The sequence below is a fragment of the Vipera berus genome, assembly GCF_964194415.1.
Source record: "Vipera berus genome assembly, chromosome: 10".
Taxonomy (NCBI): domain Eukaryota; kingdom Metazoa; phylum Chordata; class Lepidosauria; order Squamata; family Viperidae; genus Vipera; species Vipera berus.
Genome location: NC_138213.1, coordinates 16,848,041 through 16,976,786, shown reverse-complemented (window position 1 = coordinate 16,976,786; position 128,746 = coordinate 16,848,041). Strand labels below are relative to the sequence as shown.

At 45.2% G+C, this 128,746-nt stretch overlaps 4 protein-coding genes across 7 annotated transcripts; 1 reads left to right on the top strand and 3 right to left on the bottom strand.

The window, feature by feature from the left end:
* Window positions 1–9,256: 9,256 nt before the first annotated feature.
* Window positions 9,257–38,552, bottom strand: AMFR (autocrine motility factor receptor). Its single transcript, XM_081336159.1, has 14 exons — window positions 38,135–38,552; window positions 32,735–32,827; window positions 32,128–32,292; window positions 31,202–31,354; window positions 27,166–27,206; window positions 26,102–26,234; window positions 24,518–24,651; window positions 22,826–22,936; window positions 19,454–19,644; window positions 17,497–17,600; window positions 16,634–16,768; window positions 14,257–14,340; window positions 13,488–13,672; window positions 9,257–10,775 (listed from the first exon to the last, which is right to left on the bottom strand). Exons 1-14 carry the CDS (start codon window positions 38,384–38,386, stop codon window positions 10,631–10,633), a joined length of 1,926 nt encoding a protein of 641 aa, XP_081192285.1. The 5' UTR covers window positions 38,387–38,552; the 3' UTR covers window positions 9,257–10,630.
* Window positions 38,553–42,779: 4,227 nt separating this feature from the next.
* On the bottom strand, window positions 42,780–54,042 carry NUDT21 (nudix hydrolase 21). Of its 2 annotated transcripts, XM_081335520.1 has the most exons (7): window positions 53,780–54,041; window positions 50,527–50,727; window positions 48,643–48,706; window positions 47,239–47,328; window positions 46,933–47,008; window positions 43,264–43,378; window positions 42,780–43,080 (listed from the first exon to the last, which is right to left on the bottom strand). In XM_081335520.1, exons 1-7 carry the CDS (start codon window positions 53,893–53,895, stop codon window positions 43,059–43,061), a joined length of 684 nt encoding a protein of 227 aa, XP_081191646.1. In that variant the 5' UTR covers window positions 53,896–54,041; the 3' UTR covers window positions 42,780–43,058. The 2 variants fall into 2 exon arrangements, with proteins under 2 accessions (XP_081191646.1, XP_081191647.1); XM_081335521.1 differs by lacking the exon at window positions 43,264–43,378 and having other exon boundaries at window positions 53,780–54,042.
* Window positions 54,043–54,512: 470 nt separating this feature from the next.
* Window positions 54,513–70,553, top strand: OGFOD1 (2-oxoglutarate and iron dependent oxygenase domain containing 1). Its single transcript, XM_081336192.1, has 13 exons — window positions 54,513–54,704; window positions 56,001–56,146; window positions 56,770–56,816; window positions 58,146–58,246; window positions 59,465–59,581; window positions 60,752–60,843; window positions 61,663–61,791; window positions 62,433–62,546; window positions 63,268–63,347; window positions 64,713–64,960; window positions 66,074–66,190; window positions 66,950–67,008; window positions 69,132–70,553. The coding sequence occupies exons 1-13, from the start codon at window positions 54,521–54,523 to the stop codon at window positions 69,282–69,284; spliced, it is 1,587 nt and encodes a 528-aa protein (XP_081192318.1). The 5' UTR covers window positions 54,513–54,520; the 3' UTR covers window positions 69,285–70,553.
* On the bottom strand, window positions 70,431–113,384 carry BBS2 (Bardet-Biedl syndrome 2). Of its 3 annotated transcripts, none has more exons than XM_081336190.1 (17): window positions 113,207–113,384; window positions 111,661–111,888; window positions 105,992–106,117; window positions 102,495–102,557; window positions 100,911–100,988; window positions 87,108–87,212; window positions 85,333–85,419; window positions 84,768–84,903; window positions 83,154–83,293; window positions 82,583–82,727; window positions 80,827–80,998; window positions 78,362–78,491; window positions 76,184–76,315; window positions 75,568–75,705; window positions 73,793–73,905; window positions 72,622–72,770; window positions 70,431–70,668 (listed from the first exon to the last, which is right to left on the bottom strand). In XM_081336190.1, exons 1-17 carry the CDS (start codon window positions 113,321–113,323, stop codon window positions 70,562–70,564), a joined length of 2,166 nt encoding a protein of 721 aa, XP_081192316.1. In that variant the 5' UTR covers window positions 113,324–113,384; the 3' UTR covers window positions 70,431–70,561. The 3 variants fall into 3 exon arrangements, with proteins under 3 accessions (XP_081192316.1, XP_081192315.1, XP_081192317.1); XM_081336189.1 differs by having other exon boundaries at window positions 82,583–82,730; window positions 113,207–113,383; XM_081336191.1 differs by lacking the exon at window positions 100,911–100,988 and having other exon boundaries at window positions 82,583–82,730.
* Window positions 113,385–128,746: the final 15,362 nt, after the last annotated feature.

The following is a 128,746-nucleotide window of genomic DNA, read 5'->3' as shown; positions in this document are numbered from 1 at the left end:
GACCAGCGAAGTCAATGGGGAAGTCAGATTCACTTAACAGCCGTGTTACCAACTTAACAACTGCAGTGATTCACTTAACAACTGTGGCCAGAAAGGTCGTAAAATGGGGCAAAACTCACTTAACAAATGTTTCACTTAGGAACAAAATTTTTGGCTCAATTGTGGTCTAAATCGAGGACTACCTTTTATTGGATTGAGGTAGCCTGCCTCCAAAGCTTTATTTAGTCTCTTATTTAGTCTATAGCCGTGGTGGCGAACCTATGGCACGCGTGCCAAAGGTGGCATGCAGAGCCCTCTCTGTGGGTACATGCACTGTTGCCCCAGTCCAAAGCCTTCAGCTGGGTTTTAGAAAACATTTTTGCTTTAGGCCTCCGCCATGTGCAAAAAAAAAATTCAATCAATCAATCAAATTCATGGGTCCGGATTACCTTAGGGAGCACCTGCTACCAGCATCAGCTTCCCATCGTCCTGTGCACGCCCACAGGGAGGGCCTCCTTAGGGTTCCGCCGGTTAGAGATTGCCGGCGGGTGATTCCCAGGGGGAGGGCATTCTCTGTGAGTGCGCCCGCTCTTTGGAACGAACTGCCGATGGAGCTTCGGACTGCCCCCGACCTTCGCTCGTTTCGCCAGGACTTAAAAACCTGGTTGCTCGAATTGTCTGGCCTGGACTGAGGGATTTTAAATTTTAAAGTACTTTAATTAAATCATACTAAATTATATTAAATTAATTTTAAATTTTAAATTTTATTGTTATTATGAATTGTGGGCTTGTACTAATTTAATTCCATTTTATTCTCTTTTTGTACTGTTTTAACTGCCCTGTGAACCGCCCTGAGTCCTTCGGGAATAGGGCGGTATAAAAATACAACTAATAAATAAATAAATAATAAACTTCTCGCGAGGAAAAAAAAGATTTCGCAAAGTTGGAATTGATTGATTGAACTTTTTAGTCCTGCCCAGTCTGCCATGCCCACCCAGTGGGCCACACCAACCCAGCACCTGATGATACATAAGTGGCTTTTGAGTTGCAGTTTGGGCACTCGGTCTCTAAAAGGTTCGCCATCACTGGTCTATAGGTTTGTATGATCAGATTCCCACCCTCAGAAATATTTACACACAGAAAGAAACCATTATTGGAATTGCTCTTCAAGTATCTGAAAAATAGATCTATAATTTTTAAAGAACGTGGTTGTCTGACTCAAGCATGAACTTCATACCTGAACATCTAGATCAGCTGTGAGACATTTTTGACTGCAATCAGCATCGTCCCAAGAAAGCATGGTCTAGGAACCATGGAAGTTGAAGTCTCAGATGTGGTGGAAGACGTCAGCTTTGGGAAGGCTGACCTCAGTGGAATCTACCTGTGAAGCTGTTGACCCAGTTTGCAATCTCCCAGTTGCTTCAGGATATTAATTGGGTTGTTACAATTTTAATATTGCTCCATCGTGAAGGTTGAAAGAAATACTAAATGTAGATTGTATCACTGATCATACTTTTAAGTTGCCCATTGCTGTGGAGATCCCCAAACTTCTCTTAGCAAATGAAAAGCTTTAAAATTTTGAGAACAACCCAATGTACATACAGTGGTTGCCATGGAGGAAGGAGATGGTCTCTTTGCAAAGTTGGTTGCTATGTAGCAGAACCAATCAAATCACAAGTTAGGTTAATCAAGTCAAGTCAAGCACAGCAGAAATTGCAGATGCACTTTATCCTAATGCTTGACAATGCAGAGTAGAAAATTAGATCAGCTAGTTGAGAGTCCTATTTTGTTGCCTTTCCAGTTTGGTCAGAAATATGTTCATAAATGATGCTATGACACAACTCATTTAACAGCATCCAAGCAGACAAAAATCAGATGAATTTCTAGACAGATGTCTTTGACCCAGACAATTAAACCAGCAGGGTTTCAACTTAGCTCCAAATAGACCCAGCCTTATCTGGAGTTAAACTTCCTTCACTTCTTCCCTAAAAATAAAGGTAAAGGTTCCCCCGCACATGCGTGCTAGTCGTTTTCGACTCTAGGGGCCGGTGCTCATCTCCGTTTCAAAGCCGAAGAGCCAGCGCTTGTCCGAGGACATCTCCGTGGTCATGTGGCCAGCATGACTAGACGCCAAAGGCACACGGAACGCTGTTACCTTCCCACTGTAGTGGTCCCTATTTTTCTACTTGCATTTTTTACGTGCTTTTGAACTGCTAGGTTGGCAAAAGCTGGGACGAGTAACAGGCGCTCACTCTGCTATGCGGCACTCGGGATTCGACCTGCCAAACTGCCAACCTTCTGATCGACAAGCTCAGCGTCCTAACCCACTGAGCCACCGCATCCCAACTCTTCCCTAGTTGACTCACTTAAGATTGAGATAAATCTTCTGTAGGTGCTTCATTCCTGTAGTGAGGAGATGAGTGTTTGTGGTGGAGTTTCATTCCCTAAAGTTGTTTACAATTGTCCCAACAAGAATCATGCTGCTACAGAATTTTAAAGTTTTGGTTCCTTATCCGCCCCGAGGGATTTTTTTTTAAGGCAAACAATGGGGAAGTTATCACAATGTTCTGAAATTGTGAGCTGTTGACATAGAAAAGTAAGCCTCTTGATAGGAGAAGGAATGAATGGGTCATGTAAACAGGGTCAGGGTGAATACTGCATCATAAATATTTAAAGTAAGGTCAAGGTAAAGATTAAGGTTTTCCCTGTTTGGTATCCAACTCTAATCTCTGTTTCTTAGCCAAGGGTACCAGCGTTGTCTGACAATGTCCCGTGGCCATGAGGCCAGCACAACCACATATGCTATATGCGCACAGAACAGTGTTACCATCCCACCGAAGTGGTACCTATTTATCTACTCGCATTTGCATGCTTTCAAACTGCTAGGCGGGCAGGAGCTGGAGCGAGTAACGGGAGCTCACCCCATCACACGGCGCTCAGGTCTCGAACCAGGGGTGTCAGCTTTCCAGCTCAGCATCTTTAACCACTGAGCCACTGCATCCCATAAATACTCAAAGTAGCCGAGGAAAACGGTGTCCTTTTTCTTTTATATCAATTATTCTGCAGTTTTATTCTTTAGGTTCTTTCTTTCCCCCCCCCCTCTCCCCTTTTCTTTTCCCAGTTTCACTGTCCCTGAAAAACAAAAGAGGAATAATCCAGGCGATTGACCACTGGGAAATAGGAATGACCCAAAAGGTCTCAGATATATCTTTGCAGCTATGAAGTTTTGGAGTAAGAAATGGTTTCCCGAGATATTCAATTTTTTTAAAAAAAAAAAAACTTATAGAGCTCTGTGGATCCCTACCACCACCACCACCACCACTAAATTCCCTAGGCCACTGTTTTTTCAACCTTGGCAGCTTTGAGGTGTGGACTTCAACTCCCAGAATTCCCCAGCAGTAGTGTAGTATATATTGCAGGCTGTTTGTTAAAGGTTGTAGCACAGTAACAATGAAAAAGGAATAGTTGTATTTAAACCTCTCAAACATGTTGAGACAATAAAAAATTACCAGAAGGCATTATTTGGATGGGCTATGTCAGAGAGAGAAAATAACAGAATAACAAGAGTTGGAAGGGACCTTGGAGATTGTCTAGTCCAACCCTCTGCACAGGCAGAAGACTCTAGTCTATACCATTCCAGACAAGTGGCTGTCCAATCTCTTCTTAAAAACTTCCAGTGTTGGAGCATTCACCACTTCTGGAGGAAGATTGTTCCACTGGTTAATTGTTCTAACTGTCAGGAAGTTTCTCCTTAGTTCTAGGTTGCTTCTCTCCTTGATCAGTTTCCATCCGTTGCTTCCTGTCCTGCTTTCAGATGCTTTGGAGAATAGCTTGACTCCCTCTTCTTTGGGGCAGCCCCTCAAATGCTGGAGCACTGCTATCACGTCACTCCTTCTCCTTCTTTTCATTAAATCAGACATACCCAATTCCTGCACTTGTTCTTCATATGCTGTAGCCATCAGTCCCCTAATTTTGAACATTCTTCTGTTATAGCTTTTCATTTTAAAATAACAAAAGATTCACACACCTCAAATAAATATAACTGAATAAGGTAAATAAAACTCAGCGAAAGATAACTTTATAAGATAAGACACCTTGCTACTTATTGGCTTTGTTTGTCCATGCATTTTTTAACATGAATGTTAAAAAAAATAATTTAGCCCACTGAATCTGAAACTCTCCAACAATGCAATAAGCCAATTTAAAAGAAAAAGATTAAAATGAATTAAATGCAGCAGTAGACAGTTAACCTAGATTTTTTTTTAAAAAAATGGTTATGTGACATCAAGTCAGCGTTGACTTTTAGCAATAGAATTTTGTTTGGAAACTTGTTTAGATGAGTTGCAACACACAAGTACAAAATAAGCCACGATTCTCCTTGTGGCAATTATGCCAATCCTAAACTTCAAATGGCTTCTGATGTTAATCAGATCTGGAACATGACCCAGTTCTGTAAAGCAAGCAATCTAGTACTTAGGATGTTAGGTAATTTTTGTTGTTGTTGTTAGTTGCAAAGTCGTGTCCGACCCATCGCGACCCTATGGACAATGTTCCTCCAGGCCTTCCTGTCCTCTACCATCTTCTGGAGTCCATTTAAGCTCATGCCTACTGCTTCAGTGACTCCATCCAGCCACCTCATTCTCTGTCATCCCCTTCTTCTCTTGCCCTCAATCTTTCCCAGCATTAGGCTCTTCTCCAGTGAGTCCTTCCTTCTCATTAGGTAGCCAAAGTATTTGAGTTTGAACTTCAGGATCTGACCTTCTAAAGAGCAGTCAGGGTTGATCTCCTCTAGGACTGACTGGTTTGATCACCTTGCAGTCCAAGGGACTCGCAGGAGTCTTCTCCAGCACCATAGTTCAAAGGCTTCAATTCTTTGGCGCTCAGCCTTTCTTATGGTCCAGCTTTCACTGCCATACATTGCAACTGGGAAGACCATAGCCTTGACTATACACACTTTTGTTGACAGGGTGATGTCTCTGCTTTTTAGTGTGCTGTCTAGATTTGCCATGGCTTTCCTCCCAAGGAGCAAGCGTCTTTTAATTTCTTGGCTACAGTCCCCATCTGCAGTGGTCCTGGAGCCCAGGAAAATAAAATCTGTCACTACCTCCATTTCTTCCCCATCTATTTGCCAGGAATTGAGAGGGCCAGATGCCATGATCTTGGTTTTCTTAATGTTTAGTTTCAACCCAAGTTTTGCACTCTCCTTCTTCACTCGCAACAAGAGGCTCTTTAGTTCCTCTTCACTTTCTGCCATTAGAGTGGTGTCATCTGCATATCTTAGGTTGTTGATGTTTCTTCCGGCAATCTTAATTCCAACTTTTGATTCATCTAGCCCTGCCTTTCTCATGATGTGCTCTGCATATAAGTTAGGTAATTTAGCCTACTTTTAATTCAGGTTCTTTGCAACTACGCAGCTGGTTGACTGAAGTAATTTACTGCACTTGCATGCCAAATTCTGTAAGGTGTGTGTTTGTGTGTTTGGTAGCTTAGTGTACCAGTTTAGCATTTAATAATATATGCAACGGTCAATCTACTAATCAAATAAGGTGTACTATGCAAACAGTAATTGATTTACCTTCTGTGACGAAGAACAGCAACCTGTATTCAGAGTTTATTGCGATCCATGATCAGTAAACAGCCAGAGGAATGGCTTGCCTTCAGACATTGTGGGTGTTCCATCACTGAGGCTTTTAAGAAGACACTGGACAGCCACTTGTCTGAAATGGTATAGGGCCGGGGTAGGCAACCTTGGCTCTTTTATGATTCGTGGACTTCAACTCCCAGAATTCCTGAGCCAGGAATTCCTGAGCCAGGAATTCTCCTGCTTCACCAGGGGATTGGACTAGAAGACCTCCCTTCCAACTCTGTTATTCTGCTTTATTTACTTCCGGAATGTTCTGAATGGAGATCAAAGCCCAAGAAATGATTCATAATGTATATTAGAGCAGCGTTTCTCAATCTTGAGAACTTAAGATCCACAGACTGCCTAACAGTGCAGGGTTGATCTCATGCTTCCTTGGCTGGGCCATGCCCATAGCTGGTATCCAGCCTCAACATCCTGCTTGGAGACAGCCGAGTCTCACCCCTGGTCCAACCTTTCTTTCCATCTTCATTTTTATTATCTAGGCTGGTTATCTCCAATCGATTCCTTAGAATAGGCAACCTTCCAGTGCAGTTCTGAATTCCCAAGTGGCTGAATTAATTCTAATATTAGAACAATTAACCAGTGGAACAGAAGCAGTGGAAGGGCTTCCCTCCAGAAGTTGTGGGTGCTCCATTACTGGAGGCTTTCAAAAAGAGACTGGACTACTATTTGTCTGGAATGGTATAGGGTCTCTTGCTCGAGCGTGGGATTGGCTGAGGAATTCTGAGAGTTGAAGTCCACAAGTCATAAAAGGGCCAGGTTTGAAGACCCCTGACCTAGAGGGAATGGGACAACTCGCCGCAGCCAACCCGCCATGGTCAACTCACCACAGCCAAAGCTCAACTAGCAGATCCATCCTCCACCCTCAAAGCCCTTCTGCTTCTGAACAGCTGCAGCCCTGTCCCGAAATGGCAAGGGACATTTCCCCTTGTGTTGTCCTAGGAGCTCATGACCCAAGCTCAACTTGGATCAGAGCCCTCAGCTGATTTGTGACAGAAAATGGTGCTTGACAGGTGCTCCGGGCAGTGTCCCTTCTTCGCAAAGTCAGGGCTGTGATTTTTAAGTGGCTTTCGGGCAGTGTGAGGAAGAGGAACCAGGAAGTGTACAAAATCAGCCAGTTCAGCTCTTATCTTCAGAGCGTGAGCCAACGCGAGGCTTTCTTCCCTCCATTCTGCACCACTGCACCTTGCCATGTGTCAAACAAGCAGCGCAAGAGACTGTGAGGGGAAGCAACCCTGTTGCTAAAAGATCACGGTGTGAAGAACGTTTTGAAGCTGGTCAGACGAGTCAACCGGTGCGCAGCAAAGTCGGAATAACAGAGTAACGGAGGTACCTATCGTCTTGCACGGTCCCCTCCTTCTCTCTCTACTTTTTTTTTTCAAAGATTTTAAATTAGTAAACGCTGCATTACCCAGGCCTGAATCTCTGTGCTTTTAATTCTGAGGTATATTTCAGACTAGATTGTTGTTAAGAGAGAGAGAAAACGTCTTTGAAGCCAGATTTTACCCACCTAAATTAAGTGGGATTCTCGGACGCCATTCTGTAAATGTAATGGCCAGGCAGATAGAAAACAGAACATAGAATAATACTGTTGGAAGAAACATTGGAAGCCTTTTAGTCCAAACCTCATCCATCGCCCAGTTTGCTTTGGGCCTAAAGCGGGACCAGAACATAGAGTAATGGGGTTAGAAGGGACCTTGGAGGTCTTCTAGTCCAACCTCCTATTCAGTCAGGAGATCCTATACCATTCCACACCAACGGCTGTCCAATCTCTTCTTAAAAACTTCCAGTGTTGGAGCACTCATAACTTCTGGAGGCAAGTCGTTCCACCGATTTAATTGTTCTCTCTGACAGGAAATTTCTCCTCAGTTCTAGGTTGCTTCTCTCCTTGATCAGTTTCCATCCGTTGCTTCTTGTCCTGCCTTCAGGTGCTTTGGAGAATAGCTTGACTCCCTCTTCTTTAGGGCAGCCCCTCAAATGCTGGAGCACTGCTAATCATGTCACTCCTTGTCCTTCTTTTCATTAAACCAGACATAACCAATTCCTGCATCTGTTCTTCAGGAACGCAGATCTGTGTGTTTTCAGTTTGCCAGAAATATCTTAATGGGATTCATTCATGGTCAACCAAGCTTAACATCTTAATTCAAATGTAGCAGCTATTGTGACTTTTGACCCCCGTTAAGCGGGTTGTGTGAACACAGCCGGTCCATTATATATATAAAAGCTCCATTCCTTTCTTTTTTTAAAAAAAAATCCCCTTTTTCTCATCCTCCTAATCCCTGAAATAGGTCATTCTGCTGAAGGATCCAATGACAAAGGTGCCATCTAGTGGTAGCTGACCTAAATAGCTACTCTGGAAGAAGAAAATATTCCAAGAAAATGGGCAAATTTCATAGCTATTCTATGAATTATGGAGGAGGAGGCATGCTTGGGAAACCGAAGGTAAGTCCTGTGTCATCTTGAGAAGCTGCTTCAAGGTCACCCAGCTGGAATAAGGAGGGAATAGCATACCAGAGCATGCTTGAACTAACCAGTAGGAGAACAGCTTGCAAGATTTTAATTGGTTTTAATTGGTTACCTTGAGGTGGGAAAGAAAAGACAATTAACGAAGGGAAAGGAGGGGAAAGTATAATGTAGGAATTTTGCCACACAGTTATGGCTATGCATTACTGCAGTACACTTTATCTCTAATACAAAATATACCTTTCTCAGCAAATGGAGCCAAGGATTGTTTTCTACTTAGAGGTTTGAGTTTGTGGCAGGTCTGACACACTATATCACTAGGAGATGGACAAGCTCTCCATGATGAGAAGAAATCCCAGTTTTAGGAGGGCAAAGGTCACAAAAGGTGGGCTGATGACCCCCACAGTGGTGGGGCAATGCTACATCAAGATAGAAAAAAAATCAACATAGTTTGTGCTGAACTGTTGCTTCATATGGAAAGGCCAACCCATCAAAATAGGAAATTCAGAAATACGCTTTGCTTTCAGCAAAGAACTCAAGTCTCTTCAAGGACAAGTGCACAAGCTTTGCCACTGAATGTTCACACACTCACCTGTACAGCTCAGAAGATTTCCTGAGGTGAAACTGACCGGTAGGAAGCAAGGTTTTGGTAATGGTTTTCAAGGCCCTACATGGCATGGGTCCGGAGTACCTCGGGGACCACCTGCTGCCGGCGTCAACTTCCCTCCGCCCTGTGCGTTCCCACAGAGAGGGCCTCCTCAGGGTGCCACCGGTCAGGGAATGTCGGCCGGTGGCCCCCAGGGGGAGGGCCTTCTCTGTGGGCGCCCCAGAGCTATGGAATCGGTTGCCGGTTGAGCTCCGGATGGCGCCTGACCTTCGCTCCTTCCGACGCGGTCTGAAGACCTATCTATTTGAACAAGCCGGCCTGGCCTGATGGGGGATGTGTTGGGGTTTTTATTGTGGATTTTTTTATATTATTCTATTGTTTTAGCTCGGGCTCCTATTTAATTCTTTAATTTTTGTACTCTGTATTTTTATATGTGCCCTGTTCACCGCCCTGAGTCCTTCGGGAGAAGGGCGGTATACAAATATAATAAAATAAATAAATAAATAAATAAAATAAAGTGTGAAGCGAAAGGGGCAGAAAAAGACAGCTGAAGCCTTTCCAAACACTGATCGAGAGTTTTTAATTTTCCTTTTTTTAAAACCATAAAAACGAAGAGCTGAGTTCTGAGCGAAAACTGAACCACAAAAGGAGTCTGTATTTTTTTTCCCTTCCAAAGTTTAAACAGCATTGAAAAAATAAGGCTTTGCAAAGGGTGTATCAAAATGAATTATCCTCACTTAAACACTGTCCAGTTTTCTTATACGGTATTTGCCTTTAAGTGGTCCTAAAAACCCAGCAGTGAAAGAAGTTCCTTTTTTTTTTCTTCATTAATACTGGGGCTCTTTCTGGATACAGGAGATTCTCCTGAAACAAAAATTACTCTCCTTGCATTGTAAACATATTTATGGAGCCAAAAACCTAAAAGGCTTCCGACATACCTACTATCAATTTAAGGATTTGAGAACTGCTGCAACATACCTAACTACATATCAAATAACCCTCAGGTCTTTTTTGAACCTGTACGTCTTATCAAGCTAATGTTATTGCAAAATGTACACTTTTTAAAAAAAAATCTGCAGGCTGCCCCGCCTGTCATAAGGAAATGCCTTCCGAAAAGTCAGCAGGGAGTACTCTGCAATTTACCTCCAGGCTGAATTTTTAACGCTAGCCGCAGTTAAACTGAATCTTCTCGCCAGCCTCTCAGGAAAAGCAACCCAGAGGTGATCAAACTTTCCATTGCCAGGAAGGGAGGGAATCTGAACGTCGTGCGTCAAGTCTTTTGGAAACTGCAGCAAAACATTTGCTCTGATGCAACACCTGCACATTAGCACGCTTTGCTTCCCTGCCCCAACCTGTAGAAATGTCAACGATGCTGCATACGTTTGGGATGAAAAAAGCCAGCAGCCGAGGAGGAGGAGGAGGAGGAGGAGGAGGAGGAGGAGGAGGAGACAACCATGTCTTTTTAAAAAATATAACCCTTCACTTCTCACTTATTCCACTACTTCTCAAAAGAGCTTCAGGGGGAAGTCCTATTGGCAAGGGACTGTCGCTCACACAGTCTACAAACACCCGGGCCCCCCTCGTTCCTCCCCCTTCTTGCAACACACAGTCAGTTTGAAAAGTGGCACATCAGCTCACGGGTGGACGTAGGAATAGGCACCCCCTGAAAAAGAAAAAGAGAGGAAAAACCCAACCTCAAAGAAATCAAGAAACCCGAGAAAAAGGCAAAGGGAGGTCAGCCGTCCAAACATTTATGAGCGATGGCATGCTTTTTTTTTTTTTTGCTTTTTTTCCCCAAGACTGGAGATGCAGCCAGCTTGATCCTGGGTCCCCAGCGCCCGCCGTGATTTGCTGAGCTTGGGGTGAGATCCCAGCGAGAAGAGCGAGGGGGTGATATTCTAGGCTACATGTGGGGAAGGAACAGCGGACCAGAAGCGTTAGGACAGATGCTGTTTCTGTAATCTGCGCTCGGCGGCGGCGGCCAACATCCTGCGTCGCAAAGTGAGGGAGTCGGAGGCTGCACCTTCGGCCTGGGAGGAAACGTCTGGGTTGGGACCATCCGAGCTTTTGCCAAGGTAGCGCCTGGAAAAACAGAGATTTTGAGCGATTATAGGGGTCGCTGCCCCTTTGCTTTGTTGAACCAAAGTGCCTTTCGGCTACGCTAGATCAATTCATCATCAGCAACTGCAGGATGTGCTCGACTTACAACAGTCTGTTTAGTGACCGTTCAAAGCAACAGCTGCGCTGAAAGAAGTGAACTTGTGACCATTTTTCAGAGTTACGACCTTTATCGCATCCTCTGTGATCGTGTGATCGAAATTCAGATGCTTGGCAAAAAGTTCATCTTTACGACGGTCGCAGCGTCCCGGGGGTTTCGCGATCCCCTTTTGCGACCATCTGGCAAGCAAAGACAATGCAGAAGCCAGATTCACTAAACAACCAGGTTACTAGGTTATCAGCTGCAGTGATTCGCTTAACAACTGTGGCAAGAAAAGTCATAAGAGGGGACACAAAACTCACTTAACAAATTCTCACTAAACTATATAAATTTTGGGCTCAGCTGGGGTGGCAAATTGTGGACTACCTGTACTCAGGCAGAACATTCAATTTAATTTTCTAATATCATATTGAAAAGTTCTTCAACGGTGAGGTGAATCTGCAAACCGTGAGGAGTAAAGAAAAGGTTCTCAGGAATTAAAGTCATATATATATTACCGGAAGTGTCACTTGTATTTTCATGTCATAAAGTGGGGCAAAACTCACTTAACAAATGTCTCACTTAACAACAGAAAGGCTGGGCTCAATTGTGGTCATTAAGCCGAGGACTGCCTGTACCAAGTCAGATTTTTCACCCAAAAAAACACCCCACCCCAAAAATGCTGGAAAGAGCCTGTCCAGATCAGTAAACCGGGAAGATTGGTGTACTATTAATGGCAAAGGGTTCTAATTCGCATGATCCAACAGGTTTGGGAGCTCAACAAATCCCAGCTCTCCTGAAGGGCATTTTAACCTGGATGTTCATTAAGCCCCAGGCAAACATTTTCAAGCACAGCTCCTTAGCCAAGGGAAGCAGGAATTAGAAGGGAGAGAGGGAAAGGAAAGGAAAGGAAAGGAAAGGAAAGGAAAGGAAAGGAAAGGAAAGGAAAGGAAAGGAAAGGAAAGGAAAGGAAAGGAAAGGAAAGGAAAGGAAAGGAAAGGAAAGGAAAGGAAAGGAAAGGAAAGGAAGAATGACTGAAAGAAGGGAGAGAGGGAAAGGAAAGGAAAGGAAAGGAAAGGAAAGGAAAGGAAAGGAAAGGAAAGGAAAGGAAATGGAAGGGAAGAGAAGGGAGAAGGAGATGGGGAAAGAGAAGGGGAAGGGGAAGAAGGAAAGGGAAGGGAAGGAAGAAGGGAAGGGAAGATTGTGAGTGTTTTAAAAAGAGGGATGAGACAAATCCAGGCAGGATTAGCGCTGCTTCTAGAGTTGTGCAAACATTTCAGGGACAGGAGATTCCAGGGATTAGATCTAGAACATTTGATCTAACCAGGGTGGATCGGATAAAGAAGGTGAAGTAACTAATTGGAGCTCATGGTTACTAATTGTAAGGACTGTTCACCACTTCGACAGACATGTGGTTGGGGGGGGGAGCAACTACCTTCCCCCCTGTGACCAGGAGCTTCTTTAAATGCACTAAATTGAGGGTACTTTCCGAAGCGGCCTCTGGGGCCGATGATTCAATCTTAAATTCTTAAGACTGAGAGCAGAAATGAGCACCACTGACTCCCCCAAATTTTGTGACTAAGCGAGACGGTGGTTATGTGAGTTGTGCCTCATTTAATGGCCTTTCTGGCCACAGTTGCTAAGTGAATCCCTGCAGTTCTTAAGTGAGTAACACAGTTGTTATATGGATCTGCCTTCCCTGTTGACTCTGCTTGTCAGAAGGTCCCAAAAAGGGATCATGTGACCCCAGGACGCTGCAACCGTCATAAATATGAGTCACTTGCCAAGCATCTAAATTCCGATCATGTGATGCTGCAATGGTTGTAAGTCTGAAAAACGATCGTAAGTCGCTATTTTTGCAGTGCTCTTGCAAATTCAAATGGTCACTAAACGAATGCTGGTAAGTTGAGGGCTACTTGTCATCTTGGGCTCAGCACTTACAATTGCCATAGGCAGAGAGAGAGATGCACACAGGGTCCTCACACACACACACACACACACACACAGGGCATCTGCAGAGTCCAGAATTACAGAGTAACAAGAGTTGGAAAGGACCTTGGAGGTCATCTAGTCCAACCTTCTGCTTGAGCAGGAGATCCTTACAGAATTACAGAAGAAGAGAGTTGGAAGGTCCAGAGTTACAGCAGAATCAACAATCACACAGTAGTGTCAAAATATCCAAACGTGCCTCTCGTTCTTTTTTGCTAAATCTTCTCAATGGATCTTTCAGGAAAGGCTCTGTAAATGTTGTGTATGGCTGAACATGCCTTTGTTCCTGCGCTGTCCTATGGTTCGGCCCACAGAGGTAGGCAACCGTGGCTCTTTGATGACTCGTGGACTTCAACTCCCAGAATTCCTGAGCCAGCCATGCTGAGGGGAAAGGGAGAGGTTTCCATGCTGAGTCATGCTGGCTCAGGAATTCTGGGAGTTGAAGTCCACGAGTCATGAAGAGGCCATAGTTCCCCCATGCTGGCTGAGGAATTCTGGGAGTTGAAGTCCACGAGTCATAAAAGAGCCAAGGTTGCCTACCCCTGGGTTAGGAGAACCACAGGACAGGAAATACCACGACTTGCACAGAGCCTCCTCCAGACACACACCTGCGTGCTTGTTGCAACAGCTCCTCCTTCCTCTGAAGCAGCATCCTCTGCCTCTCGTCAGCTGACTTGGAGAAGCGGCTGCCTCGCACCTCGAAGTCCTTCATCTCGGCAGCTTCCGCTTCCGCTTCATTAAATTCCGCCATGTCTTCCAGCCTTGAGCTGAGCTCAAGCGGGATCCTTGCCGTCTGCCAGACAGGGCGAAAGGGGGGAAAAGAGAACCAAGGGCCGTTTGCATTTTGTTCGTTCATAGTGCCCTCTCTAAGCAGTTTACAGAGTCATCCTTTTGACCCCCAACAATCTGGGTCCTCATTTTACCAATCTCAGAAGGACAGAAATTCTGAGTCAACCTTGTGCTGGTCAGGAATGAACTCCTGACAGTGGGCAGAGTCAGCCTGCACTACTGCATTCTAACCACTGAGCATCATGGATGGATGGGCAATAGCACTTAGACTTATATACCGCTTCACAGTGCTTTACAGCTCTCTCTAAGCCCTCTAAGGATGAATGGATGGGTAGAAGGAAGGGCAATAGCGCTAGCACTTAGACTTATATACCGCTTCATAGTGCTTTATGGCCCACTCTGAGCAGTTTACAGAGTCAGCCTATTGCCCCCAACAATCTGGGTCCTCATTTTACCGATGGAAGACTGAGTCAACCTTGAGCTGGTCAAGATCAAACTCTTGGCAGTGGGCAGAATTAGCCTGTAATACTACATTCTAACTACTGCGCCACCACAGTTCTTTATTACATCCTTTTTTCCCCACATTACCTCCATGTCCTCTTCAGCTTCTTCTTGATCGGTACTCTGCCTTTCTACAGGACTGTTCAAAGCTGGCCGCATACTGTCAGAACGCTGTGCATGTTTTTATTTTAAAAAAAAACAGAATTAACTGATATGGAAAACATGAAAATGCACACAGTATTCCTGAATAATATATACTGTATTTTCAGTGCGGGCAGGAATGGATTAGATAGGTAGGTAGGTAGGTAGAGGGAGAGAGAGAGAGACAGAGAGAGAGAGAGACAGAGACAGAGAGATGGTTGGATGGATGGAGAGACGGACAGACAGATGGACGGACAGAGAGACGATAGGAGAGAGGGAAGGAGAGAAATGATAGATGGTGTTAAATGATTTTATTTGTTAATGATTTTATCCGTTGTGTTCTATGATTTTTTATTGTAATGGTTTTTAATGTATCTATCTATTCAGGAACACTGCCTGCATTCTGCACCACGGATATTCTGAAAGATTAGCTGGATTGAAACTGCACCCTCTGAATTCCCAGTTCCTTTTGTTAGGATGGTTCACAAGCCCATGGAAGGTCTTTAAAAGCCTGTGCAGTCTACTCCACCCATTTGGAACTGTTTTGTGTGGTGGCGTATTGTTAAACGTGGTTGTGATGAGCTGTGTGGAGTCTTTTCTACTCCACCTATTCAACTCTGAATGTTGTTGGGTTTAATTAAAAGAACAAAGTGTTGTGTTTTTGGAATAGGATGCAAATTACTTTTCAGATTATTCAGATTATTCCACAGTCAAGGGCCTTGCCAAAAAGAACCCCAAACAAATCCCCATTGTCAGGGATATGAAATTTAATGTATAACGCTGAAGCTTTAAGACAAAACATTTGTTGTCCAAAAGATACAAGGAACAAAATCATCAAATAACTGCCATTCTTTTCAAAGGAAGATGATTTTGTAGATTGAACTCTTCAGGTTTTGGTGTGTCCATGTGTCTTATTTGTGTTAAATCGTAGATAGACGTGTGTAATAACCATGTAAGAAGCTACCATACAGTTGTGACATAATGTAATGGTATGTGGGAAAGACGTAATGGAGGTGGGGCAAAGAGATGCTGTGTAGGAAATCATCAGTTAAGAGAGGGCATAGCCCACAGCTGTAGAGTGGATGGAGCAAGATGCTCAGAAGGGACCTTTGCCAATTTCTCAGGCTCCAAAAGAGACAGTAGGAGATGTGTACTTTCAAACTTGCATGATTCTGTTAATGTAGCCTTACAACAAAGTAGAATTAACTCATGTGGTTTCCTGTCTGGTCTACTTGGTAACGGTGAGTATTTACAGTTGTAAAGACCACACAGGCTTTTAAAACCCTTCCATGAGTTTCTGAACAATCCTTACAAAAGGAACTGGGAATTCAGATGGTGCAGTTTCAATTCAGCTAATTCTTCAAAATATCTATGGTGCAGAATGCACACAGTATTCCTGAATTATACATCAGACAGACAGACAGGCAGGCAGGCAGGCAGGCAGCAGGCAGATTAGATAGATAGATGATAGATAGATGATAGATAGATAGATAGATAGATAGATAGATAGATAGATAGATAGATAGATAGGCAGGCAGATTAGATTAATTAGATTAGATTAGATTAATTAGATTAGATTAGATTAATTAGATTAGATTAGATTAGATTAATTAGATTAGATTAGATTAGATTAGATTAGATTAGATTAGATTAGAGATAGATAGATGGATATATATATATATATAGAGAGAGAGAGAGAGACAGAGTGTGTGTGAGAGCAATGGGTGGATGGATGGATGGACGGACAGATGGACAGACAGAGAGACAATAGGAGAGAGGGAGAGGGAGAGAGAAGGAGAGAGAGAGAAATGATAGTGTTAAATGATTTTATCTGTTAATGATTTTATCCGTTGTGTTCTATGATTTTTTATTGTAATTGTTTTTAATGTTTCAGCGCTGTCTGCTATAAGCTTCCCAGAGACATTGAATATGAGATGGGCAGAAAATAAATTTCATAATAAATAAACAAATAAATGAGAGAGAGAGAGAGAGAGAATGATAGAAAGACTGACAGAAGACCATATAGATAGTAGACAACGACAAGGATCACAGGACAGTGGTGACAGATGGAGCAGCGCCAAGTGAAAGCTGCATCAGGAAGAAGGGGCAGGAGAAGATGGAGAAGTTCCAGGGCTTGAAGGAGGAATTGGAGAAGACATGGAAAGTAAAAGCCCCAGGGGGGTAGGAGCAACTCAGGGCAGGGAGAGGAGCTCCAAGAGACCCCAGGAATGCCGTCGGAGCTCTATGTCCAGAAAAGTGCAGGGCCCTCGAACTCCCACCCCGAGGATCTTGCCCAGTTCACAGTCTGTTGTGTTGGACCCACCTGTGTTGGGAAAGGCACCTGGATGCGTCCCTCTAAAATATTGTCGGTTGTTATTTCGACCGAGCGGGTCAGCTGCAGGTCCTGGAGAACGAGATGGTAAGGAACCTGCGGGAACATCTCTTGGATTTGATGGGCCTAGGAAAACCAAAAGCCAAAATTACTCAGGAATTAAACAGTTGACAAAATCTCCAACCATCCAGATTGGCGATTTTTTTATGACTTACAACCGTCCGTTTAGTGACTACCCAAAGTTACAAGTGAAAAAAGGGGCTTGTGAACACTTTTCACACTGACGACCAATGGCAGCAGCCCCACCTTCACGTGATCAAAATTCGGACCCTTGGCCGCTGACTCATACTTATGACGGTTGCAGAGTCCCGGGGGGTCTCGTGATCCCCTTTTGCGATCCCCTTATGACAAGCAAAGTCAATGGGGAGGCCAAATTCACTTAACCACCGTGCTGCTCATTTAACAACTGCAGTGATTCACTTAACAACTGTTGCAAAAAAAAAGGTCGTAAAACTGGGCAAAACCTCGCTTTAAAACTGTCTCACTTAGCAACAGAAATTCCGGGCTGCATTGTGGTCGTTAAGTCAAGGGCTACCTGTATTTGGTCCAATATTTCTCAATCTCGGCCACTTTCAGGTGCGCGGACTTCAACTCCCAGAATTCCCCAGGCACGAGGTAAATCTTTCTCTCTCAATCCTTTATTCCACACTAGTGGGTGATAATTTGTAAAACGTTTATGCTATACGAGAGGGGGTTCACTTTCGGAGGCCCCCAAAATGGATGATGCCACAGAAAGGATTTCTATACACCACGAAAATATAAACTGGAGGCGACGGAGGGGGGGGGGGGCTCACCATGGCATTGAGCTGAGAGTTGCTGGCCTGAGCGATCCCAAGGATGTTTGTGGTGTGCATCACCTCGACCGAAAAGCTTGGGAGCCAGCTAGCGATGCGAGACCCTGGAGAAGAGTAAAAAAGATGTCGAGACTCTGGAAAGGGTGCAGAGAAGAGCAACAAAGATGATTAGGGGGCCTGGAGGCTAAAACATACAGGGAACGGTTGCTGGAATTGGGTATGTGTAGTTTAACGAAGAGAAGGGTGAGGGGTGACATGATAGCAGTGTTCCAATATCTCAGGGGCTGCCCCAAAGAAGAGGGAGTCAAGCTCTTCTCCAAAGCACCTGTGGGGAGGAGAAGAAGCAACGGATGGAAACTAGTCAAGGAGAGAAGCAACCTGGAACTAAGGAGAAACTTCCTGACAGTTAGAACAATTAACCAGTGGAACAACCTGTCTCCAGAGGCTGTGAATGCTCCAACACTGGAAGTTTTTAACAAGAGACTGGACAGCCATTTGTCTGAAACGGTATAGGGTTTCCTGCCTGAGCAGGGGGTTGGAAGCTCCCTTCCAACTTCTTCTTCTTCTTATTATTATTATTATTATTATTATTATTATTATTGTTATTGTTATTGTTATTGTTATTGTTATTGTTATTGTTATTATTGTTGTTGTTGTTGTTGTTATTGTTACCTCTGAAGGACCCTTCCCTTTCATTGCCCTCTCTGTGCTTTTCTACACAGGTTCACGTACGGCGTGCCAGCGTTTATTTAGCTAAAGCTCAGTCAATGTTCAAGGAATTTAATGTAAAACAAAGGGGTTGTCCCCAACTCTGCTGAGCTTTAGGAAGTCTATCAAGGTCTGGCCATTTCCCTAGCCCTTTAGGTCATGGAGTGTTGCATGTATGAAACCATCATAAGAATGGTCCCGCCTTCTGGAATATTCTCCTGTCAGACGTGAGATCCGCCCCTCCGCCCCCCCCCTCCTCCTGACCTTCCGGAAGAGTCTGGTTTTCCACTTCGTCTGGGCCCATGACAGGGGCCCACTACATTAGGGGTGGCTGGCGGGATAGAGAAAATTCTCACACAGCCAGGCTGCCCATCGTCTTGGTTTTTTAATTTTTTAAAACTTTTTATTGTAGTTTTAATTGTTTTTGGTACTTTTTAACTTTAATAAAATTAAATAAATTTACATTCTAAGCCACCCAGAGTTGCCTTATTAGTAAGATGTGAAATTCGAGGGAGGGAGGGAGGGAGGGAGGAAGGGAGGGAGGGAGAAGAGGAGGTAGAAGAGGAAGGAGGGAGAGCAGGAAGGGAAGGAAGGAAGGGAAGGAGGGAGGAAGGGAGGAAGAGGAGGAAGGAGGGAGAGAAGGAAGGAAGGAAGGAAGGAAGGAAGGAAGGAAGGAAGGAAGGAAGGAAGGAAGGAAGGAAGGAAGGAAGGAAGGAAGGAAGGAAGGAAGGAGAGGGAGAGGAGGAAGGAAGGAATAACAGGGAGAGGGGGAAGGAAGGAAGGAAGGAAGGAGAGGAGAGGAGAGGAGGAAGGAATAAGAACGAGAGGGGGAAGGAAGGAAGGAAGGAAGGAAGGAAGGAAGGAAGGAAGGAAGGAAGGAAAGGGAGAGGGGGAAGGAAAGAAGAATATTTGTAACTCAAAATTGAAATGAGGGGGTCCTTGGTGCTCTCGGAGCTTGGTTGTTTTTTGCAGATGTTTCAGACGTCCCATTACTCAAATTGCACTGATGATGTTGGCTAGTTTGGGTAAAAAAAACATCTGCAAGAATAGCAACCAAGCTCAGAGAGCACCAAGGACCTCTTAAATAAATAAAATAATAAACTGCACAGACCAAACATTTGTAAGTCAGTACCCCACAACAATTCACCAGACGCACGTTAAGCTAAGCAAAGACCCTGCAAGTTGCCGGATCTTCTCATATCGCCCAGGTATTTCGGGCCAGTGAAGATGCCGGAGGATGTGAACTCACCATCGAAGTGGAAGAAGTGATTGTGCTGGTTGAGGTGAGGCCTTCCTTCGGCTGCCGCCACGGGGGGCAAGTTTTCCTCCAGGTTCTCCCTCTGGTGATCCTCTGGAGCCTGCTGGTGGTCTGCAATATTCAGTGACATCCTACAGGTTGGGCAGGAGGTGTCTTGCTCCAGCCACGAGCGCAGGCATGAGCTAAGAAGCAAGAGAAAAACCTACATGGGTTTCCCGAGAGGGAATGAAAGGAACGTTTGTAGGAGCCCGCCGGTTTTCTTGCAGGCGTTTCACGACCCTAACTAGTTAACATCACCAGTGCCACGTAGTAAGGAGAGCCACTTGCTGTCAGTTTACATTCTGGTGTCTTGCCTTTCTGGGGGGTATTAAGGATCCTTTGGTTGGGCTGTTTACTAATATTTGGATGTTTGTCTTCATTCGTAAGGAAAGAAATGTTTCTACGATGAACGGCTGAGGGAGCTACGGTGGAAATGTCTAGTTCAAGGGTAGGCAACCTTGGCTCTTTTATGACCCGTGGACTTCAACTCAGGAATTCTGGGAGTTGAAGTCCACAAGTCATAAAGGAGCCCAGATTGCCTACCCCTGGTCTAGTTTATCGAAGCTTAGAAGGATCAGAGCAGACACAATAACTGTCTTCCAGCACAGGTAATCCTCCACTTACAACAGTTCATTTTAGTGAGCGTTCTCAGTTACAACAGCAGTGAAAAAAGTGACTTTTGACCATTTTCAACACTTCTGACCATTACAACATCCCTACAGTCACAGTCAGACACTTGGGAATTGACTCATATTTATGACGGTTGCAGCATCCCGGGGTCACATGATCCTCCTTTGCGACCTCCTGACAAGCAAAGTCAATGGGGAAGCCAGATTTGCTTAACAACTGTGCTACTAATTTCACAACTGCAGCGATTCACTTAGCAAATGTGGCAAGAAAAGTTGTAAAATGGGGCAAAACTCACTTAACGAATTTCTCGCTTAGTGACATAAATTCTGGGGTCAATTCTTAGGTCGTTAGGTCGAGGACTACCATGTGCTTGAGCAGCTATCACAAAGAAGAGGGGATTGACAGCGAGGATTGTATTTGCACAGCACTGGAAAAATGAAAAACCACTGGAGGAAGAGAGAATTAAGAAAACGTTGGACGGTGTGGAAATGGATAGACTTACACTGAGAATTAATGAAAAAAGAAGCTAAAGAGTATTATCAAACACAGGTCCTATTTTATCAACAGCTGGAAAAATGGGACAGAGAGTAAGAACTTAATTGGTATTACTAAACATAATAAATTAACCCAGACAACACACTGTTCATTAAGCACTAAGGAATTGTAATAACAGAAAATTAATAACATATTATATACAAAGAAGAGGGGACTGACTTGTTCTCCACAGTGCCAGAGGGCAAGACAAGAAGTAATGGGTGGAAGCTTGTCAAAGAGAGATGCAACTTTGAAGTAAGAAGAAATTTCCTGAAATTTGCTGATGTTTTCAAACAAAGACTGGACAACCATTTGACTGGGATGGTATAAGGCAGGAGTAGGCAACCTTGGCTCATTTATGACTCGTGGACTTCAAGTCCCAGAATTCCTGAGCCAGCCGTGGACTTCAACTCCCAGCATAGCTGACTCAGGAATTCTGGGAGTTGAAGTCCACAAGTCATAAAAGAGCTAAGGTTGCCTACCCCTGGTATAAGGTCTTCTGTCTTGAGCAGGGGGTTGGACTAGAAGACACCCCCCCCAAGGTCCCTTCCAGTCCTATGTTCTATGTTTGTTTTGGTCATCACCAAGGAAGCAATCAAACATGTAAATGTTCCATCATCCTCATCACCAACACCATCCTCATCATCATAATCACATTGTGCACGACATTTTTCCTTCGATGATCAAATTCTCACCTCCCCAAGTTTGTAGGCAAGCTAAGAAGCAATATTGTCTGAAACAGCATAAGTGTTCTTCGAGGCTTGACAGACTCGACTTACAATCGTAACAACTTACAACCGTAATTTTGGGGTCAATTGCGGTTGTATATCAAGGACAATCGGTATTCTCCACCCTCAACTCTGCAGAGACCGAGTGATTTAATAAGGCTAAACCACACTTGATTCATGATGCCAAAGATAGAAATGATGCCCTAAGTGTCAGGGGCAAAGGATCAGGACCATATGTTGAGTTTCAGTTAAGATTTATTGCTCAAGCCTACACACAAGAATAAGTTCAGTACTAAACTGGCACCAGATATGGGTCCATGGAATTCAAGAAGAGTTGGGCTTGGACCATTGGTGGGAACATAACGACTCTAGGCTCATGACTTGCTTAACTCCATCCTCGGCTCTGCCTGCTCTTCTCCTACATTAAGTTCATCTCTCAAGGAAAGAAATGATTCCTTTCAAGGTACACGGAAGAACAAGGCTGAAGGGGCGGGGCCAGGCTACTCAAGGGAACGCAAACGCTGGCAGGTAGAGAGTAATTATCTTATTAGATCCTGCTTAAAACACTGGCAAATATTTATGGCGCAGCTTGCAATGAATGACAACAAAGTGGCCTTGAGACCAGAATGGGAAAAGCAGGAGAAGCATCCATCAAAAACACACACACTCTTGCTGACTTCAAATCCTAAGGTTGTGTTTACACAACACACGGGAACGGCAATTTCGGCCAAGTCACACAAAACCTTCCCAGAAACTCAGACTTTCTCTGGTGACAGGAGACCCATTAAAATACATTATCAAGTGGCCAAATCTCATATCTCAATGTTCCTGCTCAAACTTCCAGAATATTTCAGATTAAAAAAACAGCAAAACCTCGCAACGTTTCAGTCCAAAATATTAACAACCTGTAAGATTTCAGTTGAGAATAGGGAATTCTTCCAAGGTTTGGAGGTGAGAACGCTGAAAATTTGGTGAAAGCACATAATACAATAAATGATTTTGGATGGATGGACAAACAGATGATATATATTGATTAGTCTTATGAACATATCAAAAAAAATACAACAAAATAAAATACGGGGTCTAACTCTAGTTTAGGGCAAGCGATAAAACACAGGCATAAAATACGTACGTATTTGGTAAATACAAAGAAACAACGTTCAGATATCAACTTTATCAGGGTACCCCAATCTGATTTTGGAGATGTTTAGGGGAACCAATGTGCAAATTGTGCAAATAAATCATCATCCTGATTTATATATATTCAGCATATGCCGTTAAACTTATCAAGACTCACAACAGTTCTGAGAAGTTCAGCGGAAGTTTTATGGTAACAGATGAAACAGCAGCCAATCGGCATTTTGTGGTGAGAGCAGGCAACTTATTCTACCCTACCTTGTGTTCCCCCCCGCCTCCCCCCCCCAGGACTTACTTATGGAAGAGGTGGCCACAAGGGAGCTTCCGGGCAGCCTGCATGGAATCCCAGCAAATAGCGCAGTCATCGTTGTTGGAGGCCAATTCTTCAGGAGTTGCCACTGCAAACCTAGGGACAGCCAAGAGAGACGCGACACCAGGGTGAGCCGGATGGTCAGCTACGGGCAGTTTTCGACTTACGACCACAATTGGGAAAAGAATTTCGCTTGCTAAGCAAGGCAGTGGTTCGGTGAGTCACACCAGATTATATCACCATTTTTGCCATGGTTAGGCAAATCATGCAGTCCTTAAGCGAATCCAGCTTCCCCCCGTTGACTTTGCTTGTCGGAAGCTAGCTGGGAAGGCTGCAAAGGGCGATCAAGAGATCCCAGGATCCCGCTACTGTTGTCAATACTGGCCAGCTGCCATGGGCCCAAATTTTGATCACCATGACCACGGGGATGCTGCGACGGTCGTGAGTATGAGGACTGGTCCTAAGCCACTTTTCTCCGTGCCGTTATAACTTTGAATGATCACTAAACGAAAGGCTGCCAGTCAAGGCCAGGGGTAGGCAACCTTGGCTCTTTTATGACTCGTGGACTTCAACTCCCAGAATTCCTGAGCCAGCCATGCTGAGGGGAAAGGGAGAGATTTCCAAGCTGAGCCATGCTGGCTCAGGAATTCTGGGAGTTGAAGTCCACCAGCCATAAAGTGGCCTAGGCCAGGGGTAGGCAAACTTGGCTCTTTTATGACTCGTGGACTTCAACTCCCAGAATTCCTGAGCCAGCTATTGCCTATCCCTGGTCAAGGCCTACCTGTAATTCACTAAATAAAGGTATGCTGTAATAAGACAAACCACGCTAATTATGCCCGAGGAGCTGCTGATACAGTTCTGCAGAGGAATTATTGAGTTTGTCATTTGTACCTCTATAACTGTCTGGTTTGGCACAGCAACCAAGCAGGACAGGCACAGACTTCAACGGATAGTTAGGACTGCAGAAAAAAAATTGCAACCGGCCCACCTTCCATTGAGGATCTATTACACGGCTCAGAAAGAGGGCTGAAAAAATATCTACAGATATGTCGTCATCTCCCCTCAGGATGCTGCTACAGGGCATTGCAAGTCAAAACAACTACCAGAAAGTTTTTTTCCCCCAGTGCCATCATTCTGCAGAACACCTAATTTCTCACAGCACCGTCTTATGTCTAAGAGTATTTGTCAATGTAATCGGGCTTTATTATTATTAACCTTCTCATCTTTCCTGTCTTTGGAGATTCTCAGTCATCCAGGTCATAGTTGTCCCCAAAGGTGCTTTTCCATGAGGCAACTGGACTTCCTTGTTTTTCTTTGAAGACATTTCGCTTCTCATCCAAGAAGCTTCTTCAGCACTTCAGCTCAGAGATAAAGAAGCTTCTTGGATGAGAAGCGAAACGTCTTCGAAGAAAAACAAGGAAGTCCAGTTGCCTCGTGAAAAAGCATCTTTGGGACATTCTCATCTTTCCTGCTACCTTCTCCTGTTGGTATCTTATGATTTATCACTTTGTTGCTTGTATGCCCGCTGACAGCTTACGCACCAGAGACAAGTTCCTTGTGTGGCTAATCACACTTGGCCGATAAAGAATATTGTGTTGTATTATAATTTTTTTGCAGTTATGATGAAGGTCACCCCAATTCCCAAGGTGGGGGGGTGGTTTCAGGTTTCTTGCTCACCTTGCTTCCATGTTCCCAACCACCCGCAGGTAATTCTTATGGCGCCGGAGTCTGCGCTGAACTTCATGGAACAAGTAGCGCAGCTGCATAAAGATCACCAGACTGGCCATTGACAACCAAATGTTGCCAAACAGCTTCCAAATATATTTTTTCCCAAGAAGAGCAGGAAAGCAAATCGCCGTTGCAAGAGAAAGAACAGAAATACGGAAAAGAGAATTACTTGACGATGCCCAGCCAAACCTTCTTCCAATGAAATGTTTATCCTATTTAGGACACAAATACTTGATGCCCAAAGACAAAAGGAAACTTTTGATTCCCACAATGGATGAATGGCTGCAGAGGTTGATGGAGTTAGCCGAAATGGCTGAATTGATTGCTCTGATTAAAGAAAAGAACACAATTACTTTGGTTTCTACTTAAAAACCGCTTTTGGACTTTGGCCTTGAGGTGGGGGGGGGGAAAATGAAACTTTGATTTTGCGTTTTACCAATAGGTTTGTTGTTATAGAAATGGCTAGTTTATGCTATTATGTAAAAGTAAAAAGTTGAAGTTTGATGTTATCTTATTTTACTGCACCCAAAGGAGTTGGAAGTCAACGCCTTGCCTTTCTTTTTCCCCTTCTCCCTACACTTTTCCCCTCCCCTATTTTTCATTCTAGTTTTTTTTACAGTATATTTTATATTAAGGTAAAGGTAAAGGTTCCCCCGCACATGCGTGCTAGTCGTGTTTCCGACTCTAGGGGCCGGTGCTCATCTCTGTTTCAAAGCCGAAAAGCCAGCGCTTGTCCGAGGACGTCTCTGTGGTCATGTGGCCGGCATGACTAGACGCCAAAGGCGCACGGAACGCTGTTACCTTCCCACCGTAGTGGTCCCTATTTTCCTACTTGCATTTTGACGTGCTTTCGAACTGCTAGGTTGGCAGAAGCTGGGACGAGTAACAGGCGCTCACTCTGCTACGCGGCACTCGGGATTCGACCTGCCAAACTGCCGACCTTCTGATCGACAAGCTCAGTGTCCTAACCCACTGATCCACCGCGTCCCTTATATTTTATATTACAAACCAATAAAAAAAGGACACGATTCCCAGTTGGAACCTGCAACAGACAGTCCAAAACTTTCAAGAAAAAACTTTTTTTTTTTGCCTTCTAGCCTTACCAGAAATAAACTGCTTGGGGATTCTCTTCCAAATTATTGTTCTAAAGGAAGCTTTCACACCCAGCACCCCAAAACAAAAACCTTGCGATCCCTTCTGCATTTGGAATAGGACAACTCGCCGTGGTCAACTCACCACGGGACAACAATGCTGTGGGGCAATTCAACAATTCAATTTAATTATTTAAAATAATTAAAACATTATTTCCATTTTTGTCATTCACATTTCATTTTCTCCCTCCTTTGGCATCCTCTAATGATTCTGTTCCACTATTTCTTCGATATTAACATAACTCTTGTCCCACCGACAATTGTCCTGTGGCGAATTGGCCGTGATGACTTGTCGTAGGCACTCTGCATTTTTTTAAAGGCTGGCCCTGCATCACCTCTGCCTGCTGTGGGATGCATGAAACAGTTTATTAAACTTTTATACCAGCATATGAATGTGATGCATCAAATCCAGGGACAGCAGCATCAGCTCCATGATGAAATCGGTGTAATAAACATAGGTGCCCTTGCTCTCCCAGGTGCCTTCGTGATTCAGATCCCAGAGATGAATGATGTAACTGGGTGAAGGAAAGAGAAATCCTGAATTCATTTCCCCTGCCAGTTCTACGTGGAAGAGAGCAGCAGCAGAAGTATTACTCCCTAACAGGTGCTAATATCAATAAAGGAGAATATTTGTAGCTCCGGGTTGAAATGGGGGGTCCTTGGTGCTCTCTGAACTTGATTGTTTCCTTGCAGACGTTTCATGACCCAACCAGTTAATATCATCAGTGCTAGAGAGGAGGAGGAGGAGGAGGAGGAGGACTTTGGGGTCCTTGGTGCTTTCTGAGCTTGGTTGTTTTCTTGTTGTCTTTTTTCTAGTCTAGCATTGATGATGTTACCTAGTTGGGTAATGAAATGTCTGCAAGAAAAAGAAACCAGCTCAGAGAGCACCAAGGATCCCTCAGATGCTAATATACACACCTATCAATAATCCCACAACAGGTAATCTGGCTAGAAATTATGGGGTCAATTTTCTCCCCCTTCCCCTGAGATAGGTAGATAACCTTTATGGTCATTTTTTACTGTGGGCACAACGGCACACATTACAAATGAAATTTAGTGGATTGCTCTCAAAGCGCACACGTACATAACACACATTTAAACATACAGTACTATATACAAGTAGAAATTATGAATCCCATTTGCAGAGAACAGACGTAATCTAGGAAGGAACATCACGAATGCCCCAATACAAAGTGGAACTATCAACCTGGAGGGGACCATCTTGTCTGCAAGAGATGGTTACACTTCCATTCCTACTAAAGGTTAAAAATATGGTAGAGGTAAAGATGGGTGGAGGGTTAAGAGATAAAACTTGATCCAGATGTTCTGCAAATACCTATTAGATTAGGCGTCCTCAACCTTGGCAACTTTAAGACTTGTGGACTTCAACTCCCAGAATTCCTCAGCCAGCTTACACAACCGGCTCAACGTGGACATCGTACTTACCGTAAAATCACGTGCACAGTCCGTACGGTGACGAGCAGGGACTGGAGGGGACAAAAGAATTCACCGATCATTCTCTGAAGCTTGAGCAGTTGCCACAAAAACAAGCAAACGGCTTTCCCAGGCCTACGAGTTTAAATGTTCTTTCCACATTCCACAATTGGCAAAGGCCAAGATCAGAAAAAGATTCAGTTACAGAAATTATATATAAGTCTCCCTGATCTTGGACACTTGCAGTTTTCTTCTGCACAACCCCCCCTCCCCCAAAATATCAGAGTAGCTTTGTTTTTGTAAGATACAAATTTTGGAGACTATTTTATTAAATGGGTAAGATTGATTTCTACCTCGCAAGAAGCACAAATAGTTGTTAGTGGGGAACTGACAAAGCCCTGTGAGATATAAAAAACAGACAAGACAAGCGTTGTCTCCGCCCGTTTATTTTAGTTCTTGGAAGTATTGAACAGAGATATAAGACGACGTGAAAAAAAAATTCTGTTGCTAAGCAAGGTGGAGTCATGTCCAACCTCTTTGCCACAACTGTTAACTGAACCACTGCATTTGTTAAATGAACTGTGTGGTCATTAAATCAATCTAGCTTTCCCCCCTTGACTTTGCTTGTCAGGAAACCAGCTGAGGAGGTCACAAATACCGGTTGCTAAGTAACCGAATGTTGATCACATGAACATGAGGTTCTATGCTGGTCATACATGTGAAGACCCAGTCACAAGAATAAAATAACAGAGTTGGAAGGGACCTTGAAGGTCTTCTAGTCCAACCCCCTGCTCAGGCAGGAAACCCTATACCATTTCAGACAAATGGCTGTCCAGTCTCTGCTTAAAAACCTCCAGTGGTGGAGCATTCACAGCTTCTGGAGGCAGGGTGTCCCACTGGTTAATTGTTCTAACTGTCAGGAAGTTTCTCCTTAGTTCCAGGTTGCTTCTCTCCTTGATGAGTTTCCATCCATTTGCTTCTTGTCCTTGCCTTCAGGTGCTTTGGAGAATAATTTGGCCCTCTCTTCTTTGTGGCAGCCCCTCAAATACTGGAATACTGCTATCATGTCACCCGTTTCTTCTTTTCTTTAGACTAGACATACCCAATTCCAGCAACCATTGTATTATGTTGTTATTATTATTGTTATTATTGTTGTTGTTGTTGTTGTTATTAATTATTATTATTATTATTAATTATTAATTATTATTATTATTATTATTCAAACAGACAAGCACCTGCAACATAACACCCCGGACTTAACAATTGTCGATAAACCTGCTTAAGTTACAACAACCAATACCAGTTCAGATTTTATTAGTTTACAGCCACAGAACAGTTTGCAGATATTTTTTTTTAAATTCAGTGTGTGTTTTAGAGAGAAACTGAACGCTGGATCCATGGACGAGTAAAGGAGAGGAAAGTAAATAGGTAAAAAGGATGAGTAAGGTGTAACAGAAAATGACTGCTGTATTAAGTAACTTGAAAAGAGGAAACTGAATATTTGTTAACTCTGCTAAACAGGAAAAGCTTGCAAATCCTATGAAAGACAGGGTCAAAATACAAACTAAAGAACCACAGGTAGTTCTCAACTTACAGCCACAATTGAGCCCAAAATTTCAGTTGCTAAGTGAGACATTTTTTAAGTGAATATTTGCCCCATTTTACGACCTTCCTTGCCACAACTGTTAAGTGAATCACTGCAGTTGTTAAGTTAGTAACCTGGTTGTTAAGAAAGAGAAGAGCAACAAAGATGATTGGGGGACTGGAAGCTAAAACATACAAGGAACGGCTGCTGGAATTGGACACGTCTAGTTTAATGAAGAGAAGGACGAGGGGGGGGGACATGATAGCAGTCTTCCAGTATCTCAGGGGCTGCCCCAAAGAAGAGGGAGTCAAGCTATTCTCCAAAGCACCTGAAGGCAGGACAAGAAGCAACGGATGGAAACTAGTCAAGGAGAGAAGCAACCTAGAACTAAGGAGAAACTTCCTGACAGTTAGAACAATTAACCAGTGGAACAACCTGCCTCCAGAGGTGGTGAATGCTCCAACACTGGAGTTTTTTTAAGAAAAATCTGGCTTCCCCATTGACAATCTGGCTTGTCAGAGGGTCGCAAAAGGGGATCACATTATCCAGGGACACGGCAACCGTCATAAATGTGAACCAGTTGCCAGGCGTCTGAATTTTGAGCACACGACCATGGGGACACTGCAAAGATTGTAGGTGTGAAAAAAACCAGTCATGTCACTTTTTTCAGTGCCGTTGTAATTTTGGTCACTAAATGAATTGTTGTAAATCAAGGACGACCTGTGTGTTGTTGTTTTTTTAAAAAAACAACCTTTTAAACTGAATAAAGTGCCGTTCAGAACAATCCATTGCTACTCAGAATCTCTGCCATGCCTATCCTGGTGCCAAAAAAAAGGCCTGAGGGTCATCACAATGACACACTGAACACAAGAAAGGAATGTGATGGCATTACAAAAGGACGCATGTATTTAACGGGTCCTGTCAATCAAGCCGTGGGGCCAAAATAAACAAGGTCTCCGGTTGGCTGATAAAGCTGAGCTGGAGAACCACCTGCATCCTAACCAACTTCCAGGAAGACAAGAAGCTGAAAATTGCCAGTCCCAATGCAGCCAACCCAAACTCTTTATAGATTTTCTTTTTTTTTTTTTTGGGTATGTGTCAAATAAAGAATGAAAGGGCTATAGTAATTTGTAGAAAGGGAGGCCACGCTAATAAATAGCCTATAAATCTATTGGAACCTTTTAACCTTTGTAGGTCAAATGTGGGCTATTCAAAGAGCGACAGGTCAAGGAATGCCGGTATGGAGCTTTGGGTACTAATTTTAATTATAATTACGTAATTATAAGGGTGAGAGTTTAAACTTTGAAGTGTATGCCTCCTGTGCTTATCCGGGAGAGGTTTGGGAGAAGAGCATTCCTAGCTCGCAAACACCCCAATCCTGTACTGATTATATAAAAAAACAAGGTTAAGAAAGGCAGACAAATTTGTTCTTGAAAACCGATTCCCGGGTGTTTGAGCTCTGCTCAACAGACCGTGACTTCCTCAGCAGACTTGAGAGTTGAGTCCAGCAGAAAATAGCTCAAGCATTTGAGCAAAATACATTAATGAGAGTGATTCACAGGTAAATCCACAATTGGGGCCTGAACGTCAGTCACTAAGCGATGGAGTCCTTAAGAGAATCACACCCAATTTTATAACCTTTTTTTGGCTCCAGTCATTAAGTGAATTGCGCAGTTGAATCTGGCTTCCCCCGTGGACGTGGCTTGTTGGAAGCTGGCTGGGAACGTCGCAATTGGCGATCTCGTGAGCGTGGGATGCTGCAAACACTGTAAAAACAAATGCCAGTTGCCCAGTGGCTGAGCCGTGATCATATGACCATGGGGAATGCCATGAGAATTGTAAGTACGAGGAATGGTTGTAAGTCACTTCACTCCTGTCATAATTTTGAATGGGTGGTATACGAATGGTTGTTAAGTCGCAAAGTATCTGCACTGGCTACTTAGCCATATAAAAAACTAATTTCCAGAAGTCCTTGAATTACCACAATTCTTTTACTGACCGTTCAAAGTTACAACGGCACTGAAAAATGTGACTTATGACCGTTTTTCACCCTTACGGCCATTGCAGCATCCCCATGATCATGTGATCAAAATCCAGATGCTTGGCAACTGGTTCACATTTATGAGTGTTGCTGTGTCCCGGGATCACATGATCCCCTTTTGCGACCTTCTGACAAGCGAAGTCAATGGGGGAAGCCAGATTCACTTAACAACCGTAGATTATCAACTGCAGTGATTCGCTTAACAACCATAAAAATGGGGCATAACTCCCTTCAGAAATGTCTCACTTAACCACAGATATTTTTGGCTCAGTTGTGGTCCTTAAGTCGAGGACTACCTGCCTGCACTAAAGACACAAAAATAAATGTGACACACACACACACACACACACACACATGCATGCACAACAACGGCTGATAAACCAGAAAGCCTAAAATGTACGCGGTTTAACCAGGAATCTCACCTCCGCAGCCATGAAGGAGAGCGTATGCATTCCGTGGGCGTAGCCAATGAGCCCGCACAACACCGCAAGGCCACAGCAGGAAAGCAACATGACAACCAGCAAGGCCAGGACTCGAATGTGGCTGTTCAACGGCGTGGTGGGCGAAAAAGACAGCTGGAAAATACCAAGAAATGAGTTAGAAAAGGGCCACAACTCATTCTGAACAGTTAAGACTATTCAGAAGATTCAGAACAAGAACCCCATAGTTTGCCTTTAAGGAGATTTGGTGAATAGTTTCAAGCTAGCAGATTCCCTGTCCTTAAAGACATACCCGTAAGAATAACACAAGAGCCAAGCGGATCTGGCTGGCCTAAGCCAGGGGTCGGCAACCTCGGCTCTTTTATGACTCGTGGACTTCAACTCCCAGAATTCCTGAGCCAGCATAGCTGGCTCAGGAATTCTGGGAGTTGAAGTCCACGAGTCATAAAAGAGCCGAGGTTGCCGACCCCTGGCCTAAGCCCATCGTGTCCAGCAGTTGTGGATCACACATTGGCCAGCTAGATACAGTAGCTCAAAATACAGGATTGGATGGCCACAGCCCCTTTCCATTCTGGCCCCAAACTCCACAATTTAATTATCTGCTGGGTGAAAAATTATTTCATTCTAGATGTGACACAGTCTGTATCCCCTGCAAAGAATCAACTTTCACAACCAGAACAGGGGATCAAAAGGAATTTTGGAAGGGTTTGCACTAAAGACCCAGCCCCATTACTCTATTCTAGTTTTTTTGGCAGGGCTTCCAAATTTGTGGCCCATTTCATGCATGCACAAAAGAAAAGTGATTCTTGCACCCCAAATATCAAGCGTCAAGTGACAAATTGGAGATAGCCTCCGGGGTCAGTGAAATCCCCTATCCCTTGCCCAGATATGTGGAGAAATAAACTTACATATTCAAACCTATCTTTGCACAGTTGGACCATGAGATGTAAGAAGACAAGTCCAGAAAACCAGAGACACCACATGACCACTTCGTCTACGGTCTGGACATTTAACACCCCAAAAATAAAAATAAACTTGTAGAAGATAAAGTTCCAAAACTTGTCCTTGAGATGCTGAAAAAGAGATTTTGCACATATAGTCATGATTCTTGTTTTCAAAGATCACACCACACATTGTGAACTATTATGCAATAGGATAAGCTATAACTGGGTCACTAATTGGTGAATGGATGTTTAACTAAACTGCAGTTGGATAGTCATGCGTAACTCACTTAAGGTTTATTCTAAAATTGAAACATACTACTTTCTTTCTGAACATTTAATAAATTTTTTAAAAAAGATAAAACATACTGAGCAGCTGTTTTTGAATAATTTTCTGGGGTGGGGGGTTGGAATTGCACCTAAAAATTAAAAATTTTGCTCTCATGGGCTCAGATAATAAAAATAGGTGTTGCACATTAAAGAACATGAATTTAATGAATATAATTCACCCATTACTAAACATTCATTGGAAATATCACAAATTTAATGGTCATGCCAAACTATCATTTCTTACCTGCCTTTCACTAACACGGAGGGGACCAAAAACAATGGTCTGTATTAGCTTTGCAATTAACATCAGAATGCAACAGGCTGTATTTACCAACACCTGGGGAAAAATAAAATAAATTAGAAGAACTAGAATTAGAATTGCTATGTATTAACTTTATGTCCCACCCATCTCACTATCAAGCAACTTTGAATACAACAGAATCTCACTATCAAGCGAATAGAATGGAATGGAATGGAATGGAATGGAATGGAATGGAATGGCATGGCATGGCATGGCATGGCATGGCATAGAATAGAATAGAATAGAATAGAATAGAATAGAATAGAATAGAATAGAATAGAATAGAATAGAATAGAATAGAATAGAATAGAATAGAATAGAATAGAATAGAATAGAATAGAATAGAATAGAATTATGGGATGGCATGGCATAGCATGGGATGGCATGGCATGGCATGGCATGGCATAGCATAGCATAGCATAGCATAGCATAGCATAGCATAGCATAGCATAGCATAGCATAGCATAGAATAGAATAGAATAGAATAGAATAGAATAGAATAGAATAGAATAGAATAGAATAGAATAGAATAGAATAGAATAGAATAGAATCCATCACTGCTCCATCACTGGAGGTTTGTAAGAAGAGATTGGAAAGCCATTTGTCTGAAATGGTATCGGGTCGCCTGCTTGAACAGGATGCTGGACTAGACAACCTCCAAGGTCCCTTTCAACTCTGTTATTCTGTTTGGAGCAGAGCAGAATGGAACAGAACATGGAATGGAACAGAACAGCTCATCTGTAAACTGAATCTCAAAAAGAACAAGAGTACCAAAGTGTCCTAAAACTCAGATTTACTTGGGACAAAATATAACACCCACTTAGGACAGCCAACAGCCATGCAGGCTGTGGAAGATGGGAACCCACAACTACTAACATTAATATAGCATGTCTTCAAAATTTGTAACCAAAATGATGCATAGCAAACAAAGCAAACAAAGACATATTAATACACATGTCATTATTTAAAGTCAAAAGATTTCAAACAAGGGCTAATCCGTAGTTATGAGAATCAAGTAATTAATAAGAAGCTGTAATTCTGATTGCACACTGTAGGCATACACCTTCTTGTCTGTGATTTTTATGGCATTTATTCATAACATCTGAGTCACCATCTAGGTTTTAATTACATATTCAGTGATTTATTCTGGTGTTAAAAACATGACACGGCTTAACGTTTTCACTCCATGTACATGTAAAACAACAGAAGTCACATACTGGAAAAAATCTGATACAAGCCAAAATAGATTTTTAAGTAGATCTGACTAATTCAGCTACACATAAGCAAGGCATTCATCCTAACTATTATTTCTTGCAACCCGAGAATCCTTCACACAAAACCTTGCAGAGTGAACTTTAAAAACAACTCTATAGCCAACATTCACAAAAGGATCCCAAAACCATCCTAAAGAAAATGATTCTGCAAACAGAGGGACTTCTGTTCACAATCTTCGTCCATAAATCCCCTAATCCTTACATATTGGCAAGATATGCGAGACCTCTGAACATGAATTCAAATGAAGTATCCCCTTACTTCTTCAAAAACATCTGATGATTCTGTAATTGGCCACAGACTTTTTACAGGGTAGGGTCGGCTAAAATAACATTCAAGAATTTTAGTACTGTACTAATCTCTAACACAGTATGTTTCTCAAGCTTGGCAACTTGAAGATGGGGTGACTTCAACTCCCAGAATCCATTGCTAGCTGGGGAATTCTGAATGTTGAAGTTAACCCAACTTCAAGTTGCCAAGCTTGAGAAACGCTGCTGTAACAGAACATTTTATTGTTGCCCTCATTCCCCTGTTGTCTTTTGTACAATCAGAAACCATGTGTGGCAAAAACTGCATGAAAGGAAAGGCCAGGCCTATCAGATTTACTTGTTACCCAAAACAGGACAGTCTCATCATTCAGACAGGTCAACAATCTCCCAGCCTGGTTCAAATAGATCCCGGTTTTCAACATTTCCATTTGATGAAAGAGGAAAACATGTGTAATTGAGGGTCATACCAACAAAAAGTGTTCCCCAGGGCAGTTGAGAAATAGGGCTGTACTTCCTTGCACAGCTATCTGAAAATACACCCAGCAAATATCTAAGAAACACCCAGCAAATATCTAAGAAACACCCAGCAAATATATAAGAAACTTTTATTTAGGTGTGTAAGGCAGGGGGGGAAATGATTCATTTTGGCAAGCCTAAGAATAACTGAAGAATAGAACAGAAAAGAAGAGATAAATGGACAGGATACGGGATCTTCCCGGAAGCGCAGGAGATGATCGTGGGAACAGTCGGCCTTGAAGTGAAATACATAAAGGGAATTTATTTATTTATTTCTGTTTACCCCACCTTTATTATTTTTATAAATAACTCAAAGAATAAACAAAAACAGCCAGACAGAACCACATTTCAGCGTCCAGAAAGAAGAGCAAATAACCAATGAAAGAAATGTAAACAATTGCAGGTAATCCTTGACTTACAGCTATTTGTTTAGCGACGGTTCAAAGCATTGAAAACACTGACTTGTGACTATTTTTCACACCTACGACTGTTGCGCAGCCTCATGGTCATGTGATCAAAATTCAGACGCTTGTCAACAAACTCATATTTATGATGGTTGAAGTGTCCCCGGGGTCATGTGACCCCTTCTGCGACCTTCTGACAAAGTCAGATCCGCTTTGCAACTGTAATGTTTCACTCAACAACTGTGACAAGAAATGTCATAAAATGGGGCAAAGCTCACTTAACAACTGTCTTGCTTAACAACAGAAATTTTGGGGTTCAGTTGTGATTGTTAAGTTGAGGATTACCTGCAGTCTCAAATCTTAAAGGTAAAGGTAAAGGTTCCCCCGCACATGCGTGCTAGTCGTTTCCAACTCTAGGGGCCGGTGCTCATCTCCGTTTCAAAGCCGAAGAGCCAGCGCTTGTCCGAGGACGTCTCCGTGGTCATGTGGCCGGCATGACTAGACGCCAAAGGCGCACGGAACGCTGTTACCTTCCCACCGTGGTGGTCCCTATTTTTCTACTTGCATTTTTTACGTGCTTTCGAACTGCTAGGTTGGCAGAAGCTGGGACGAGTAACAGGCGCTCACTCTGCTACGCGGCACTCGGGATTCGACCCGCCAAACTGCCGACCTTCTGATCGACAAGCTCAGCATCCTAACCCACTGAGCCACCGTGTCCCTCAAATCTTAGCTGGAAATAAAACAGGAGTTTCTGAAAAGCAGAACACTAGAAAGAAGTTTCCAGGCAATTGCTTGGCCTGGCTGGAGAACCAGCTTAGTTTGTTCCCCTCACCAGAGGTAGCAGGTGTTTACCTGCTGCCACGCTCCCTCCCCAGGTGATTCACTTCACTTCCTGTCTGGCAGATTGCCAACTCACAGGCCCAGGGCTGAGTTGTATCGGGTTGCGGGACTTAGGTTGATTGCCAGTTCTATATTTAAGGTGCTGGTTTTAGTGCTACTTTTAAGTATCTCACGCTGTTCTGGTTTGACTACCTGAAAAAGTTTTTGCACGCAGACCAGTCTCTCCGCAGCAAGGCCTCTTCACCTGGCTGAGGAATTCTGGGAGTTGAAGTCCACAAGTCATAAAAGGGCCAAGTTTGAAGAGCCCTGCTCTAGCGTTTCTCACTTACGCAGAACCCATCGAGGCCTTTTTAAAGCAACCTGTTGAGAGGCAGAAACCCCCAAATGATCTGTCTTGGAAACCGAGATCTCTTTCTAAGCCAGGGGTGTCAAACTGCCAGCCCGCGGGCCGGTTTCATCATACCGAAGCCGCGCCCACCCCATTGCCAGCAATGCCAAGAGTCGCGATACGTCGCGACATGTCATGTGACAAGTTTGACACCCGTGTTCTAAGCAAACTCAAGGATTTGTCCATCACACCTGAATGGCGATCATGCCAAGGATAACCTCAAGGTATAAAAAGTGTAAACTCCCCTAAATCGCAGCCACTTGGCCATCATCCAAGGTGATGGGAGCTGCAATCCCCAAACACCTGGAGGGCATCCAGCTGTTCCTCCGAGGTTAAGAATCATGCCTGCACCCCAACTATTCTTCACATTGACTTCAAAGCAACTCCAATGCCCCCCCCCCCAGTTCTTTAGGCCCTCATATCTTCCACAATTTTCTTTATCATACTACATGGACCCCAGAAAACATCATCTACCCACACATCACCCAAAGCCCACCCAGACCCGGGAAGCTTCCTATTCTTCTCAAGCCCAGAGCTTTCTTAGGGTCCCTCCCACTCAACCCAACCTACACAGGGTTGCTTTCACGAGTGGTCTTACCACCTCACACCTCCCTTCTCTGTCTTAATTTTACTTCCTGACTGACACACTGGCCCCTGCAGTTGTGCAATTGGCCCAGTTTCCCCAACATATCTAGGAGGCAAAGGCATCTTTGGACCCATGCCATCCTCCAGGTCTATGCTGGCCTCGGATGATAGGGCTTCTCCAAATGAGACTGACCCGCAACTGAGATCTCTCTCTCTCTCTCTCTCTCGGTTTGTGGTACAGATGGGAAAGAAAAGTAGGCACAGGTCCTTTTGATATCGAGGTAGGCCCATCGAAAGCTTTCGACTACAATTCCCCCAAACTCCCCACAGCGCAGGAGGATGGAGCTCTCCAAATGCTGGTGGCCAAGACGTTCTCTGCAGGCCCTCAACCCCATTGATGAGGGGGAAGCCCTTCAGCAGCAGCCTCTTCTGCCAGACGGGTTGGTTAAGGGTGGGACTACAATGCCCATCTTCCCTGAAGACGCTGGCCAGGGTAGAAGAAACTAGAATTGGGGTTCCCAAAAGTCGACGAACCATCCCTCCCATTGCCCTCTCCTAGCAGTTAGGGAACATGGGAGTCAGAGTCCATGCCTCAGGCTCTCGAATCCCCCCTCTTATTGTTCGGTATTTCCAGCTGGGGATCATGGGAGCTGGAGCCCCAAGGAACCTGGAGCACCCAGTCCTACTTAGCTAGGCATAATGAGGGTCACTCCCCCCCAGAAGAGGCTGCCTATTGACGCCGCCAGAGACCATCCTACCCATGCTTCTGAGCTCTCAAATCACGCCTCCTGTCACCCACTCCTCCCAGCTGGGGACCATGGGAATCAGACTCCACTCAACATCCTCCAGGAGCGCCCAGTTGGGCTAGGAAGGCAGGCCAATCGCCAGAAGGAGCACCCTCCTTGCCCCCCCCCGCCCCCCAGCCTCCTATCCCTCCCTTCTCTGCCAGCTGGGGATTAGGGGACCCGGAGTCCATCCCCCCCTAAACGCCTAGTCCTCCCCTCCCCGCCGGCCAGCTGGGGATAATGGGACCCAGAGTCCGCCCTCCTCCCCAGCCCCGGGGGCTCACCCAGACGCAGAGGCCGTCGGAGAGCAGGTAGTAGGCGACGTCCAGCGCGGCGGGGCCCGGGCCCGGCGGCGGCGGCGGCGGCTCGAGGGCCGGGGCTTCCCCGTCGGGCGGGGGCCGTCCGGGCCCGGGGGGCTGGGCCCGGCGGAGGGCGCTGTAGGCGCTGAGCAGGGAGCCCAGCAGGGCCAGGGCGCTGAGCGCCGCGTAGACGCGCAGGCTGGGCCAGGGGAAGCGCTCCAGGAAGAGCAGCGGCATGGCGGGGGCTGCCCGGCGGGTCTCCCGGCAACAGCGGGGGTCGCTCGCTCCTTCTTCGCTCCTTCGCTCGCCGCCGCGCGACCCACCGACCGGCCGCCGAAGCCGAGCAGGGCCGAGGGGCTGCGCGCCTGCTTGCCTGCTTGCCTGGCTGGCCAGGAGGAGGAGGCGGCGGCGGAGGAGGAGGAGGAGGAGGAGCCGGGCCCGCCTGGCCAGCCGCCCGCGGGGCTCCCTCGGGCCGGAGCCGGCAGGGCAAGCGGCCCGGGAGCCGCAGGGCCGGCGGGGACCGGACGACGCGGCGGCTGACCTTCCGCTCTGCTGGCCGGAGCGGGGGCCGAGGCTGGGCTGCCCCCCTTCCTTGTCCGTGCTACACTGTTGCCAGCGGAGCTGCCGGTCCGAGAAGGGGCGGCGGGCCCGTCAGGCGCTGGGCATCCGGCCGGCCCTTGGGGGTCGCGGGCTCGTCTCCGCGGAAGGAGGGTGGGTGGGTGGGTGTACCGTGGGGGGGGAGGCACAATGGGGGGGAGCAAAAGACACACACACACACACACACACAACCTCGGTGGAGGTTCGCGGAAGTGGAGCGGGCGAGGAGACCCGAGTTAAGGGTCTCTCGGGTCTGGCTAAGGCAGGGGTAGGCAACCTCGGCTCTTTTATGACTCGTGGACTTCAACTCCCAGAATTCCTGAGCCAGCTATGCTGGCTCAGGAATTCTGGGAGTTGAAGTCCACGAGTCATAAAAGAGCCGAGGTTGCCTACCCCTGAGCTAAGGGGTTAGGCTGGTGGGGAGAAGAGATGCTTGCTGCCAACCCGGGACGGAGACCCTCCGGCGCTGTCTTTCCTCCCTACCACCACAACTGAGCTCGACGTTTCTGTTGCTAAGCGAGACGGAGGTGAAGGGACGTTTGCCCCGTTTTACGACCTGTCCTGCCACAGTTGTTAAGGGAATCGCTGCAGCGGACCAAGGTTGTTAAGAGGAAGCTGATCGCCCCCGTTGACTTGGGCTTGTCGAGACGGGTCACACCGCCACCGTCGTAAATAGAAACCAGTGGCCCAGCGTCCAAATTTTGATCACGTGACCCTGGGGGGGGAGGAACGCTGCAGCGGTCGTTAAGCGTGAAAAACGGTCGCAAGTCACTTTTTCCAGCGCCGTTGTAACTTGGAATGGCCACTAAACAAACTGTTGTAAGTCGAAGACTAACCTGTATGCCTTTTTTCTTACCTTTTTTTTTCCTTTTCCTTTCTGTACCTCTTTTATTCCCTTTACCATTTCTTCTGTATTGTCTTTGTTGGTTATAAAAACTTCCCATTAAAATTTTTAAAATTAAACGGGGGGGGGGGTCAGGGGGGGCTTTAAGATTATGACAGCCCTCAAATACTTTGCAGACATGTGGGGGGGGGGCATTTCCGAGTTTGCAGAAGCCAGAACATTGGGAGGAGGGGTTGTGAGTCCAGATGGTGTGATGTGGTAGTTCAGGAGATGGAAAGGAAAAAACGGCAACAGTCCCTTCAAGGCCCCCCCCCAACACACACACACACACACACACACACACAGACCAAGCAAGTTCCCCTGGGGGATTGTGAACCAGTCCGTCCCCCCCCCCCCCCGCCAACAAGTTCTGAACCAGTCCCTCCAAGTTCTCTGGGGGATTTTAGACCACTCCCTCCCAGCAGAGCCTACCTAGAAAGATTGTTGTGGGATGGCACAGTAGACCAGGGGTCTCCAAACGTGTCCACTTTAAGACTTGTGGACTTCAACTCCCAGAATTCCCCAGCCAGCCATGCTGGCTGAGGAATTCTGGGAGTTGAAGTCCACAAGTCTTAAAAGTGGACACGTTTGGGGACCCCCTGCAGTAGCTAAGTAAAGGGCACCCTAAGGGTGCCCTTAAAGGGCACCTTAAGTAGCTTTGAACTCCTGGAATATAAACACATAACCAAAATGCTTTCCTGAGCAGGCCGTTGAGCCCTGCCTTAAAGAGTCACATCCTGTTCCGATGATTCATCCTTCCGAGCCCTTCGTTCTGGGCCACCAAACGTCACACACACACACATTGCCCCATGCAACCTCTAGACTTTGATCAGTGTCCTTTGCCACACAACACCTCTCTTGCACGGCTGTCAGCCTGCCTGGGCAGGATTTACTTTTAAGCGCTGGGAAATGAAGCACCACTTACAGCAGCTGTGGACTTCCAGAAATTTTTTGTTGTTGTTTTTAAGATGACAACCTCCATCATTTCTGGCTAGACTGACAGTCCAGCAACTGAATTTGTTTTCATTTATCTTTATCTATATTTATTATCTATACATATCTTTATATCAATGTATCTACCTCTGTATCTGTTATCTATCTCCGTATATACCGGTAGTCCTTGATGCACAACCATAATTGAACCCCAAATTTCTGTTGCCGAGCGAGACATTTGTTAAGTGAATGTTGCCCCGTTTTACGACCTTCCTTGCCATAGTTGTTAAGTGAATCGCTGCAGTTGTTAGTAACACGGTTAAGTGAATTGGCTTCCCCATTGACTTTTATCATGTCACAAAAGATGGTCACACGACTCCAGAACATCGTATGTACGAGCCAGTTGCCAACTGAATCTGAATTTTGATCATATGAGCATAGGGGTTTTGCAATGGTCCTAAGTGTGAAAAAGAGTCATGTCACATTTTTCAGTGCAATTGTAACCTGTCTGCCTGCCTACCTGCCTATCCATCTATCCATCCATCCATTCAAACTCTTTCTACCCTCTTTCTATCCTCTCTCTCTCTCTTTGGGGGCAGCCTTCGTGGAACTCACATTTCCCACCCACCCACCCACCCAAGTAATTCAAGGCTTTGTAATTCTACAGATAACCAGGAGATGGAAAAAATAAACACCTGACAAGACATCCCCTCAACTCCTTCGCCTGCTAACGAAATGTTCGGAAACCAACCCACAAGCTCGGAGAATGAATCTCCACCCTGGGGGAGAAATCTGGGTGATGTAGATTCCGAAGGGCATTTTAAAATCTAACTCCTGTATTTTGCCATAGCTGTCATTTCAAAAATGCATTTCAAGTGCAGGTGAGAGTTACTCAAACAAATAACCACTTAAGATAGACCGTCAGTCTTCAGCTTATGTAATGATTTACATTTGGATGCTTGGCAACTGACTCATAGTTATGACGGTTGCCGTGTCCCGGGATCATGCGATCCCCTTTTACAACCTTCTGACAAGCAAAGTCGATGGGGAAGCCAGATTCCCTTAACAACTATGTTACTAACTTAACAACGGCAGCGATTCACTGAACAAATGTGGCGAGAAAAGTCGTAAACTGGGGCAAAACGCACTCAACACATTTCTCACTTAGCAACGTAAATTTTGGGCTCGACTGCGGTCGTAGGTTGCTTATGCTACCTGTGGTAGCATAGTAATAAACCAAAACACAATTCAAACGTGAAAGGGAATCCCCATTATTCAGACCTAACTTATTTTGACAGCCTTTAAACAAGAAAAATTACACGGGCCCCCGGGAATCCAAACTGGCTAAGCTACTCGTGAACATTGAGTACAAACACTAAACGGGAAAATTACTGGTCTGCAATGCAGCAAAAATAGGCGAGCCAGAAATCAGCATTTCCTGTAGAAATGAATTTGCTGGCCTCAGCTGATAAGAGGCGTGACAGAATTTGAAACTCAGCGGGGACTTTCTCGGCGTTTTCAATCACTCCGATACGAGTGGCCCTGTGTATTTAATTTACTTCTTTAGTTTGCTTCCTCTTCAATTCTGTCAGAGGCGGAGAGAAAAATGGCATGGCGAGAGCTGAGTAAGTTTGATGCAATGAGATACTCCTCCCTCCCTCCCTCGTTCTTCTCTTCTCTTGCTTTCCTTACTTCTTCCCATTCTCCCTCCCCTTCCCTCGCCTTCTTCCCTCCCTTTTGTCTCCTGGTTAAATACCTGGACTAGTCCCAGCAGTGTTCTTGGCAAAGTTTTTTCAGACGTGGTTTGCCGTTTGCCTCCTTCCTAAGGCTGACAGTGTGTGACTGGCCCAAGGTCATTCAGCTGGTTTGGGGCCTAAAGCAGGACTAGAACTCACCTCCTGCTGGTTTCTAACCACTAAACCAAACCAACTGCTATCTACTCCACCTTTTTGCCACAAATTCTAGACAAAAACTACTGAAGCAAATCGGCTGGCGAAAAACTACACCTCAAATTTCAGCCATGCAATTTTTCAGAAATCCCCAGGCAATACCCACGTTACTGGTTTTCAACATTTTTTTTAAATTTCCCAATATATGGTTAAAACAATGAAGACCACCTCCATTAAGCCTTGCCACAGAATGCTATGGTGCCAATCAGCCGATGGATAGAAATCTCTCTTACGACTATTGAAAAAGAGCCACACACGAAAGCGCAACTGAGTCCGTTTTTGTTTAATGTTATTTTAAAAAAAAATCAGGTGACTATCACAACGTAAGTGATTAAAATGCAATTACAGTTCTTATTCCACTGTCTAAACAGTCAAGATTCACTTTCCTATTCAGAGAGTAGAAAGTTGGGGAGGGGAAAAACTCAAGAGAGAAAGAGAGAGAGAAGAGAGAAGAGAGAGACATAAAAAAAATCCTTGCGTCACATTTTCTCTTCTACATTTTAAAGCTGTTCTCACAGAGACGGCTTCTACTCACACTTCAGGAAATTCAGTTGTAAATAAAATTGAACCTGCCAAAGAAAGGGAGAAAACACCTTACATTGTCAGTTAGGAAGGTGGTTTCTTTTTTTTTAATTTCTGGGCAGTTGCATGCTGGCTCTCTGCACTTCAAAAACCTCTGGAGCACAAGTAAAGTAAGAGACGAAAGTGCCTCTATTTCCCATGAAACATACAGTACTGCAAGCGTACTCTACCTGCTCAAAAGTTGCGGAAGGCTGGAAATGATAGGACCATAGCCTGGCGCGTTGTCATAAAGCTCAAACAAAGGAGCAGCTACTAGCTTGTAGTTTTTGGGGACCGCGAACAAAGCTGGAACAAATTCAAGTGAAAAATTTAAGTTTCATCGGGTTCATAGCACAACGCAGAATAACATGATTTGCTTTCCGCTATACCCATCACGGCCAGTACACAGATTAGAAAGGACAATAAAAGGGTCTCAATTAGGCCGAGTAATTTTAAGCCTGCTGCATTCGTTGCAAAACATTTAGAAAGAGGCTCAACATATTAGACATTTAACACGGCCTGGATTGGTCTTTAGAAAAGCAGCGAGTTAGCTAAATGCTAAATTCAAAAGGAACGTTTAGTCACACAGCTAAATGTACTTCTTGGAGCAATACAGGTAGTCCTTGAGTTACAGTAGTTCATTTAGTGACCGAAGTTACAACGGCACTGAAAAAAAATGACTTATAACCATTTTTCACACCACCACTGCAGCAACCCCAGGGTCATGTGATCAAAATTTGGACACTTGGCAACTGGTTCATATTTATGACAGTCGCAGTGTCCCGGAGTCACGTGATCCCCTTTTGCAATCTTCTGACAAGAAAAGTCAATGGGGAAGCCTGATTCACTTAACAACCATATCCACTGCAGATTCACTTAACAACTGTGGCAAGAAAGGACATAAAATGGGGCAAAACTCACTTAACAAATATCTCCCTTAGCAACAGAAATTTTGGGCTCAATTGTGGTCGTAACTCAAGGACCAGCAGTACTAATATGTAAAACTCTTAAGAGTTAAGCAAAAGTACCGTAATGTCAATATTGTTGGATTCAACAAAAGTCATCGTCCACTTAAAACCACAATCGGGGTTGGAACTTCCACCGCTAAGCAACATGGTTGTTAAGTGAGTCACACTTGATTTTACTTTTTTGTGCTGTGATCATTAAACAAATGACTGGCTTCCCTCACTGACTTTGCTTGTCCTAAGCCAGTGATGGCGAACCTTTTAGAGACCGAGTGCCCAAATTGCAACCCAAAACTGACTTATTTATCGCTGGGTGCCAGGTGGGTGTGGACTACTGGGTGGGTGTGGCTGTGGTGGTCATGGAAAATTGGGTGGGTGTGGCCAAGGTGGATGTGGTCACCTCAATGTCGCTGGGGCGGCTGCTGCCTGACACCGTCGGCCCCCGCACACAGAGGCCAGCGAGCGCATGGGGACCAACGATGTCCGTCAGTAGCCACAGCCTGCCGGCCCCTCGATCGGCACACTCTGGGGCTCTGCAGCCCATCGCCAGCAGTTCAAAGAAGCCACATCCGAGATGGATGGTCAGCCGACAGCTGAGGAGGCGATGCAGTGGGTCACACCCAGGAAAAGGAGAGCATGCGAGGCCAGGAGGGATTGGGGGGGGGAGGGAAACCAGCCGTGCTGGGATGCATCCGGCCACTTAGGGACTTGGCAAATTAGCAGGCGGCTGAAGAGGGACAGTTGCCATCTCTGAGGCCTGGCGCGGGTGCCCACAGAGAGGGCTCTGAGTGCCGCCTCTGGCACCCGTGCCATAGGTTCACCACCGTCCTAAGCTGACAAATGGCAATCATATGAACTTGGGATGCTGCAGCCAGGCTGGTAGCCAATCTCTTGAATTCTAATCACATGACCGTGAGGATGTTTTGACGGTTGTAAATGCAAGGACTGGTCATAAGTCTTTTTTTTTTATAGCCACTGCCATAACTGAACAGTTGCTAAAGGAACGGATGTAAGTCTAGGACTGCCTGTATCTATCGCCTATCCCGGGGTAGGCAACCTTGGCTCTTTTATGACTCGTGGACTTCAACTCCCAGAATTCCTGAGCTAGCACGGCTCAGCTTGGAAACCTCTCCCTTTCCCCTCAGCATGCCTGGCTCAAGAATTCTGGGAGTTGAAGTCCACGAGTCGTAAAAGAACCAAGGTTGCCTACCCCTGACCTATCCTATTGTTCTGTACCAGCCTACCGGCCCTGCAGAAAAAGCAGGGACAACCCCTTTTACAAGAAGGCAAGAGGCTGGAATTACGCCTGCCAAATTTATTGATACAAAAACAAATAGAACAAGACACGAACCAAGAAACAGGAGCTTTTCAAGCGGTTGCCTTCAGCAAACCAGCCCTCCCATGCATTCCCCCTTTTATACAGTTCAGGGCGTGGCTTCTCTCTGCCTCCTTCCGAGGAGCCCCATTGCCTTCCTCTGTTTACTCCTGATTGACTGCCTCCTGCGTCGGGCGTCCTTGAACAGGGCCAGCTGTGGGTCATCTTCATCCACGCTGTCAGGCTCACACAGCTGGGTCTGCGTCGTGACCAGGTGAGAGGGGCCTGGCTGAGGGCTCTCATCAAGCTGTCCAACCCCCTCAGCAAGCTCTTCAACACCCCCCTCCTCCTCCTCCTCTGAGTCGTCCGACCCAACTGCCGAACCCACAGGCTGACCCTGAATCACAACACCTATAGCATAGCAAGCTGGAGCTGATCTTTGAAGCCGAGCATCTGAAAGCACGCCTCTGTTTGAGTTTCTACATTGAAAAACCACCTGATTAAAAGCTCACAAGGGTGCTGAACACAGAGCAACCACCCCTGTATACATGCACTGTGAGAAAAATGCATGTATGTAATGCATATAGCATGTCTGTATGTGTATTATGTATGTGTACACTTTTGAGAGCAGGCAACAGAATTTCATTTTTAATGTGTGCCAGCGTGCCCACGGTAAAAAATGACAATACAGGTTATCTTAAATCTTACAATAAATCAGAACTATTTTGTACTAAAGGTAAAGGTAAAGGTTCCCCCGCACATGCGTGCTAGTCGTTGCCGACTCTAGGGGCCTGTGCTCATCTCCGTTTCAAAGCCGAAGAGCCAGCGCTTGTCCGAGGACGTCTCCGTGGTCATGTGGCCGGCATGACTAGACGCCAAAGGCGCACGGAACGCTGTTACCTTCCCACCGTGGTGGTCCCTATTTTTCTACTTGCATTTTTACGTGCTTTCAAACTGCTAGGTTGGCAGAAGCTGGGACGAGTAACAGGCGCTCACTCTGTTATGCGGCACTCGGGATTCGACCCGCCAAACTGCCGACCATCTGATCGACAAGCTCAGCGTCCTAACCCACTGAGCCACCGCGTCCCTTTATTTTGTACTACTGTGTATTAATTATCTCAAAGGTACTTTGCCCCCCGCGCCCAAAAGACAACTGGACTGTTTTTTCCTTGAAGATTTTTTGCTTCTCATCCAAGAAGCGTCATCAGTTGTGACTGGATTGGGGGGGAGGGGGGAGAGGGAAATGGCTTCTTGGATAAGAAGAGAAACATGTTCAACAAAAAAAACAGCCCAGCTGCCGGGCGGGGGGGCGGGAAGGAGCCTTTGAGACAACTATGACCTGGATGACAGAGAATCCGTATATTAAGTTTCACAAAAAGCTTGTGGCAAAGAATGTTCAGGTCCTGTTTCTTCTGGAGGCAGGAGAGGGTTGACCATCAGTGAGAAGGTGTCATCTAAACAATTTGGCAGTGGCCGCATTAACCGGATGCAGGCTACAGAGTCCTGGTCATCTTGAAATTTACATAGAACTTTACTCTTCTGTTTCAAGGGAATAAAGGCGCCAAGAAACCGCTGCTTACCTTTTTCTTGGAGCTGAACCAAGAAGAGCTTCTTGTGCTCTTTTGGTTTTGTAATATGAGCTGGAATATAAGGGTACTGCGGGGAAAAAAATAAGAAGGGTTATTTACTTGGCATCTTGGTTGGGATCAGTAATTAACCCACTTTTGGAACAGAATGAGCCACGTAAGTATCATTTAAATCAGTGTTTGTCAAACTTGGCCACTCTTAAGATGTGTGGACTGCAACTCCCAGAATTCCCCACATCTTAAAACTGGCCACATTCGGGAATCACTGGCTTCAATTAAAGAGTTGACTTCAATGCGCACCTGTGGGGGCTCAAAATTCGGTCGCCACCAGTTACCAATGCAGTCATCAATGACCCAGTCTTGAAGGACGCCATCTTGACGACCTAGTATCTGTCAAAATACAGATGCACGTAAAATCTTAATGCAGTTCCAGGCACTTCACCGAGACAGAATATGATGGGCTCAGCATTAAGGCTAACAGTCAGAGCATCTTTTATATCAACTGTTAATTAAAGCATTCAGGGGCTTGCCAAGAGTGGCAGCCTAATTTATTAAGAACCCACAGTGTGTCTACCATCTGATCTGACAGTTATTTTTCACTGCTAGACAAGATGTATTTTCCCCAAATCTCTTCAGCAGCTTCCAAGTAAATCCTTATAAGAATAACTGATACAGCCCAGAACTACATATCCACTGGTTTTTCCTGAAGCATATTTCCGAGAATGATTTTATTAGCTCTAAACCACTTTTTTAAACCCATGTAATAATGTAGCTTCAAACATACACATACAAAACTCTGGATCTGAAGTGAAATGGGGTGCTTTAGATCTTCCTTCCCCACCCCAGGAAAATTGATATACTGGGGGGGGGGGAATCCAGTTTTATTCAGTATCTTTGGATTCAAAATTACTTTCTTTAGGAACATAACATGTGTTATGCATAGGCTTATTTGCACATAAATAATATTCTTACATTAGCTTTAAAAATCCTTTGAAGAGCTAGACAACTGAATTCAAATTTGCCAAGAGAATGTTTCTGTAAATGTTTTTAATAAACTTGTTTCAAAACAGGCTATGGCTTCCAAACATTAACATTGCTGAATTACTGCCTGAGAGCTAGGCAAATAATTAAAATTAAAAACACAAGACATTCTCAATAGTAAAATAAAGCCAACAAATATATATTTGAACTCTTCATAATATCCAGCAGACACAGGCCTGCATGGTTGAGCAGAAACAGGTTTATCAACTGTTAAAAACTGTTACCATCAGTGGCAAAACTGGACATGAGGAAGTGTGGCCCTCAACATTTGGAACCATCTCTAAACCTAGCATCTGCTCTTTTGAATGTCTTCTAACACTGCCCAGTGGGAATAGGTTATTCCTGGTCTCATATTTGAGAATTGGACTATATGGACTATATGGCTTGTCTTCAGGAGGGGCAATGAACCAATATCACTGTATGTAATGTCATGATGCAGTTTTTAAGTCATTCTGAGAAAGTGAAGACCTGAGGCAAAGGAATGTCTTATTTTAAACAGTTCATTCAAAATTCTAAGGCAAAACATGTATTCATTTTTTTTTGCTATATGTATTGGGGGGGCACGATTTACAAAATGAGAAAAAGGGAGAACATCTTTTCAGGCTGCCCCTTCTCTAAATGATCATTTCTCAGTGTAATCTTTTTAACAAATGTAGCACTTACCTCTGTCATTAAACGTTTGAGACCTTCTACCTCATCTTCTCCTGGATTAAGTTCACCACCTGGCCTGTTGAAAACATGAAATACGTGTTTTAAATATTGTCATTTTACAGAGGCAAAAATGTAAAACTAGTATGCAACCTTAAATTGTAAAGAAATCAGATGTTCACATTAAGCTATGAGGCAGAGGCACTTTAAGCAGGACAATTATTAATATTGTCTATATTGCATACCTTTTAAATAATGACTAGCCATCTGTGAACAATCTTGGACAAAATTAACTATTCAGCTTTAAACTCAGTTTTTGTACTTCTTTTGAAGTACAAAGCTCCAAAGCTCTTTCAATTCAACAAATTAAGGTCTCTTTATGCCTCAGAAGTCTTCACTTAACGTTATTTTAAAGTGATATCTTTCCTAGCTAGTGTTTTCCAAAAAGGGATGCTGAACAATAATTGTTCTGCTTTACAGCCATAATAACTACATGCATCATTTCTTAGGCCCTAATTATTTTTCCAGAATGACTGAACATCTGGCATTTAAGATATCTGAAGATGGTGGGGAGAATGTCATTGATTTTAAAATGCACCCACTTTCCATTTTATTTATCCTGAATCAGTACCTGAGCAGTTAAATGGATTCGATACAGGCTAATAAGTTTTCAGCTAAATCCAGAACAGAACCCAGAATTGTGGCAGGCAGATGATCTGCCCAGGTCAATTATTTTCAACTCTTCTAGAGCTTGGAATGTCCATGAAAATTTTCTGCAGTGTTTCCCAAGCTTGACAACTTTAATATATGTGGACTTCCAACTCTCGGAATTCCCCAGCCAGCCCGTTGTTAAATGAATAGGGTAGTTATTAAGGGAACGCCAGTCGCTAAGAGAACCCACTATTTGTCAAGGGGCAGCTTTTTTTCCCCCTCGCAATGTCAGTTGCGAGGAAAAACATCGTGTCAGCATATAGTGCGGGATGCTGTAAACAGCAAATGCAAGCCAGTTGCCAAGCAACCCAAATGTGATCGTGGGACTGCAGGGGGTGGGGGGGGGAGTGGAAGCAGCCAGCAGAACTTTGAATCTGAGTTATAAGTAGCTGGAGACTCGTCATAGGTTGAGGACTGCCTGTATCTATTGTTTTCAAAAACGCAGGGTACTTTATAACAGGGGAGACCATAGGAAAAGAGAAAAACAAGCAACTGGGTGGCCTGGGTTTTTCCAGATGCTGCAGAACAATCAGAAAGAAAGTTCACCTCAGAAAAAAGTGCTGGACAGGGAGGCGCCTAAACCTAACCGGTTCCTGACAAAACACAAAAGGCCTGGAGGGAGAAGAGGTACTAGGACAGGGATGGCGGACCTTTTAGAGACCGAGTGCCCAAACTGCAACCCAAAACCCACTTATGTATCGTCAGGTGCTGGGTGGGCGTGGCCCATTGGGTGGGCGTGGCTGCAATGGTAACAGCAGACTGGGTGGGACTAAAAAGTTCAATCAATCAATTCCAACTATGCGAGATCTTTTTTTTCTCCGCAAGAAGTTGAAATAGATTGATTGAACCTTTTTTTTTTTTGCACACGGCAGAGGAGGCCTAAAGCGAAAAGGTTTTATAAAACCCAGCTGACGGCCTAGGACTGGGGCGACTGCGTGCGTGCCCACAGAGAGGGCTCTGCGTGCCACCTGCGGCACGCGTGCCATAGGTTCGCCACCACGGTACTAGGAGGAATGGCACTCTTACTTTTTTCCCTACCTGCCACGTGTAGCTCACCTAGTTCAGCTCCCTGCTGAATGCGAGTATGGCCGCACGAGATGTTGATAACTGTCCTTGACAAAGTGCTGTGCAGCCTAAAGAGATGTGCAGCCTCGGCTGAAAAAAAACAACAAAGGGACCTTTACTTACAGTTTGAAGAAGGTTGTGCCCAACTGCAAGAGCAGCACGTGAGGCAATCTATGTTCGTGCACAATGAGGACCCCCTCGACGGTCCGCCTCATCCCAATCTTGTCAAATTCTTCCCTCATGCGCTGGAATCGGGCGGCTACCGAACTGTCCTTCTCGTAGAGGGGTTCCTTGGTCCCAAAGGTATAATTTGTCAGTGGGTACCTGGAAGGGAGGGAGGGAGGGATGACATCTTAAAGCCCACCATTTCATGTCGACTCTTTCAGGATTTTATCCGCAGCTCGCTAGAACCTAATATGAATTGTACCTCGTTAGTACTGTATATTTCCAAAAAGGAGATACTCCTGCCATTTGTGACACCTCCTCTTTCAAAACAAGATATTGCAGAAATGTTCGTCTACCTCCGTGACTATATTCTGGTTAAATCTACTTGAAGGGGGGAAAAAACGGGGAGTTTCACAACAAAAGCAAGATATTTGGGCAACATCTGACTCCCCTGTATCATGTATTATTAGGAAGATAATATGAAGGAGAAAATAGCAGAGAGGAGGCTTTGATTGCCCACCCCACCCCACCCCACCCCACACACACGCTTCCTTGTCACAAGGGAATCAGGCAGGCTTCAAAAGTCCAACATTTCTTCTCCCTGCTTGTAATGCAGATAGTTCTCAGTTTGTTGTGAACAAAAACCAGAATTTAGCTCTACATTTCCTAACTACAAGCAAACAAATCAAGTTATACTTCCAGCCTTTCTAGCTGGCTCTAAGTTAGGGACATGATTTCATTATATCTTTACAATTAAGGAAATACTGCTTTATAGAGATATAACTAAGCAAATACTAAGAGAAAGTGGCATTACAGAGCTTAATGAAGACAAGGGATGGAGGGCTATAGAGTTGGGAGTTCTAACTCTTTTTCACAAATTGATGATCTGCAATTGTAACATAGCAACAATGGCTTTTCTATGCAGCTAAGGAATCAGCATGCTTCCACCAACTATTATGAGCCTTTACTACCACTGCAGCATAAGATTTACTTCTCATGAGCTCCTAAAAGTACAGAAAGTGTTTTTCTAAAACACCCAAGAGATTGATGGCTTTTAAGAGATTGATGTAATTCAACTGATAGTTTGAGATGGGATATTTCTGATGAGGATAGCTGTAAATTCACTACCCACTCTATGCCAATCTCAAAATGAATCTTTAGCACATTTTCCCTAATCTGGAGGATGGAGAAAAATGTGAAATAAAATACCCAAGCCTTAAAGTTGACAAGCCACTTAAAGATATATTGAGCTGCATGGGAGGAAATTTACTTTCAGTTATAAGACTATTAGTGCTCCAGGTTAAAAAAAAAGTCTTTCTTAAAACTGGAAGTTATTAATGATAAGGGTCAGCTGATTTAGGAAAATCGGTTTCATGGCTAGTTTCAAAAGCCTGTTCACCAAAAGATCTATATTAGTGTTTCTCAATCTTAGCAAAATTAGCAACTTTAAGTTGCATGTACTTCAACTCCCAGAATCTCCCAGCCAGCAGAAATTGAAACCCACACATCCTAAAGTTGCTAAGATTGAGAAACACTGATCTATATCATAGCTGTACCATTCCAGCACTTAATAAAAAACAAACCTCACAAATCAAAGATCATGCTTTTATTGTGTTTAATCTTCCGCTTTGCAACAAAACTATTGGGCCTCAGCGCTTAAGAAAATTTTCACATCATCTCTAGCTTCACCTCAATAGTCCATTGATACACTCGTGTATGAATTACTGTCAAACTATAGCACAAACTATGAATGCAAACCAAATACACTATGGTGCACACACACTTCTTGTAAATCATCTCCTGCAAAACAATGAGGCATGCCTGTAGGTTTGGGTCAGGAGCAGTGGTTGGATACAACCAGTTCGCACTTCAGCAGAACCGGTAGCTAATTTTTTGTTGTCCAGGCCCAGAATGGACTTCCGGAAGCGGCATCCACACAGAGAACCAACCGGTTGTTCACATATTTGAATCCCACCCACTGGTCAGGAGTCTTAAGCACAAAAAATTACACACATGGATTAAGTCAATGTCTTCTCAAAAAAGCGCCCAACGAATGAACAGGGTGCAAACCAGGCAAAAGAAATTAGCAGCACATGTGTGGACAAAACTTCATCTTTTTTTACATCATGCATAGAAGAAAGTAAACCCACAGTCAAAAGCAACAGGCATCCTCAGAACCGGAATTTCAGTTTGCATGGTCTGGTCCTCACCCAGACAGCCCCCGGGGGGGGGGGGGGCAGCTACTTAACAGTTGCATTCACACAAGCCCCTAACACGGATTACCAAAATAACCACTTGGGGAGAGGAGGGGTGTCTCATATTACACTGAATCCTGAGTTATCCCAAAGGTGCTTTTCCAAAAGCCAACTTGTTCAGTTCCTCAAAAAGGCAGCTTTTACAGTTGCCTTTTGCAAAAAGCACCTTTGAGACAAGGATGACCTGGAGGACTGAGAATCTCCACAATACACTGGATCATGCCTTATTTAGAGAGGCCACCTGGTAGTTTGGGAGCACAGAGCAGACCGGGAAGCTAAAACTCCTGGGAGAAGAGTGGCAAACTATTTCCATACTCTTGCCAAAAAAAACCACCACCCCTTCTTGCTACATCCATGCACAAGTCAAACTCGGGAGAAGGGAATCTCTATTCTGCCCAGTTCACGGAGCAGAAAGACGAGAGAAATATTAAAGAAAGACCTGTTAAGGTCCCTTCCAACTCTTATTATTATTATCATCATTATTATGTTCTATTCCTATTCTTTCCTATGAACTAAGATCCCTCTGTAAAGGACTTGGATGGGAGACCACCAGGAAATCCCAGGATCACAAACTTCCATCCGCCTGAAGGTAGTTTCATCTTCCTGGATGGGAGACCACCAGGAAATAGCAAGGCTGTCAGTCAGCCTGGGTGGCGGGGATAAAGCCCTCCGGGCGGTCAAGGAAGCGAGGTGGACGCGTGTCCCTCAAAGGACCATCAGGAGTTGGGCTCCAAGGACCGTCGAAAGAGGGATAAACCGGCATCCAGGCAGACGAGGAAAAAGGCCGCCCTCGCTCACGAGGGAGGCTGCCAGGCGATTTACGCCCCATTAGGACCCCGACTCGACCCGTGTTCTGGTTTCACACAATACGCCGGGCCCTCAATTGAGCCAAGGGGCTCAACCCCCGAGCACGAAGCGAGGGCGGGCCGAGCGCCCCTTCTGCGGCGCCCACTCACAGGTTGATGGTCCGCTCGAGGGTGAGGGGCTTGCTTTGCTGGATGTATTTGTTCCCGAACTGGTTGACGCCGCGGGGCCAGCCGGTCTGGGAGCGGTTGGGCGGCACGACGGACATGGCGGAAGCGGGCCGGCTCACAAGGCCACCAGCATTCCCCGGCCGCGCGGATGCTCCAAGGCGCCGTCCCCTCACGCCGCGATCCTCTCACACCCGCCAAAAGGCGCACCGGAACCAACAGGCCGCACTTCCGGGAGCCATAGAGTCCGCGGAGGGGGCTGAGCGGCTTCGTCCGGCAAGTGAGCGCAGGCTGCCATAGAGAGGCGGGGTCAAAGAAGCGTCGTTAAATGGCAGTGGAGGGAGCGAAGTGACGGGCTGGGCCTATTGGGTGTTCAGAAGCGCCTGCGAATGCTCATTGGCTGTCTTCAGGCCCCGCCCCTCATCGGTTCTAAATGGCACTAGTGTGACCATAGACTATCATAACAGAGCCTCGTTCAAGAAAAGAGAAAACTCTCCTGCCACTGTTGTGGGACAGCTCTTCTAGGAATGTCCAGGGCGGGGGGGGGGACTTCCATTCCCTCTCGCAGGAAGTCTCGCGTCCTCTCCAGGCGGCTCCGAACCTTTTCCTGCTTCCGCCGCGATGATTGGACCGTTCAATCTGTAGACCCGCCTCTCGACACGCCGTCATCCCGCGGGGCCTGTCGGGAGTGGTAGTTCTCAGCTGGAACATGTGCGAGGGGGAACCATGAACGGGAAGCCGAAGCGGCGGCCGCCCCGGGCGGGGGTTTCGTCTCCGCCGCCGCCGGGAAAAGCTGCCAAGAAGCGCGTGAAGCGGCAGATCTGCGTGGAGTTCTCTGCCGCCTTGAAGGAGCCAGCCTTGAAGAAGAAAGTGGCCGCGGCTTGGGCTCGCCAGGAGCCGCTGCAGCATGGTAAGGGGTAGGAAGCGCTGCGGGTTCCAAGGGGCTAGTCCTCACTGAGGCAAGGGGCAGTCGTGGCTGGCATTGACCGGCAGGAGGTGCAGCTTGGCTTTAACCCACCGATATTTTGCAGATGTGTTGCAAAGTGCAATTGGGGGTGTTCTCATCCTGCCCGTCTTTATATATATATTATAGATATACATATACATACACACACACACACATATACATACATATACACACGTATAATTTACATACATGTACAATTGCAAGTGATATACTCACATACACATATGCATATATGTGTACAGGTATGTAAAATATTTGAGTCTACTGAGTTAAGTGTATTCAACTTAAAATATACATATATGGACATTGATATATACATATGTGTATATATGTATGTATATGTATATATATTGATATAGTCAACATGCCTAATATTCCTGCCTCCTGTTTTCTAGTTCTTGTTATCTTGATCATCATCAGTGCTGAAAGGCCTCCGGCATGGGAAGGTTGAGATCGCCAACCCAAGATTCAACCAGAATCTTTGATTATATAAATATAAATATTAATTATATAATGTATAATTAAGTTATTTTATATGCATATATATGTCCTGTATACTCTGTGTGTGTGTGTACGGGTAGCCCTAAATTTACGACCATAACTGAGCCCAAAATTTCTGTTGCTAAGTGAGAAAGTTGTTAAGTGAATTTTCCCCCATCTTAAAATCTTTCTTGCCACAGCCGTTAAGTGAATCACTTCGGTTGTTAAGTTACTCACACGGTTGTTCAGTGAATCTGGCTTCCCATTGGCTTTGTTTGTCAGAAGGTGTTAAAAGAGGATCACATGGTCCTGGGACACTGCAATGGTCATATATATGAACCAGTTGTCAAGCATCCAAATTCTGATCATGGTCGTAAGTGTGAAAAACTGTCATAAGTCATTTTGTCAGTGACGTAACTTCGAACAGTCACTAAATGAACTGCCAAGGACTACGTGTGTGTGTGTGTGTGTGTGTGTGTAGATAGATAGGTAGATTAGATAGATAGATAGATAGATAGATAGATAGATAGATAGATAGAGATATTGATATTTGTGTGTGTGATACATACGTGCACTAATGTAATTCCAATGTATAATTTGATCATTACATTTTAATTATATAATATTCAATTAATAATGAAACTGAAGGCTAAACTAAAGGCTAGGACAGACTCTCATCTAATCTAATATGTTATTTGCCATGACTTCCATCTTGCTCTCCTGCTCTAAAAGCTGCTGTGTGGATTGTGTTCTCTCTAGAGGCAGTCACTCTGGATCCTGCTCCTTTCCCCCACTGTGTTATCCCGGGTTTCATTCCCAGTGAGGACTTCCTGGAGGAGCTGCGGAGAGAACTCCTGACCCTAGATTTCCATGAAAAGTGTAACGATCTGTACAAATTCAAACAGGTGAGTGCTCCAAACTAACACCAATTCTAGGGCACTGGTATCCCAAATACTCACTTACTAACTGCCTTGTTGGGTGACTGTTTGAAGTTATGACAGTGCTGGAAAAAATAACTTTACAATATATATGCCCATTACAGCATTCATCACATACCTTGGTTATGTGATCATTACAGCCAGCCGTTGTTTCCTGGTTTTTTATTCTTCCTCTCTTGCGAACTGGAGAGTTTGGAGAGAAAGGGATTACTTTACAAGAGAGTAAGCAGGCATGTAATGGGGAATACACTGGCTGTTTACGGAACACACTGGGGCTGCCAGCACCACTTTTTTTGAGGTGCATTCCCCATTGTGGCCTGTTTACTCTTTTGTAAACACTTCCTCTTCAATGGATGTCACTGCAAACATGAATTCTCTTTCTAATTATCAAAGTGCTGGGGTGAGCATTCCAAAGGATAGGGGAGTAGCAGAAAAGGAGAGCACATTGATTTTCCACTTAGTGTCCACTTTGCTTAATGACAAGAGTGGATGGCCCCAATTGTGGTCACTACACAAGAGCTACCGGTATGATTTTCTTCTGCAAAAGCTTCCATCTCTGAATAATCTAATATGTCTTTCTTGTTGCAAAGTCAGATGACCTAAAGAGGAGAGGAGGGCCCCACATTGCGGCATTAAGGTAAATTAGCCCATTTGTTGTTGTTTTTAAATCCCATTTATATCCCACCCTTCTCCGAAGACTCAGGGCGGCTTACAATCTAAGAAGCACAAATCAATGTGCTTTAGCAATATATGATCAGCACATTTATGATAGTTCCTAACTTGATATAGTGGCAATCTACATATTTAGGCTTAATTTTCCCCCCAAAATAAGCTATTGTATTTTCTTCAGCAAGTCATGGTTTAACAAGTGCTGATTTAGCTCTGTGAAACTCCAGCCTGTGTGTCTTCTGAAAGTGAAGTAGTTGTTGGCACTTTATTTTCCCATTGAGAACAATTGTGCTTGCTTCACTTACTGTTTAGTTAGGTCAGCTTGTAAATTGTATGTATTTATTTAACTATACGCGGTGGCTCAGTGGGTTAGGACGCTGAGCTTGTCGATCCGAAGGTCGGCAGTTTGGCGGGTCGAATCCCAAGTGCCGCGTAACAGAGTGAGCGCCTGTTACTCGTCCCAGCTTCTGCCCACCTAGCAGTTCGAAAGCACGTAAAAATGCAAGTAGAAAAATAGGGACCACTCCGGTGGGAAGGTAACAGCGTTCCGTGCGCCTTTGGCGTCTAGTCATGCCGGCCACATGACCACGGAGACGTCCTCGGACAAACGCTGGCTCTTCGGCTATGAAACGGAGATGAGCACCGGCCCCTAGAGTCGGAAACGACTAGCACGCATGTGCGGGGGAACCTTTACCTTTACCTATAGCCCACCCTCTTCTGGGTTTATTCACCTTGAACTGTGAACATGCCTTTTTTTGAGGAACTGGGCCCTATTTAGTTATAAAAGCTCAGGACTTGGGTTTGGCTAGTCTAAAGAAAAGGAATAAGAGAATAGGGGAGACATGGTAGCAATGTTCCAGTATTTGAGGGGCTGCCACAAGGCAGAAGGGGTCAGGTTGTTCACCAAAGCACCAGAGGGAAGGGCAAGAAACAATGGTTGGAAACTGATCAAAGAGAGAAGCAACCTGGAATTAAGGAGAAACTTCCTGACAGTGAGGACAATCAAGAAGTGGAACAGCTTGCCACCGGAAATCATGGGCACTCCATCACTGGAGGTTTTTAAGAAGAGACTACACAGTCACTTGTCTGAGATGGTATAGGGTCTCCTGCTTCAGCAGGGGTCTGGACTAGAAGACCTCCAAGGTCCCTTCCAGATTCTGTTCTGTTCTATTCTATTCTATTCTATTCCATTCCATTCCATTCCATTCCTTACCTGTCCTGTGGAAGCAAATGCCAGAATGCCTCCTTGCAGAGCTGAGATGCTGCAAGCTCACTTGTCTTCTCTCTCATCTGTTAGAAAAGTTCTTTTTGAAGAATTCCGGTCTTGGCTTTCTGACGTGATCCAGGTAGAGCTGGAACCAACCATTGATCTGTCCTGTGCTAAATATGAATATACAGGTAAGCCAAGAATTAAAAAGAACTCTAAAGCTCGGAATTGATGGTGTTGGTAGAAGAAACTGTGTGATCCTGAAAAAATCTAGAAAATCCAGAAAAGGTCATTGCTCAGTGGGTTTGGGAGCACCTAGAAATGAATGACAATTGCTAGAAGCCAGCATGGGTTTGTTAAAAACAAATCACGTCGGACAAACCTTAACTGCCGCCTTTGACAAAGCGACTTAAGTTGGTGGATCAGGGAAACGCTGTGGACACAGTTTAGTTACACTTCAATAAGGCATTTGACAAAGTAGAGCACAGCTTACTGCTTGGTAAGATAGAACAATGTGGGAGAGACAGCATCACCCCCAGATGGTTTTGTACATGACTGACCAATGGCACTCCGTGCCTGGTTCTCAGTGAAATTGCATCTACATGGTGGGGAGCATGCAGTGGGGTCCCCCAAGATTCTGTCTGAGGCCCAGTGCTCTTCAACATCTTCATAAATAATCTAGAGGGGACAGAAGGGGAACACTCCGTACAATAGCAAGCGGGGGGAATTTCTAACACTTTGGAAGATAGGCTGAAGATTCAGAAGGATCTTGACAGACTTGAGCACTGGACTTACTGCATTTAGTTCTGATCACCACAATATATATATTAAAAAAATTTGCCGAGACTCTAGAAAGAGCGCAGAGAAGAGCGACACAGATGATAAGGGATCTGGAAGGTAAATTGTACAATGAACGGTTAAGGGACCCAGTCTAATGAAGAGAAGGATTAGGGGTGATGATAGCTGTCTTTGGGTACCTGGGGGGCTATTGCAGAGAAGAGGGCCTTGGCTTATTCTCCAAAGCACCTGTGGGCAGAACAAGAAGCAGTGGGGAAAAGCTCGTCAGAGGGACACTCAACCTGGAAATAAGGAGGATTTTCCTGACAGTGAGAATAATTAGTCAGTTGAATAACTTGTCTCCCGGAGCTGTGAGTGCTCCATTGCGGGAGATTTTCAATTTGTCTGGGATGCAATAAGGACTCCTACCTTGGGTTGAAGGTTGGACTAGAAAACGTCTGAGATCCTTTCCAGCCCTTTGATTCTATGAAACTTGGGAAAGAGGCTGTGGAATTGGAGTGCAGGCAATAGATTGGGACTTGGGTGTGAAGAATCAGCACTGACAACTTGACACACACACACCTCATTTTAGCCACATTGCCTAACGTAACCAAATTCCCGCTTGGTTCCAGATACCCTGCTGTGTCATGACGACGAGCTGGAGGGGCGGCGAATCGCATTCATCCTTTATCTTGTACCCCCCTGGGATAAGCATGATGGAGGCACTTTGGATCTCTTCTGTACAGATGGTAGGATTTACTTATTTTGCCGGCTTGGTTTTATATCACACTTGTCCTTCAGGAGCTCAGGGCAGCTATTCAGTTGTTCCATCCTTCCATTCCACCCCACCTCCGTCTCTGATGGACAGCTCACATAACATGACTCAGACGCTTTGAGTGCTGACTGCTGTCAAGCTGCATGTATGGTGGTCTCTTGCATTGACTATTCCAGGGGGAGGCAGCCTTGGGTCTTTTATGACTCGTGGACTTCAACTCCCAGAATTCCTTGAGCCAGCGTGGCTCAGTTTCGAAACCTCTCTTTCCCCTCAGCGTGGCTGGCTCAGGAATTCTGGGAGTTGAAGTCCACGAGTCATAAAGTGGCCTAGGCCAGGGGTAGGCAACCTTGGCTCTTTTATGACTCGTGGACTTCAACTCCCAGAATTCCTTGAGCCAGCGTGGCTCAGCTTGGAAACCTCTCCTTTTCCCCTCAGCATGGCTGGCTCAGGAATTCTGGGAGTTGAAGTCCACGAGTCATAAAAGTGCCAAGGTTTGCCTATCCCTGGACTATTCCTATATACCAACTTCGGCTTTGGCCAAAGCTTATTTTCTGTTATCTCGATGAGGGAGGAAGCATTAGTTGGGAATGAAACGAATGATTGCATTCGTAAACTACTACATCTGAATCTCTTGATATTTTCACATTTAAGGCTTTTTGTAGTGCCAAAGGTGAAGGAGGCCTAACTGAATTGTGGGTGAGTCAGGTTCAGTCACAGTTGCTGCTGCATTTGCCAATCCGGCGTGCAATTTCAAATGTTCCTAACCACAGAAATCCCCTTTATGCATTAGTGGGGGGTTTTTTGTTCTCTTTTGCTCTGTTTTTTTCATACTGCAAGCTCCCCTTCTTTAGAAATGTGCTTTCTTACTACTACAGTGGGCTGCTATATACACTGCGGTATACAGTATGATACTTATGGTGTTAGGGCCAGACTGAGACTCGGACCCTCCCAGTTTGTAAGCCGAGTCTTTATTTGTAAACTTGATTCTTCTGCTTCACCTGTCTCCAAGGCTCACTTTTCCTTTCTTTATTCAGAAGCCAGGCAAAGCCAGAAGGTTTGTGAACTGTAAGGCAGTGGGAGAATTCCAGATTGTCATGCTTACTCTTGTGTGTGTGTGCCTTGTGTGTGTCCTTGTCTCTGGCAGATCATTTCCAGCCTTTGCAGATTGTCAAGTCTTTGTCTCCTTCCTGGAATTCACTCGCTTTCTTTGAAGTATCACCGGTCTCCTTCCACCAGGTAAGCAATTGTTAACTTTTCCTATGTTGAGACTGTCAACGCTGCTAACATCGAATGTTATTTCTTGACAAGAGATGAAGAAGTAGCCATTTCATATGTGAAACTTGTGTATTGCTTTAAGAGATTGAGTTTAAGGTTGGGAGGGGGGGAAGAGTAGGATTGTACCTTCAAGGCCATCTGTAATTAAAGAAGATAAGACCTTGCCGGGTTTTCTAACGGAAGGGAAACTGATTTTTTAAATTAATTGGAGAATATGATTAATGACAAAATTAGAAAGGTGGAGATTTGTGTTTTAATATATTGTGCAAGGGGCGGAGATTTCAGATTCCAGCTTCCTTCGAGCAAGCATTTGCAGGTGGATTAGACTGAATAAAGGACTTTTAAGGTAAACAATGCCTCATACTCGGAAACCTGACATGACTCTAACAGGGGTAGGCAACCTTGGCTCTTATGACTCGTGGACTTCAACTCCCAGAATTCCTGAGCTACCCCTGCTCTAGAAAGAGTGCAGAGAAGAGCAACAAAGATGATCAGGGGACTAGAGGTTAAAACATATAAAGAACCTTTGCTGGAATTGGGTATGTCTAGTTTAATGAAAAGAAGGACCAGGGAGGACATAATAGCAGTGCTCCAGTATCTCAGGGGCTGCCCCAAAGAAGAGGGAGTCAAGCTATTCTCCAAAGCACCTGAAGGCAGGACAAGAACCAACGGATGGAAATTAATCGAGGAGAGCCTAGAAATAAAGACTAATTTCCTGGCAGCATCTTCGTCTGAGAATTCAGTGTTTATGTGTTCTTTTGTCGTTTTCCTCTGTCCCAGGTGTCTGAAGTCATTTCCAAAGAGAAATGCCGCTTGTCGGTGAGCGGCTGGTTTCACGGCCCCTCAGTTGCGAGGCCACCACGTCATGTGGAGCCAGAGATTCCACGAAGCCCCCACATCCCTCGTGATGTAAGCTGCTTGCTACCTGCAGTTTTGTGGCATTGTTCTACCATACATTTCAGTCTTGGCCTGGTCTACCAAGGAGAAACCTTCATGTTGTTTCATGTTTCATCGTTAGCCTAACGCAGTGGTTCCCAACCTTTTCTATACTCCGCACCCCTTTATTCTCGCACCCCTTAAAAAAGTTCAAAATAACGGCAACGAATTATGCACACACACTATAATTTTGAAAACCCAAGTTTTTGCACCCCTTGGAATATCGTTTCGAACCCCTGGCCTAACGGCTGTTGTTTCTCCCCAATAGAAGCTGCACTTTGCTGATTTTGTGCTGCACCTGTGGTGTACACTTCAGTGTGGGTGTGGGGATGATGTGCTGGCTACTGAGTGCAAATCAAATATAAGCGTACATGCCGGACTGGAATTTCTCAACCCTGGTTACCTTTGAGAGGCTTGGACTGGCTGGGGAATTTTGGGAGTTGAAGTCCATGTGTCTTAAAGGTGACCAGGTTGAGAAACACTGCACTGGATTATGTGTGACGAGCACCTACCAACATTTCTGGAAATAATAGCGACAGAGGTGGTTATAAGTTGATTTTCGGTGCCATAATGTAAATTTCGGCCTTGTCTTCCGTTCCTCCACATTCTTCCAGCACGAAATCTTGTATGATTGGATCAATCCAGTTTATTTGGACATGGATTCCCAAGCACAGATCCAGGAAGAATTTGAAGATCGATCGGAGATCTTGCTGAAAGACTTTCTCAAGGTGAGTCCATTCTTGGGTGTAAGACGATAAGGCAACAGGTGTGATCCCTATTCTCGCATCTCTTTCAGCTTCACATGGCAGGTTGAGAGGTGATGAGTATAGATGGTCCTTGACTTACGGCAGTTCATTTAGTGACCGTTCAAAGTCACAACGGCGCTGAAAAAAGTGACTTATGACCAGCGATGGGATTCAGCCAGTTCGTACCACTTCGGCAGAACCGGTAGCTTAATTTTTTGTTGCCCAGGCCCAGAATGGACTTCTGGAAGCGGCATCCACACACAGGGAACCGGTTGTTCCACACACAGGGAACCGGTTGTTCCCGTATTTGAATCCCACCACTGCCTCGTGACCATTTTTCACCCTTACGACCGCTGCACCATCCTCAGCCATCCCGTGATCAAAATCCAGATGTTTGGCGGCTGGTCCATACTTACGACGGTTGCAGCGTCCCAGGGTCAGGCGACCCTCCTTTGCAACCTTTTTGACAAGCCGAGTCAAATGGGGGAGCCAGATTCATTTACCAACCGTGTTAACTAACTTAATCACTGCAGTGACTCGCTTAACAACCGTGGCAAGGAAGGATGTAAAAGGGCAAAAGTCACTTGACTTAAAATGCGACCGAGGGATTAATTCCGTCGGGCTCGCCCATATACTGCTTTTGCAGACTCCTTGCTTCCCAAGAGCTTGCTTCAGGGGTGCTTTCCTTCTGCTTGGTTCCCAGAGAGACAAGTATCAGCTGGTTTGCAAAGCTCTCAAGACGGAAGAACTCAGCTGGAGCACTAGAGGTCCTCCCAACAACAGGTAAAGCTGCTCCAGGCCGCCTCACTCCCAGTTGAGTAGCTGTGTTCCTTTCCAGCCACGGACCCGTGCCAGCTGGATTTGGCTCTTCCTCAAAGATCCCCCGTGAGCGTAATGTGAGGCTCTCGTGCGAAACTGGATCACCTTGAGAACTTCAGCTAATCGGGCCGGTCGTCTTATATGCTAGTAGGGAAAGGAGGATATGATTTTTTTTTTTAAAATCCCATTTATATCCGGCCCTTCTCCGAAGACTCAGGGCAGCTTACAATCTAAGAAGCACAAATCAATGTGCTTAGCAATAGCCTTCATTCTATGTATATGCCTGCTTATTAGGGCTTTCGGCCCCATCTCAAGCGGCATTATTACAAAGTCAACTTATTGCCCCCAACAATCTGGGTCCTCATTTTACCTACCTCGGAAGGATGGAAGGCTGAGTCAACCTTGAGCCTGGTGGGACTCGAACCTGCACTAATTGCAGGCAGCTGGTGTTACTTAAGGAGGCATTAGCCCACTGCTCCACCAAGTTCTGCCAAAGAACAGAACTTCCTAAAAGAGTTTGACATCCTGTGGTTGTTTACAGGCCTTTCTTTTGTGGCTGGCGAGAGGATTTTGTTTCTCCCAGCTTTTTAAAAAGAAAGGCTAGCCTCTTGGGAGGCAAAACACAAAATACAGGTGTGGGTTTTTCACAACCCGCCCTTATTTTAGATCCCACGCAAAAACCCTGGTTTGCCAGAGCGAACCATTCTGGATGACAGTCCCTGCTTGTCTTATATTCCAGTCACGACGTTCGCTCTAGTCTTATTTCAAAAACCTGCTGTGGAAAGGAACCAGCATGGAATCAAAAGGTAGCGTGCAGTTTTACACATCCGCCACCCTCTGCATGTTTTCCTCTTTCCTATGTATGCAATCCGCGGCTTAGAACCATACAGTCATTTGGTGACCGAAATTACAACGGCACTGGAAAAACTGTCGTATTGCTGGTTTTCACACAACCACTGTAGCATTCCCCCATGGTCCCACGATCAGAGTTTGGATGCTTGGCAAGAGCCCCAGGGTCACGTGATTCTCTTTTGCAGCCATCTTGACGTGCCAAGTCAGTGGGGAAGCCAGTTATACTTGAACAACCCGGTGACTAGTTTAACAACAGCGGTAATCCGCTTAGCAGCTGTCAACAAGAAAAGGCTGTAAAAATGGTGCAAAACTCAGCCGTCTCACTTAGCAACAGAAATTCTGAGCTCAGTTGTGTTCGTAAGCCGAGGACCACCTGTATCAGTTGTGCTGTGTTAGCGGAGCCTTTCAGCGAAGTGTTTTGAAGAAAGGAAGGGCAGGAAAGTCCGCCTTCATGAAGCTTAAACTGTCTTTTTTTAGGCATTATGAGAAAGCAGAGGAGAAAAACATGCCGGCTATTTTAAAAGAGTGCTTGGAACTCTTTCGCTCCGAGGCCTTGTTCCTGCTGCTTTCCAACTTCACGGGCCTGAAGCTACATTTTCTAGCCCCAGAGGAGGAAGAGGAAGGAGGAGGAGGAGGAGGAGAGTCTTCTGAAAGCTCACAAGGACCCAGCAGTCAAGAGGAAGCTGCCAATACAGACTCTGCAGAGGCACCGGGGAACGAGAATGGTATATTGAGCTTCCGGATCTAGTTGCAGTCTATCTGTCAGCGCAGCCCAAATTACAGTGTGCCCAAAATGTTTGAAGAGGTCCGTATCCATTCCAACTCTTCAGCTCCCCTTTCATGTGGGTATTTGGAGAACTCACAAGATCGGTTTTATTGCCATTTGACCTCCTAAACACTTGATCTCGGCCAAGTCAAGTTTCTAGGTGGATCGGTAGAAGTTGGGCAGAACGTGAAAATAAGCTCTTTTTATTTTTAACGAAATAAGAGATTTTTTTCCTTCCAAATGATTACTGCTGTACGTTTGCCGTAAATTCCTTGGGAGCACAGAAAGGTGTATTGGAGCAGTTTCATTTTTTTTTTATCCATGCATGTTTTGGGGGGGGGGGTTTTGTTTGTTTTTTTGCTTTCACGCCTGGGTGAATGCGCAGCCCTTTCTGAAATCTGCCAAGTCCAGAGAACACCCAAATGTCCCCTTTAATTCTGTCCAGAACTGTTCTGAATGAGAGCAACGGGACATGTCTAAACGGGCCCCTTTTCAGGATGTTGAGGAATTCCACTCTCTTTAGTTACCCGCTCGCCCTGCCAGGACACAACATCAGCACTGTTGACCATCGGACAGAGAAACCCGGGTCTGTGTCTGTTGATCTGGCTTCCTGTATACAAATTTGTGTTTCTTGTGGTTCTCTTCCTCCGACACAAGTTGAGGTGGATACAGAGACCTTTTCATCCCTCGCTCAGGAGTAAACATCAACAGAACTTGGGGCACCAGCTCTTCCTGCTTCTCCATAGCCTTTTCTTTTGGGGTGGGGTGTCTTTAACAGCCAAGAGGCACCGTTAAGGAGATTGTCTAACGGTGACCTTCTTCCTGTCCATATTTGGGGGGGGGAACCCGTCTCGGCTCGAAAGGAGATTGCTGAGCCCATCACCGTTATGTGAAATTTCAGAGGATTAGAACTTACTCTGGGGAAATCTAAGGGTTAGGGTCTTTTTCTCCCTCCCTCTCCCGGGAAAAAGCCAGTATATAAATCGAAATAAATAAAATTAAATAAATAAATTCTTTAAAATGGTACGTGGCCATCGCCAAAGGCGAGAACACCTGGTCTTCTCTCCTTTAGGCGTCCCTCTTTGCACTGGAGAACTGAGACGCTGGAGGAAGGGATGCTACACGCTGGTCCACGATGCCCAACGAGCAGAGTTTGCCTTGGATCTGCTGCTGTTCTGTGGGTGTGAAGGTTGGTCTCCGTTCAAGCTGTCTGAAACGTTCCGTCAAAGGAGGAAGGACAGGGTGGAAAGGCCAAGGGGGGGCGGGGGGTCTCTTGTTGAAGCATGCAAAAGGGATTAAGCTCACTAAACAAGCAGCCTCTCACTAATGAATAGAATCTGGAAGGGACCTTGGAGGTCTTCTAGTCCGGCCCCCTGCTCAAGCAGGAGAACCTATACCATCTCAACAAGTGACTGTCCAGTCTCTTCTTTAAAAAAAACCTCCAGTGATGGAGCGCCCACAATTTCTGGAGGCAACTTCTGTTCCACTGGTTAATTGTCCTCTCCTTAATTCTAGGTTGCTTCTCTCTTTGATCAGTTTCCAATTTTCAAAGGTACCCAGCACTGGCTAGTTTTGAAGTCTCTTCATTTTTCAGCCACTTGCTTTATTCCATTAATGCAAGAAGATAATTCTGAGTTAACCACAGAAGGGAAAAATCCTTTATGCCTAAATGATTAAATATAGTATCGCCCTGGAAACTGCCTATAGACGTTGTATACCTGTCTTCACAATGCAAAGCTATCACTAGATATTTTTTTTTTTTAATTGGGTTGGCCAATCGCGTCTAAATACAAATTTTAAAAATCTTCTCTGTACCGATGTTGCCCAGAGCCTCTAGCCGAAATGGGTGGCACATAAATCAGTAAAAATAAACGTCACTATTGTGTTTGAGATTTCTTTGTGGCTGCTCGCTTTAAAATTTAAATGTGATCTTTATTCCTTTTTAAAGACTGGAACATCGAATCGGGAGGCTTCACTTCATACATTGCAAAAGGCGAAGATGAAGAGGTAAACATATTCCCCCCCCCCCCCCATTTTCAGGGGCACAGGTGAAGTTGCTCAGAGACCACAGGCCATTTTGAAACTTACCAAGTTTTTCCTATCCCTCCCTTTCCAGATGTCCAAGCCTTGGGAAGTAGCTCACGGATCCTTCTTAAAATTCTAGGGCAGGGCTTTTCAACCTTTTCACCCATTGTACCACTTTTAGTACGTGGCAACATCCGAGTACCACCAGTTGCCTAGCAAAGTGTCAAAAACTTGATGACCAAAAAAAAGAGGAAAAAAGTGATGAAGTACAGGTAGTCCTCGACTTACAACAGTTCACTTAGTGACTTTTCAAAGTTACAATGAAAAAAGTGCCCCCCAAGCCACAGCCGAGCAAGACACCTGCCTGCCCGCCCGGCAGCGCTCTTCCTCCTGTCTGAGGTTTTCATTGTTGTGAGCATTTCTGTTGAGGATTGGCAACGGGGGTGGGGTGGGGGGGTGTTTGGTTTTTATTCCCCCAGTCTGCTGGGTGGTTGCAGCAGATTTTGGTCACTTTACATGACCCTGGGACACTGTGACCACCATAAATATGAATCAGTTGCCAAGCATCTGAATGTAAATCACAAGACCCTGGAGATGCTGCAACATTCCAGCTGATCGGCGCTTCTTCTGGGCTCAGAAGCGCCAGGATCTGCACCGAGCTCCAGCTGGATCCTGGCGGTTCCGCTGAGCCCTGACAGCCCTGCAGCTCCAGCCATCTCTCGCTCAGGCTGGTGCGGTGCTGCCACAGGTTCAGCTCATTCCCCTCCCCTGCTAACACTTTTCTAGGATGGTCGCGTACCACCTGGCAGGTGCCAATGTACCACAGGTGGTACCCGTACCACTGGTTGAAAAGCCCTGTTCTAGGGAACTGCTTTACCTGCCTGCAACAAAACACTGCATGCCACTTGAAAGGCAGGGTTTCCTGGTGACCTTAGCCTCATTATCATGCAAGGGGCATTTAAGTATTAAAAGGAATCTCAATGCCCAGAACTGTGTTGGATCAGGAAAATTACGCAAAATTGGAGCGCGGGGCAAAACGGATCTAAATATTCTAGAGGTGGCCCCCAACTTACAACCCCAAGCGCGACCAGAATTTCTGTCGCTAAACAAGGTTGTTGTTAAGTGACTTGTGCCCAATCTCACCTTTTTATCACGGTTGTTAAGTGGACCACTGAAGTTAAAGGATTGGCGCATTTGTTAAGTGAATCCGCTTCCCACTGACTCTGTTGGAAGCCAGCTGGGAAAGTCATAGTGGTAAATGGCGATCCCAGGGCCTTTGGTTGCTGCAGCCTTTGGAAGTGCACGCTGGTTGCCAAGTGTGCACATTTTTATCATGTGACTGGGAATGCCGCCAGAGTTGTAATTGTGCAGACTGGCAATGTCACTTTTTTGAATGCCAGTGTAACTTTGGTCACTAAACAATTCGTTGTTAAGTTGAGAACTACCAGTCTGCATGTTCTTATATTATTTCTTCCCTCGCCCTACTTTATTCCATCATCATATACCCCAGTTGTTTGTTTCACCCTGTAGGGGATCTGATTCAATTCAGTAATCACTTTGGTATCCTCCTTTAAAAAAACAAAACAAAACTCTGTGGCATCTTTTTTTAAGGTGCATTGACAAAAGTGAACAGAATACTCCGTCACAGACTATTGCTAATGCTATTGTGTTACTGCCAAGTTCTACTTTCAATTTCCCTCGTGGTTTCAGGCAAAGAATTTGCCTTTTTTGTGCAGTTTCAAAAGGACTGGAGCTGGCTGAATAGAGGGACATTTTGTTCCCACAGTAGCCACTTAGATGCTTCTGTGAATTTGAACGTAAGCCTAATGAATGTTGCATCTGATAATGAGGAGCCATTGACAATCCTGTTTTCCATGCTGCATTGAAGCTACCTCAATGTTTATTTTATGGGAAATTATAGTTACTTGTATTCTATCATTCTGTGCATGCACCCTGCATATTTCTAGAAGAGGAACTAGGTAGGATTTTATTGAAACCTGTAATACGGACAGATGCATTCATGAAAGTAAGGTTTTCCTGCACTGTCCTTAGAAGTAAATGCAGGTTGTTTTCTTAACTGTTCTTTGTTTTATTCTCTTTTCAAGCTGCTGACGGTTAATCCAGAGGCCAATTGCCTGGCTTTAGTTTACAGAGATCGAGAGACACAGAAATTTGTAAAGTACATTAACCACTATAGTTTGGAGCAGACACCTGATGGAAACGAATTCTGGGACTTCTCCTTTGTTTACTACGAATGAGAGATGGTGCCAGCAAGTGACGGCAAACCATTTCTCCTAAATACTCAAAAAGGACAGTTTTTCTTACAAAGAAAGATTCTGTTGCACAATCTGCTTTGCTCTTGATGTTCCTGCAAAACTTAACACTCCTTTGCTGGGGGCCCTTTTGGAAATGACGTGGAAACCATGGTCTGAACTGCTGTGGGGGCCACAAAGCTTCCACATTAGCAATGTAAACACCATTTTATTTGGGCTGAGGCAGGACTCTGGCTATGGTTCAGCCTAAACAGCCTCAGAAAACAAGGCGGCATGGACCAAGCCAATATTTGCGATGTTCTCCAAAACTCACCACTTCTCACAGACGGAAAAAAAAGTGTTTCCTATTCATCTAATTATGTGGTATTTTCTAGGTTGAGTTAAGATTATTATGGTTTGTTGAGTCTCTACTAGTTGGATTCACGGAGCTTGTTAAGCCGTAAATCAAGCAGCCTTTGAAATGTGCAAACCTAGATGGATTACTGGCAGCTGCACCAAAGAGAACCCTAATTCAATTATAGTAGTTGCAACCAGCTTAAAAATCAAGACAAAATTGTGAACCAGAAACGGTGAAATTTTAAAAAGGCAGTGACCCTTTATAAACTTTATTCTTAATCAAGACCTCACACTAATTTATAATAATAATAATAATAATAATAATAATAATAATAATAATAATAATATAATAATAATAAAAGGCTTGGCGTTACTTTAAGCTTTCCTTTTCTTGCTTCGTACAAAGACAGATTAGTGTTTCTCCACACTGTCCACCAACCTTGGCAACTTTTTAAGACTTGTGGACTTCAACTCCAATCATGGCTGGCTGTGGAATTCTGGGAATTGGAAGTCCACAGTTTTAAAGTTGCCGTGATTGGAAGACCTCTGATCTAAACGGAACTAAATCATACAGATGGATTGAGGTCTGTCGAGTTTTATTGAAGAATCAAAACCTGCTATTTTAATGAAACAGCCTCCAGGGCGGTTTTTTTTGGCTTCTGAAATTCCCAAATTTGGTCTGTAATATCCACAAAAGCTTGGCCATCTCCCCACGAGCATGATATTTATGAAGGACCGACGTACTGGCCTTCTCTTCCCTGGCACAAGCGGTCGAACGATCAACCCTAGTAAGGTCTCCATACTGCACTTTACCGGGCACTAAACTGACAGCATCGCCTACTGTCTATATCTGCTGCTAGATCTTTCTGCTCATCTCCCTGGGCTGCCAACCTAGACTAGTTTTCAGCCTCCAGTCTTCACACTGATCAAGAGTAGGTTGTTCCCAGACGCATGATTTTGACGAGCATATTAACGCTGTTGTTCTTAATAGCATCCCGGCAGGCAGCAATCATTTGCATTTTGTGTTTACCAACTGGAGAGAAAAAAAAGAAGAAAAATGAGTGAGCGGAGTCTGTTCTTTTCCAAGAATGCAAATGAAGCAGCTTCTTTACAGTTCAGAAGGAGAACGTGTTCTCTTCCCCACCACCACCACCACCCCCCACTCTCAAATCAGCTGTGGGCTCATAGGGGACAGCCTGTGCGGGACACAACTATTCTCGCTGCTCGCTGTTTACGTATTTTGAATTTACTCGGGAGGTTGACGGGCCTCCGTGGCCCATTTTAAATCTGTTGGCATGACATGCTAGCGGTCATGTGCTGGCATCTCTTAGCCAAGCAGTCTTAAGAGGAGACTGGGGGGGGGGGATCTGAGGCTGGAATCTTACAAAATGAAGCCTCGAGGAAGAGAAAGGCCAGGTGGGATTAGGGTAAAGGGGGAAAAAACAGGTTGATGTTCTCGTGAAGCACACAAAACCAAGCTTCTTCTATACAAAGAGACCTCCCATTTCAATAATTTTGGAGAAATGGTGGACCAACCATTTGCCACTTTGGGAGCACTGCTTTTATTTCCTGCCAGAGAAGGAAGACTGAATTCTGCTGAGGTGCAAATCGGGGCCAAAGTAAATCTAGATCGATGTATGTCAGCTTTAGGATGTGTGGAACTCCCAGAATTCCCTAACTGGCCTTGCTAGTGTGGTTAAAGGCCTTGGTGTAGTCGTGTTTCTCAACTTTGGCAACGGTTAAGATCTGTGGACTTCCAACTCCCAGAACCCCTTAGTCAGCGTGAGAAAGCCAATTCATGCCTTTCTTGACAACATAATCCCCAAAGTGCCTCTTACCAAGTGTCACTTGTAAGAAAAGCCCATGATAGCAAAGCTCCTTTCCTGCCAATGGCAGTTTGTGTTTTTCCCAGAGGACTGTGCCTTGGGGGGAAAAAACCTCATGCTTTCCAAAATATTACTTTTTGCTCTAGAGAGTCCATGCCAAATGAATGCTCATGCAACTTTTTCCAAAGCAAAGAAACGATTTTATTGATGCCTTTCAGCTTGACCCTTTCCCCCCCCGCCTTCAATTATAAATAATCTGAACTGCCATCGCATCTTCATGCCTCTGTTATAAAATTTTAATAACCTAGGAAGCACCTCCTCCTATGGGGCCGATGGTGTTCTCTGATCTTGGTTTGTTTTCTTGCAGTGCACTGATTACTAGTTTGGTAATGAAATGTCTGCAAGAAATCAACCAAGCTCGGAGAGCACCATGGATTCCACATTTTGACCCTGAGTTACAAGTTCTCTTCTATTGGAATGTGGTCATCTGTAGAGTCCTTGGTATTTTCTGACCTTGGTGGTTTGCTTGATAATGTTTCACAACCCAACTGGGCCACATTATCAATGCCCTGATGGGGCACTGAAGAGGTTACCCAATTGGATCATGAAAGGTCTACAGCAGGGGGTCTTCAAACCTGGCCCTTTTATGACTTGTGGACTTCAACTCCCAGAATTCCTGAGCCAACCGTGCTGTCTCGGGAATCCTGGAAGTTGAAGTCCGCAAGCCATAAAAGGGCCAAGTTGGAAGACCCCTGGTCTACAGGAAATCAGCCAAGCTCAGAGAGCACAGAGGATTCCACAGTTCAACCCTGAGCTACCAACAGTCTCTTTCGTTGGTACCTCCTCTTATATGTTTAGACATAAGCATGCGACTACAGCTCTCCACACAACTACACAGCTTTACTTGAGAACCGGATCACAAGGAAAGCTTTCCTCAAGTTCAAGGAAATGCAGGCCTGGCTCCCCTTGAGTCCTCCAGGCAAATGCAAGAATGTCAGCAAGACCTTTTCGTTATCCAGTTTGAAGATTTCCCCGCTCAAAATTCACGCCCGTGCCTTGCCAAGCTATGATTCATTTAGGCACGCGCTTTTCTCTTCAAGCCCCAAAGTGACATGAGGTGTAAAAGAAATAATTCTCCAGCCTCCCCCCCCCCAACCTACCTCGGAGATGTCCTGCTCGTTGGATGGCTTGATTTATTGCTTTGAGGTTATTTAAAAGCTCCGAGTGGTTGCTGCAGCGAATCTTGTACTGAGACAATAAATCCTTGTTGAGGTCATACAGTTCCATATACCGTTTCTTCATGTTTCTCCTGCATGGGTAAACAAAAAACAAGAGTATAAGCAAACAACGTGGAAAGCTATTTACTTGTTGGGATTTGAGATGCAATGAATCCAAGACGAGCTTTCCACAAACTCTTTGTTAGTGCCAAAGCTGGATCTTCTGGAGACAGAAGTGAAAAGACAGCATAGCCTGCCCTGGGACACGTGTGTCTCTTGAGTATTTTAGTACAGGTAATCCTCAACTTACGCCACAACCAAGCGCAAAATTTCTCCCGCTAAACGAGACAGTTAAGTGAATATGGCTCCCTTGGTCAACCTTTCTTGCCAGAGTAGTTAAGCATTAATTAGGTTAATCACATGACCCCGGGACACTGCAACTGTCCTACATGTTGCCATTGCCAAGCGTCTGGAGTTTGATCAGGCGACCCTGGGGATGCTGCAACGGTCGCAAATGTGAAAAAAAGGTCATATCACTTTTTCCCAGTGCCGTTGTAACTTTGAACGGTCACTAAACGAACTGCTGTACATTGAGGACTGCTTGTACAGACCTGCAAAAGTCGCAAATGCGAGGATTGGTGCTAAAGTTACTTTGTCGTCACTGTGGTTAACTGCAAACGGTGGCCAAACCAGGCCATTGCTAAAGAAGAACTACCTGTACCAGGTGTCGTGTATCTGTCCCACTGCAATTCAGTTCAGCAGGTTTGACCCCTACCGCAGGGGTCTGCAACCTTGGCAACTTTTCAGACTTGTGGACTTCAGCTCCCAGAATTCCTCAGCCAGCATAGCTCTCAAGGTTGCAGACCCCTGCCCTAGTGCATCTGGCGCTTGGCTTCCAATCCCTTTTCGTTTGAATCAAGCAGCATTTTTGTTTTGACCACCATCATCCTCATTCCAGCCACTGCCTATCCACTGCAGGACGAAGGCCTCTTCTACCTGTTTTCAAACCACACGGTCTTCAGCTTTCTTTCGCCACTTGGGCCCACCATACTTGCTGATCAGTCCGTGTTCTATCAGTCGGGGTTATGGTCAATCGGGGGGGTTATTCACTCACCAGTCTCCCATGAGGCGGGAATCTTCTGCTCGAACCAGCATGCTCCGGATGTAATTGGAACTCTCCGCCATGTTGGCTGTGAGCTTCTGGCAAACTGTATGAGAACTGTCCATCTGTGGAGGAGAAGCATCCACAATTTAAGACGCCCCTAGTAGGTGCCTGGCAGTCCGGAGACGTAAGACGTTTTTTTAAAAAAATCCCATTTATATCCCGCCCTTCTCCGAAGACTCAGGGCGGCTTACAATCTAAAGCACAAATCAATGTGCTTAGCAATAGCCTTCATTCTATGTATATGCCTGCTTATTAGGGCTTTCGCCCCCCCACAAGCAGCATTTTTACAAAGTCAGCTTCTTGCCCCCAACAATCTGGGTCCTCATTTTACCTACCTCGGAAGGATGGAAGGCTGAGTCAACCTTGAGCCTGGTGGGACTCGAACCTGCACAAATTGCAGGCAGCTGGTGTTACTTAAGGAGGCATTAGCCCACTGCTCCACCAAGGCTTCCTGGGAAATGAGAGTCCTTCCACTGCCTACGATCCCTGAAGCCTTCACGTTATGGAGCCGCTTCCTTCAAGGCAGTCATTCAAAGCACCTCCTGATGCACTGATGCTTGAGATTTCAGGGTGCCAGGACTCCACCTGCCACCACAGACATCTGCTTGCAAAAGCCTTAGCATTCCATACCTCACAGGTGGCTAATTCAGATTCAGACAAAGCCAAGTAATTTTGCTGAATGAATTTCCAGCCTAAAAGCAAACTTGTCGACAATTCAATTCTCCCGTTGCAAGTTTTGTCTAAAAGGGAGTGTAAATCCCATCAGCAGACCAAAAAAAAAAAACCAATGAGATGGCCTGCTCTGCCATGAAAGAAGTAATCTCTTCAAAGACAAAATGGTCTGATGTGCTGGAAGATAAATAATTAAGTCTGGTGCTGCTTTAGGACAGTTCTAGAGACCAGTTAGTGGCGTTGGCTATTTTAAAGCCCTTGAGAACATCTCTTGCTTGTGGCCCACCAAATCCATGGGTTTCCTTAGCTCCTGCCCATTCCAATTTATTTAAGCAATGCCAATCCATCACAATGAGGCACCTCAGATACGGAGTTCTTGGTGTTTTCTGGGCTTTTTGACTGCATGCAGACATTCCATTGCCCAAATAGGCAACATCATCATCATCATCAGCGAGTGAATGAGGGGTTTGCTGACTGTATAGTGTATAAACATCTGGAAGGAATCAAGTTCACAGAGAGCTAAGGACCCCACAGTTGTCCTCCTTCCCTTCTCCTCCTCTGCAAACTCCACTCCATTCTGGCACTGATGATGTTACCTAGTTGGGCCATGAAACATCTGTAAGGAAACAACCACGCTCAGAGAGCACCAAGGACCCTACAGTCCTTTTCTCCTCCTCCACCACCACCACTTCAAAAACCCCATTCCCTTCCAACACTGATAACGTTACCTAGTTGGGTCATCGAATGTCTGTAAGAAAACAACTAAGCTCAGAGAGCACCAAGGACCCCACAGTCATCCTCCTCTTCCTCCTCCTCCTCCTCCACCACCACCACTTCACAAACCCCATTCCCTTCCAACACTGATAACGTTACCTAGTTGGGTCATCAAATGTCTGTAAGGAAACAACTGATAATGTTACCTAGTTGGGTCATCAAATGTTTGTAAGAAAACAACTAAGCTCAGGGGGCACCAAGGACCCCATGGTTCAACACTGAACTACAGATATTCTCTTCTATTGGTACCCCAGATATGTTTAAGAAGCCTCACTCACCCCAACAAAAGCTTTGTGCACCTCCTCAAAATACATGGGGAAATCTGCTTCGACCTGCAAGTCCTCAATTGTCCAAAAGGAGGCCATTGACTGGATGATGTCACCAGCCAGATCAATGTTATCGGTGTGAATGGAGATCTAATAACCAGAAGGGGGAAAAAACAACAAAAACTCAAGTTTGCCCTAGACACGCTCATACAACGGAGTGCTAATGAATCCTTCCATTGCCCCCCACCATTCAGTCGGAACTGAAGAAGCTCCTTGGATGAGAAGCGAAATGTTTTCAAAGGGGAAACACCGCCCCCCAAGAAAGTCCAGTTGTCTTTTGAACAGCACCTTTGGGACAACCGTGACCTGGGTGATTTGAGAATCTCCATAGATATCCATACCTCCAAGTAGAGTAACACTTTCAATGAAAGGAACTGCATGAATGCACGTAGCTGCATTCATTATAACAAATTACAATCCAAAAATGGAAACTGCCATCTGGGGGCAAGGGGGGGGGCGGCTTGTCGTGGCTGGTTCCCCTGGGTGAATTCTATTTCCCCCAAAGAGACCAGGGAGGGACTTGTTTCCCAGGCTAACTGCAACACAAATGAGACAAGAACAAGGGCACCTCTCCGCTGGAATTCATTCGGATGCACAACTGTCCTGTGTCACGGAGGGAGGTAAAGCAGACATCCAGCAACTCGTTCTGCATCTCCACATCCTCGGGTAACAGGAAATTCTGTTTTATCCACGTGATGCCCTTGAAAGCATAAATTCACACGTGTGAGTTTTGAGAACAAGGGGGGGAGGGGGGGAGAGCAGGTTGCAACATCCTGATAAGTTTCTGCAGATTTGCAGCTTATGGCCTAGACCAGGGGTAGGCAACCCTGGCAATTTTTATGACTCGTGGACTTCAACTCCCAGAATTCCTGAGCCAGCCATGCTGAGGGGAAAGGGAGAGGTTTCCAAACTGAACCATGCTGGCTCAGGAATTCTGGGAGTTGAAGTCCACGAGTCATAAAAGAGCCAAGGTTGCCTAAACCCTGTCCTAGACATACAAGGAACACACCTGCAATTATCCCAAGTTCAAGAAGTCTCAGCCACAGGAGATGCTACAACCATTTGTTTCCTCACGGTTCAGTTACAACAGCACTGAGAAAAATGACTTATGACCAATCCGCACAATTACGATCGTTGCGGCATCCCCCGTGGGGGGGGGATCACGTGACTCAAATTCAACCGGCATATATTTATGAGGGTTGTAACGTCCATGGATCACAGGATTGCCTTGGTGACCTTCCCAGCCAGCTTCTGACACGCAAAGTCAATGGGGAAAGCCAGATTAATTTAACAAGCGCCTGATTCCCTTCAACTGCACAATTCCCTTAACAACCAGGGCAACAAAGGTTGCAAAATCGGGCATTGCTCACTTAACAATCGCCTCGCTTAGCCAGGGCGATTTTAGGCTCAAGTGTAGTCTTAAGTCGAGGACTAGGTGTATTTATTGCTTCCTTTTATCGTATTTTGATTCAAAGTTGGCTCATCTCCGCTGCACTTCATTTAGCCCTGCTTCTCTTCCCCCCCCCTGCTCCCCCAGCCTTTGTATGACCAACACTAAGCTAAAAGCTATTGTAAGGTTTTCCACTTTGCCTCACAATTGTCCCAGCGTTACTCAGGAATTTAAAAGAGCTAAAGGAACTCCTGAGCCGAGGTTTCAGCAAGCAAACAACTTTTATTTTGATCAAAATCAGAGTTGGGTGGCCACATCCCTCTTCATGGCAGGTAGAGAGATGAAGGCAACAACCAGCAAAGATGTCTTCCACCTTTTATACCTTTCCAGAACAAAGAGATCTGGTCTTGGTACTAGGAACCAAAAGGTACAGAAAAATAATTCCTAGATGATGACTCATACACAGCGACCCAGGTTCCACCATAACTCCTTTTCCCCTGTCCCCTCACCATGCTCTTTTCATGTAAGCAATCCCCTGTACCTAAAGCACGAAACATTTGTTTTTATATAACTAATTTCCCCATATAAAGCACCTACAAGATGCTTGCGCATAAACAAAGATGATGACAAAATATCACTACTAATATCAATATTGCTAACAAAATCCCTTCATTATGCTTAACAGGCAGCAGAAGCCCTTATCAATTCTCTGAAGCAGCTCTTGGTTAATGGAGAGCGCATCGCTGCAGCCCTTACCTTAGAAAGCAAGTACAGAACACTACACTCGCTGAGTTGAACTGCTGCACCGAAGCGTTTTGTTGTTGTTAGCTGCGAAGTCGTGTCCGACCCATCGTGACCCTATGGACAACGTTCCTCCAGGCCTTCCTGTCCTCTACCATCTTCTGGAGTCCATTTAAGCTCACGCCTACTGCTTCAGTGACTCCATCCAGCCACCTCCTTCTCTGTCATCCCGTTCTTCTTCTCTTGCCCTCCACCTTTCCCAGCATTAGGCTCTTCTCCAGTGAGTCCTTCCTTCTCATTCAGTTTTAGCTTCAGGATCTGGCCTTCTAAAGAGCAGTCAGGGTTGATCTCCTCTAGGACTGACCGGTTTGATCGCCTTGCAGTCCAAGGGACTCGCAGGAGTCTTCTCCAGCACCATAGTTCAAAGGCCTCAATTCTTTGGCGCTCAGCCTTTCTTATGGTCCAACTTTCACTGCCATACAATGCAACTGGGGAGACCATGGCCTTGACTATTCACACTTTTGTTGGCAGGGTGATGTCTCTGCTTTTTAGTGTGCTGTCTAGATTTGCTAGCATTTACTACAACCCAAAAGGAAAAAAAGAGAGGAGACTTACCATCTGCACCTTCTCCCCAAGGGTGAATTTTACAAAGCTCAGAGGCCTGGTCGCCGAGTCTGGGCTGCAGAGCGAATACATCGAGAAGCGAGGCAGTTGCCGGGACAGCTCGAAAACATGGAACTGTGTGCTGGGAAAGCATGGAAGAAAATAATCAAGGTGGTTTTAAACGAACGCCTTTGTAGTCGTTCGCCTTCAGGAGGAGGCCACCTCAGCCAACCCTGGCTCTTTCTTTGACCGTGCCCTGATCCCGACACTCATTGCACATTCACAGAAATAACCAAGGATCACCTTGATTATATTTGTTTTCTCCTTTCTGGGTGTTCTGTCCCACTTTTGTGTTATTGTGTAAAATGTCTCTCGCGTGCCCGCTGTCATAGAGAGCTTAAGGGATGCTGTCAAGTAACTATCTGGAATACATGGGGTCACTGAGACTGTGAGCACTTCCTTTGAAAGTTTCTGGATCTCATGAGGGATGCTTAAAAGAACAAGGGATGTATACATCCCAAGGCTCAAGCACAGCTAGAAATTTCCAGATGCAAATGAGGGAATGTAGTTTCGTGACTTTTGCAGCTCCTGATCTGCCTTCTCTTCCAGCCGCCTGAGAATTAGGTGTTATTCCTAACTCCTGCAAATTCCCCAATATTCTGCATGCCTTGTTCTTCCTTCTACTCGCCAAGACTGGGCTAAAAAAATGCACACAACTGTGTCCACGCTGCTAACATTGGATGTTCTTGCTTTGACAACAGATGGAAATGTAGCCATCTTTTCTCTATCGCTTTTAGAGTTCGTTGATGCTGGGAGGGGGAAATGTGGTTGAGAGTCCAGCTAGTCATAACAATAATAACTCAGCCGTGGGAACCCAAGATTATTAGGTCCAGAGCTGATAAAAATTTGGCGGGCAGGAGAGATGGAGAGAAAGCCCGTGCTTCAAGTTAATTGGGGAATGTGATTTATGACTGTTAATTGGAGGAGGGAATTGCACTTTGTGCCAGGGGCGGGGAATTTCATTTTTGGGCTTCAACTATGTAGTGCAGATACTTTTGTTTCTCGAATAAAGGATTCTTTAAGGAAAACAACGCCTCAAAGTTCTTTCAAAGAGATTCATCGGTCAGAACCATGACACACACATGCCAATGGAAAAACGACAACACTTTATACCTCTGCCTGGAAGGCTATTAAGTGCAAATTAGGTTTTCATTTACAGACAGGATTTGAAAAGAAACTATTGCTTTAACTGTGAGAGGGCTTTTAAATGTACTTACCTGAATTCTCCAGAATTCAAAAAAAAAATTTGGGAAATGACAGATGGGGAAGAGAAAGGAAAATGTCTTGTGCAGCCTCAACTGAAGTAGCTGGCACTCAATGTTGAACTTTTATCCATATATATACATTCCCCATTTGTCATTTCCAAACAATTTTAATTTTGGAGAATGTATGATCTAATCAGATAATATATATCTGAGATGAGGAGCGGAATATTCTAGATCTTGGAAGATTTTCCTTCCTGGATTCTTTTGACTAAGCCCCAGCATTTCTGCCTACCACTAGACCCATTCTGAGGGAGGGAGATCCAAGAATTGACCTACCCTTCTGGAAGGCACCCAGATTAGAAAAAAATAGCCCGCAGCACAATTTAACTGTATGCATAGATGTGTTTATTTCCTTTACCATGAAAAGTCAAATATGAATTTCAACCTATTTGCACAGCGAATGGCCTGAAGATTCTAGCTCTGTAATATCTATAAAAAAACCAGTCTGGTGTAGTGGTGAAGGCACCAGGCTGGAAACTAGGAAACTGGGAGTTCTAGAGCCGCCTTAGGCCTAAAGCCAACTGGGTGACCTAAGGCAGTCACTCACTCTGTCCGAGTCCTAGGAAGGAAGCACTAGCAAACCACTTCTGTGGCCAAATCTATTGGAACGAGTCTAACGTATGTTAGAGAGGCAAGTCTGGCGTAGTGGTGAAGACATCAGGACCAGAAACCCAGGAGACTGTGAGTTCTAGTCCAGCCTTGGGCACAAAGTCAGCTCTGGCACTGTGGGCCAGTCACTTTCTTTCAGCCCTAGGAAGGAGGCAATGGAAAAAACCTTGCCATTCTGAAAAACCCTGCCAAGAAAACTGCAGGGACCTGTCCAAGCAGTCTCTCGAGTGTCGGACATGATTGAACAGAAGACAAAAAAAAATCTATAAAGCGATATAGAGCATTTGTTCCTTCAACATATTTTTTTTTTAAAAAAACTTGCTGAATGCAAAATGCTGGCGCTTACCGACTGAAAAACCTGCCAGAGGGCTTAGGGCTTATCGTATTTCTCTATGCGTTCGGGCTCTCCCGACTTCTCCCACATAATTCAGGGTCCGTTTCTCTAATAAAGCCCAACAGCAAAACAAACAAAAAAAAACAGCTCAGCCCATCAAAGGGTTGGGAAGAGGCAGTTTATGGAAAACCTGCCAAGCCCTCGCTCACCTCTTCTTGTATCCAACCAGGGCTTTGATGTTCAGCTCCACCGGGACGTCTTTCGGCGGAGAGAGCGGGACTTTTATGTTGCTTGAGAGATTCTGAGGAGTGGGGTGGATTACGTGGCTCTCGTTTTCAAAGATGCCTTCGGCAAAGATCAGCACCGCTCGGATGATTGTGTCTGGAGGGAAAACAAAGACATTTCTCCCTTCGTGAGTTTTAAGGGTTCTAGCAGAGGTCATCCTGCAGCCAGGGGTAGGCAACCTTGGCTCTTTTAGGACTCGTGGACTTCAACTCCTAGAATTCCTGAGCCAGTCATGCTGAGGGGAAAGGGAGAGGTTTTCCAAGCTGAGCCATGCTGGCTCAGGAATTCTAGGAGTTGAAGTCCACGAGTTGTAAAAGAGCCAAGGTTGCCTACCCTGGCCTACACTTACGACCGTAATGGAGTCTGCCCATTACGTTCGCAGGTCCTGGTGGTTGTTAAGCCAGGTTAAAGAATGCTAAGATATTTATCCAGCTTAAAAACTATTCTCCAGGACAGCAAACAGGAAGGGAAAAGAAGTCGAGATCATCGCGGCTGGCCATCACCTAAAGCCATCAACCAGACACGTCACTTGTAACCTCAGGTTTACTATGAACATACAACACAAAATCATAGGGCTGGACGGAACCTCCAAGGTCTTCTAGTCCCTTATATCATCCAGGTCAAATGGTTGTTCAGTCTATTCTTGAGAACCTCGGGTGACACAGCACCCACAACTCCTGAAGGCAAGCTGTTCCATTGCTTAATCCTTCTCATTGTCAGGAAATTCCTCCTTAGTTCGAAGTTGGATCTCTCCTTGATGAACTCACACCCGTTAACTTCTCGTCCTGCGCTCAGGTGCTTTGGACAATGAGCCAATTCCCCCTTCTCTGTGACAACCTCTCAAGTCCTGGAAGACTGCTATCATGTCCCCGCTGATCCTTCAATAGACTACTAGACATATCAGTTCCCCAAACCGTTCTTCATACAATTTAGCCTCCAGACCCTTTATTATATTGTGTTGCTCTTCTCTCCACACTTTCTAGGGACCCCATGGATCTGCTCAGGTTAATCTCCTGCCTTTAGATGCTGCCCCTTAAGTTTTAAGTCTCAACTATTAACCAGTGGAACAGCTTGCCTTCAGAAATCATGGCTGCTCCATCACTGGAGGTTTTTTTAAGAAGAGACTAGACAGTCACATGTCTGAGATGGTATAGGTTCTCCTGCTTGAGCAAGGGGTCGGACTAGAAGACCTCCAAGGTCCCTTCCAGCTCTATTCTATTCCATTCCATTCCATTCCATTCCATTCTATATTCTACTCTATATTCTATTCTATTCTCTATTCTATTCTATTCCATTCCATTCCATATTTTCTATTCTATTCTATTCTATTCTATTCTATTCTATTCTATTCTATTATTCTATTCTATTCTATTCTATTCTATTCTATTCTATTCTATTCTATTCTATTCTATTCTATTCTATTCTATTCTATTCTATTCTACTCCATTCCACTCCACTCCATTACATTACATTTTCTAGTCTAGTCTAGTCCATTCCATTCTTCATACATGACAACCCCATAATAGGGGTATTCCTCTGGCCCAGTGGGATGCTCATAGGTCAGTGAAAGATGCACATGCCCAAGTGAGATCAAAGAAGCATCTTCCTCAGGTGCTCACAGCTAAGAAATATACATACTGAGCCTGTACCGGCGAACTGTGGCTGCTAATCTTGATTTACCATTGGATGTGGATATGCAGAGTTCTATATGAGCGGATTCAGTTTCCGATCCCAGATTGACGGACAACGCAGTCTGGAGCTGTGTGTTTGCCGGGATCACACCCCTTTGCCCATCCATCTCATTCACCTGAGTGTTCAGTTCCACCTGCTTTAAAATAAAACGTAGGCCTTATTCAAAACGTTGGACAATGTATAGAAATATACAAAATCGGGTCCACCAATTGCAACAGCTTGCCATTAGCACTGCTAAAACATTTTTATACTTTGCTTTCACTGAGACAGGAAGCTCCAAAACCTAGCCCAAATGTTACCTACCAAACACACTCAAATTTCTTATGGCATAATGCCAATTGCTCCTTCCTGTCAATATTCCTAATTTACAGGGAGAGGAAAAAATTATTTCTGTTGTCATTCAATCATAATTCTTCCACAAAATAGAATGAGGACAAAATAAAGGAAGAAGCAGAGTTTTCTTTAATTCCTGAACTCAAATTCAACTCCTGAAGTTGGACTTGCTTGCTTCCCTAACGGTCAAGATCGAGTCTAGATTTTCCATCTTTACATAAATTACCTTTGAATTTTCTTCATAGTTTCGTAGCTCCACGAGCAAGTTTTGCTTCTTCTGACTAAGCCCTCGAATCAGATCTTGCTCCACACTGGTGTCCATCAGTCTTCCCTTCACCTCCTGACCCCCTGGCAGGTATCCTCGCACTGTGCAAACACAAAGTCAAGAAATGTGCTCACTTTCCTCTTCAAGTTCATAAATAAGGGAGATGAAATGGACCATATTTAGTCCTGCCTAAACACAGGAAAATAAAGGTTTGTAGGATAAACCTGTCCAATCCAAACCAACAAAAGGAAAATGTTGGCTTTATGAGATTAAAAGGGCATCTCTACAGTTTGATTTCCGGCTTCTTATTCATCCTGCTGAAAAACTCTACTAATATATAATAAACAATTGTGCGCACCAACACACGCACACAGAGAAACAGAAAGATCCCAAAAGACAAAATCCAAATCAATTATAGGTAGTCCTCGACTTACAATCATTCACTTAGCTCGAAGTTACAACAGCGCTGAAAAAGTGACTTAGGACCATTTTTCATGCTTAACAATTGTTGGGGTAGCCCCATGATCACAGGATCAAAATTCAAATGCTTGGCAACATTTATTTATGGCAGCTGCAGTGTGCAGGATCATGTGATCACGTTTTGCAACCTTCTGAGGATAGGGAAGCCAGATCCACGTCAACAACCTTGTTACTAACTTAACAAGGGCAGTGACTCACCTAACAACTGGAGCGAGCAAGGCCGTACAATGGGGCAAAACTCCCTTAGCAAATGTCTCTCTTAGCAACATAGATCTTTGGCTCAATTGTGGTCATACGTCAAGGACTACCTGTGCCCTCAACTTGGTAAGGTGTCTTTATTTAAAATGCTTGCCGACTTCAGCATGTTGGGAGGGAGTCAGACATCATTATATGAATTTAGATCTAATAATAATAATAAGGGACCTTGGAGGTCATCTAGTCCAACCCCCTGCTCAGGCAGGAAACCCTATACCATTTCGGACAAAGGGCTGTCCAGTCTCTTCTTAAAAACTTCCAGTGTTGGAACATTCACAGCTTCTGGAGGCAGGTTGTTCCCCTGGTTAATTCTTCTAACAGTCAGGAGGTTTCTCCTTAATTCCAGGTTGCTTCTCTCTTTAGTCAGGTTCCAACCGTTGTTTCTCGTCCTGCCCTCTGGTGCTTTGGAGAATAGTTTGATCTTCTTCGGGGCAGCCCCTGAGATATTGGAACACTTCTATCATGTCCCCCCTCGTCCTTTTCTGCATTAAACTAGACATACTCAATTCCAGCAGCCGTTCCTTATGTGTTTTAGCCTCCAGTCCCCTAATCATCTTTGTTGCTCTTCTCTGTACTCTTTCTAGAGTCTCAACATCTTTTTTTTTCTTTTTCTTTCTCTCTCTCCCTCTCTCTCCATCTCTCTCATACACACACGCACACACACACACACACACACACACACACACACCAACCACACCACACCACACATGCTGGTCTTAGCCAGGGCTTGAAAGATCCGGATTGTTCTTGGGGCAGCAGGGCATTTCTGCTTTAGTACAGCCACTAGCATTGTTCCCACTCCTTGTAAATGAAAAAAAAGCCTTGAAATTGCAAATTTACCTTCCCCATCAACTGAGCAGCAGATTAACTGTGTGCTTCCGTCCATTCTATAATCTCCCTGCACAATTCCCGCAATGGAAGAAGCAAAGTTGTCCTTGAAAATGACTTCTCCAGTTCGATCGCTGCGTGCGTCAATCTGCAACACGGACATCCCCCAGACAGCATTAAAAGCAGGAAAGGCCGCAGATCAATTTTTAAAAAAAAAAAATTAAAAGAATATACATTTTCTGTAAAACATCTTAAGTCAAACCGAGATGTTAGAAATCCAGAACAAGCCCTGGTTCACCACCTAATCCTTCCTTTTTCTCTTTCTGTACATTTAGTTCCACTGCACTTACTCCGTGATCTGCGGCGCACGCACCCTGAAAAAGGGCGTTAACCATTTTTAAGAAAATAGCTAAACTAAACATTGCCTCTTTATATCTGTCTTCATACGCTCCATTGTTCTGGTGGCAGCCACTGATATCTTCTACAATGCCAGGAGAATTCTAAACCAGGCCAGCAGTTTAATCTTTAGGAAAGAAGCAGGGAAGAAGGTTAAATACACAATCTTCTTTATACTTACCTTCCCACTGGACCAGCCAGTTATCAATTCGCAGACGCCATCGGAATTAATATCAAAGGCACTGATGCACATCGCCTGATTTTTAGACTGGGGATAAAAATGGGTAGGAAGCAGGTCACTTCTCGGTATCATCACCGTTACTGGTCCCTTTCGCACGAAGTGCCTAGGGCAGCCAGCATCTTCCAATCAATCCTATCAGCAATACAGGGGTCCCCAAACCCTGGTCCACGAACCGGCACCGAACCGCAGCATGCCAGAAACTGGGCCACAAACAACCAAAGCCTTGGTGCCCAAAAGATCGTGGGCTGATGGGTTAATACTTCTTGGTATTAACCCTAACATTTTCACACATCTAGTGGAGAGATACTGATGCAGGAAACTAATCAAGGTAAGACGCTGTTCTAACTCTAGATTCAGTCTTGACTCTAAGCAAGAGTTCACGGATCTCTCCTTGTAACGGTAACTATCCTACACAGTTGCAGCAGGAATGAAGGACTTTGAACACTAGGAAAAAATGTGAAAAGGTGGCTATTATTTTTCCTGAATAGATGAAGCTTTTGTCTCAAAGTGATGTATCATACCGCTCCAACTTGCTTATAGCTACCGGTTACGCCATCAGTCAAGAATGCGAAATTCTCAACAAACCAAGTTTAGAATCGCAACAGCACGTAAGACTTATATACCGCTTCACAGTGCTTTACGGCCCTCTCACAGAGTCAGCATATTGCCCCCCCCACCTACAACAGGACTATGGCTAGGGTGATGTAGGAGAAGAGTAGACTGAGCCTGAAGGCGGGGTCAAACATGTTTGGAGTCACTGCATTCCCACAAGAGACCCAAGTCCAGCACACACACACCCATGAATTCCTAATGACCCTTATCTAGCACCAATTTAGCTTTGACCATTAATTGACCAGATTCTTCTGTATAGGTAGCATTAATAAGCCTTTCTGTAGGAGATGACCAGGCTGAGCCTGAGGGAGGGGTCAAACGCATCATCAGACACAAGAGCTGTAAGTCCGGCCTTCCTTGAATTCCACTGACTCTTATGTACCACCAATTTGTTTTGACCGTTAGCCGTTCAGAGTTTTTTTGTACAGTAAAACCTATATGTTCATTTGAACTGCCTGGACTCCTGATTTCCTGAGCTTGACACTTTCAGTGCTTTGAAGTCAGCCTTCAAAAGTGGTTATTTGAACCTGACAGGTTGGCACGACAGTCTTAAAACCAAGTCAGTTAAAGAGCGCGAGGCTACATCTGCATCACATGCAGTGCTGGGTTAAGGTTAGCCCTGATAACCCCAAAGAAGTGCTGATCCCGGCGCTTCCGCTGAGCCGACAGCCCTGCAGCTCCAGCCGTCTCTCGCTCAGGCTTGTGCGGTGCTGCCACCGGTTCAGCTCATTCCCCTCCCCCGCTACCACTTTTCTAGGATGGTCGCGTACCACCTGGCAGGTGCCAATGTACCACAGGTGGTACCTGTACCACTGGTTGACAAGCCCTGGCTTACATCACCCAATCAGAACTGGACAGCATCCAAACTGAATGGAAGAGGAGGGAGAGGAGAGGGAGATCATCCAAGTCACGGCAATACTAAAAAAGAAGACAGCAACTATAACCACATGATGAAAGCCCTTGATGCACATAAAAAGGCATCAAAATTCCATGCCATCTGGACATTTTTGACTTCCTCTACAGACTCCCAGCAAAGTTAAATGTACATTTTTCAGTGCTGGGTATCCCAGCTGTCCTGACGTCTCCAATTTGATCGTACTAACTTTAATTCTCCAGTAGCGTGCTGCTTGGTTGTAAATGCCCACCGTGCCATTAGCAAGTGCATAGCCGAAGCGAGTGGGGCTCATTGCGGTTAGGGCCGTGATGATCTAGAAAAATGAAGAAAGGTTAACCACGGTTGTTAAACTAAATAATTAAGTCAACTATTTCTACGGAATAAAACTGCCTTCAGCTAAATCAGACCAATACTGGCAGTTACAGTATTCACGCCCATTAAATTAAGAGTGGTTTGGCACGATCCCAGTCCTAGTAATATTCACCTTAGCAGTACCAACACCTGCCCTGAAGATTTGGCTAGAGCTGTATCCAGCTGTGATGTGGAAGGCTCTGAGATGTTTTGTTGTGGTTTATTTTATTTAATAGTTTATTCACTTGACATCATTCACAAAACTTTACAAGGGCTCCAGATGTCATGATTTACATCTATTATGCACCAAGGTTCTCCCCCCACACGCTAACTTCTTCCCTGTTTGTTCTTACTGCCAAAACTCCATGGAAAGAGGGGGATAGGTGGATGGAGAAGTAAGAATATTCCCTAATTATTTCTGTTAGCACTAAAAGCCCTTAATCTGGAAGGAGCCAAGGTTTTTCTCCCACATTTCAAATTGGCTTGAAGTTGCCGTGCTAAAAACCAATGCAATGGAGGGCGGCAAAATTTCTTCGGGCCAGATGTAAGCGTTGGGGGCCCCGAATCCAGCCCTCTGCCTGCCCTCGGTTATGAAACGTGGAGAAGTCTGAGATCTCTTTTCATTTTCAAAAAACAAAGAACAACAACTATAATGCTTCTGACTGGTAAGAAAATACAGTTACAGGTAATCCTCGACTTACAACAGTTTGTTTAGAGATCATTCAAAGTTGCAATGGCACTGAGAAAAGTTTTTCACACCTACAACCATTGCAGCATCTCTGTGGTCATGCGATTTTAAAAAATCCAAGACACTGGGCAACCGGCATGTATCTATGACAGTTGCAGTGTTCCAGGGTCATGTGATCACTTTTGTGACCTTCTGACATTCAAGGTCAAGGGGAAGCCAGATTCATGTAACAACCGAGTTACTCACCATTTGAAGTTACAATGACCCTGAAGGAAGTGACTTATGACCCTTTTCCACATCTACGACCAACTTGCAGCATCTTCGTGGTCAAAATTCAGACAATTGACCACTGAGTCACATTTATGACGATGGACGTGCCCCAGGATCATGTGATCCCCTTTTGCCACCTTCTGACAAGCAAAGTCAAGGGGGAAGCCGGATTCACTTAACGACTGGGTTACTAACTTAACAAGTGCAGTGATTCACTTAACAACTGTGGCAAGAAAGGCGATAAAATGGGGTGAAACTCACAAATGTTTTGCTTAGCAACAGAAATTTTGGACTCCATTGTGGTTGAAAGTTGAGGACTACCTGTAATGCATCCAACCTTTTCTTTTATAAGACGATTTTTAGCCGAGACGTGAAAAGACTAATCTTGGTCTCCTCCTGGCTTTGAAACAAATCAGCCCAGATTCTCAACTGTTTAAAAACAAGGCAACGGTTGTGTCCTAAAATATATTACAGGTCTACATTGGGGGGGGGGGGGGTGTCACTGAGTAGATTATTGAGAAAGATTGCAAACACTATTTAGATCTGATATTTAGAATTCCTAGCCTCAATACTTTTTAAATTTATATCTCTTGGGAACATACCTTTTGCACAAGGCACCAATGGCTGGATCTCAGCATGGCAGTAAAAAGCAAAATAAACCACTTGTGCCAAGACCTCTTTAAGACGTAAGAAAGAATATGACAAAAATTACTAAACGAACTCAAACTGTTTCTCAGGAACTAAAGCGGAACCAATAAAAGAAATGGTGGGAAACACATACAAACACACACCCCAAAAGATTTTTTTTTCCCCACTGGAAAAAAATACCTCTGGCAAAGTGGTATTTTAGTGGAGTTAGCATCAAAAGAGCTTGTTGGGGCAGGAACAATATTCCATGTCATCATTAAATGTCAACAACGGAGCCAAATTATTCCAAGAACAAGAGGGAAAGGGAGGGAAACTAACGCCAAAATTCCATCCATGAACAGTGTTTGTTCTCATCTCTACTTCAGTCACATCCACAGCTGGTAACTCCAGGAGTTGCAGGCCCAGGACGTCTTGGAAATGTCAACTTAGCAGAGACCCTTTTTTATTTGCCTACAAAATATGTCAGGGGGGGGGGGGGTCACAGTATCAGGTGGGAAAGCTTTTAGTAGGCTGTCCTTCATTAAGAGAGAATATTTGTAGCTCGGGACTGAACTATGGGGTCCTTGGTGCTCTCTGAGCTTGGTTTTCTTGCAGACATTTCATGACCCAGCTCGGTTACATCATCAAGGCTAGGGAGGGAGTGGGGTTTGCAGAGAGGAGGAGGAGGACTGTGGGGTCCTTGGTGCTCTCTGAGCTTGGTTTTCTTGCAGACATTTCATGACCCAGCTCGGTTACATCATCAAGGCTAGGGAGGGAGTGGGGTTTGCAGAGAGGAGGAGGAGGAGGAGGACTGTGGGGTCCTTGGTGCTCTCTGAGCTTGGTTTTCTTGCAGACATTTCATGACCCAGCTCGGTTACATCATCAAGGCTAGGGAGGGAGTGGGGTTTGCAGAGAGGAGGAGGAGGAGGAGGACTGTGGGGTCCTTGGTGCTCTCTGAGCTTGGTTTTCTTGCAGACATTTCATGACCCAGCTCGGTTACATCATCAAGGCTAGGGAGGGAGTGGGGTTTGCAGAGAGGAGGAGGAGGAGGAGGACTGTGGGGTCCTTGGTGCTCTCTGAGCTTGGTTTTCTTGCAGACATTTCATGACCCAGCTCGGTTACATCATCAAGGCTAGGGAGGGAGTGGGGTTTGCAGAGAGGAGGAGGAGGAGGAGGACTGTGGGGTCCTTGGTGCTCTCTGAGCTTGGTTTTCTTGCAGACATTTCATGACCCAGCTCGGTTACATCATCAAGGCTAGGGAGGGAGTGGGGTTTGCAGAGAGGAGGAGGAGGAGGACGACTGTGGGGTCCTTGGTGCTCTCTGAGCTTGGTTTTCTTGCAGACATTTCATGACCCAGCTCGGTTACATCATCAAGGCTAGGGAGGGAGTGGGGTTTGCAGAGAGGAGGAGGAGGAGGACTGTGGGGTCCTTGGTGCTCTCTGAGCTTGGTTTTCTTGCAGACATTTCATGACCCAGCTCGGTTACATCATCAAGGCTAGGGAGGGAGTGGGGTTTGCAGAGAGGAGGAGGAGGACTGTGGGGTCCTTGGTGCTCTCTGAGCTTGGTTTTCTTGCAGACATTTCATGACCCAGCTCGGTTACATCATCAAGGCTAGGGAGGGAGTGGGGTTTGCAGAGAGGAGGAGGAGGACTGTGGGGTCCTTGGTGCTCTCTGAGCTTGGTTTTCTTGCAGACATTTCATGACCCAGCTCGGTTACATCATCAAGGCTAGGGAGGGAGTGGGGTTTGCAGAGAGGAGGAGGAGGAGGAGGACTGTGGGGTCCTTGGTGCTCTCTGAGCTTGGTTTTCTTGCAGACATTTCATGACCCAGCTCGGTTACATCATCAAGGCTAGGGAGGGAGTGGGGTTTGCAGAGAGGAGGAGGAGGAGGAGGACTGTGGGGTCCTTGGTGCTCTCTGAGCTTGGTTTTCTTGCAGACATTTCATGACCCAGCTCGGTTACATCATCAAGGCTAGGGAGGGAGTGGGGTTTGCAGAGAGGAGGAGGAGGAGGACGACTGTGGGGTCCTTGGTGCTCTCTGAGCTTGGTTTTCTTGCAGACATTTCATGACCCAGCTCGGTTACATCATCAAGGCTAGGGAGGGAGTGGGGTTTGCAGAGAGGAGGAGGAGGAGGACTGTGGGGTCCTTGGTGCTCTCTGAGCTTGGTTTTCTTGCAGACATTTCATGACCCAGCTCGGTTACATCATCAAGGCTAGGGAGGGAGTGGGGTTTGCAGAGAGGAGGAGGAGGACTGTGGGGTCCTTGGTGCTCTCTGAGCTTGGTTTTCTTGCAGACATTTCATGACCCAGCTCGGTTACATCATCAAGGCTAGGGAGGGAGTGGGGTTTGCAGAGAGGAGGAGGAGGAGGAGGACTGTGGGGTCCTTGGTGCTCTCTGAGCTTGGTTTTCTTGCAGACATTTCATGACCCAGCTCGGTTACATCATCAAGGCTAGGGAGGGAGTGGGGTTTGCAGAGAGGAGGAGGAGGAGGAGGACTGTGGGGTCCTTGGTGCTCTCTGAGCTTGGTTTTCTTGCAGACATTTCATGACCCAGCTCGGTTACATCATCAAGGCTAGGGAGGGAGTGGGGTTTGCAGAGAGGAGGAGGAGGACTGTGGGGTCCTTGGTGCTCTCTGAGCTTGGTTTTCTTGCAGACATTTCATGACCCAGCTCGGTTACATCATCAAGGCTAGGGAGGGAGTGGGGTTTGCAGAGAGGAGGAGGAGGACGACTGTGGGGTCCTTGGTGCTCTCTGAGCTTGGTTTTCTTGCAGACATTTCATGACCCAGCTCGGTTACATCATCAAGGCTAGGGAGGGAGTGGGGTTTGCAGAGAGGAGGAGGAGGAGGACTGTGGGGTCCTTGGTGCTCTCTGAGCTTGGTTTTCTTGCAGACATTTCATGACCCAGCTCGGTTACATCATCAAGGCTAGGGAGGGAGTGGGGTTTGCAGAGAGGAGGAGGAGGACTGTGGGGTCCTTGGTGCTCTCTGAGCTTGGTTTTCTTGCAGACATTTCATGACCCAGCTCGGTTACATCATCAAGGCTAGGGAGGGAGTGGGGTTTGCAGAGAGGAGGAGGAGGACTGTGGGGTCCTTGGTGCTCTCTGAGCTTGGTTTTCTTGCAGACATTTCATGACCCAGCTCGGTTACATCATCAAGGCTAGGGAGGGAGTGGGGTTTGCAGAGAGGAGGAGGAGGAGGAGGACTGTGGGGTCCTTGGTGCTCTCTGAGCTTGGTTTTCTTGCAGACATTTCATGACCCAGCTCGGTTACATCATCAAGGCTAGGGAGGGAGTGGGGTTTGCAGAGAGGAGGAGGAGGACTGTGGGGTCCTTGGTGCTCTCTGAGCTTGGTTTTCTTGCAGACATTTCATGACCCAGCTCGGTTACATCATCAAGGCTAGGGAGGGAGTGGGGTTTGCAGAGAGGAGGAGGAGGACTGTGGGGTCCTTGGTGCTCTCTGAGCTTGGTTTTCTTGCAGACATTTCATGACCCAGCTCGGTTACATCATCAAGGCTAGGGAGGGAGTGGGGTTTGCAGAGAGGAGGAGGAGGAGGAGGACTGTGGGGTCCTTGGTGCTCTCTGAGCTTGGTTTTCTTGCAGACATTTCATGACCCAGCTCGGTTACATCATCAAGGCTAGGGAGGGAGTGGGGTTTGCAGAGAGGAGGAGGAGGAGGAGGACTGTGGGGTCCTTGGTGCTCTCTGAGCTTGGTTTTCTTGCAGACATTTCATGACCCAGCTCGGTTACATCATCAAGGCTAGGGAGGGAGTGGGGTTTGCAGAGAGGAGGAGGAGGAGGACGACTGTGGGGTCCTTGGTGCTCTCTGAGCTTGGTTTTCTTGCAGACATTTCATGACCCAGCTCGGTTACATCATCAAGGCTAGGGAGGGAGTGGGGTTTGCAGAGAGGAGGAGGAGGAGGAGGACTGTGGGGTCCTTGGTGCTCTCTGAGCTTGGTTTTCTTGCAGACATTTCATGACCCAGCTCGGTTACATCATCAAGGCTAGGGAGGGAGTGGGGTTTGCAGAGAGGAGGAGGAGGAGGAGGACTGTGGGGTCCTTGGTGCTCTCTGAGCTTGGTTTTCTTGCAGACATTTCATGACCCAGCTCGGTTACATCATCAAGGCTAGGGAGGGAGTGGGGTTTGCAGAGAGGAGGAGGAGGAGGAGGACTGTGGGGTCCTTGGTGCTCTCTGAGCTTGGTTTTCTTGCAGACATTTCATGACCCAGCTCGGTTACATCATCAAGGCTAGGGAGGGAGTGGGGTTTGCAGAGAGGAGGAGGAGGAGGAGGACTGTGGGGTCCTTGGTGCTCTCTGAGCTTGGTTTTCTTGCAGACATTTCATGACCCAGCTCGGTTACATCATCAAGGCTAGGGAGGGAGTGGGGTTTGCAGAGAGGAGGAGGAGGACTGTGGGGTCCTTGGTGCTCTCTGAGCTTGGTTTTCTTGCAGACATTTCATGACCCAGCTCGGTTACATCATCAAGGCTAGGGAGGGAGTGGGGTTTGCAGAGAGGAGGAGGAGGAGGAGGACTGTGGGGTCCTTGGTGCTCTCTGAGCTTGGTTTTCTTGCAGACATTTCATGACCCAGCTCGGTTACATCATCAAGGCTAGGGAGGGAGTGGGGTTTGCAGAGAGGAGGAGGAGGAGGAGGACTGTGGGGTCCTTGGTGCTCTCTGAGCTTGGTTTTCTTGCAGACATTTCATGACCCAGCTCGGTTACATCATCAAGGCTAGGGAGGGAGTGGGGTTTGCAGAGAGGAGGAGGAGGAGGAGGACTGTGGGGTCCTTGGTGCTCTCTGAGCTTGGTTTTCTTGCAGACATTTCATGACCCAGCTCGGTTACATCATCAAGGCTAGGGAGGGAGTGGGGTTTGCAGAGAGGAGGAGGAGGAGGAGGACTGTGGGGTCCTTGGTGCTCTCTGAGCTTGGTTTTCTTGCAGACATTTCATGACCCAGCTCGGTTACATCATCAAGGCTAGGGAGGGAGTGGGGTTTGCAGAGAGGAGGAGGAGGACTGTGGGGTCCTTGGTGCTCTCTGAGCTTGGTTTTCTTGCAGACATTTCATGACCCAGCTCGGTTACATCATCAAGGCTAGGGAGGGAGTGGGGTTTGCAGAGAGGAGGAGGAGGACGACTGTGGGGTCCTTGGTGCTCTCTGAGCTTGGTTTTCTTGCAGACATTTCATGACCCAGCTCGGTTACATCATCAAGGCTAGGGAGGGAGTGGGGTTTGCAGAGAGGAGGAGGAGGAGGACTGTGGGGTCCTTGGTGCTCTCTGAGCTTGGTTTTCTTGCAGACATTTCATGACCCAGCTCGGTTACATCATCAAGGCTAGGGAGGGAGTGGGGTTTGCAGAGAGGAGGAGGAGGACTGTGGGGTCCTTGGTGCTCTCTGAGCTTGGTTTTCTTGCAGACATTTCATGACCCAGCTCGGTTACATCATCAAGGCTAGGGAGGGAGTGGGGTTTGCAGAGAGGAGGAGGAGGACTGTGGGGTCCTTGGTGCTCTCTGAGCTTGGTTTTCTTGCAGACATTTCATGACCCAGCTCGGTTACATCATCAAGGCTAGGGAGGGAGTGGGGTTTGCAGAGAGGAGGAGGAGGAGGAGGACTGTGGGGTCCTTGGTGCTCTCTGAGCTTGGTTTTCTTGCAGACATTTCATGACCCAGCTCGGTTACATCATCAAGGCTAGGGAGGGAGTGGGGTTTGCAGAGAGGAGGAGGAGGACTGTGGGGTCCTTGGTGCTCTCTGAGCTTGGTTTTCTTGCAGACATTTCATGACCCAGCTCGGTTACATCATCAAGGCTAGGGAGGGAGTGGGGTTTGCAGAGAGGAGGAGGAGGACTGTGGGGTCCTTGGTGCTCTCTGAGCTTGGTTTTCTTGCAGACATTTCATGACCCAGCTCGGTTACATCATCAAGGCTAGGGAGGGAGTGGGGTTTGCAGAGAGGAGGAGGAGGACTGTGGGGTCCTTGGTGCTCTCTGAGCTTGGTTTTCTTGCAGACATTTCATGACCCAGCTCGGTTACATCATCAAGGCTAGGGAGGGAGTGGGGTTTGCAGAGAGGAGGAGGAGGAGGAGGACTGTGGGGTCCTTGGTGCTCTCTGAGCTTGGTTTTCTTGCAGACATTTCATGACCCAGCTCGGTTACATCATCAAGGCTAGGGAGGGAGTGGGGTTTGCAGAGAGGAGGAGGAGGACTGTGGGGTCCTTGGTGCTCTCTGAGCTTGGTTTTCTTGCAGACATTTCATGACCCAGCTCGGTTACATCATCAAGGCTAGGGAGGGAGTGGGGTTTGCAGAGAGGAGGAGGAGGACGACTGTGGGGTCCTTGGTGCTCTCTGAGCTTGGTTTTCTTGCAGACATTTCATGACCCAGCTCGGTTACATCATCAAGGCTAGGGAGGGAGTGGGGTTTGCAGAGAGGAGGAGGAGGAGGACTGTGGGGTCCTTGGTGCTCTCTGAGCTTGGTTTTCTTGCAGACATTTCATGACCCAGCTCGGTTACATCATCAAGGCTAGGGAGGGAGTGGGGTTTGCAGAGAGGAGGAGGAGGAGGACGACTGTGGGGTCCTTGGTGCTCTCTGAGCTTGGTTTTCTTGCAGACATTTCATGACCCAGCTCGGTTACATCATCAAGGCTAGGGAGGGAGTGGGGTTTGCAGAGAGGAGGAGGAGGAGGACTGTGGGGTCCTTGGTGCTCTCTGAGCTTGGTTTTCTTGCAGACATTTCATGACCCAGCTCGGTTACATCATCAAGGCTAGGGAGGGAGTGGGGTTTGCAGAGAGGAGGAGGAGGACTGTGGGGTCCTTGGTGCTCTCTGAGCTTGGTTTTCTTGCAGACATTTCATGACCCAGCTCGGTTACATCATCAAGGCTAGGGAGGGAGTGGGGTTTGCAGAGAGGAGGAGGAGGAGGACGACTGTGGGGTCCTTGGTGCTCTCTGAGCTTGGTAGTTTTCTTGCAGCTGTTTCATTGCTTACCCAGTGTTACCCAGTGCACTGCTGATGTTACCTAGTACGGTAATGAAACGTCTGCAAGAAAACCACCAAGCTCAGACAGCACCAGGGATCCCATGGTTCTTCCTGTCTTGTCCTTCTACAGGTCACCTCTACTAATGTAAAGGGGAGGCAAATGTATGTGAGGCACAGAGCAAGCTATATTTTTGGCCAACTTCTGTCATTAAACTCTCATTGACCACAAGCTTTTCTGGCTGAGAATGGGGTAAAAAGTAAGCGCGGTGAGTAAAAGTAAACTCACTAAGAACTGCAGACGCTGTTCAGAGACACAACTCAATTCCCATTCGCACACGAGGCTAAATATGTCACCAAATGCCATACCAATATTTCTGGAAACCCGAATACCTGTTGAAAAAAGGTGGAAAATATCGGATGCTAAGAGCGGAGCATGTGGATGCCAAAAATTACATGCAACCCACCTGTTTCTGATTAGCTTTGGCCCATAAGCACCTTGGTCAAGTGAGTGGGGATGATGGATGCTGTAATCCCAGGCAGCTATTTGAAGCAAACAGTTCTGCAAAAAATGCCCGAGAGGTCTGCATGGCATTCAGGAGTTAGAATAGGGGTCTTCAAACTTGGCCGCTTTAAGACTTGTGGACTGGGCAACAAAAAAATAGCTACCGGTTCTGCCGAAGTGGTGCGAACCGGCTGAATCGCACCGCTGGCTACCTATATTCATTTTCAAGACTGCCTGTTCTCTTGTGCAGACTAAACGTGTCTCCAGATCCCTGTATTACTCCTTGGGGCCTTTGCCAAGTCTGCCCCAAAAAGGTCCGAAAGACAATCTTTCCAGAACAGGCATTTTGACTGCAGCTCAAAGAAACTCATCAGCGCCCGGTTATAATTCTTTCCAACATTAAACAGGAAGCTTGTTTTCCATTTTTTTCCCTACACATTTAGTACTCTTTAAATACATTACACCAGGATTCCTTTTTGCTGTGGACTATCATATTTTCGTAATAGATGCTTTTCAGATTTTACATGTAATTTTGTACCGAGGACTATTGGTACAGGCTGGTCTATAAAATGTACATCAATAAATAATGGGAGCCTTCCACCCTGCCAAAGACGCTGGACAGAAGTCACCTGGACCTTCTCCAGCCCAGGCCTGCAGGCAAGGAATTCAAGTCCTCTTTCAGTGCCTCGAAGCATTTTAATGGGCCCAGCAAACAAAGTTTGGCCTTCTGCTTCCCATACAGCCATTGTTACTAACTGTTGCACTGGGAGGAAATTTCGCCATGTTTTTTCCCACCACAATGTACCGATGTTATCGCTTGGAGCTTTCCTAACTGCTTTTAAAAGTTGTTTTTGAGTTAAAATATTTCACCCTACTTCCAAAAGCAGGCTTTTTGCCTCAGCAGACTTCTTGAATCACACTGAGTCCCCGTCCTCGCTCTAAGTAGTTTGTGGCAGAACTGTTTAAACTCCTTTTGTCATTACAGTAAGCGCTGTCTTGCAAGCTCTCTCTCTTTCTGTCCCTTTGTAGTAGACTAGAATATGGAATAGGAGATAGAAAAACAGAGTTGGAAGGGGCCTTGGAGGTCTAGTTCAGGGGTAGGCAACCTTGGCTCTTTTATGACTCGTGGACTTCAACTCCCAGAATCCCTGAGCCAGCCATGCTGAGGGGAAAGGGAGAGGTTTCCCAGCTCAGCCATGCTGGCTCAGGAATTCTGGGAGTTGAAGTCCACGAGTCGTAAAAGAGCCAAGGTTGCCTACCCCTGGTCTAGTTCAACCCCCTGCTTGAACAGGGGACCCTATGCATTCCAGGCAAATGATTGTACAATCTCTTCTTGAAAACATCCAGTGCTGGAGCACCCACAACCTTCGGGGGCAAGCCGTTCCACTGATTAATGGTTTTCCTCGTCAGGAAATTTCTCCTTAGTTCCAAGTTGGATCTCTCCTTGGTAAGCTTCCACCCTTTACTTTTTGTCCTGCCCTCAGGTGCTTCGGAGAATAGGTTGACTTCCTTTTCTCTGTGATAGCTCCTCAAGTACTAGAAGGCCTGTGCCTGTCACCCCTAGTTCTTTTCTTCATTAGGCGCTAGACATATCTAGTTCCCTTAACTGTTGATCATATGGTTTAACCTCCAGTCCCCTAATCGTTCATCATATGATTTAGCCTCCAAGCTCTTTATTCTCTTTGTTGCTCTTCTCTGCACTCTTTTCTAGAATCTCAACATCTTTTTTGTACCATGTTGACCCAAACTGGACACAGTATTTCAAGCGTGGCCCCACCAGCGCAATGCAAAGCGGTACTTCACGTGATCTTGAGACTATCCCTCTCTGTTGATGCAGCCCAGGACTGCATTGCTTTTTTTTGGCAGCAACTTAAATCTGAGGAATAAATAGCATGTTGTGTTGCCTCATCACTGTCTGACTGAATAAGCCTGTGGAATATGAATACCCTGTTGTGTCCCTAAACCTAGGATGCACAACCTGAGGCCTCAGGTGATGCCCAGCCCTTAGTGCAGCCCTCACAGGCTACCAAAGTAGCTACCAAACTAAATCTGACTGTCACAGACAAATGAAATGAATAATCATACTGGCAGCCATAATTCATCTCAATTAGTTTTACTTAAACTTAATGCAATTAAATTAAATGTGAATTAATGGTTGACCTGGCCTTGCCTCTCTTCAGGGTAGGCTTCTGACCTTGCTACAGAAAGCTTAGCGTAGCCCTCAACCCCCCAAATATTAAACTCTTGTTTATTCTCCAACTTCTGGTCGCCAAGATGTTTTCTGTTGCAGATGCTAAGAATGCTGCCTGGCAAGAGGGGGGGGGGAAAGGAGGGGGGGCAGGAGACTGGGGTTGTCCAAAGGTGGAGAAAAAGAGGGCAGCTGAAGAAGACAGTTGAGTCTGGCCATCCTGCTGTGAGGGTCTCTCTCTCTCTGCAAAGCACGGTTTAGGGGAGGCAGTGAACAAGCAAGGATGCCGGTCACTTTGCAGGGCAAAAGACAAAGAAGGGACTCTACAAGGCAGGGATGGAGAACAGGAGGAAAAGTGAATGAGAGAAAGACCAAAGGGATGGAAGGGGAAAGGGAAGGGGGAAAGGGGAAGGGGAAGGGGAAAGGGAAAGGGAAAGGGAAAGGGAAAGGGGAAGGGAAAAGGGAAAAGGGGAAAGGGGAAGGAAAGAGAAAGGGAAGGGGGAAGGGAAGGGGAAGGGGGAAGTGGAAGGAAAAGAGAAAGGGAAGGGGGAAGGGAAGGGGAAGGGGGAAGTGGAAGGAAAAGGGAAAGGGAAAGGGGGAAGGGGGAAGGGAAAGGGGAAGGGGGAAGGGAAAGGGGGAAGGAAAAGGAAAAGGGAAGGGGGAAGGGAAAGGGGGAAGGGTAGGATAGGGTTTGGGCAGTTCTTGAAGTGAGGGTTTTCTGCATTGTATCATCTTAGGTATGATCTTGGTTCCTGCCACCAAAGAAGGCAACGTTTAACAGAGTGGTGTCGTATTCTTCGTTTTTGACCCACTGCTGTCTTTTGCACTAATGGACCAAAATAATTCAGAGTTGCAAATCTTGGGTAAGGAACTAATCCTCGATCTTTGTGACTTTTTTGGGGGGGAGGGAGGGCATGCCCTAATAAGCTTTACCTTCTGGACCTCTAGTTTACGTCTCTGGTCAACACCTTCCCTTCACACCAAACCTTGAAGGGCACTGAGACGGCTGTGGCAAACCCAGGAGCTGCGTTACCTCTACTATATAGCTAGCCTGGCTTTGGTCCCAGGCCGGGGGTTAATGCTTTGAGGAGGGGGGCTGTGGTGCTCAGTTTTAATGGTAAGTTTTTTAGTCTGGACTGTCTTGTTTATATTTTTAACTCTTTCAATTATTCATTAGATTTTTGTAAGCAGCCCAGACTCTACTGGAGTAGGCGACTATAGTAAATCTAAATATTAATAATGACTCATCACTAAAACAAGGATGATCCATTTTGTTCTACCTAGGCCAGGGGTAGGCCACCTTGGCTCTTTGATGACTCGTGGACTTCAGCTCCCAGAATTCCTGAGCCAGCCTGGCTCAGCTTGGAAACCTCTCCCTTTCCCCTCAGCATGGCTGGCTGAGGAATTCTGGGAGTTGAAGTCCACAAGTCATCAAAAAGCCAAGGTTGCCTACCCCTGACCTAGAACAACCACTTCTTTATTCCCTTAGTAGGACTACTCGTCGTCACAACAAAGAAAACAAACTCCGGACATCTTTCTCCCTGAATTTTACTCTGCTCAGTTTGAAGTTGTTCTCTGTGTGTCCTCTGTAAGACTAAAGCTACAGGTAGTCCTTATGGCCACAATGGAGCCCAAAATTTCTGTTGCTAAGTGAGACAGTTGTTAAGTGAACATTGCCCCATTTTACAACCTTTCTTGCCACAGTGGTGAAGTGAATCCCTGGCAACTGTTAAGTTAGTAACACAGTTGTAAAGTGAATCTGGTTTCCCCATTGACTTTGCTTGTCAGAAGGTCACAGGAGGTTATCGCATGACCCTTTGATGCTGCAACCATCCTAAATATGAGTCAGTTGCCAATTCTGATCACAGGACTATGGGGAGGCTGCAAAGGTCGTGTGAACAATGGTCATTAAGTCTTTTTTTTTCCCTAGTGCCGTCGTAACTTGGAACAGTCACTAAACGAACCCGTTGTAAATTGAGGGTTACTTGTATTCTCTTTTCAGATGTCCTTTTGAATGAGCCTTAACAGACTGGAGGAAGGCAGAGGATCTTCTGGAAAAGGCAACATCGCCATTAATAATCATTAAAATATTGCTGCCATTATTATCTCTTTCTCCTAAATCTACTTTCACGTGTCTTTCATTTGGTATTGAATGAAATTATTTGATTCAGGTCCAATTTCCATTAAACTGTCAAAAAGAGTTCAGCTACCGGGGGGGGGGGGAAGAGAACAGCAAAGCAGGCCTAGAGGAAAATGTTCGAATATGCTGAGTGATAAAATGCGGTTTTCATCTATTTGAAGACCGTCGTGTGGTCAGATTCCAAAATGTCAAGAAACTCACGTTTCCCCAATCTTTCTAAGTTGAATCCCCACACCAAACTGAATAACCACATAAAGATAATTTTAGTATTTAATTTCTCCCCCCTTACCTCAGTCTCAGACATTTCCGCCACAATCTCATCTTCTTTAAAAACCCTAATATCAAAATCCTCAGATCCAACGAGAAGCTATTTGCAGGAGGAGGGGGAGGGAGAGAGAGAGAAACCATCAAGCATTTAACAGACCACATTTTATTTTCATTCATTTGCTCTTCCAGCTGCCAAAACAGGAGAAACGTTTAACGTGATCTGGCTTGTTGATTTCTAGACATCCTGATGATTTATGGTTAGGAATGGCGGCAGTTGAAGCCAAAAAACATTTGAGAGCATCAGCACAGGAAGGCTGCCGAACACAGAGCTTTAATACAACGTACTAAAATATATGATAGAAAGTGCTGCAGGTAAGGTCAAGTTATCTCCTGACTAAATGAACGGTCCGATTTATGACGTAGGAAACCAGCAAAAACTGTCTTGGTTGACCTCTCCTTCGAGCCCCACAATTATTGCTGAAGTAGATCCTAGATCAAACTTCAGCTTCAACCACGAAGATGCACATCCCAAGAGTAAATATAACTCAGTGTTTTCTCAGCCCTCGCCATTTAAAGATGCGTGGACTTCAGCTCCCAGAATTCCTTAGTCAGCATGCTAGCTGGGGAATTCGGGGAGATCCAAGTCCACGCATCTTATAGTTGAGAAACACCGACTTAGGGCACGCAAAAGATGGTTTGGGATTAAAAGGATCGACTCCCCTCGCCTAGGGGCACATGAGAGAGCAATGCTTTGTCCTTACACGCATGACCCTCCTTCCAGCAAATCGTCTTGCATTCCTGCTTTGGGAGGAGGCTGGGCTGGGAAAGCCCTTAGGACATGTCATCCCAAATAGCCAGACAAGGAATTTCTCCTGGGACCTACATGAAAGGGAAAGTGGAGAATTGGCTCTGATCCTGAAAAGGAAGGAGGGATGCAATGCACGTGCTGCAACCAAGGAAGCTGTGTGCCTGGACTGAACTTACTTGTGGGTTTCCCTTCAGGGATCTTTTACTAATGACTAGCGACTTGGGTATTTTCTTCAGTTGAAAACATCAAAGCATTAATCGAGATATTCTTCAAAAATTCATCTGCTCCAATATGGGTGCCCGTCTTCAACCCCCAAACCATTCCCTCAAGTACTGTCATCCCTCAAATATCTAAATTACAACCAATGCAATACAAACTATAAGGAGTCCTCAACTCACGGTTTGTTTAGTGACCGTTCAAAGTTACGAACAGCACTGAGAAAGGTGATTCATGACCATTTTTCAGAGTTATGACTGTTGCAACAGCCACGTGGTCACGTGATCAAAATCAAGACGCTTGGCACTTGACTCGTATGACGATTGCCGAATCCTGGCATCACAGGATCACTTTTTGCAACCTTATGACAAGGAAAGTCAATGGGGAAGCCAGATTCCCTTACCAACTGTCTTACTAACTTAGCAAGTGGAGTGACTCACTTAACAACTGGGGCAAAATTCACTTAACAAAGGTCTTACTTAGCAACAGAAATCTTGGGCTCAATTGTGGGCGTAAGTTGAGGACTACCTGTCGTACAATGGAAATGTAAGTTCATGCACATACCACTTGCCAAAAACCTACCTCTTTTTTCCCGTCACCGTCAAAGTCACAGAAGGCTAGGGCGCGAACATTGTCACCAGTGACCTGTAATTATATTTTTTAAAAAGTACTTCTTAGTTTCAACTTGACCCAAAAGAAGTAACATCAGAAAGAAAATTAAATGACGCTAGGTATTTTGGCATAAAGCATCAAGATCTGTGGGATCACTGGTGCTCTCCGAGCTTGGGGGTTTTCTTGCAGACGTTTCGTTACCCAAATAAGTAACATCATCAGTGCTAGTAAGGAGTGGAGTTTGCAGGGGGGAGGAGGAGGAAGAGGAGGAGGAGGTGGTGGAGGAGGAAGTAAAAGGACTGTGGGGTCCCTGGGCCTCTCCGAGCTTGGGGGGTTTTCTTGCAGACGTTTCATTACCCAACTAGGTAACATCATCAGCACTAGTAAGGAGTGAGGTTTGCAGAGAGGAGGAGGTGGTGGTGGAGGAGGAAGTAAAAGGACTGTGGGGTCCCTGGGCCTCTCCGAGCTTGGGGGGTTTTCTTGCAGACGTTTCATTACCCAACTAGGTAACATCATCAGCACTAGTAAGGAGTGAGGTTTGCAGAGAGGAGGAGGTGGTGGTGGAGGAGGAAGTAAAAGGACTGTGGGGTCCCTGGGCCTCTCCGAGCTTGGGGGGTTTTCTTGCAGACGTTTCATTACCCAACTAGGTAACATCATCAGTGCTAGTAAGGAGTGAGGTTTGCAGAGAGGAGGAGGTGGTGGTGGAGGAGGAAGTAAAAGGACTGTGGGGTCCCTGGGCCTCTCCGAGCTTGGGGGGTTTTCTTGCAGACGTTTCATTACCCAACTAGGTAACATCATCAGTGCTAGTAAGGAGTGAGGTTTGCAGAGAGGAGGAGGTGGTGGTGGAGGAGGAAGTAAAAGGACTGTGGGGTCCCTGGGCCTCTCCGAGCTTGGGGGGTTTTCTTGCAGACGTTTCATTACCCAACTAGGTAACATCATCAGCACTAGTAAGGAGTGAGGTTTGCAGAGAGGAGGAGGTGGTGGTGGAGGAGGAAGTAAAAGGACTGTGGGGTCCCTGGGCCTCTCCGAGCTTGGGGGGTTTTCTTGCAGACGTTTCATTACCCAACTAGGTAACATCATCAGCACTAGTAAGGAGTGAGGTTTGCAGAGAGGAGGAGGTGGTGGTGGAGGAGGAAGTAAAAGGACTGTGGGGTCCCTGGGCCTCTCCGAGCTTGGGGGGTTTTCTTGCAGACGTTTCATTACCCAACTAGGTAACATCATCAGCACTAGTAAGGAGTGAGGTTTGCAGAGAGGAGGAGGTGGTGGTGGAGGAGGAAGTAAAAGGACTGTGGGGTCCCTGGGCCTCTCCGAGCTTGGGGGGTTTTCTTGCAGACGTTTCATTACCCAACTAGGTAACATCATCAGTGCTAGCAGGGAAGGGGGTTTGCTCTCACGTTATATTCTAGTGTCTTCCCCTGGCAGCGTTGGTGGGTCTGGTCTTAGAGGTTCTTTGGTTGAGCTGTTATTTATTGTTAGCTTGTTGTCTGCACTGGTAGTTCCCTTATTGGGGTATTGTTTACTTCTTGACTATTGCTCAAGGGTTAATCTTGCTGTTAACCTCTGCTCATAAGGGTGTTGATTGTCAGTGGGGAGGTATTTTGGTCTTTTTGTTTCTTTTGGGTTTTTTTTGCTTGTTTTTCGAATGGTATGTCAATGTTGTTTACCTCTATTGATAGCCAATTTGTCTGAATGCCCAGCTTCCAGGCCTTTTGGACTTGGCCTGATTTAGGATCCTCACAATTTCCCAGTTGAAACTATGGTTCGGACACAACTCCCTTAACAACCACACTGCTTAGTAATTGTGATTGTAAGTTGAGGAGTACCTACACGTGTGCCCTGCTCTGGGGGATAGAAGGCTCTGTCATGCTGAATGTGTGATTTGTGCAGAAAAATCTATCCTTATCATAACTTGCATAGAATTAGCTGTAACTAGAGTGAGTGTGTGTGTGTGTGTGTGTGTGTGTGTGTGTGTGTGTGTGTATGCAGTGAATACTTCAAAAGAAGAACATCTCATCTCTGTTAAGAAAGAATCTTTGCTGCTACGAGTTTTCTGTAACATCCCCTTTTCTCCTCCCTACCAATTGTAAGAGGATTTATTCCAAATGTCCTCCAGGGAGTTCCTTGCAGCGCCACCAAACTTCCAGTGGAAAATGTTTACTTTCAGGCAACATTTTAAACCTTTTGTGCTTCCATAACTAGCCAGGCCCAAGCAAATAATTCATGATATGGCTTAATGCAATATCCTGGTGCACATATCTGCTAAAACAATGGCTGGGTGTCCCATTGGCCTGCACATTTCCGACTCCATTTTAGCCTGGACAAGCATGCTGCATGAACCACGTCACTGAGTATCTTACAAAAAGCAGATCAGAGCACTCTTCGACTAAGAAAAGAATCCAGGAAGGAGCACCATGTAACCCAATAAAACTAACCAGGTTTGGCTTCCAAGCATCTTTTTCTGACAAACCTCTAGAGATCTCTGTTGGCACCAGATTTTCCATGTATTCAACCTCAGGTGGACTGAAAACAAAATCTTAAAAAGAGGCTGAAAATCGTCATTTGTTTATGTTCCTGCTCTATCCTCCTGTGACCGAGGCCCGTCCTTTTGTGTGTATGGATCCTCTGGCGGCTAAAAAAACTGACTACTGCAAGACCGCCGTCTCTGAGGAATACAGGCAGTCCTCGACTTACAACGGGTTCATTTAGTGACCATTCCAAGTTACAATGGTATGGGAAAAAGTGACTTATGACCGTTTTTCACACTTACAACCCTTGCAGCATCCCCGCGGTCATGGGATTCAGACGCTTGGCAACTGCCTCACATTTATGACGCTCACCGTGTCCTGGGGTTACGGGATCCCCTTTTGCCACCTTCTGACAAGCCAAGCCAATGGGGAAACCAGATTCATTTAACAACCCTGTTGCTAACTTAACCACTGCAGTGATTCACTTAACAAGTGTGGCAAGAAAAGTCGTTAAATAAGGCAAAACTCGCTTAACAAATGTTTCATTTAGCAACAGAAATGCTGGGGTCAATTGTGGCCGTACGCCGAGGACTACCTGTACAAAGTATTCCTTTTATCAAAACACCCTCCGTTCAGAAAAAGTCTCGTGACCCACATAACCCTGAACCCCTCAAAGCGTCCTGTAGATCTACCCCCCCCCCGAATCACTCCAGTCCTTGCTGTGCAGAGAAATCCCTGAGGAAAAATGCCTTCACAAGACTGAGGCTCCATAGATCAGGAGTTCTAGATGGGGAAGGACTCTCCACGCCACCCTCCCAATCTTCTTTGCTATAAAATCCCGCAAGCCTCGGCAAAGTTACTTTAGCCTCAACGCTCCACGTGTAATCTTGAAATGATCGACGGGCTCCCTTTACAGAAACGGAAATAATAATAATAGCTTTTGTTAGGAAGATAAATAAAACTACAGGCACCCAAAGCACCCTGTAATATATGCACACTCACCGTCCAGAACAGATCTTTCCCTTCATAATTAAAGCCTTGCAAGGAGCAGTTTCCGCCAATAATTGCTAAGGGGCAGGAAATGTCTCCCAACGTTCCTACGGCTATAGAGTTTGCTCCATCAGGAACCTACGAGGAAAGAGCAGAGAAACCCATGAACTCTTCACCTGCAATTAAAGATACCCGGAAAACAAGCGAGACAAATTGGAGCATTCAGACGGTTTCTCCAGAGTTTCTAGAGCAGAGCACTTCAGAGGTTGGTTTTAAAAAGAAACATACGGTGGTGTCGTAAATACATCTGCTACACTGTGTTATGTCTAGCCAAAATAGAACAGGTGTATTGGCTACACCATGAAAGTTGGACCTTAAAAAAAAAAAGCAAGACAGGAAGAAAATGGACTCATCTGAGCCGGGGTGTTGGAGAAGGCTCCTGCGTGCTCCTTGAACAGCAAAGGTGACCAGCAAGCAAGTACCGGAACGCAGAGCCCCAGACGTGACACTGGAAGGCAAAAATCGCGAAACTGTGTCTCACTTATTTTGGCCATGTCGTGTGGGCGGAATTCCCTGGAGAAAGCAATTGTGTTTGGGAGGCTTAGTGGTAAAAGGAAACCAGGCCACCGAAGGACTTGGTGGCTGGACACCATCAAAGCTGACACCAGCCAGAGCCTAGAACAGGGGGTAGGCAACCTTGGCTCTTTTAAGACTCGTGGACTTCAACTCCCAGAATTCATGAGCCAGCCATGCTGAGGGGAAAGGGAGATGTTTCCAAGCTGAGCCATGCTGGCTCAGGGATTCTGGGAGTTGAAGTCCACGAGTCTTAAAAGAGCCAAGGTTGCCTAACCCTGGGCTAGGCCTAGGCCGTTGTATGACTCGTGGTCTTCAACTCCCAGAATTCCTGAGCCAGCCATGCTGAGGGGATAGGGAGAGGTTTCCAAGCTGAGCCATGCTGGCTCAGGAATTCTGGGAGTTGAAATCCACGTGTCATAAAAGAGCCAAGGTTTCCTACCCCTGGCCTAGGCCACTTTATGACTCGTGGACTTCATCTCCCAGAATTCCTGAGCCAGCCATGCTGAGGGGAAAGGGAGAGGTTTCCAAGCTGAGCCATGCTGGCTCAGGGATTCTGGGAGTTGAAGTCCACGAGTCTTAAAAGAACCAAGGTTGCCTAACCCTGGGCTACGCCTAGGCCGTTTTATGACTCGTGGTCTTCAACTCCCAGAATTCCTGAGCCAGCCATGCTGAGGGGATAGGGAGAGGTTTCCAAGCTAAGCCATGCTGGCTCAGGAATTCTGGGAGTTGAAATCCACCTGTCATAAAAGAGCCAAGGTTGCCTACCCCTGGCCTAGGCCACTTTATGACTCGTGGACTTCAACTCCCAGAATTCCTGAGCCAGCCATGCTGAGGGGAAAGGGAGAGGTTTCCAAGCTGAGCCATGCTGGCTCAGGAATTCTGGGAGTCGAAGTCCACGAGTCATAAAAGAGCCAGGGTTGCCTACCCCTGGCCTAGAACAACTCGAAAAAGTGGTACAGGATCGGAATACGGGAAGAGACCTGGCCCAGAGAATCAGCAAGAGTCAGAAACGACTGAATAGATAACATCATCTTCAGCAGTGTAAAAAATAAACAACTCACCTCCTAGCACATTACAGGTAGGCCTCGGCTTACAACAGTTCATTTAGTGACCGTTCAAAGTTACAACGCCACTGAAAAAAGTGACCTATGGCCGTTTCTCACACCTAACGACTACTGCAACATCCCCAGGGTCGCGTGATCAAAATTTGGACGCTTAGCAACCGACTCATATTTATGACAGTCACAGCGTCACGGGGTCACGGGATCCCCTTTTGCGACCTTCTGACAAGCCAAGTCAATGGGGAAGCCAGATCCACTTAACAACCGGGTTACTAAATTAAAATTGACGTGATTCACTTAACAACGATGGCTGTGAAATGGGGCAAAATTCATTTAAGAAGTGTCTCACTTAGCAAGAAAAATTTTGGGCTCAATTATGGCCGTAAGTCAAGGACTATGTTCATTTCTTATTGCTTAAAAACATCCAGATTAACTTCTGGGTGGAAGTTAACCACTGGCTCTGCTACTGGAAATGCTCAGGATTGGATCTGCAGGAAGGTTAAAGATGCAATATTCTATATAATTCTCGAAGATTTCTTTTAAAAGGCAAAAATATTGTAAAATAGGCATGGGGGAAAAAATGTAATGTATCATTTCTACCCTCACCATCTTACGAAACTGGTCAAAAGTTTGATAATTGCCTATTAGCAAGGCTGATGGTAAGGCATTTAATCAGGCCAAAATAAATGCTCAAAGGTATTTTGCCGTTGTCATATGGAGAGGAAATCAACAAGAGCAAAACTATCATTAATGCTTCTTTCATAGAAGGGGCTAGAACAGGGGTCGGCAACCTCGGCTCTTTTATGACTCGTGGACTTCAACTCCCAGAATTCCTGAGCCAGCTATGCTGGCTCAGGAATTCTGGGAGTTGAAGTCCACGAGTCATAAAAGAGCCAAGGTTGCCGACCCCTGGGCTAGAAAATTACTGTTGTCCCTTGGAAGAGACACTCCTGGATCAAATGCTTAATGACTCTTTGAGCAAGGCAAAGCCTAAATCACAAAACAAAAACGGAAAAAAGTCTTCCGGGGACTTACTCCACATTGATCTAAAGTTGTCGTTCACTAATCATGATGCTAAAAGCCAGCTGGTGTGTACTATTAAATTATGTACTAAAAAGACAAAAACAAATTCTAACTTTGCTGATTCCAACCAAAGTAATTTGGAATGCCTTTTGGGACATAAAATATGCATCCTAAAAACTTGGGAACGTATCATTTCACTTTGGATTTTGTCCCGTAAAATAATACCGTATTAGGGCATACTAAATATAATAAATACACCTAAAAGATAAATTGCTAGTCACTCCAAACACAGATAACACTTTCATCTAGAACAGGGGTAGGGAACCTTGGCTCTTTTTATGACTTGTGGAGTTCAATACTCAGAATTCCTAAACCAGCCATGCTGAGTCTGGAATTCTGGGAACTGAAGTCCACAAGTCTTAAAGTTGTCAGGTTTGAAGACCCTTGTATTATACTTAGCCAGCTATAATAAAAGCTGAACCTGTAAGATCTTGAGACATATTAGTTGTTTCCTACTTCAACACCTCCTTCCAATAAAGAAGACTTCCTTAAACCAAGGAAACAATACTATCTGCTTCCCCCCCCCAAAAAAAAAACCTGCAGAAAATGTCATGGACTTTTCACTATGTAAATTTATTTTATTTTATTTTTATTTTATTACATTTATATACCGCCCTTTCCCGAAGGACTCAGGGCGGTTTACAGGGTAATTAAAAAACCAAAATACAAAAGTTAGAAACAAATTTAAAAGATTATATTTGTCCCTGCATAAATAAATAAAACCCCAGTTAAAATAAGATTAATCCTCAGCCTGGGCCAGAGAGCTCGAAGAGCCAGGTCTTCAGGCCCCGGCGGAATGAACGGAGGTCGGGGGCAGTCCTCAGCTCCACTGGCAGCTGGTTCCAAAGGGCAGGCGCCCCCACTGAGAAGGCCCTATCCCTGGGTGTTACCCGCCGGCAATCTCTTACCGGCGGCACCCTGAGAAGACCCTCCCTGTGGGAGCGCACTGGACGAAGGGAACTTGATGCCGGCAGCAGGTGTTCCCTCAGATATCCCGGACCCAAGCCATTTAGGGCTTTATAGGTCATCACCAGCACCTTGAATCTCACCCGGAGGGCAACCGGAAGCCAATGCAGCTCGCGGAGCAGAGGTGTTACATGGGAGTAACGGGAAACCCCCATCACAACTCGCGCGGCCGCATTCTGCACCAGTTGAAGCCTCCGAGTGGTCCTCAAGGGCAGCCCCATGTAGAGAGCGTTGCAGTAGTCTAAACGGGAGGTCACGAGCGCATGAGTGACTGTGCGTAGGGCATCTCGGTCCAGATAGGGTTGCAACTGGCGCACCAGGCGAACCTGGGCAAAAGCCCCCCTGGTCACGGCTCCTATATGGTCTTCAAAATTGAGTCGTGAATCCAGGAGGACGCCCAAGTTGCGAGCCCTATCAACGGGCGTCATTCCTGATCTCTACTATATTCAGAATAGTTGAACAGCTAGTCCTTGGTCGCAAAAGGGGATCATGTGACCCCAAGGGCACTGCAACCGTCATAAATATGAATCAGTTGCCAGGCTTCTCAATTTTGATCACGTGACCGTGGGGATGCTGCAACGGTGTGAAACAATCGTTGTCACTTTTTTTCAGTGCAGTTGTAACTTTGAACTGTCATTAACTGAATTGTTGCCAGTCAAGGACTACCTTATCGCTATGTTTCGTTTGGAGAGGAATTTTACTGAGTTGCGGATGGAGCTATATAGAACACTGTAATCAGTGTGTCAGTCCTTAGTTCTCCAATAGCCCTAAAAATCTATTTCACACGGCTAAAAGAGAACCAAAATCCATTCACAAGGAGTTCCCTGCTATTCCCTGGGCATCCCCAAGCAGGCGAAGAGGAAATTAAAGAGTCTCTAATTCTGATACAAAATTCTATTTTATCATAGTTGCAGAATTTAGCCATTTCGTAATAATATCCAAGCAATGAGCAAGCGATTGACCCGTTTTGCACTTTCTGCAATGTAGGTTTGTTTCACAGGAGAGAATATGTGTAGCTCAGAGTTGAACTCTGTAGTCTTCAGTACTCTCTTGAGTTTGGTTGTCTGCTTCCAGACATTTCACTACCCAACCAGGTAACTTTACCAATGCAAGTGAGTGTGGGGTTTACTCCCTGTTCATATATATAGTGGCTTGCCCTGCCAGACCAAGCTAAATCCAAAAACAATAGGAAATTCCTGGAAGCTTGGCATTCAGACAAAGCAGCTATTGATAGACAAATAGAAATAAATCATATTTACACACCACTCAAACAATAAAACAAGAAGGAAATGAAAAGACCTGAACACATCCTCTTGAACAGCCAACACCCAGATAAACAGGGATTAACATCAAGAAAACAATCAGAAAACAATGCCCTAATCAAGGAACTACCAAGGAGAAAACCACACCCTGGCAAGGCTAATTATTGTATATAAACAGGGAGTGAACCCCACTCTTACACTGATGATGTTACCTAGTTGGGTATTGAAACGTCTGCAAGCAAACAATCAAGTTCAGAGAGCATCAAGGAACCGAGAGAGTTTTATAGTCTGAAAGAGGGAATACAGGCTGGCTTCACAGGAGACAGACTATAATATTCTGAAGCTTCTCGGAAGTTTCTCAGCACAACAACCAATAATGCAGGATATCTGTGAATTAGTTTGCCCTTGACTCACTGCTTTTCTATAAAGAACAATGAGGAAACTCTTATGCAAAGATGTGTTCTCTTTTAAGAAGGTAGCATTCAAGAACCAAGTCTGGGTTTAGAAATGTATGAAAGAATTTCAGGATGATGTTTAGGTAAGACGGCGAAAATGTGTTAACATTTCATTGGCTCAAATGACACCATCCAAAAATCCTTTCACCAATAATTAGTGATGGAAGCCTCTATGAAGCTTCCACATTTTCTGCAAAGCTTATAAAAAAAAAATTCTGAATACAAATGGTGTATTCGAGCACCATTGACATGTAATCCTGGGAGGGGGATGAACTTACCCCAGCATAAAACAAATCAGCATTGTTGTGTACGTCATATGCCAACAAACTGGTCCGTGTGCCAACTAGGAGGGAATCACAGCCAAGATCAGGGTTCAACATCCCTGCAGTCAAACAACTGACAGCTTCATTGATGTTCAGCAAAGAAATATCAGCATCCTGGGCACTTAGTGCCAAGCGGTTTGCATTCGTGTGCTGTCCACGTCCATGAGGATTGTGAATAAAAACCTGTTGATATTAAACAAAGCATTAGCAGCAATACAAATTGCTTTCGTGGTGAGTTCCACAAAATCACAATAATTCCAAAATAATGTAGACTCCAATGTATTCCTACATACCAGATATCCCCAGCTGATAATGTCTGGGTAGCAATCTGCTTATCCTTGAATGATAGAAGTCCTCTGGAGGAGGATAGTCAGAGGCCATAGGCTTCATCCATTGGGATGAAGGATTCGGTTGCAGGTCAAAGGAGAATTCAGTCGAGAACTTCTCTTTGAGGAATAGTGTCCACCTCTATGGGCATCAGCTCCATAGCAGATAACAGGACACAGAATACCAGAGTTGGAATGGATCTTGGAGGTCTTCTAGTTCAACCCCCTGATCAAGCAGGAGACCCTACATCATCTTAGACAAGTGGAGTGGAGTGGAGTGGAGTGGAGTGGAATGGAATGGAATGGAATGGAATGGAATGGAATGGAACAGAATAGAACAGAACAGAACAGAACAAAACAGAACAGAACAGAACAGAACAGAACAGAATATGGAATGGAATGGAATGGAATGGAATGGAATGGAATAGAATAGAATAGAATAGAATAGAATAGAATAGAATAGAATAGAATAGAATAGAATTTTTATTGGCCAATTGTGATTGGACATTCACAAGGAATTTGTCTCTGGTGCATAAGCTCTCAGTGTAATACAAGCACAACAACTGATAAACCATGATCTTAATCATAAAATACAACAATCATAAATCATAGGAAAAAAAACTCAGTGTTGGTCACAGGATACTAAATAAGCAAACAGCACAAATCATAATAGGATACTAAATAAAGGCAATCAACATAGATCATGAGATACAAACAACATAAGTTATAGTCATAAGAAGCCAAGGAAGCAAGTAATAGGAAAGATGAGAAGATGAGAAGGATAATACCTAGGTAAACAGCCCTACTAGGGGGTTTGACATCCCAGAGCATAGACAGCGTTGTGGGAATTAGTTGTTTAGAAGAGTGATGGCATTGGGGGGGGGGGACTGTCATTTGTGTCTGGCGGTTTTGGCGTGCAAATTATAAAATGCAAACATGTCTTTTGTAAAATGTGCACTGTAACCTGCATAAACCTGGGATTTATATTTATTGAGTCAGAAATAAATAGGTCAATACAAACGCAGGCGGGGGGGGATTACCACCGAGATAAAATTGCCCCCACCTCGAGACGCCCCAGGAAGCGTCGGCGAGGCTGCAAAGTGGGGCGGGCGGCCGTCCAAGGCCGGGGACTCCCCCTCCCATGCGCCCCAGCTCCCCGGGCGGAGTTGGGCTACCTTGCCGGCTTGCGTGGCCGCCGTCAGGCATGGGTGGGTTCCGTCGTACCTGCCCAGCGCTACGCCGCGGGGCAGGATTTTGTGGCTGAGCTTCAGGCTGAAGACCGGCACGAGCATGGCGGCGGCGGCAGAGTCGGCGAATGCCGGCTTGGGCCTCTCCGGGCGGCCCGCTAGGCGAGGGAAGGAGCCGTTGCTATGGAAACCGCAGCAGGCCGCAAGCCGGGCCTGGGAGGAGGAGATGGAAAGTAACCTCTCTTGCGGGAGCTAAAGTAATTACCCCCCCTCCTCCCGCCTTGTCCCCTCCCGAAATACTACTCCCATTACCCCCCCCCCGCCGGCCTAGGAGCATGGGAGTTGTAGTCTGGGAGCGGCCGGGGCGGCGCCCACGTCGCAGCCCAGGGAAGATGGAGGTGGATTCAGCCTCTTCCGCCCTCCCACGTTTGAAAGAGTTCAGGATTCTAGGGCGGGGAGGTTATCAGGCCTGGTTTGGATTCGCTGTTTGGGAAAGCACCGATTGCGTGGGGTTCTCTGCAAGGAGCAACGTAGTGATTGGCAGGGCTCATCCTGGGAGCCGCTGGGATGGGAGGCCACGCAAAAATCCTACCCAAAAATGAGGGCTAAGCACTTTGCATGCATGCATGCCTGCAGGACCAAAGCAGAGCTTTTGTGCTGTCCTCAGCAGAGGGCAGCCTGCAGCTGAGCTTGAAATTGCTGAGCAGGGCTAGGTTTCAATAGGGTTCGGATCGAGCACCACCAGGAAATCCTACAGGTCTAGGATGCACTGGGAGAAACCTCCCAGAAGAAGACAATGGCAATCCCAAAGATGCTTTTTTTCACCCGAGGGGGGGGGGACTGGACTTTCTTGTTTTTCTTTGAAGACATTTCGCTTCTCATTCAAGAAGCTTCTTTAGAATAATGGGAGTTGAAGTCTGCACTTCTTAAAATTGCTGTGGTTGAGAAACATTGCTCTAGTCTAGAGAGAGAAAAGAAGGAATGTATTATTTATTTGTTAATCAAATTTATATAGCCACCCATATCACTGAAAATGACTCTGGGCACACGACAATTAAAGGAACAATTGTTGTCCTTAATTCAGTTTGATTTCTATGGAAAAGCCTCTTTATCATCTTTTTTCCCCCCCAGATTTCTCAGGAAACCAAACAACAGAACAGCTAGTTTCACTTGCTTTGGCATAGTCACATTTCTTGTTCTGCTTGTCTGCAGCAATTCCTCCAGAAAGAACAGTAATATACCTTCAAGGGTTCCTTCCCTCCCAAAGCGATAAAATATTCCATTCCTCTGCCAAGAAAAAATATGCCTTTTTGTAGTCATATGGTTGTAAATGCTGATCTGTGACCATAATAAAACGTATTATTACATATTCTGTAATTAAGATACTGCTTTCTTTGGGCTCTATAATCCATAATTATCCTCATGATTGTCCATATTTTGGTTTGATGTATAAAGGTAAAGGTTCCCCCACACATGCGTGCTAGTCGTTTCCAACTCTAGGGGCCGGTGCTCATCTCCGTTTCAAAGCCAAAGAGCCAGCGCTTGTCCGAGGACGTCTCCGTGGTCATGTGGCCGGCATGACTAGACGCCAAAGGCGCACGGAACGCTGTTACCTTCCCACCGTAGTGGTCCCTATTTTTCTACTTGCATTTTTACGTGCTTTCAAACTGCTAGGTTGGCAGAAGCTAGGACGAGTAACAGGCGCTCACTCTGCTACGCGGCACTCGGGATTCGACCCGCCAAACTGCTGACCTTCTGATCGACAAGCTCAGCGTCCTAACCCACTGAGCCACCGCGTTTGATCTATATGGCAGTCTTAAAGCATATACGTGTGTATTAATTGTCTATATGTCTTTTCACACCCAAACCCATGAACGTATATCAGAATTAAAAAGTATAAAACTGACCCACTTTTGAAGAGTAATCAAAGAATATGAGGTCTCCTGAGAGCTAAAATGGAGTAATAATACAATTTATTGTTAAATTAAAACTATAAGCATAGAATGACCAGAATGTAAGATAAGAAACAATGGATAGAAACTTAGCAAGAGATCCACTCTAGAAATAAGGAGAAATTTCCTGACAGTGAGAACAATTAATCAGTGGAACAGCTTGCCTTCAGATGTTGTGGGTGCTCCATTTTTAGGAAGAGAATGGACAGCCATTTGTCTGGAATGGTGTGTGGTTTTCTGAGCATTGGGTTGGACTAGAACACAGGTCTGCAACACACGGCTCCGGAGCCGCATGCGGCTCTTTCAGCCATCTCCTGCGGCTCCCAGTCTTCTGCCATGTGCAGTCCAAAAAAACAAAACTGGGACTAAAAAAGTTCAACCAATCAATTCAAATATGCAGGGTAGGTGCATATCTCACCTTGGCTCCACTCTTCAGTCAAATGCGCATGCACATTTTTTTGCGGCTCCCAGTTTTTCCTTTTGTGAGGGAACCGGTTCTGAGTGGCTCTTTCACTGTTTCAGGTTGCTGACCCCTGGACTAGAAGATCTCCAAGGTCCCTTCCAACTTCTGTGGTGAATGGTGTCCAGTGCCCTTGTAAATCTGCCTTCCCAGTGTGGTTTCTGATTCAGACGTGATGAAATCACAGTATCTGCAATGCAACATTGTAGTTTCCTCCTTAAAAAGGGGGACGTTTTCTGCCATTATTCAAATGTTCACTACCATCTGGTTTCTTTGCCAAATAGATTTCCAAACCCAGCCAAAGGATTAATAAAAAAAATGATCATGGATTTAAAAGCCACCCAATACTCTGCAGAAGAAGTTCATTTTGTGTTTAGGCAACTTTTCATGCAAAAAGCTTTTGGATCATTCTTAGAGAAAGTAATTTTAGATCTCCAGTCCTAAGCTGCAACTCTTGAGGACCACACAATGCACTCTTATTTAGAGTTCTCGTTTACCTTTCTTGGTCAGATCCACAAAGTACAGACAGTCCTCAACTTACGGCCACCGTTGAGCCCAAAATTTTTGTTGCTAAGTGAAACAATTGTTAAGTAAACTTTACAACCGTTTATGCCACAATGAATCACTGCAGCTGTTAGTAACACAGTTGTTAGGTGAATCTGGCTTCCCCATTGACTTAGCTGGTCAGAAGGTCTCAAAAGACTTTTTCTTTCTGAAGAGGAACTGACTGCCAACTCTAGAATGAGCATGGCGGCAGCCATTTTTTTCCTTCTCATTTCTAGTTGACCCATAGCTCAGAGGGAGGGGAGTTGCCAGGTGTTGTGCTAGACCAGGGGTAGGCAACCTTGGCTCTTTTATCACTCGTGGACTTCAACTCCCAGAATTCCTGAACTATGCTGGCTCAGGAATTCTGGGAGTTGAAGGCCACGAGTCATAAAAGAGCCGAGGTTGCCTACCCCTGTGCTAGACAAAACAGACTTTTTCTCTCAGACTTTCTCCCATGGGAACCGAGGTCATCGGCTGCTCCCGAGACTGCGGGCTGGGCGTTTCATGAAAAGCCCGCCAACAAGCTCTATGGGGAAACGTAGCTGCTTGCATAGCCCTAGGGGTGGGATTTATTAACTTCTTATTGGGGAATTGTTATACATCTCTCCAGACTTGGTTTCACTTTTGAAGTGCCGGTACTCTGAATCAATAAACGTTTTCTTTGAGGAATTGCAAACCTTGGGAGTTCTGCTTTATTTGTCTCTGTCAGTCCGAACCTTGACAGTGATCACATGACTCCGGGACACTGCAATCATCATAAATATGAGTCTAATAATAATGTGACCATGGGAACCCATGCAATGGTTGTAAGTGTGAGAAACGGTCATAAGTCACTTTTTCCAGTCCCTCTGTAACTTTGAACGATCACTAAACAAACCGTTGTTAAATCGAGGATTACCTGTAGCTGATATAGCATCACGGGCAACTACAGTGTGGGAAAAAATTATTTGATCCCCTGTTGATTTTCTATGTTTGCCCACTGACAAAGAAATGATCAATCTATAATTTTAATGGTAGGTTTATTTTGACATAAATAAATGAAAAATCCAGAAAAATGCATTTCAAAAAAGTGATCAATTGATTTGCATTTTAATGACTGAAATAAGTATTTGATCCCCTATCAACTAGCAAGATTTCTGGCTCCCAGGTGTCTTTTATATAGGTACCAAGCTTGTTACCTCTATAAAAGACACCTGTCCACAGAAGCAATCAGATTCCAAGCTCTCCACTGTGGCCAAGACCAAAGAACTGTCCAAGAATGTCAGGGACAACATTGTAGACCTACACAAGGCTGGAATGAGCTACAAGACTATGGCCAAGCAGCTTGGTGAGAAGGTGACAATGGTGCAATTATTTGCAAATGGAAGAAACACAAAATAGCTGTCAATCCCCCTCAGAATATTTTACTAGGCATTACTTACGTGGAGTTTTGATTGAGATCTGGGCTGGAATTAGGAAAATACATTATAATAAAGTGCCACTTTGGACCTCACCCCTGGAAGCTGTGATTTATCCGACACTATACAATTTTGAGAAAAAGTTGACCTACAAAGAGATATTAGATTCAAATGGGAATTTAAAAACAAAGTTATTACTTCAGGAACAAGGGCTAAATTTAGATTGGTGGACTTATATGCAAATTAGTAGCAAATACATGAAGGACAGACAGAGGCCCGGAATTTGCCGAGAGCTCCATACCCTGGATAGGATTTTGTTGGGAGTGGATGATAAGATCTTATCTAAATGTTATAATTTTTTTATGGCTATGGAAGAAGATGAAGAAGACGCGAAGACTTTGGTCCATGCCTGGGTGAGAGATTTAGGTTGCTCAATAGATACTGAGTTGTGGAACGAAATTTGGATTAAGAACATTAATTCAACTCGGTCAATAGCATATAAAGAAAATATATATAAAATGGCATATCGTTGGCATTTGCCGCCAGCCAGGCTAGCCAAAATGTTCCCGGGAACATCCACAACTTGTTGGAAATGTGATGTCAAAGAAGGCACATATTTCCACCAATGGTGGACCTGTCGAGAGGCTATGAAATTCTGGAAGAATATTCAGAAATGGCTAAGTGAGATGTTGGGGTACCATATACAATTGTGTCCTGAGGTATTCTTATTGGGGATAAGACCACAAAATATAAACAGAACTGCGTGGTACCTGTAGCTACATATAACCACTGCTGCAAGATTGGCGTGGGCCCAATATTGGAAGATGGATGTTAGCCCACCCGATCAAATAGTAATACAGAAAATAATGAACTGTGAGGAATCAGATCGGCTTACTATGATGTTGAGGGGACACAGATTACTATTTATCTTGGAATCAATGGTCTAATTGGATGTTAAAAAAGAGCTTTGAATTGAACTATTCTTCTTTTCTTTATGGTTGTTTTCTTATATGGCGCCCGATCTTCGCTCCTTTCGTCGCGATCTCAAGACGTTTTTGTTTGTACAAGCCGGCCTAGCCTGATGGGGATCAGTGGGGTTGTTTTATTTTTGGTGTCTTAATTTTATCTTGGGGTTTTTAGAATTGTATTCCTATTGTTTTAACTTGGGCAATCATTTAATCTCTTTTTAATGTTTGTATTTGGTATTTTATTCTGCCCTGTGAACCGCCCTGAGTCCTTAGGGAGAAGGGCGGTATATAAATATTATTAAATTAAATTAAATTAAATTAAATTAAATTAAATTATATGCAGTGGTTTTTTTGTAAAAGAAAAAAGGTGCCGGAACTCACACACGTCGTACAACCCGCCTTGCCTACCCTACAAGGTTCCATCCAAAAAAGGTGCCGGAACTCCATTCTGAGCGTTCTATGAGGAAAAAAGCCCTGCTTATATGTAACGGGACAATATTATTCTTCCTCGCACTGTGATGTAGACCCGCTATTGATTTAATGTTTGTTCGGTTTATAAATAAATAAAATTAAAAAAGAAAAGAAAAGAAGAAGCACAGTAAGGTTCTGGAGTGGCCTAGCCAGTCTCCAAGACTTTAATCCCATAGAAAATCTGTGGAGGGAGCTGAAGGTTCGAGCTGCCAAACATCAGTCTCGAAACTTTAATGAACTTTAATAAACTTTAAACTTTAACTTTAATCCCTCCTGAGATGTGTGCAAACCTGGAGGCCAACTACAAGAAATGTCTGATCTCTGTGACTGCCAACAAGGCTTTTGCCACCGAGTACTAAGTCACGTTTTGCGAGGAGGTGAAATACTTATTTCACTCATTAAAGTGCAAATCAATTTATAACTTTTTTGAAATGCGTTTTTCTGAATTTTGTTGTTGTTGTTGTTATTCTGTCTCTCGCTGTTAAAATAAACCTACCATCAAAATCATATAGACTGATCATTTCTTTGTCAGTGGGCAAATGTACAAAATCAGCAGGGGATCAAATAATTCTCTCCCCCCCATCCCCTAACTGTATAGAGATACCAGACGAGATGCTTCTGGTATTTAGGATTGTTGTTGAGATTTTCACTCCCTGTGAAAATGTGAGTTCTGGCAATATCCTGACGCTTGTTCATCAGGATAGAGGATCGGCCTCAGTACTGCAGAGTTGCAAGCCATCTTATGAAATAAAAATCACTGTGCACAAAGCAGAAATATCATGTTTTTCCTCTCAATCCCCTCTTGGAAGAAGAGACCGCGCAAATAAAAGGCAAGATGGAGACTTCAACAGAGCTGCATTTGCAGATGCTTATAAAACTGTAGCCTCATCAACCATTTATCTTCCAGTCATCAGACATCAATCCTCAGTGAAGGGGTGGGGGAGGGGACAACAGGTAGGGCAGGATGGACTGACAGACCTGACATGAGAACTTGGTATCTTGCCAAGCATCCTCAGATGTGATAGCCTTAATTCTTACACAAAGCACAGTGCCAATGTTGCAAATAGGGAGTGAGTATTGGCTACGTGATCATATACCATGCTTAGCCAGATAAGTTATAAAGCTTGTGGTTGCATTCATATTAGATGCTAAGCTTCATTAATTTCCTTTAGCGCTTTAATCTGTCTCTCACACTCACTCACTCACTCACACACACACACACACTGACTTAATGTGTGCCTCCATGTCTTGTACAGATCCAGAAAACTGAACTGTTATGTATTGGGCTTGTGGTGTTATACCACGTGCGTTAGCTGTTAGCCTCTCCAGCAACCCAGACAAGCTGTCTCCGGTCCTGCAATTGGTTAGCCCAGGCGGCAAGAGTGGGTTCAACCCTATTGGCTGCCGCCTAGGGGCTAGTCTATATATTGCAGCTGGTTGCGGCCCAAGCCTTCAGTACAGTTCCAGCAAGAATAAAAGCATGAGTTATTCTGTACTCAGCCTCGTGTCATCATTCCTGCTCCCAAGAGCCCACGACTTAACACGAACCACTTGCAAAGATGTTGGGAGTAAGACAGGCACATCCTATCATTCAGTCTCTGAATTGGTTACAGCTAATGGTGCAAAATAGAGATGTGCAAATATGGTGAACAGACACTGGAAGTCATCTTGGTGCACACATATAGAATTGACTAAAGTAGTGTTATCCCAAACAGGGCAACCTCCAGTTACACCAACTTCACTTCCCAGAATTCCCCAGCCAGGAGGCACCTACTGAAAAAAGTAGGGTGTTGAAGGCCACCGTGATAGAAGTTGCCATGATCAGGAAACTCTGGTTTAAAAAGATCATTCCTCTTTCCAAAAGAAAAATGTGAAATAATGAACTGTGCTTCAGTTGGTGTTTTGTGAAATGATTACTCTGCGTCAAAACCTTCACCCATACAGTGACCCAACGTGTTTAACCTGGTTAGTTAAAGATCTGCCTGACTGCACGCAACAAGCTCAGCTCGATTATTTTTAATCTCAGTTAAGATTACCGTAATATAGCATGGTGGGTAATTTCCACTTGTCTAGTTATTTTATGTTTTCATGGCTTGTAGGAAGGTAGAAAATGAGTCAATTGATGCAGTAACCAAGTTCCATGTGTTCCAAAACGGTGTCCCTTACGTGATTTATTTCGCACTGTAGCTCGAGGATTTTTTTTCCCTTCTTGATACAAGTGTCTGGATCTTACAGGTACAGACAAGCATCTGCTTAGTACGATGAGCTTTTTATTTTGTTGGCTCTCAAAAGCTTGTCTCTAATTCAGAAAATTACCAACCAGCAAAAAATTTTAATATCAATCTCCTGTTCTGCAAGGTTTGGCAACCTCAGGGCAGATATTAGTCAGAACAAGGAGATTTTTTGGGTTTCGGCTCTCCTCACCTGACAGAGAGCATCATCCCAAAGACATGGCTCATAAAGTCACAAGGACTTTAACGCCAAGAAGGAAGTTCTGCCAGGAGTGAATGTTGGTTCACAGTGTCTTCCCAGGAGTAAAAATCTTCCCAGGAACTAAAACATATGAAGAACAGTTGCAGGAATTGGGTATGTCTACTTTAATGAAAAGAAGGATTAGGGGTGACATGACAGCAGTATTCCCAGGGCTTTTTTTTGTCATAGAACGTTCAGAACGGAGTTCCGACACCTTTTTTGGATGGAACCTTGTAGGGTAGGCAAGGCGGGTTGCATGACATGTGTGAGTTCCGGCACCTTTTTCTTTTACAAAAAAAGCACTGAGTATTCCAATATTTAAGGGGCTGTCACAAAGAAGATGCAGGACAAGAAAGAATGGGTGGAAACGTATCAAGGAGATATCCAACCTAGAACTAAGGAGAAATTTCCTGACAATGAGAACAATTGCTTCCAGAGGTTGTGGGTACTCCATCGCTGGAAGTTTTCACAAAACAGTTGGATAGCTATTTGTCTGATAGGGCAGGGGTAGGCAACCTTGGCTCTTTTATGACTCATGGACTTCAACTCCCAAAATTCACGGCTGGCTCAGGAATTCTGGGAGTTGAAGTCCACGAGTCATCAAAGAGCCAAGGTTGCCTACCCCTGGTATAGGGTCTCCTGCTTGAGCATGGGGTTGGACTGGAAGATCTCCACGGTCCCAGCTCTATTATTCTGAGTAAACCATGGCCAAACATAGAATTACAGGGTTGGAAAGGACCTTGGAGGTCTTCTTAGCAAGCCCCCACCTCAACGCCCCCCCCAAACCCCCCCCCAAGGCAGGAGTTTTATACCATCACAGTCAAATGGTTGTTCAATCTATTTTTTAAAAAAACCTCCAGTGACACAGCACCCACAACTTCCTATTGAAAAAACATTTCTTGATTAAACTCTACTTAGGAACCCTCCAACATTGGGGCCCATTGAGCAAATATGGAATTTTGGGAAGATGTTTGAGGTGCTCTCTCAAAATTGTTGTGCTGTGTTGTGCTGTTGTGAGAAGGACTGTCCTCTTTCTGAGGCCAACAGGCACCCATTTCCAAGAGGCAAAATGTTGAGGCTGCTTCTCAAGAATTTGGTCTTCTGGGCACACTTCCAAACAAGGCTCTGTGTTGGAGCAATTTGCCAGTTTTATTGCCTAATTATAGGACCATGTAGGGCCAGAGGTCTTTGTGAAAAGGGAGGATAATTTAAGGCTAGTACTATGTGGTTTTTTTATTAATTATAAGAATCAAATAATAACAAGGTAGAACATGGAGCCTACGAGGCACCAAAGGAAGTGTCTACGCTGCTGGTTCCTGCCCTGTCTGAATGTGTTCCAATTCAGTTGGTATTATTTCTTATTTGATATTACGGTAAGCAAATTAGGCTTCCCCTGTTGACTTAGCTTGTCTAAAGCCGGATGCGAAGGTTACAAAAGGTGATCATGTGATCCCAAGATTCTGCAGCCATTATAAATCCAAGTGGTGGCCAAGTGTCCAAATTTTGATCACATGACCATGGGGGATGCTGTGATTGTCATAAGTGCAAGGACTGAACATAAGTCACCTTTTTCAGGGCTGTAGCTTCAAACCAAACAAATGGTTGTAAGTTGAGGACAACAGTAATTAGAACAGAATAGAATAACAGAGTTGGAACGGATCTTGGAGGTCATCTAGTCCAACCCCCTACTTAGCCAGGAAACCTTATACCATTTCAGACAAACGGTTGTCCAGTCTCTTCTTAAAAACTTCCAGTGTTGGAGCATTCACCACTTCTGGAGGCAGGTTGTTCCACTGGTTAGTTGTCCTCACTGTCAGGAAGTTTCTCCTTAGTTCTAGGTTGCTTCTCTCCTTGACTAGTTTCCATCCGTTGCTTCTTGTCCTGCCTTCAGGTGCTTTGGAGAATAGCTTGACTCCCTCTTCTTTGGGGCAGCCCCTGAGATATTGGAAGACTGCTATCATGTCCCCCCTCATCCTTCTCTTCATTAAACTAGACATACCCAATTCCAGCAACCGTTCTTTATATGTTTTAGCTTCCTGTCCCCTGATCATCTTTGTTGCTCTCCTCTGCCCTTTTTGTTTGTACTATTCTCCTCCTGTTGGTCTACGACCTAAATAAAGATTTGATTGACATTTTTATAGGACAACAGCCTCCTATATGATGTTCATTAAACATTATGCAATATAAAAATAAAAAAAAACTTTACGTAGCAACAATTTAATCTTTTTACTGCAAGGTTCTCTGTCTGAGCTGTGAATTGTGCTTCAGGGAGAACATTAGGGGTTCCCCTTCTCACCTTGATGTGCTGTCAATACACACTGGAATTTACGTGAAATTCAGTCCATCTAGGCTAGGGCGTACGCCAAGATGAAACAAGAAAAGAGGAATTAGGAAATAAAGCATCCAGATAAGCAGAGATAAACACCAAAATACAACTAGACCAAGAATCAAGAAGTAAACAATACGCCAATCAAGGAACTACCAACTCAGGCTAACAATCAAACAGCAAATAATAGCCAAGCATGGAACTACCAAGAAGAAAACACTTACTCCCCCAACACTGACAAGGCAAGACACTAGCATAAATAGAGAGCCAACCCCACTCCTTACTAGGAGCGATGATGTTATCTAGTTGGGTAATGAAACATCTGCAAGAAAACCACCCAGCTCAGAGAGCACCAAGGACCCCACAGTCCGTCCTTCCTTCCTTCCTTCCTTCCTTCCTTCCTTCCTTCCTTCCTTCCTTCCTTCCTTCCTCCTCCTCCTCACACTGATGATGTTACCTAGTTGGGTAATGAAACATCTGCAAGAAAACCACCCAACTCAGAGAGCACCAAGGACCCCACAGTCCTTCCTTCTTTCCTTCCTTCCTTCCTTCCTTCCTTCCTTCCTCCTCCTCCTCCTCACACTGATGATGTTACCTAGTTGGGTAATGAAACATCTGCAAGAAAACCACCCAGCTCAGAGAGCACCAAGGACCCCACAGTCCTTCCTTCCTTCCTTCCTTCCTTCCTTCCTTCCTTCCTTCCTTCCTTCCTTCCTTCCTTCCTTCCTCCTCCTCCTCACACTGATGATGTTACCTAGTTGGGTAATGAAACATCTGCAAGAAAACCACCCAGCTCAGAGAGCACCAAGGACCCCACAGTCCTTCCTTCCTTCCTTCCTTCCTTCCTTCCTTCCTTCCTTCCTTCCTTCCTTCCTTCCTTCCTCCTCCTCCTCACACTGATGATGTTACCTAGTTGGGTAATGAAACATCTGCAAGAAAACCACCCAGCTCAGAGAGCACCAAGGACCGCACAGAGGAGGGATTAATTCTAACCTGTTAGACTCAAATGTGGTGGTTTAGTTTCCTTTTTTTTGCATGAAACCCACCAGCATGGTAAATTTATACTTCATTGCATTGCACAAGCACAAGAAATTCAGAAAAAGCCTGACTTAACTCATTGCATGAATGCAGCCTAATTTTTACATGCAGGTGCTGGATCCTAGGATTCCCCAAACAACTGATGCATAAGCCTGAAATTTGCCCAGCTATGGAACAACATCCTTCTGATCCAGTTACCAGTCCAACTGAGGCTCCTTTTGGAATGAGTACTACTAAATGAATTAGTCACCACTACTCTTTGTCCTTGACCCAAAAGGATTCGGTGACATAGTTTGACCTGCCCCGCTCCTCAAGTCGTTAAATCTTTCAACCAATCTTTCAAACAAATTCGTATATTCGTATATACTTCGTATATTCTTGAGAGGGTTTCCTTGGCAACTCCTGCCATATGCCTTCAGGATTAAAGACATGGTGGCCCCAAAATGGAACATTTGATTAGATCTGGCTTCCTTTTGTCAACTAGACCTCCTTTCAGCCAGCCTTGGATTAACCATTAAGCAAAATCTTCAACACATCAAAGGAAGGGCCACCATATATATTTTTTCTCTCCTAAATAACATGCCCTAATTCAGTAGGGTAAAGTTTTGTCTTAAGCCCGGTACTCTTCAATATCATCATAAATGACTTAGATGGGGGAATTCATCAAATATGAGGATGATGCTAAGCTGGCAGGAATAGCCAACACCCCAGAAGACAAGCTCAGGATCCCAAAAGTTCTTGACAGACTTGAACAATGGGCCTTATCCAACAACAGGAAATGGAATGTGGAGAAAAGCGCGTTTTTCACACCTGGCTCAAAAATAGTAACTGTGAGAGGGACCTTGGAGTCCTAGTGGACAATCTCTTAAACAGGAGCCAGCCGTGTGCGGCAGCAGCCAAAAAAGCTAATACAATCCTTGGCCTGGAGACAAAAACATATGAAGAACCGTTGCAGGAATTGGGTATGGCCAGTCTAGAGAAAAGTAGAACTAGGGGTGACATGATAGCAGTATTCCTGTATTTGAGGGGCTGCCACAAAGAAAGTAGCGGGGGAGGCATCTTATTTTCCAAAGCACCAGAAGGCAAGATAATGGATGGAAACTAATCAAGGAAAGAAGCAACCCTGGAATTGAGGAGAAAGTTCCTAACAGTGAAGACGATTAATCCGTGGAACAGCTTGCCTTCAGTCGTTGTGGGTGCTTCATCACTGCAGCTTTTTAAGAAGAAAAAAAAACTGGACAGCCACCTATTTGAAAGGGTACAGGGTCTCCTGCTTGAGCGGGGGGTTGGACTAGAGGACCTCCAAGGTCCCTTCCAGTTCTATTCCGAATAATTCTTTCACTGCTGTCCTTGACTTTAGTCAGTTCCTTCATAATTGTCCTGCTTTGCTGTGTTCAACTGTAATCTGCATTGGGGTTTTTTTTTGGTGTTTTTTTAAAAAAAACATTTTATTTGGTATCCTGAGGGACTAAGGTATAAACATCTGGTTGGAAGGTGTCTTCAGATATCACTCTGGTTTCTATCTCATGACGTGAGAATTTCGCTTCCCAGGTCTTGTTCTATTGATGTACTTTCTATTCAATTTATGAGACTTACCAGCTGAGATCAAAGGGAAAAACAGCCCTTTGATCTCTCAGACAGGCCCAAACACAGAGTTGCTTATTATAATTCTGATCATTACTGGAGGCCCTCGCCAAACTTTCTTCTGCCGGTTGATGACCTTGGTGAGAAGACCAAAGATCTATAGATGCCTCCAAGCTATGACGTGAGGTGGAACAGCTTTCTAAAGTGAAACTCCCCGACTGCAACATCAAGGAGGTAACTTCAGACATCTTGACAACGTCTGCTTGGAAGTCCCCACACTCTCTCATTTCATTGTCCTGAAGAAAAGATACCTCCAAATTGTTGCAGCCACCTGTTCAGGGGTTTGAAGCTTCTAGCTGTCAGATGTTCCCGTGCAATCATTTTTAGCGTGGTTAATGGTGACGTCTTCTGAAGCAGTGTTTCTCAACTTTGGCAACTTTAAGATAGGGGGACTTCACCTCCCAGAATTCCCCAGCCAGCATATTTATTATGTATCTTAGACTTCACATCAACCTTCCCCAATCTGTGCTTCCTCAGAGCTAATCCTGGGAACTGAAGTCCAATAGATCTGGATGCTTGAGAAAGCCTGTTACACCTGAACTGGATCTTATTGCAGTTTACTTTATGTCCAAATCCAATCAGGAATGCAGTATTGCAGGCTAATTCTGCCCACTGCCAGGAGTTTGATCCTGACCGGCTTAAGCCTGACTCAGCCTTCCATCCTTCTGAGGTCAGCAAAATGAGGGCCCAGATTGTTGGGGACAATAGGCTGACCGCATAAACTGCCCAGAGAGTGCTGAAAAGCACTATGAAGTGGATATATAAGTCTAAGTGCTATTGCTATTAAATCCTTTCCTCTTTGGTGTATAGTTCCTGGCACGTTTCCTGAGGTTAACCCAGCCTTTAAAATAAAGCTGTGTCTTTAACGAAAGCATTGGCATTTGTCACTCTCTCTTTTGTACTATCATGTTTCCAGATCTCTGTGTTTTTATTGTGTTGCCTATGAGTCATTGCACAACACCCAGAAAAGGTGTTTATACTAATATCTTGCAAATAGGAATGTACAAAGGAAGTCATTATTTTTGTAGATGGACAGGTGGAGGCCGAAAGAAAAGAGCTTGCTTGACAAGAAGTCGGGATGATTGTGAGATGGCAACAGAAAAAAAACAGGATCTCTTTGGGGCCATTTAGGGACCTTCTGGTTTTTACAGCCCAACTCATACAGATCTGCTCCATTGTTTCTTGTCCTGCCCTCTGTTGCTCTTTTTTGTGGTAGCCCTTCAAGTATTGTCAGCCTTGGTCCTTCTTTTCACTAGACTTGGTATACCCAATTCCTGCAATCGTTTTGTATGTTTTAGCTTCTAGGTCCCTAATCATTTTTGTTGCTCTTCTCTGAACTCTTTCCAAAGTCTCAACATCACTGATCGTGGGGTATAAAGTTGGTACCTTCTGAGAATGAAGACAAGCCTGATTTTTCTTCTGGATCCCATTAACCTCTAGATTAGGATGGGATCCATATATAAGGAGTATTGTTTTCATGCCCCAGTTAAGTGAGTCATCCATTGGATCTGTTTACAGAATGTAAACCTCAATGGGAAAATTGATTTTTGGTATGAAGATTTGCCAATGAGGTTTTAATTACTTAATAAACTTCATTGGCAGAGCAGACAAGAAAAATCATGGTTCATGATGTTTCTCCTTGAAACCCTAAGGGTTTTTTTATTATTAATATACAAAAAAGGCTGTCATTCTTCAAAAGAAGGTTTTAGCTCTACCATCAAATTTAGAAAGATATCTCATTGGTATTTTAGAAAATAAAAAGGGTGAATGGCTAAAACATAATGCTTTGCACAGAAATGTTTCCACTTGCCAAGGGAAGGGAAGGGAAGGGAAGGGAAGAATTTAGTCTTGGGTGTTCTTGGGTGCATCTAGTGGTATGCGGGCAAACATTATCAGGAACCAACACCGCACCGGAAGTCAGCGTCCCCCGACACTTGTTATGGATGGCTCCTCTGAGTTTCCGTAACATTTCGCAGTAGACTTCTGATGGTTGAACCACGCTCCGTGAACTCCACTAGCAGTTACTCCTCTGGCATCTTCACATTTGGTGGGACAACGCTCGCCCGCACACCGCTAGATGCAGCCAAGAACTTTTGAAGCAGTTCTGTCGGGATGTTTTTGATCACCTCCCCCCAGCCCAGATTTGGCACCAAGCGACAACTACTAATGCATTTCAGACCTTTGTAAGATGTTATGACAGGGGCCTCATTTTGAATGGCGATTATGTCAAAAAGTCCTATCACGTTGTAGTTTT

Bases quoted from the DNA above. Each gene is read 5' to 3' on its own strand.
- AMFR (XM_081336159.1), bottom strand. From the start codon at position 38,386: ATGCCGCTGCTCTTCCTGGAGCGCTTCCCCTGGCCCAGCCTGCGCGTC. The intron at 22,937-24,517 runs GTGAGCAAGAAA...GGCTGTCCCTAG, and splicing joins GTTGGGAACATGGAAGCAAG to GTTTGCAGTGGCAACTCCTG. The intron at 14,341-16,633 runs GTGGGTCCAACA...AAACATGCACAG, and splicing joins AGGTGCCTTTCCCAACACAG to CGTTCTGACAGTATGCGGCC.
- NUDT21 (XM_081335520.1), bottom strand. From the start codon at position 53,895: ATGTCCGTCGTGCCGCCCAACCGCTCCCAGACCGGCTGGCCCCGCGGC. The intron at 50,728-53,779 runs GTGAGTGGGCGC...CCTCCCTTCCAG, and splicing joins CTCGAGCGGACCATCAACCT to GTACCCACTGACAAATTATA. The intron at 43,379-46,932 runs GTAAGCAGCGGT...AATTTGTTCCAG, and splicing joins GGTTCAGCTCCAAGAAAAAG to CTTTGTTCGCGGTCCCCAAA.
- OGFOD1 (XM_081336192.1), top strand. From the start codon at position 54,521: ATGAACGGGAAGCCGAAGCGGCGGCCGCCCCGGGCGGGGGTTTCGTCT. The intron at 56,147-56,769 runs GTGAGTGCTCCA...CTTGTTGCAAAG, and splicing joins ATCTGTACAAATTCAAACAG to TCAGATGACCTAAAGAGGAG. The intron at 63,348-64,712 runs GTAAAGCTGCTC...GTCTTTTTTTAG, and splicing joins AGAGGTCCTCCCAACAACAG to GCATTATGAGAAAGCAGAGG.
- BBS2 (XM_081336189.1), bottom strand. From the start codon at position 113,323: ATGCTCGTGCCGGTCTTCAGCCTGAAGCTCAGCCACAAAATCCTGCCC. The intron at 87,213-100,910 runs GTAAGGGGGGAG...TCATTTTTCTAG, and splicing joins CGGAAATGTCTGAGACTGAG to ATCATCACGGCCCTAACCGC. The intron at 76,316-78,361 runs GTAAGTCTCCTC...TATGCTTTCAAG, and splicing joins TTGGGGAGAAGGTGCAGATG to GGCATCACGTGGATAAAACA.